Raw genomic sequence first — 120,514 nt, 5'->3', positions numbered from 1 at the left:
TTATCTTAATACTAAGTCAAAGTAGAATGCCAAGTGAGGTTTTCTGAACAAGTCCAGGATTTTCCCTAGCACAGAACAAGATGATGTTACACTGTCTCCAGGGATATTTTCCAAGAGTACTCGATAGAAGTACTTCTATCACAAGTACTAGACAAGAACTAGACAAAGGATTCTGGAAATAGGTAGCATCTTCTTTGCTCCTCTGGCAGGAAAATTGGGCAAAATGCCACCAGTTCCCGTAGTTCTTCTATCCATCACATTCCTCCCCAGGTTTACACCTCCCACACAGCACACACTCACACACACATCGCAACACACAGGTAGCATGAGCTCATTGAAAGAACGCTGGTTCAGAGCTTCAAATACAAATGTGTTCCCAGTACCATCATTACTGCTGAGTGACCTGAATCCTGATTTCCAAATCTGTGTGGGGACAGCATGAAGGAGTTAGGTTCAAGGGAAAAAGCAAACAGAAAATTCTCCGAGCACCCTCTTTTATCCATTTTATGGAGTGGAGTGCCTCAGAAAATCTTTGGAACAAAACATTAAGAACAAAACAATTTGGATCCACTAACATAAAGGATCTCTAGGGTCCTTCTGGTTTAACCTACTCTAGTTTTTATAATCCAGAAAAATGCCTCTTGAGGAAGACTGATCACTTCTCAATGTTCTAGAATCTTTGGTCCTGCTAGCTACTCTTTAGGTCAGGGAGGTAAGCAAATAGACATGGCTTTCTCATGCTAAAAAAATACCAAATGAGGATAATTAGAATGTTAGATCAAACAATTGAGCATGCGCTGAGAACTACGATGGGCCAAGAATTGACATATTTTGTTTCATCCGACGTTGACAACACAATAGGCAGTTTTCACAGTTCCATTTCACAGGTCAGGAAACGGGGAAGTGAAAAGTAAGAAAGCTGCTGTGTTGTGCCTATGGATAATTGGCTGGAGAGCTAGGGCATTCTGGAAAACACTGGTTACATGATACTTAAGGGCCAGGTGTACCCTACCTGTATGTGGGGAAGTGGATGGGAAAAGACGTTGGGGTGACAGGGCGCCTTAATCACGATGCTGAGGTTATTACACTTAAAGGGCAATGATCTTACCTTGCTCAATGCTTTCTGTCCAGCATCTAGTGGAGCTCCTGATCAATGACAGTCCCCACACCCATGAAGGCAAACAAACTGGAGGAGACTCCACTGACTCAGAGCGATGTGACTACAGGGCGTGCATGCCCGATGCTTTTGTAGTGTTGACTGAGTGAATACTTTTACAGTGGGCAGACATGGCCAAATCTGGATCCACACTCACTGCCCCTCCCCCCACCCCACGTAACCTACACTTCAACAGAGAGTAGGAAATGAACAGACATTAAAACTAGCCAAAATCCAGCTTTGGCTAGTAAGTAGGTGGTAGCCTTGGCAAGTTGTTTAATCTCCCTGAGCGTCAGTGTTTTCATCTGTAAAATAGGAGTAGTTGTATCTTTACAGAAGAGTGTTACACATACTGAAAGGCATGTCATTTGGACAACTACTTGCATGTAGTGGAAATGGACCTTTCTTATGTCCCTTCCCTCCACTGCTGAGCATCAGGAAGCTTGAACAACAGTCTGTGTGAGATGGCATGTGGAGGTAAGGTTACTGAGGCAGCAAAAATAAATTTTGAAATGTATCTGCCTTCTAGAGCCAAGCGGTCTTTGCTCTTGGGCTATCTCTTCTCTAGAATCCTCCACTGCTTTACCCCAGGATTGTGTGTGTGTGTGTGTGTGTGTGTGTGGTGTGTATATATGTGTATGTGTGTGCTTGCAAGACTTGCACATTGCTGAAGTAAATACTCATTAATTTTTCTCTAAGTAAACCTTAAAAGAATGAAAATTCAGCTTAAGTCATAGAGAAAAGCTTAGCTATCAAGCTAACAATGCAACCACTGGACACAAACAGGAAAATGCTCTGTGGTCACGGTGCTTCGGAATCTTATGACCTCTATCCTAGGACTTCTCCATGGTTTGCTTATGAAAAATCTGTTACTTTTCTCTCTTTTTTCCCAGGTCAGTGGTGTTTTGTATACTCACTGTGGCTGTGCCATTTTGAATTTCTAACAAACACTGGGCAGAGGATGTCTGGTGTCTGTGATCTTGACCAGCTTTCTCTAGCCAAACCTTTCTAAATGGGTGTCTGTGTGCAGTGGGCTGGTTAATCTCTAGTATGCCCTGGAGAGACTCGGTGTCAGCTGTGTCTTTCCCAACTTTCTAAAACCTTCAGCCTCTAAGTATGGAAAGAGCACTGAAGGCATGCCAGACGCTGGGCCTCACCAGCAGCAGACTTCTTCCCAAATGTGTGATACCCGGCAATTCACTACCTTCCCCTTCGAGCCACTCACATTGAAGTAGACACTGCTTGCAAATACTATACCTGGCACATAGACATGCTCCATTAGAGGAAACTGGCTTACTCCTTTATTCTTACCTGGTATTTTGGTTTACCCATTCAATGGGCCAAATCATCAAGTGCCTTTTCCAGGTACAGACACCTTTTAAATCAACAGTTGGCTCGGTAAATAGTGGGATCCTGGAGACCAGAGACCATATCCCCCACATTGATGCTCCCCATTCTCTCACCTGTGCTTACTCTTCACTGTAACCCAGCCAGGTTGGCATTACCATGTCCATTGTACAGTTGAGAAACTAAGGCTCAGGATAGTAAATGGACTTGCCTAAGGACTTACAGCTCATGGGTGACGACATGGGGTTAGAATCCAGTGCATACTTCACTAGTGCTAGCCAGGTCAGTTAGAGAAAATAGCCCACAGAATTCTCTTTACTATGTGCGTAAGTGTCCCCCAGTAATTTTCAAGGTCACTCCAAGCAAGGACCCAGGTCTTCCTCGTCTTTGTCCCCATCACGGAGCCCAGATTCAACACCAAGTGGGCACCTGGAAAATGTCTGTTGAATGGAGCCCTCACAGGAACATTTTGAAAACTCAGCACCTTTTTACTCTCTTCTGGTTCTCCCAGCTTCATCACTGCCTTCTGGGGACTGGAATAAAGGGTGTTTAAAAGACGCTTGGCGTGGTCTCTTCATATAAGAAAAGCACAACTGTACAGATCAAGCTGTCCAGAGAGTTTGCTAAGTGTTCACTGACTCTTCAGAGGAATTTCCCAAGATCGTTAAGAGAAACAATAACGGGGTTTGATATTCTAATTGGGATCAGAAATTGGACAGCTTTGGAGCTGGCTGGAGAACTGTGAAGCTCTGAAAACAAATGCTAGCCTTTCTTCTCTCCCTCTCCTCGCTCCCCCCTCTTGTTAGAGCTTTTCAGTTACAGTTCCAATGCTCCTTAGCAACAAAGGCGGGGTTCCCAGAGCTGGGGTGCCTCAGGAATGCCAGCCGTTCCCCTCATTAGCATTCAGGGCCCCTCATCTGCCTGCACAGTTGGCCGAGGGACTGTGCAAAAGGCAGAGTGGCTTGGGGGAGGCCCAGCATTTAGCTTGGCTTGTTGGGAAATGGGAAGCCTCCACAAAGAGTTTCCAAACAAAAGGCATCAATATTATTTGTTGAGCCATCAGACTGCCTGGGGCACAATATGGCTCTGGCTTGGCCACATGCTCTGTCCTCAAGTTTTGTGTGAGGCTTGGCCTCTGAATGCCAACATGCTGGAGGGTCTCCCTCTTCCTCCCCTCTCTCCTGCCCAATCTCTCTTCAGACTCAGTTTATCCAGGTTGGACAATGGGTGGACTCTTAACTGGCAGTGGGTGTGCCCAGGAGAGGGTCATTGACGGAGGGTAAATGGTCAGATGGTAGGACAATCGTGAACAGATGGCACTGCTAGGAATGGATTCCAGAGAAATTCACAAGCAGATTGATCTCTGACAAAGACTTATCTGATGGAAAGCAATTGGCGCCTTGTACCAAGCCTTTGCTCAAAACACATATCCCACTCTCCCACACAATCTTTGACAGTTGCATTCGGGGACCACCACCCAGATTCTGTCTCACAGGAATTCCAAAGTACTGATCAACAGGCCAATCCCTGGAAGATTTCAACCAGCAAAGCTATTTCTCAACATTCTCATAGAACCAACCCTAAGCAGAGTTTCCTTTAGCCTCTCTATGTTTGAACAGGTTCAGAGATGTGGAACCCACTACTTGTCATCTTTTAATCTCAAGACAGCTCCAGCTCTTCTAAAACTGGTCTCTCTTTTAATCCAGTTTTCTACCCTTCCTTGTGGCCAAAGAAAATACAAAGTTTGATCAATCATTTCAGCAATGAGTGCACTGACCCCATGCTTGGTCCTCGTGGGCATCAGGGATAGAAAGAACAAGAGAGGAGGCAAGGCAGGGGAAGGGAGGGAGGGAGGAGAAAGAGACAGTGGAGAAAGGAAGGAAGGAAGGAAGGAAGGAAGGAAGGAAGGAAGGAAGGAAGGAAGGAAGGAAGGAAGGAAGGAAGGAAGGAAACTTTGTTTCTCTCCTCTAGAGCTGACTGAAGTTGGAGAAGGGGCTCAGAAGGGGGAGGAAATTGGAGGAACAGATATGTAAGCGAGTGTACTAGTTTGCTAGGAGTGCTGTAATCAAGTACTACAAACTGGGTAGTTTAAACAACAGAAATGTATTGCCTCATAGTTCTGGAGACTAGAAGTCCAAAATCAAGGTGTCTGCATGGTTGATTCGTTGGGCTGAGAGGACAATCCTTTCAATGCCTCTTCCCCAGCTTCATGGGGTTTGCTGGCAGTGTTTGGTGTTCCTTGGCTTGTAGATGCATCATCCAGATCTCTGCCTCTATCTTTGCATGGCATTCTCCTTGTGTGTATGTCTGTCTCTGTGCCCAAATTCCCCTATTTTATAAGGACACCAGTCATAGTAAATTAGAAAGCACCATAATGACCTCATTTTAGCTTGATTACCTCTGTAAAACCTTAGTTCCAGATAAAGTCATATTTTGAGGTACCGGAGTTTAGGGCTCCAATGTATATTTTATATGGGTATACAGTTCAACCCATAATAGCAAGTAAATAAATAATTGTGTGTGACAAGTGTATGTTCTTAGATTTGCCCTGGGAATAAGGAGGCCATAACAGGGGAAGTAAATGTCTTCACTTGAATGGATTAATGAGAGCTTCCTGAAGAAAACAATTGTGCTTACCCTGGGATATGTAGTTGGATTTTTCCAGATAAGTGAGAGTTGCTCTTTCCAGGAAAGGAAAGAGCATATACAAGCCACATCTAATCTCTTTTCCACTTGACATTTTATCAAGATTTGCCATCCTCTCCTCCCCAACACACACACATACACACACACCCTAGGTTGTATAGACTTTTCCCTTACCTCTATAAGCCAGAATTTGGGATCTTTTTCCTCATCATGGATGCTATCTTCCAAAGAGTATTGAGCACAGGACTCCATACTCCAGCTTAACTGAGAGCAGCCTCAGATAAGCAGGACATTATCACTGACGTTCACAACACTGCAAATCTAATCCCCTATTTAATGATGAATTGTTGCCAACAACTGAAAGTGTGACTCTCCCTTGAAATTGGTGAGCAACTTCATAGAACCTTCCAGTGCCCTCACCTCAAAGGATGGGAACTGATCTTCTTGCAATGCCCTTTTCACTTATTTTTAATTGTTGAATTTCTTTTCATTCTGTAAAGTCAAAATCATATGTCTCTTACCATATAAAACTCTCCTTAACCCAAACCCTGACCTACACCCTCCATTTTTAAATTCATATGAGGGTAACCCTGAGTAAACAGCTCATCCCAAATAAACTATCTCAACCTTAGAATACCCCGCAGGACTCACCTTAAACAGGTTAGTCCGACTCCTTACTCAGCCATGGCACCATCTACCCTCATATTCAGCATGTGGGAGAGTGAAGAGAAAAGAAAGGCAGGTAGGAGACATATTCTGCTCCTCTTTAGGTTCAAGAGTGGGGGAGGAATGGGGAGTTATAAGGAGGTCAATTTTTGTTCAACCTGAGAAAGGACATACTAACAATTTGAACTGATGAACAATGAAGTGGACTACTATGTAAAGTTAGTAGCTTTCTGTCCTCACAAACAGTAAAGGTGGATAAAAATGTGTCCATGATGGGAAAGATGAGTGATTTCTTCCAAGCATAGGATACTATGAATGACAGAATATTTAGGCCATGAAGCATCTGAGAGGTTGCCATGTCTTGGCCACCTTATCCCGATGGCAGAAAAAGAGAGAGAAGGTTCCACTACTCCTAGACCAGATTGGTCTCCCCTGCTCTTTTGTAACTGTCACACTTGTAATCACATCAATATCTTCAGTTCACTTGAGGTCCAGAAAGCCCAGTCTAACCAGACCCCTGCTATTTCTCGGGCAGACCTAGAACAATTCTGTGCACAGTGGGAGTTCTGAGATTCAATCTATATTCTGCCTCTGGAAGGAGCATTTGGGGCTCATTATTCCCCCACCTCTTAGAGGAATTGATTTCTGGCTGGGTCAACTGTGATGCACTGTCTAGGGCATGTTTCCATGTATCCCCTCTATGCTCAGAACAACACACAAACCAGGCCAGGTGTAGTGTGAGACAGGAGAAGCACGGTGACTGTTTTGCAGATGAGGATGTTGAGAGTCAGAAAAGATCTGTGACTTTGCTAAAGGTACAGGCGGAGTTGGAAACAGGTGAAGCCCTGCCTGCCCTCAGCATGGTACTCAGTGGCCATCCCTTCCCAGGCCTGTCAGTCCTACTCCATCCTGGCTTTTCATCCAGATGTCAGCAGCAGGTCTGCCACATCCTGAGAGCCAGACGGGCAGGGTACAAGGAACTGTGTTCCCACACACCTGTGCAGCTTGGGTTCTGTTCCCTGCTTCCTTGCACCAAGGTGCACCGAACCCAAGGGAAGGGGAAGAGAACACTCAGTGTTGGACACATGCTGTGAGCCCGGTTCTCTGATCTTACCTGCCACTCATGACAGGCTTCAAAGGTGTGAATTATTTTTGCTTTATAAATAAAGATCGGAAGTTCAGAGGCTCAGCAAAGGAATGCTAGAAACATGACTTCAACACAGCCCTTCCCAGCTCCAACCCACCCTTGACTGTTTGCATGGGCCGCTGAAGGCCCGGGTTGCTTTTTTTCTGGAGCTTCTAATTACCCTGGGTCACTTGTGTCTAGGGAGGGAAGAAAGGAGCTCAGCCCTGTATAGTTACCTCTTTTTTATTTAGAAGTATTTACTGAGTACGTACTATGGTCAGGCTTCAGTAAACAGTTTGAATGGATTTCCTAAGATGTTTCTAAACTTCCTAGATAATGGTCTTGTCTAAATACCACTGACTAACTTGAACTTCCTTCAAATACTGAGTCTTGCCTGGAATTGCACAGTTGGTAGCTTCCCTCTCTGGCACTTAGCGGGTCAGAACATGCATGTCCACTCCTGTCTACCCCTCTCCCAGGTCACTCACTCTGAGAAGGCCGCTCAGCCAACACCGTGGTTTCCCTCAGCCCTTTCTGGCTCCCTGAGGAGGTATTAGTGACTAATTCCTATATGGATGGCTTAGTTAATTTTTTTCTGAGGCCATCATGAGTATCACGGACATGCTACAGTATGTGGTTAGCAGAAAGTACTTGTCATTCTTATCCATCCATTCATTCATTTACTTACTTATCAGTTCAACAAACACAAACACCTAACTGTGTTGGGAGCTGTGCGGGGTACTGGGAATACAGAGATGCGCAAAGCAGGACTCATAATCCCTTAGTGAAGACAGATACTAAAGCTGTTGAATACAACAGAGTGTGAGTGCTATGTGAGAAGAAAGCCAGAAGTACTCAGCCGAGAGAGGGGCACACAGCTCAGCCTGACTGTTGGTGCTGCGCTGTTGTCAAGGAAGGTTTCCTACAATATTTTTGACTGAGCTGAAGCCTGACAGAGGAGAAGCAATCAGCCAAAATGGGAGTGGGAGTGGGGTGCTTGGGTGGTGGGGCTGAGATTTTGGGTAGGCCAAGCCAGATGAGCAAAGTGCCTGAAACTTGAAGCCAGTATCTATTCTGGAGACTGTGAATTACGCTTCCATACCCCTGAAGCATGGTGCTCCAGGAAAAAGTGAAGGAAGCAGGAGAAGGTAGGGTCAGATCTGAAAGACCCTGCTCAGTGCCCTGCTAAGACTCCATACAGAGGGTGAAGGACTGATGTGATTAGATGAATATTTTGATTGTTGAGGGCCATTTGGGGGAAAGTTCTGAGACGCAAGAATAGAGGTAGGAAAAAAACTCTGACAGACTATTGTGTGACTTGGGTAAGCTACTTAACATCATTGAATTTCAGGTTTTGATCTGTTAAGTAAGCTTTAAAGTACCTCCTTTGCAGGGTCATCATGAAGGCTGGATATAAGGTGTGGAACTAAACAGGTCTCATAAGATGGCGGCAAGGATGTGACAATGTTCATGTTCTATAATCACCTCTCTGCGAAAACAAAGGACCTTGCAAAGAGCACGGCGCTTCTCAGGAAGGGCATAAGGGATAATGCCATCAGCAGAACAGCTTCGAGGGAGTCGCTGACGCTGACGCACACACGAGTAAATAATTTATGTGTTTGGACCATTTTTTAAAAGCCCCATTATTATTCCTACTCCCTGCCTCACGGTGACACTTGCAGTCGCAGTGCATTAGTTAATTTCATGGCTCTGTTGTGAATCTTACAATATTTCATCCTCCTAATTCAAAATATTCATTCCAAGTGGTTCCAACTTCACAAATAAATAATTCCTGTTGGAGAATGGAGTTTTTCCATCTGCCCAGCCCATTTTCCATCTGTTCTTACAAGCGCGTGGTAGGACAGAGCTGGATCTTAAGGCCCCGTTGATTAGTCCTGATTTAGGAAGGAATGACTTTCTCCCAGATGGATTGTGCATTAGTGATCAAGATTAGTTTGCAGTGTTATTAGTTACTATGTTAGGAGACAGTTTTAGAGATCTGGAAGAGGATCAAAAAGCACGTGTTAGAATCAAAGATGGAGAGAAAAGTCACATTGACTTAGCTCCCACCACGCACGTGACATCCTTCTCGGCACTGTATACACATAATTTGACCATTGCAACAACCCAAAAGGTAGATGTGATTATGTCCATCTGACAGATGAGGGAACTGAGGGTCAGAGGGGCTTAAAAACCTGCCTAAGATCATGTAATTTGTAAATATGAAAGCTAAGACTGATTCCAAAACTCTGGTTCTTTCCACAACACCAGAGATTCAAAAGAGCACTGTGCTTTTTAGATGAAAAGTACATTGACCAAAGCATTGAGATTTTGTTTCTTTCAAAGCTATGTCATATTTAATAAAAGAGTACCCAGGAAGTAAAAGTAATCCATTTTTAGGTCCATCCATACAATGATAGAGGAAGAGAGCCACTCATTGATATGATCAGAACACAGTCCTGTTTTAGAGAGAACGGTGGCTTATGAGTTTGAAAACTTGGACTCATATTTTGAATTCCAACTTCAGAATGGCAGGGACAAATCACTGAATTGTCTCAGCCTTGGTCTCCTCAACTGGAAAGTGACAGTCTATCTTATGTTGCCTCTTCGGTAAGCCTCAAAATGGCAGAAAAAGAGAGAAGGTTCCACTACCCCTAGACCAGATTGGTCTCCTCTGCTCTTTTGTAACTGTCACACTTGTAATCCCATCAAAATCTTCAGTTGACTTGAGGTCCAGAAAGCCCAGTCTAACCAGACCTCTGCTTTTTCTCAGGCAGACCTAGAACAAAATTCTGTGCACAGTGGGAGCTTCCAAAGGCACATCTATAAGAAGCGTGTCAGAATACAGAAGGAAGGACAATCAGTCAATGGTAAAGTTCTGTGGTACATTAGATGACATTTTCATTTCTGTTCCTGCTTGCAACAAAATGCTTATCTGCAACAAGATAAGGAGCTTGTGTCAGTGTATAAATCTATGTGTTGCTTTCTTCTTTGAGACACTCTGGCTACACAAAAAATATTAGTGGAACTAAATGCTGTGCTTAGTGATGTAGTTAATTTACTTCATCACAGACGATAGGCAAACAGTCCATAGGCTGATGCCAGGCTCCGACACACACATTGACTTCTGCTATCTAGACTACCTTGAAGAGAACAGAAGGTGTAAGCATGGAAGTCTCAGCTCACTGCTAATGAGCTTAGTGTGAAATTTATCAAGTTATTTAATTTCTCTGAGCCTCAGTTTCCTCTTCTATAAAATAGAGTTAACAATATCAAACCCACAGGGTGGTTGTGAAGAGGAAGTGAGCATATATTTGTGTACAACAGGGCCTGGGACATAACAGTCAGTGAACAATGTTTTTTATCATCATCATCATCATCATCCACCTAAAGCATCTGTCCTACTGGTCTACCACAGTATGTGCATTCCCACAATTAGAGGTTTTATTTGGTCGTCACAACTCAAGGAGATTGTGGTGTTACCGGCATCTAGTGAGCAGAGGCCAGAGATGCTACTAAACATCCTACAATTCACAGGACAGCCCCCCACAACAAGGAAGTATCCAGCCCAAAATGTCAATAGAACCTTGCCTTAGAGTCATTCCTTTGGATTGAGGTTCCCTGTCATCAGATCAAAATTTAATAATGGATTTGAGGTTTTACCTAAGCTTATTTCTTAGCATGTCAGCCCTAAGGACCTTTGAGGTTATTTGGTCCAAATACCTGTTTTACTAAAAGCAAGCCTCAGAGGAGCAAGGACTTGCCTTCTCCCTCTCTCGTCCAGGGATGAACATGGCATTTCTGTTTCTTCTGTCCTTCAGCCCTGCCTCCTAAAAGCACACTTCTGCAGATTGATAAGAGAGACACAGCGTCAATGTCACTAGGCTGCCGAGTAAGAGAGCTAAAATTGCACCCCATGTTTGCAGGTCCAGTGGCCGAGAATCTCAAGTAGAGAGAAGTCAGTGTAGCTCAGGGCACCGGCAGCTCAGAGACTAGGCGTTTGCATCTCTTGACCTCTCATCCTCACAGAACTGGGCACAGAGGAGGGAGGTGTGCAGGAAATAGTATAGCAGTATAAAGCACTGGACGTGGAGCCAGACTTTGGACTGAGTCTTGCTCTCCAATACTTTCTCTGTGTTATTAGCCAATCATATGAAGCCTAGAATATTAGAATTGAAAATGTCTTCAGAACACTTCAGACCCAAAGTTTGCAAAGTCCATTCTCTCTCTCTTTCTCTCTCTCTCTCTCTCTCTCTCTCTCTCTCTCTCTCTCTCTCTCTCTCTCTCTGCCTCAGATGCTCCACTAATAAAATAATGGTAATAAAATGTACTTACCATATAGAATGGTATCAAAAGTATAAATATTATTAACAAGGCATTTTCCTAATGATGTTTAAGAGTACAATTATTAGCTGTGTGACCTTCAGGAAATCACTTAACGTCACTGTACCTTAGTTTCTTCATCTCCAAAATGGGCACAGTTGTGAGAATTTAATGAATATATATATGTGTATATATATATATATATATACACACACACCATGTTTCCCCAAAAATAGGACCTAGCCAGACCATCAGCTCTAATGCATCTTTTGGAGCAAAAATTAATATAAAATCTGGTATTTTATTGTATTGTATTATATTATATAGACCTGGTCTTATATTATAGTAAAATAAAACCGGGCATTATATTAATTTTTGCTCCAAAACACACTTTAGAGCTGATTGTCCAGTACACGATATATATATTTATATACCAGGGGTGCCAAGAAAAAGCATACATATGACTTGTATTCATTTTTTGTTATTGGTATATGTTGAGAATTACAATTTTAATAGTTTTTTTCATTTCTTAAAATGTGTATACATTTTTTTGGCTCCCTCTGTATGTATGTATGTATGTGTGTGTGTGTGTGTGTATATATATATGTATATGTATATGTATACATATACACACATATATGTATATCTATATACACACACATATATATATATATTATATATATGTAGCCAAAAGAATGTATACACATTTTAAGAAAACTATTAAAATTGTAATACTTGATAATACCAAAAACAAAAAATGAATATAAGTCACGTTTGACTTCTGCAATTATAAGAGGTGCTCAAAGTGGTTACCATCAGCATCCAGACACTTCTGATTATGGCGAACTACTGCTTGAGCATAGATACCATCTCTTAAAATGTGTATACTGGCACACCCGGTAGGTAGATAGAAAGATAGATAGATAGATATCTATATCTATATCTATATCTATATCTATATCTATATCTATATCTATATCTATATCTATATCTATATCTATATCTATATCTATATCTATATCTATATCTTAGAACAGTGCCTGGCACGTATCAAGTTCTATGCAGAGTGTAAGCTAAGACTGTAACTAACCATCCTTTGCACGTCTGGTTTTTCCTAGTGAAGTCTAAGAGCCAATCAAATGCAATGTTACTCAGTAAATCATGCAACTCTACAACACCCCACAAGAAAGGAAGTTTCTTCCAAACTCCATGATAGTCACCTTCCTGCCAAATCTCTATTTCAAGATTGGGAGACAACAGCTCCCTCCGTTGCCCAGAATTGAAATAGCACCATCATTCCCTCTGACAGCTTCATTAATATTCTGTCCTTTCTGCCCTGCCAATCTTGCCTCTTGAAAATGTGCTTCCCAGACTGATGAAATTGCTTCTATGTACTAATATCATCAGCAAGGCATTTTCCTAAGCAGCTGACTCACGACTTTTTTTTCAATCAAAAAGAACCATCTTTCTAGGCTCTAGTTAGAATTTGAATAGCTGCCTGTTCTCCAGGTCCCATTAGGAAGCAATGCTCTGGAGCCTCAGTCACTGAAGAGGGCATTCTCTCCACTGGGAAGGAAGCAGCGGAATTGGAGCATTATAACAAATCGTTCCCATCCAGCAATCACTTTGTAATGTGACTGTTTTCAAGGTAAACTCATTCGTCTTGTTGAACAGATGGCCAAAAAAAAAAAAAAAAAAAAAAAAAAGCTCTGTCTTTGCATTTCTAACTCCCTTCAGAAAAACTATCCCAGAGTCAGATGTGAGCAAACAGGCTTTTTACTCAGATGGGTCCCATGGCCTAAGTAAAATGAGACAGGGTGTTCCTATTTCAGAAAGAAGCCTCAGAAAGAAGGCCAGTGTTCATTGAAAACCTGCTATGCTGGACATTTTTATGTGTTTTCAATCCTATCAACAGCTTTGTGAGCTAAAATTCACCATGCCCAGTTACAGATGCAGGAACTGAGGCTTTCAGAGGTTCAGGAATGTGGGCTGAGGTCACTTGACTGGTATGTGCTAGAGTCAAGGATTTGAGCTACTTTCACTATTTCACACTGTCTCTCAAAGACTCAAAATGATTCTTGGAAAACTGTGGCCTGCAAGTTGCTGAAATAACACTAGAAGTGATCGGGAAAGAGGAGCCCTTCGTGTGTGGTTTGGAGGGGTTTCCCTATTTCTCTAGTCACAAGGAGCTTCTACCGGGCCTGAGGTCGTTCACCCCTTCCAAATTCCCCAGGATGGACACTCCCTTATACTGGGGTTGCCTAGAATATGAAAACCTTTAAAATGACAGAGTCTAGCTGAAAATTCTACCAAACATTTAAGCAAGCAATAATATCAATTCTACACAAATTCTTCCAGAATATAGAAGAGGAGGGAACACTGTCCAATTCATTTTTGAAATTATCCAGATACCAAACCCAAAGATATCACAAACAAAGAAATCTACAGACCCATATCCCTCATGAACATAAACTCAAAAATCCTTAACAAAATACTAGCAAATCAAATCCAACAATACGTTAAAAGCATAATACCAAGTGAGGTTTATCTTGGCAATGCAAGGCTGGTTCAACAATAAAAAAACAATCAATGCAATTCATCCTATCAACAGACTAATGAAGACAAACCATACAATCACCCGAATAGTCATAGAAAAGGATGGGGTGCAACCCTGGTGTTCTCCAGATGAGAAGCTTGAGGCCCAGAATGGAGGAAATACGTTCTCCGTGTTACAAGTTACTGACAAATCTGGATTTAGAATCCAGTTCTCCAGATCTCAGAGCTGTGTGGGGCGATCATCTTATCCTGAGATCCAGAGGTATCCTTAAAGTACAAAGGGGCAATAACCCAAACACTTCATTCACAGCTCTCACATGACTAACTCAAGTGAAGGAGAGGGAACATGCTAACTCTAGCCCATATTGCACTGGAAATTGCCTGAGGTTCATGTTCATAAGCACAGAATCATGGGAGCATTGAGACAGTGGGGAGGGATTACGTCCCCTGGAATTTTCCAAAAGAGGTTGAAATTGTAACTGTTGAAAATGTGATATTAAAAAAAATCCACTTTATAGTTTGAAATGAGATGCAGTTATATTTCTTCTGAAACAGAGTGTTTTTAGATCACAAATTTTCATTATGATAGGGAAAAAAAAGGGCTACAAACACTTTGGTGGAACTGAAATGAAAAGAACCCCTCAATACTACCATTCCCACCCAGCAGGGGTTAGCTCAGTGACCTTCACAAATGTTCACTTTTTTCAATACTGTCCATCAAACTATTTGGTAAAAACTTTCTTATGCTTCTTTAGTGATTTGATATCTTGGTCACAGTCACAAAACTGGTAGTTTCTTTACAATGAGTTGTAATTATTTCAAAATAATGTCAAAACCAAAGTGTCTTTTTTTTCTCCAGGTAAATTATCAGTTGTTCTGTCCCTGGAAAATCCTCGGTCTGCAATTCTCCTCTCCAAAACACACACACACACACACACACACACATATCTCCCTTCTCTGCCTCTTTCTCTACCTGGTCCAGAACTCATGGGTGAGGTGAATACAAAACACTCATGTCACCAGGGCAATAATGAACAGGAAACTCGCCTCAGCATCTTCAGAGTGAAACAGACATTGGACATACCTTTGCTCTGTGCGTGTCCTCTCCTGCTAGCCCCTTTAAGTTGATTCAGATCGTTTTTGAGCTTTACAGTTTAAAAGGCATTCAAAATGTAATGCTCCCAATTATCTCATAACCCCAATTTACAGAAAAGGCAAGTGGAGCCAGCGGGGGGAGGTAAGTTTCCCCCACTTGCCCAGTTGTATATGACAGGAGCCATGAGCTTGCACCACACTGCAGGGTATTATGGCACTGACCTCAAGGAGCATGCAGTCTCCTTGGTGGCATCAGGCAAATATATAAATAGTGACTTGATACTAGCAACCATTTAATGAGTTCTTACTGTGTTCTGTGCACTGGGCTACACATTTTTTCTTCAGTATCTCATTTCATCCACACGGCTACCCAGAAGAGTAGATGTAATTATACTCATTTCAATAATGGACGAAATGAAGCTGGGAGGTCATTTAACATGTCCAAAGTTATACATAACAAGTAAATGGCAGACTCAGGACATGAACTTGGGCCTACGGCCAAAGCCTGGGCTCTCCACTGCACTTGTTGGCATTTTGGAAAGTCAAAGGTTTCAAAAGAAATGCAAACAGTTATGTTGGGGGTTGAGTGTTCAGTGGAAGTGGGGGTGTTAGGGAAGGGTTTTATTATTGAGATGCAATCGCATTTGCTTAGGGGAGGGTATATCAGAGATTACATGACAGCTGAGTGCTGTCTTGATTAATGAACCGGATTTGAAAAGGGAGAGATGAATGCGAGAAGGGCATCAAGTTCCTTGATGAAGGGAATGCTGCAGAGGCTCAGACATACAAAATGTATGCCTTGTATGCAGATAAGAATCCTGCTTGGAGGAAGGTCCTCAGCACTTGCTGTCCTGACCACTTGTGGGGTGGTTTGCAAGAAACGTGATACCAATAGTAAAGGATGGACATTTTATTTCATGTAATTTTTATATAAATTATAGTCAAAATTATACCTGTAAATATCATGGTTCTTGCACTCAAGAAACATGCCTTCTATTGGGAAGATAAATGATTAAGAAAGCAATTACAGCACAACAGTAAATTCTGTGAAAGGGTAGACACAGAGTGGTCCTGCCAACTCAGACTTCACAAAGGCTTGCTAGAGTGTGAGGTCCAAGCTGCGAACTGAGGGATGTGTGGGCATTACCCACACGACGAAGGATGGGGTTCCGGAGTAAGGTCACAGCTGGTGCGAAGGCCCCTTGCTTGTGTGGGAGGCTGCAGGTGTTGAATAAAGCCAAAGAGGAGAGAGCAGGTGGGAACTGATAACATGTGAGAGCAGAGGGGCCTACAAGGGGTCAGCTCATGATGTGACCATGTGCTGTGTTAGAGAAAGTATGTGGTAAGGTGCCCTGGCCCAGCGCGGGCACGGGCTGGCTTCCCATTGCAGTCAGCAAATCAATTACGCCCTCCACCGACTTTCGCCTTGTGTATTTAGAATGCATGGAGCTAGCCTGCCAAACATCTGCTCTCGCTATTAAGTATGCCATGGTAACCATTGCACTCCCGTGCGTCAGCACCACCAGGATTGGTAATAATCACAAGTGTCAAAAATGAGAAAGAATGGAGAAGGAAAGCTGTGCAAAACCCAGCGGCAAGATGATTGGGCTGGCGGCTCCACTCTGGGGTCCCGCCAGCTGCACCTTCTGCTGCCCTTGTTGGGGGCAGGGGAATTGATGCAGCTCTGGCCTCCTCTTGCCCCTTCTGTTGCTCCCTCTCCCTGTATTATTCATCCACTGCTTCTACCCACACTGGAAAATGCGCCTTGTCTTTGCCAGAACAACATATGTGCCCCTGCGTCATTGTGTGTGATAGATAAACCCGCCAACAGCGTGCCAGACCCTGGGGCCCTCTGGGTGAAGACCCCACATTGACACAAGCAGGCAGCATGGTGTCCTGGCAGGAGTACAGCTCTGAAGACAGACAGACCTGGCTTAGGATTGCAGTGCTCCAACTTTCGAGGCTTGAGAACTTGGGCAAATCTCTTACTCTCTCTGTTCCCTGCTTGCCTCTTTTGTAAAATCAGAGTAAGAATGCTCACCTCATAGGGTTGTTTGGATGCTTAAAGATAATTGATGGGAGATGGTACAATGCCTTCCACAGAATAAGCATTCAAGGTCAGCTACTCCAATTTTTGCAAATTGAGCTCTCAAAAAATAAATAAATAAATAAAAATGCCAGGCACTGTGTGAGCACTTTATTCAAATTATTGACTTTCACAAAACCCTGTAAGGCAGACATCATTAACCCCATTTTGCAGATAAGAGGACTGAGGCTAAGAGAGGTTATGTGATTTATCCAAGTCATAGAGCTAGTGAGGGCAGGCCAGAGGGTGAACCTGGGTCTTCCTCCACAACCCACACTCTTACTGCTTAAACCATGCTGCCTTCCACACACACAGAGTTCTTCGTATATTCAGCTGAGACCTTTTTCTTGATAAATATTTTTCAGATATACCAGTTCCACTACTAAATCCATATAAAATGAGCCTAGTCTCTCTTCCAAACAAACGCTTTTCAGAAATGCAGAGCCAGCTCCCATCACTCCCCAATCTTCTTTTCTCCAAACGAAAAGGCCCTGGGTCCCTCAGCTAGCTCTCATACAGCCTGGTTCGCATTTGGTCGCATTCTGGAGGATACCCCCCAAACTGGCCAATGCCTTTCTCAAAGGTGGGCCCAGGACCCCGAGCTTCTGGGTGTCCACACGGAATTTAGACCCTCCCTAAGAGTCCCTGCATATAGAGGTATATACAGAGTACCTGAACCTGGAGCTGGCAGGACTAGTGCCATCATCTGGAACACACCCAGATTGCTTATTTCCTTTCTCTGCATCCTAGTCTCCATCCCTCTGAGAGCCCGGTAACATGGGCTCCAGCGCCCTCTTGTGTAAAGGGAGAGCAATCTGTGGGAAATAAACACAGGCAGGATCCAGGAGGAAGAGAAAAAGGAGTAAGCTGTTAAAAGAAAAGAAAAAAAAGGCCGCCCAGCCCACCCCCCGCAGCTGCTATATGTTTGTGTCTCTGGCTTGACTATCCCATCAGGTTATTGTGAGATGGGGAATTACCCTACAGGGGTCCTTACATAAGCCCAACTCCTCTGATGATGACAATCTATCAGGAAAGAGGCAAGCGTGTCCCCCACGTTCCCTGTCTTTAGTACAATCTCATTCAAACCCCTATCCCTGGTGTCCTTTCTGTTATGCTAAGGATATAAGGAGAAGGGACACGGGCCCAAGTATCTGAAGTGGAGAGACCCACCTACCTGGAAGGTGACAGCAGTAAGGGATATGGGCACGAGGAAAGGTGTATCTGAGGCAGTAATGGGGAGTAATCAAGAGCAACCTGAGCTCAGATAGCACCTTGAGCTGGCTCTCGCAGTTGCTGAAATAGCCACCACTGGTCCCACTCTCCTGTTTTCTGTAAATGTTATCTGGGAGGGTTTACCTAGTAAATCAAGCAACGGTTTCTTTCTCTACCAAAACCTCACTGAGGGTCACTGGGCAAGTCACTTGTCACCCTCTGGGCAAGGTGGTGTCAGAAGTCCTTCAGGTCTAATATTCCCCAGAATACTCCCCATGAGCACTTCCAGAATCATCACCAGATCAGTTACAGCCATCTAACAGATTCCTGAGAGATGGCATCCCAGAATTATTCAGTTTGTACAGTGAGACAAAAAATATAGAACACATTGCCATGGAACACAAACTACCATCAAATATTTGTTGAGCAACAGTACTCAATAGATACAGTGTTGAAGCCATGATTTTCTTCCTTCATAACCTCTCGGTCTTCAAGAAGCTGAGAATGAACAACAACAACAGAAAAAAAAAATGAAGTTCTTTTTATGGCCTTCTTTCAGCATCCTTAAACCAAGGGTGCTTAAGTGTCGAAATCGAATTTAGTAATTACAGTTGTCTTGTCCCTCATACAGAAGGTTAGAGAACATCAGCTTTTCCTGATGAAAGCTTTTTAATGGTTATAATACTCTATGAACATAGCTAAAACCACTGAGTTACAGCCTTGGATGGAGCTGGTGGGCGAGGCCCATTACCGAGATGGCACAGAACTGCTGTCTTAGTAATCTACATGTGCTGGTCCCTCAGACCTGTCCCCCACCCCCAAACTGCATTCTGACTGGTGCCGTCACTGTCCACACTCACTTGCCTTGTCCATGCAGCCAGGGGTGACGAACTGAACTGGGGAGCCCCATGGTCTGCTAGGACTCTCCATGGAGATGACGCCTGGAGTGAGACCTGCTCAGGCTGCGCCCCTCCCGCCATCACTCCTCCTTGGGACTCCAGGCTTTCCAAGCACCCCACCTGCTGGCCTCTGCTAGGAGGGCCAAACACTTACTTGTAGGGGACAACTGGGACCAAGAGGGGAAAGGAGTGAAGTGGTGATGGAAAGACAGAGAAGAGACAGAAGAACAACCAAGGAAAGGAGACAGGGAATAATGAAAAGGCTGCATTATTGATGTGATATATAGATGACATAGTACAGAATTGTGCACCTTCAATCTATGTAACTTTGCTAACACTTGTCACCCCAATAAACTTTACTTAAAAAAAGAAAGAAAGAAAGACAAGGCTGTGTTATAAAATAATTCTAAATATTGTCATCAGACTCTACTCGAGAATCCCATCTCTTGTTTGATAACTTTGAAGATCCTTTTTAAACAAACTTTTTTGGGGAGGAAACAAGGATAAGCACCACAGGTTTTTATTGAGAGCTGTAGCATCAGTTTCAAATAAGCCATTTCTGATGCATCTCTGTTTCCTTTAATGGTATCATCTACAGGTGGAAATCTCAGTGAGTGCAGACTTACCTGCATCACTTTCAATTCACATTTTACTTGCGGGGGAGAGCAGAGAAGAATTATTCTTGCAATAGGAGTATTGGAATACCACAACCTCGGGGCTTACTGGGAATGTGAAACATGCAGACCTGGCCTGGCTCCTAGAGTATCCAGCCATTTATCTTTATCCATACATTGAAAAAGTTGAGTCTTTGATCTTGAGTCAAGACACAAATGATTTCAGGTTTATAAAAATACTAATAAAACAGTATTATACTACCCCAAAAGGCCAGTATTTCAGTACATAAAAATAGCATGGTATAGCATAACCCCAGCATGTCTACACTCACTGCAGCCCATTATTCTCATGTGATAAGAAAATAAAATGAACTTTGCCCTATTACTTAGACACAGGAGGCAGAGCCTGTGTTGACTTTGTTTTCTACCTCATTCAGAATTAAAGCTCAGAAAACCAGCCTTGCTCACAGATACATGCTCATAGACAGCACACACAAAGGCAGGTCTCCTCTGCAGGAGGCAGATAACAAGGCAAGTGCAGGCAAGCAGAGGCCACTGCAACCTGGAAAGGAAATGCCGGCCCACAGAAGACGCTAGTAACAGATTCCCAGTCTCTGCAGCTCCAGTAGGTCATGTTATTGCAACTTAAGGGTTTTTTCTCGTTCAAATAATAGGTCCAGTTTTCAAACCTCATCTTCTTCCAGCCTGCAGGCTCATGTTTTCCCAAGCTCTGTTAAACACTGACTCATGGGAAAAGAACAACTCTTTCAAAGAGGAACTTGGGTGTATATTTGTGTAAACCTCCTTTAAGAGGTTTGCATAAACCCCTTGTGATTACATGGCCTGGAGATTTATTCCTGGCTTTGTGGTTCCTCCAGCAAGAGCTTTCTTTAGCGGTTATCTTAGCTCCTTCTTGAAACTTATGTAAGCTTTTGTATCTGGACTTTTCAACCTAAACGGTAAAACTACATCTGCTCAAAGGGTACCTGGCTCGGACACAGAGGCAAAGGTCATACTTCAGTAGGAGGGAAAAAAAAAATGGAGGAAAAAAGCTTGGAGGTACATTGTAAATGCAAAATGATTGGTTTGGGGAGTTGTTTTGCCTCAAGAAATTAGATTCCTCTGATCGAAATACTTGTCTCTTTGAACCACCCACAAACAAGCTATCTGAGCCGTAAAGGTCATGACCTCATGATGCATAAACAAACACCCATCGTAGGTGTTTGATTTGAGGGTAAGGGTGAAAATGTATACTATTTACCTTTTTCCTCCAAAGTGAATTCAGCCAGATTAGTTGGTATGGATAAACAGTCACATCTGCGGTCTTCCTCTTTCGTCATCACCTCTCACCTTTTGCAAAGATATTTCTACTAAAGAATTGCAGGTATTGTTTTAGATTTTGCTTTTTTTTTCTGTTTGTTTGTGTTTTTGTTGTTGTTTTTTTAATCAGCTCCACCTACATATTTGCAGGTAAAATATATTCAGTCCTCTCCGCAACTTTTAGCAGTTTTGTTATGTATTTGTACTTACCATATAAGATATGTCATTAGGCAAAATGAAGTGTGATGAAACAGAAAGAATCTGGACTTCGGAGTCAAACAGGTCTCTGTTTGGGTCTCCGTTCTGCATTTACCAGCTGCATGATCTAACTGAGCCTCAGTTTCCTCATCTGGAAACTGGGAATAGCAGGAATAAAAAAAATTCTACATCATAGCATTGCTCTGATGATTCACTGAAGTGACAGAATAAATACTTCTGAGGTACCCATGATGTAGCAAGTCTTTCATAAACGTCTCCATAAATGGCTATATCTAAAGACTCTGCAAGAAGGCCTTTGGACAGAGGTGAAGATGAGGATGGAGAAGAGTGATCTAAAGACATTGTTGAGGCATCATCATATGAAGACTGGGCTGAGCTTTCATGACCACAAGGCTGAGAGTCGAGCTTATCAATGTTACTTATATCTGCCACCACCTTGCCTCTGAGCCAAGTATGACAAGACATGGAAGGTTCACAGTATAGGGCAGAACGTAGCATCAGATCTTCAACAACACAACGCTTCCAAAATACATAACCCTATCATGCACCAAAGACACAGGAGCTTATCCATGATTTTACAACTTACCCAACAAACACCAAGTCATAATACCTGTGATCATCAGAATTCACATACACCCAAGTAACATGAACACATCACACTCACCACAGCTCTCTGCCATCATTACACTGAGATGCTGATCCCAGGACAACCATGCAGCAGATGCAGAAAAAGGATACTTGGGGAGTCCCTGCTGCCGAAAGACACAGTATCTCTTACATCACACACAGTATCTCTTACATCAGTGTCTTTTCTCACAAACGTTATAAACCTCTTCTTGTGGCAAACAGGGGTGATGGTGAGCTTCTACGGACATCAGTGCCAGACGTCCTTGAAGTAGCATTCACATTCTCAACCTCCACCTGCCAGGACCTGATAGAGGTGAGCTTGCAATTAAAGGCATTCCAGAAAGGTAATTGGGTATTATTCCGGCTATGTACTCCAGACCCTATTCTCTATCTAACCTGGAGATTCTTTTACCTACCTACATCCTTTCATACATTTTGCTTAGACCAGCCTGAAAAGGTTTTGTTTCTAGCCATGATTAGTCAGAGACCAAATTTCTCATAACCTCGAATAATTTAGGAGAATGATCTTGTGTATTCAGAAAGAGACACGTCGATGGGCCAAATGGATATTAACTATCATCAATAGTCTCTCAGTTTATTTTTTACATATCAAAATAGCATGCATTAGAGTCTTTGTTTTGCATTATAAATTTGAATTTGTAAAATATATTTGTATTAACAGAATACACCTCTTATCTGTTTGTTTTTCAAGTGAAAGCTAATGTGAAACCCTAAAAGTGTTCTAATAAAAATTTAAGAGCTGTGTCGTTTACAGATGAGAAACCTGAGCCCAGATGGAGAGAAAGTTATTGTCAGGACCTCAGAGCTATTCATAGACAGATCCAGGGCTAGACCTGAGGACCCTTGACTCCCAATTCTATGTACTTTGTATTCCAAGATAGTGTCTCAGTTGAAAGCAGGGACTCCAACAGAGGCTTGTACACCCATGTTCATAGCAGCATTAAACACAATAGCCAAAAGGTAGAAACAACCCAAATGCCCGTTCAACAGACAAATGGGTAAATAAAATGTAGTCTATACATACGATAACTGTGATTCCGTCTACAAAAGGAATGGAGTTCTAATACAGGATATAATACGGATGTACCCTGAAAACACTACTCTAAGTGAAATATACCAGACAAAAAAATGACAACTATTATATGATCCTCCTTATATGGAACACCTAGAACAGGCAAAATTTTAAAGATAGAAGGTATAATCGTGATTATTAGGGATTGAGTGGAGGAGGGAGGAGGGAGTTATTGCTTAATGCACAGAGTTTCTGTTTGAGGTGATGACTATCTTTTGGAAATAGTGATGATGGTTGCAAAACAGTGAATGCAATTAATGCCACTGACCTGTACATTTAAAATGGCTAAAATGGCAAACTATGTGTTATATATATTTTACCACAACTTATACAAAATTAATAATGTAATACTCAAAACCATTGAAGTGTGTGCTATAAATGGGTAAATTGTAAATCTCGGTGTGAGATTATACATATATAAGTATATGAATTATACCTCAACAAACTTATTTAAAAGCAGAATTATTTATTAAAAACTGTCTCCTCAGTTCTGAGAGGAACCAATTTTCCCATTGTTTATTGGGAAAAACAAAAGGGTATTCAAAAGCTGAATAGTTGCAAAGAGCTGGAATAAACTTTTCTCAGAGATTGATGGGATAGTTCATGTGTTTAAATATCCTAGAGTAGAGCCAAATTCACTTTTAAAGTTGTGAAATAGAGTGCCAACATGGTGTCTGGCAGACACTGAACTCTGATACCCGAGTTCGAATGCCAAGTCTCCCATTTCTTGGTGTGTTGCACTGTCTATTGTCAACTGGACAGCATCAGTTGTTTCAAAATTCAAATATTCAAATTTGACCATGTAAACGTTGTTCACTGTTGAGCCTAGTAGTTTATTCTGATTATATTTCTTATACAAACTTTTTGTCCTTGCACAATTAATAATTACCTGCTTTTCTGTTTGCTTAGTTTCCTAGATCATCAGCTTTCATTCTACCCTAACTCTTCAAAAGTCAGCTCTACATAACATTTTCCACAAGGTCAAATCCATCATATAAACCATAATATCTTTTATTCTCCAGGAGACATCTCTATTGGAGCTCTTCTCCTCCAGTTCCTGTTTAGAATTATTGTTGTCAGGCTTGCTTCATGGTTGCCATCCTGGAAATGCCTTTGCTGCTGTCTTATATTAAAGTTCCAGTATTATAAGGCATGTGGATTATATAGGTTTACATCTTTCTAAATTTATCCCATTGAATCAAAGCAAAATATCCTTCAGTAAACGTCCAGGCAGGGGTTGTTCTGAAGTACTTTTTTTTACCTGTATTTCTAAAAAGTCTCCATTACCTCCTTATTCTTTTTTATAAAACAAATATTGAAATATAATTTAATTTACCCATTTAAAGTATATAATTCAGTGGATTTTGGTGTATTTACGAACTTGTGCAAATTTTACCACAATCTATATTTAGAACGTTTCATCACTGCAAAATAGAAACCTTATACCCACTAGTATCACTCCCTATTCTTCACATCACTGCACCCCAGTCTCTATGAACTTGCCTATTCTGGACATTTCATATAAACGCAACCATATAATATGTGGCTTTTCGTATCTGGCTTCCTTCGGAGAGAACAGAGTTGATGACATGTATCCATCCTGTAGCATGTATCAGTACATAATTTCCACTTTTTCATTATTATAAAGAATGCCATTATCAAGTTTTCATGTGAACCTATGTTTCATTTTTCACCTAGGACTGGAATTGCTGTATGACGTGATAACTCTGCGTGAAACATTTTGAGGAACTACCAGAATATTTTCCGAATTTTTTGCACCAGGTTCAATTCCGACCAGCAATGTTTAAGGATTTCATTTTGTCAACATCATCACCAATCCTTCAATTGTATGTCTGTTTTATTTTAGTCATTCTACTAGGTGTGAAGTAATGTCTCACTGTGGTTTTGATTTACATTTTCCCAAATGACTAAGGATGTTAAGCATCTTTTCGTGGGCTTATAGGTCACCTATATATCTTCTTTGGAGAAATGATTATTTATATCCTTTGCTCATTTTTAATTGTGTTATTTATTACTTTGGTGCAGAAGTAATGTTTCAGTTTTTGCAATTATTTTTATACTTTTAAACCACAATTACTTTTGCACCAACCTAATACTTTTTTTATTATTGAGTTTAAGATTTCTTTTTGGATAGAGAGTGATCCCTTATCAGGGATATAATTTGCAAATATTTTCTCCTATGCTGTAGGTTTTATAACTTGATTGATGGTTCATTGAAAACACAAAGTTTTTAATTTGGATGAAGCTGAATTGATCACTTTATTTCTTTTAATGCTTGGGCTTTAGGTGCTGTCTCTAAGAAATCATTGCCTAATCCAAGATCATGAAGATTTATTCCCATATTTTCCTCTAAGAATTTTATAGTTTTAGAACTCGCTATGACCAACTTGAACTAATTTTTATATATGGTGTGAGGTAGAGGTCCAAAACTCATCCTTTTGCATACAGATACCTAGTTACCCCATCATTTGTTAAAAAGACCATCATTTCACCCATTGACTCACCTCGGCATCTTAGACAAATCTACTTTTATTCTTCCTTGGTATTTCGGTTGGGTATTCATTCCAAAAATATTTACTGAGCCCTTATTAATTTTTAGGCATGTTCTAGTCTCTGAGTATGCAGCAGTCAAACCCGTGGTTCCTATGTATCAGACACAATCAGTACTTTGGACATTTCAGAGTGCCCCAGAGTAATTCTCACTGCCACTGTCTTCATCTAGAAAGTGCCAAGGATTCAACACCTTCTGGTAACATCCCTCACCAATGACTGAGGTTAGTTTATCTTATAATTATCCCTGTTTTCTAGGGCCTGGTGCACAATCAGGGCCTCAACACATATTGTTGAATAGATGAATATGAGAGTAAATGGTGAGTCCCAGTTTATATTTCCTGTACGTTGACTGTGTGCCTCTATGTGCAATACACACTACCAGGTAATGTGTACTTGGAAAAGAACTAGTCTCTACTCTGGAGCTGTTCCTGATTTCTATTGCCTTTGCCTTCTCTGGGTCTGTCTGGCTCCCTGATTAGCAGTCTCCCCCTTCCAGGAAGGGTTTTTCCTGATACCCCCTCTCAACTGCCTTCATTGTCTCCAACACCAATTAGAAAATGCCTATAACTTCACCTGGCATTCTGTGTGTTGGCATCTGGACACCCCACCCTAACAAGTCCCATGCCTCCTCTTGAATCTGCCAGTGCTAAGCACCAGCTGATGATTGCCCAGACAGAAGCCATCTGCTGATTAAGGAAAGTTAGATTAGCAAAGGAGCTCCAGGGAAGTTTAGCAAAAAAGAGCACCATATGCATAGAGAATCGGCAACCGGTTGCCCCTCTGATATGAGGTTCATCGTGGCTTCTCTTGAGATGACTCAGCGCATTGGTTCATCGGAAGCCCTTCTGATAAAGCCTGGCCTCCTGCTCCTCCCTGAGGCAAAGGCAGCCCCAGAGCACTTCACTGTATGCCAGTGTCATTCACTTTAGCTGAACCAGTCTCATCAGGGGAGCAGGGTGGGCCTGGCTAAGGGCACAAGTTCAGTTCAATCTACATAATGCTTTTGGAACTCTGTACTGGGTAGCCAATGGTGAGTAAAACAGACACTGTTCTCTGGAGATTAGAATGCAGTGGTCAAAGCCATGGTCTGGATGACAGAGATGGAAAGCAAGGTAAGAGATCCCATCTAAAGTGGTTCTCAGAGGGCAATAAGGGTCAAAACTGAGAGTATAGAAGACAACACTTAAAAACTGAACCAAAGCTCTAATACTAAGCCAAGGGATGGAAGTTATCTGGACATGGAGTGGAAAAGAGCAAGGTCAGGACAGAAGCCAAGAGGGTCCTAAGTGACTAATAAGACTAACGTTAAAGCTCTTAGAGCTTACTTTTAATGGCCATACATTTCCTGGTGCACAGAGAGGTCAGAATAATTTTTGAGAAACTAGTTGGGCTCATTCATATGTTCACTCATTATTTGTCAATTAACTACTATGCACTGTATTTTATGCTATATGATCCAAGACATGGAGAGAGAAATAACACCCAAACCAGTTACACGGTTCTTGCCGACTTATGGGAAATAAAGTTCCCATACACTAACTAAACTATTAAGACACTCAGAGAAGATTCTGATTTAGCTGTCTGAAATAGAAACAAGATTTTTGGCTTTAGTTCTCAATGTGCAGGGCCTTCAGAGAAATTCTGTGGAAGATTAAGTTTGCAGACTATTACAAGCTTAGAATAATAGGGAAGGTAGCATTCTTTCTGGGCCTTGAAACCCATGTGAGAATAAGACATATAAGCATGTAGTCGGGAAAAGCTTTAGAGATCAATAAAAAAGGACGTCGTAAGGCAGTATAGTGGCAAAGAACATGAACATAGAAGTCAAACTGATCAGAGTTCAGTCTTGGCCCTGCCACTTAGAAATTGAGTGACCTTGGGCAAGTTATTTAACCTCTTCATGGTTCATGTCCCTCAGCTGGTATGGAGATTGTTTTCCAAAATGGCTGCTACACTCCCCCCCATACCCATTACAAAGTGATCTTGCCACTCTTCCCTTCATAAGAAGAATTCTAGTTCCCCTCCCTTCAATTTGGGCTGTTACTTGTTTTGACCAATAGAATGTGGCATAACTTGTGCTGTGCCAATGAAGGTGTAAGAAAACATGCAGCTTCTGCTTTTGCCTCCTGGAAGCCAGCTGCCAGGAAAAGATGCTCCAACTAGACTGCTGAGTGGTGGGAGACCATGTGGAGAGAGAGGCCATGTGGAGGGGAATGAAGGTACCCTGCCAACCAGCACCAAGGCCTCAGACCTTGAATGAAGCCATCTTGGGTCATCCAGTCTCAATCAAGTCACAGCAGGTAGCTCCACATGACACTGAGGTGGACATCTTTGCTCAGTTCTGAAAATCCCTAGTCCTGACCCACTGAACTATAAGCCATACAATGAAGGTTGTTTTAAGCACCTATGTTTGGGGATGATTTAAATACCTGTTATTGCTGGTCAACAGCAGAACTGTGTAACTCATTCTATATACCTCCCTACAAGAGGTGGCAGAGTTTGGTTAGCAAAGCAGGAACAACTCCAAGTATTCCAGGTGTAAGGAATTCAATATAGGCGTTAAGGACTTACATACCCATTGGAACAGCTGGGGGAACAAATGTCATGGAAACCAACACTGATGAATCAGCCTGAGGAACTGAAATGGGTGGTTCTAAAGAGCTTGCTAGAAGTTGATGCAGATCTCTGAGAAGCTCCCACCAATTGTGTCAGCTTATAGCAAAAAAGCAGATGGTCCCCAGAGCTTGTAGGAAAACTCTGAGAATCCCCTATTAGCTCTTGCTGTGGCTTCTCCTTCCCTCCCACCTTCTACATCTTCTGCTAGTGCTGCTCAGTGGCCAGCTCTATGAAAGTCCATGGAAAGAGGATTCTGGGAAATGGAGTCCAAGGCTTCTTAGAGTCCTAGGATGGAGTGCTACCAAACGTGGAGCTGACAACAGAACATCCAGCCCAAGTGGCAAATCATTCATTGTTAGCAAGTTTTGACTCTCCTGTTCAGTTTCTTCAACTGGATTATGCCCCTCCTGTACATACCCCCTCCCGACCCCTGCCCCTGCAAAAAAAAAGAAAAAAATCAAGTCAGGCCATTGATAGAGAACAAGGAAAAAAACATCCTGGGTATCTAAGAATGTCTGTGGGATATTCCTCTCTTTTTTCCTTGAGCACAATAACAGCAGTTCTCAGGCAGAACGGAGGGTACAGAGCAGAATAATCCCAGTGACTGAGGCCATTAAGAAAAATCCCTCACAAGAAGTCTCCTGCGAAAAAACTGAAAAAGGCTTCCAGTCACAGGAGATTGACACAGACATTAGAATCTGTCCCTCTCGTGACTGACATGACTGGGGTTTATTCATGCAGACTTAATAGTAGGTATTGACCTTCACTTATTCACTCCATAAACATTTTTGGAACTCCATCCATGAACTGACAAGATTGTCAAAGATAACCAGTTTCTTCCCTCAAATCTTACAGAAAATAGGACGAATAAATTACGAATCTACAATACACTAAAAAAAAAAAAAAAAAAAAAAAAAAAAGTACATTGGGGGAATATCAAGTCATTATCCAAGCACCAAATGAGGAAGCAATGGATTTTAGAGGTCCGGAGTGGGGTTTGGAAAAGCTCAAAGACAAATGGTTTCTATATGTATACTTCTGAAAAATGACTAGAAATTCACAGCAGACAAATGAGGTCAAAGACATTCCATGTGTATGCAAAGTCACAAAATATGAAAGTATATGGTGCAGCCGTGGGCCCATAAGTTGTGCAGTTGGTCTGAGGTCAGTATGTCAGGCACAGAGGTCAGTGCTCAGAGACCAGGGAGCAGAGGAACTGGGTTTGCACTTAAAGACTCCTGAATACCGCTGTGGCGAGTTCAGACCCTGTTCTATCAATCGGGAGTTTCCAAAGCGGATTTGCATTTGCACCAAGGGTTGCGTAAGATTCAACCAGCATGCTGAAAAAAAATACGACCGTCTATTATTATTACTACAACCACCATTAAAGTGTAGTATCCAAAAAACTGAAATAGAAGAATAGTGTTGAATAAAGATTTTCAAAAATAATCAAGCAAGTCCAATCCCATTGCTCTCACCATAGAATACGATTAAGTGCAATAAGATTTTTACACTCTTATTAACATTCTAAATATTGTTCTTATTTTTAATTCTTTAATTTTTATTTTGTGTTTTATAACAAACACAATTCAAAGCTACAGTAATACATATATATGATTCATAAATATCTAAATAAGTCTGTGTTGTAGGTGCATGCTGAAAAATAGTTTCTAATACATGTGCATAATCAAAACATCTGAACGCCACTCCACAAGTCAGGGAGAGCTATCAAAGTGTTTCACATAAAACCCTGGCTTATTAATGTCTATATTTGAATATATCACTCTGACAACTGTTTGGAGAATGATTGAATAAGAAAAGGAATGGGGGCAGGGAAACCATTTAAGAGGATGTTTCAGTAGTCACGGTGGGAAATGCAGGTGCTGAAACTAGTTATTTTCTATTGTTTACAACTCTTAGGATAAAATGCATTTAAGAATATTTGAAAGCAAAGGGTGCGAGCTTGCTAGTGGGTTGTGTGGTCCTACCGTCTGGGGATGCGAGGTTAAAAGAAACACTCCGTTCCTCCCAATAAACCCCAGCTCTTCGTGGCAAGGACAGGGGTCACACAAATATTTTTAACTGGGTTTCCAAAGATTATGGGGATTTCTACTGGTAGAAATGGCGGCAAAGGCATTCCAGGCCACGGGATCATACCTGCAGGAGCCCAAAGTGAGGAGTGTGCCTGGGACGGCACGGAAGAGAGGTGCCCTTCGATGGAACCAAGGATGGAAAGGTTCACTGGCCACATATTAGAAAGAGCCAAGACGCCATGCTCGATAAGGAATGCTTATCCTGTCATCAGTTTAAACAACGGATGTTCTCTACAAAACTAATGGCATGGCCAGGCTCATCCATCACGTTAAGTCAGGGAACACAGTAGTTGGCAGGAAACAAGGCTATAACTTGCTTCTGTCATTTTGCTTTGTGACCACATGAGGGCGGGCTCAACCCATCACATCCCAAAGCTCTCGGGCTCCCCTCAGAATTTAATCAGATTTCAATGGAACTTTGCAAATTATGTCTTTGGTGCTGTTCTGTGTTCCCTGTCTTTGGGAAAATACACTTTTCAGAAATGAACAGTGTTTTATGGATTGTCTCTAAATAGTCCTTGGGATTCAGATCAAATTTTAATCTATTGTTTTAATTTTCAAACTGCATCAATGATGTTTCTCAGGACCTGGCAATGCAGCTGCTGAAAGATCACGTAAACGCCATTTGCTTTAGAAAATCCAGCACACCCTGCAGCCCAATTCTATTCCCTCAATTTCACAGGTAAGGAAAACAAGTCTCAAGGAGGGCCGTGGTCAGAGAAAACACAGTATAATTGGGAAATTAAAGTAGCTAGAGAACAAAATGAGTGGTTGGGAATGCAGCTCATTTGACCCAAATTCTGTCCTTAATGGATGAATAACCTCTGACAAGGTCCTTCACCTCTGCCTCAGTTTTCCCATCTCACCTACCTCAGATTAAATTAGTTTCTATAAATGCTTTTTCAATGCTTCAAATGTTGCCAGTGCTTAACAAGTCCCACATGCATTAGGTGTTACCATTATAATTTCAAAGATTATATTTTCATTTTTTTAGAAATCTATTGGTACTAATGTAAATATAGCAGTTATTTTCTAATGTATAAAATATTCCATTTTTACGTTACAAAAGCTAATTTTTTCATTATCATTTTGAATGTTTGACCTACTTAATGTCTCTTTCAGACTGCTTTATTTCCTGTACTTCCTAAAATACGAATTATTTTTATTATTATTATTATTATTATTATTATTATTTGCATCTGCTGACACAGTCAACAAATATTTACTGAGCATCTACTACATGCTCTTCATTGTTCATAACACCATAAACAAAACAGATTTTGGAAACACACTCTGCCCTTGTAGAGCTTACATTCTAGTGAGGATCAGAGGGAGAGAGAATAAACAAATATTGGAGCATGTACTATGCTCAATGAGAATTTATGCTGTAATGAAAGAGAAAACAAGAATGGGAGGAGTTGCAGTTTGACATAAGGTGGTCAGAAAAATTCTTCCTCAGAAGATAATTTCTGAGCAAAGACCGAAGGCGGTTAGGGAGAGAACTGATCAGATAATTTGGGGAAGAGTTTTGCAGGTAGAGAAAGAGCAGGTGCAAACACTGGGAGTCAGGAATGTGCCTGGATGTTCAAGGTTAGAGCAGCATGACTGCACTAGACTGAAAGGGGAGGAGAACAACAGATAAAGTCAGAGGCAAAAATAAAAGAAATCAAAGAAAATGTCCGGAAATTATATTATTGCAGTAGGGTGATTTTTCTAAGCAGGACACAAAATGGTGAAGCCCTGAAAAAAAATAAAAAGATATTTCTGACTACATTAAAAAAAAAATTTATATGACAAAGATATTGTAAAATCTTTTCTCTTATGTCCTTCACGATGCCAGATTCTCCTTCTTCTCCTTTTACCCCTGTGAAGGCTTACTATGTTTCTTGCAATGTTTTTAGCAAGATCCTGCAAGCTTGTCTTGCTAAACTCGCAATCATGGCATGCACGTTTCTAGACTTGCGGAAATTCTATTTTGTTGCCAAACTTCAGCTTCTGAATGTACCTTCCCAGACTTGTTTACCCTTCCGCCATCTATTTTTCAGAACTATTGACTGATGTCTGCACTGCTCCAACCTCATGTCCTTCTCTATTTTCTCTTCACCAATCTACATGCATGGATAACATCTACTAACCACTGCTGCGCTTTCAGACTATCACCACTGCTAGCAGGTACAAAAAGCGTTCTCTCTGTTTCTCTAATAGACTGGTCTTTATTTAAAGACTCTTGTTGGCTCCTTTTCCACTTCTAAGTGGAAAGTCCCTGAAAGTCTCTTCTGGAACCTCTTTACTTCTCCATAACACTCTTCCTAAGGGACATCACCCAACCCATGACTTAAAAATGCTTCTTCCAAGAATACCATATGCGAGCCTTCAGCTGTCTACTTGATATATCCACTTGGATATCTAACAAATGCATCAAATGTAACATGGCCCAAAAAGCCATATCTTTCCACCCAAACCTGTTCTTCCTCCGGTTTTCCCCATCTACTACTCACAATCGAAACATTAACTTAGTGTTACTTAATTGTTAAACAGTGGTAAGAGAAGACATCCTTACCTTGTTTCTGATCTTATTGGAAAAATATCTAGTTTTAAGATGATATGAACTATAGATTTTTTGTAGATTTTCTTTATCAGATTAAGGAAATTCCCCTCTCTCCCTCATTTGAATTTTTATCATAATGGTTGTTGGTGTGATTGTTCATTTTATACGTCAAGTTGACTATGCCATGAAGTGTTCAGATGTTTGGTCGAATATTATCTTTTTTGTTTCTGTAAAACTGTTTTTGGATGAGTTTAAAATTTAAATCAATAGACTAAGGAAAGTAGATTGCATTGCCTAACATGGGTGGGTCTAATCCATTCAGTTGAAGCCTAAGTAGAATAAAAGTCTGACCCACACCCAAATAAGAGGATTCCTCCTGCGTCACAGCCTTGAGCTGGAACATCAATTTTTTTCCTGAATTTGGACTTGAATTGATACATCAGCTCTTCCTGGAGCTCAGATTGGAATTATACCACCAGCAGCTCTCCTGGTGTAGTTATATTCCAGCGTGCTGACTGCAGATTGAGGCTTGTCAGCCTTCATAATCATGTGAGCCAAGTTTTTATAAGATGGATATATACATATATATCCTCAGGAGAAACCTAAGTAACACAGTTGGAATTTATCAAATGCTTTTGCTGCATCTACTTGATATAATCAGATGATTTTTCTTCTTCAGCCTGTTATTGTAAAATAGTACTTTAATTGATTTTCAAATGTTGTACCAGCCCTGCATACCAGGGATAAATTCATACTGTCTTTACTTCATCCTCCATCATTGACAATGCTCCATGTCACACATCACTTGTGACATGACAATTTCTCTCAAATAAAAACATTACGGTGTGTCTTCATCCACTTTATTCACTGGATTTCGCACTGGGTGACTTCTGGCTCTTCCCCAAAGTCAAAATGATTCAGGCCATCGAGGCAGGCATGACAGCGCAACTAAAGATCCTCACGAAAGAGGACTTCCAGAACTTCAGAAAATTTCAAGCACAATGGGATAAATACTGTCAATGTGAGGGGAATATTTTGAGGGGGTTTAATGGCAATCTATCTTTTACTGTAATAATTTTTTTTTTAACTTAAACATTCACTGTTCCTTTTATCACAACTCATATTAAGTCCTCGAATCCATGAGTATGGGATGTCTTTCCATTTATTCATGTCTTTTTTAATTTATTTGAATAATATTTTATAATTTTCAGTGCATAATTATTTGCCTCCATGGTTAAGTTTATTCCTAAGTAATTTATTCTTTTTGATGCTGAACTAAAGTTATTTCTGTTCACATATAACGTTATCTCATTAGTAGAAAACCCTAAAAATTACACACACACACACACACACACACACACACACACACACTGTTAGCACAAATAAATGTATTCAACTAAGTTTCAGGATACTAAAATCAACATACAAAAATCAGTTGTGTTTCTATATACCAACAGTGAACAATCTGAAAGGGGTCTCTTTTTTCTTTATCCATTTTGACAGACTCTGTCATTTAATTTGTGTATTTAGACCATTGGAATTTAAAGTGATTATTGCTACAGATTAATATCTACCATGTTCATAACTGCTTTCTATTCATTCTTCTTGATATTTCGTTTTTGTCTTTCCCTCTTTTTCTATCTTCTCTGGTTTTAATTGAGCATTTTATATATTTCCATTTTCTCTTCTTTCTTAGCACATCAATTTTATTGTTTTCTTTAAACTTAAGTGCATTCCCTAGAGTTTACAATGTATGATTCCAACTGATTCAAATCCACTTGCTTCATCAGGACTTTCATTAGAGTACTTTATGACAGAGTTTTTCTAATTCCTTCTTTTGGTCCCTTGCATCATTCATATAATTTATCTATAAGCTATAATCATTGAATAAATTGCTACTATTTTTATTTTGAACAAACTGTTATCTATTAGATCAATTAAGAAAAATAAAAGATTTATTTTACCTTCATTTATTTCTTCTCTAATGGTCTTTATTTCCTTATGGAGGTCTGAATTTCTGACCTATACCTTTTCCCTTCTTTCTGAAGAACTTCTTTTAACATGTTTTGTAAGGCAGGTCTACAGGCAACAAATTCCATCAATTTTTGTTTGAGAGAAATTTCACTTCTCCTTAACTTTTTTAAAGCTTAGTAGTTTAGGATTTACTTTTATGAAAGTATGCTGGCAAATATTAAAACTCTATACCTGGAATTTCAATGTTATTATATAAACACAAAATACCCAATGTTAAATGCTGATTTGCCATGCCTCACTCTATTGAACTATTGTATATTATATAGAAAGATATTTTCAGAGTTTTGTGACTACTTAAATTCTTTCCTATTATTCGTCAGCAAAATCTTCATGAAATATAAGTGCCTGGTATTAAAAGTAGTTATTTTTTCTCCTGGAATATTCTAAAGTATGCCAATTTAGATTACCCTTCAAATTTCCAGGGCATTAGGGATATATAAGTAGAATATCCAAGAATATTTTTTCCATATTTACAGTTATTACAGGAATAACTTTATCATAGTTATTACCAAAATTCCTTTGACTATCACATAATTTAGAAATCCTAAGCAAACATAAGAAATATGATCGAGTTATTTTTTAATATAAGTATTACATCACATCAATCAATTTTAGGCTAAATTCTTAAAAGGATTCAAAAAACATTCGTGTCTTCTAATTGCCAAAGTATTCATGGGGTGGAAAATGTAAGAAAAATGATAGAAATAAAAATATCAAACTATTCTAATTCTTAAAATAAGAAATTTTCAAATTAAGAAATTATCATTGTTACTTATAAAATATGTCTTGCTTTTAATCTCAAGTTCACTTTAAATACTTGACATACAATTTAGTACCTAACAATACTCTAACTAAATCATTTGTTAATATTTATACAGTGTTACTCCTCTGGATAGACAGGTTTAAGACAATAATTTTCAATTAATGCTGAAAAACACCACTGCATAGTCACAATCACAATTGATGATTAACTTATTAATGGATTACCAAATTATATAGGAATTCATGGGGCATAAGGATCAATGAAGAGACTAGTCTGATAATTTCTTATTGTGTAATTAATATTCCACTCATTTACTTTACATAATTTGATCAACAAAAGATTTCAAGTTTTCTCCTTTTTCTTTAATTTTTTTTTTTTTTTTTTTTTTTTTTAGAACAACTCAATGATTTTGGTGATTGGTTACTATAAGATAGAGACCATTAGGGGAAAAGTACAAAATGGCAAATGGCACTGAAAACCAATGCCAGTACTCATCTCATTATGGTTATAAATAAAGATATTAATTTTCATGTTATTCACTTTTCTTTAGAATATAAATCAAAGCCATTAACTTGAACCTGAGGTATATATATACACAATCTTATACAGAATACTTTTCGCAAGTCATACTACATTTAAAGTTTTTGGGAATCAAATACCTGTGTTAATGGAAAAGAAGGAAACAATGTTCAACTAGGGAAGCTTATACTGATCATAGTAAGCTCTAAAAATTAAAAGTGTCTTCCTTTTTCTTTGTACTAACCACAAGCTTACACAATGTCCTGAGAGTATTCATAATGAGAAAAAATGTCAATCACAGCTTTAAAACCTTACTTTGGAACTAATAAGAAAGCAAATTGAAAGATGAGGCTTCATCTTTGTTTTCAAATAAGTGGTCTTAATTTTTTTTTATTATAGAAGATGTTTAAATCAGTTTGTTATAAATATATCTAAACCATTAAATTTTGCAGCTTTTAGGTGGACTCTAGAACTTCATTTCTACAAGTCTATGTGAAGAAGTCAAAGATTTCATTGAATCTTAAATGTGTCATTTAAGTCAATGGTACAATTTCTCACCTGCAGTACTATTTTAATGCAATAAAATAAAACTATAAAAGGAAGAAGGGAGAAAACTAACTTCAGTATTCATTGATTTGGAAATGGGTAAATATATTATGCTATAATAATAGAACTACCATATGATCCAGCAATTCCACTTCTGGGTAGTTATCTGAAGAGACAAAAACATTAACTCGGAAGGATATATGCACCCACATTTCTTTGAAGCACTATTTACAGTGCCCAAGTATGGAAACAACCTAAATGTCTACTGAGGGAAGAATGAACAAAGAAAATGTGGCGCATATATATATATATATGTACATATATATGACAAATGATAGAAATATGAGTATGTGAGTATATATATACATATATACATATATACATATATATGAGGTCTGACAATTATGTTCACAAACTTGTTGCAATGATGTTGCTAACCTTTTTTGATATCAGAGGGATTATTCGTTATGAATTTGTACCAACTGGACAAAGAGTTAACCAAGTTTACTATCTGGAAGTGCTGAAAAGGCTGCGTGAAAAAGTCAGATGACCTGAACTTTTCACCAACAATTCATGGCTCTTGATCACAACAATTCACCAGCTCACACGGCACTGTCTGTCAGGGACTTTTTAGTCAGTAAACAAATAACTGATTCGAACACCCTCCCTACACACCTGATCTGGCCCCCAATGACTTTGTTCTTTACGCGAAGATAAAGGAAATATTGAAAGAAAGACATTTTGATGACATTCAGGACATCAAGGGTAATACGACAACAGCTCTGATGGCCATTCCAGAAAAAGAGTTCCAAAATTGCTTTGAAGGGTGGACTAGATGCCGGCATCGATGCATAGCTTCCCAAAAGGAGTACTTCGAAGGTGACCATAGTGATATTCAGCAATGAGGCATGCAGCACTTTTCCTAGGATGAGTTCGCGAACTTAATTGTCAGATTTCGTGTGTGTGTGTGTGTGTGTGTGTGTGTCTGTGTGTGTGTAAAAGAATATTATTCAGCCATAAAAAAGAATGAAAAGAATGAAATCATTTGTAACAGCATTGGTGTACTTCAAGCGCATTATGCTAAGTGAATTCAGTCAGAGAAAAACAAATAACATACAATCTCACCTATACGTCGAACTTTAAAAAATTAAAATAAAATAAAACCTCATGGACACAGTGAAGAGATTAGTGGTTTCTATAGTTGGGGGTTGGAAGACGGGCAAAATGAGCAGAGATTCAAAAGATCCAAGTTTCCAGTTAAGAGTCCTGGGGATGGAATACGCAGCAAGGTGACTATAGTTAATAATGCTGTATTGCATATTTGAAAGTTGCTAAGAGAGTAGATCTTAGAAGTTCTCATCACAAAAAAATGTTTTGTAACAATACATGGTGACAGAGATTAACTAGACTTATTGTGGTGATCATTTTGCAATGTACACAATTATAGAATCATGATGTTATACAGCTGCAACTAATATAATGTTATATGTCAGCTACACCTCAATTTTAAAAACTGTGGTGTAATGATAGACCAGTACTTAGCTGCTAAAGTGAATGAGCTAAAGCCACATGCATCAACCTGGAGAGATCTCAAACACGTAACACTGAGGGTTATTTTTTTAAAGCAGTTGTACCATAATTCCTTAAAAACAACAGTTACATAAATGTTAGTAACATTGTGGGGATGCTAACAACTGCAGTAAAATAGGAAGATGTAGACTGGAAGGATAAAAGCTAAGCTCTGACCAGTATCTCCCTCTGGACTTTGGAAAGACTCTTCCCTTCAGTGTTAATTAGCGCCTGCTAAGAACTAGGGGCAACACTAGGCGCTTTGCTGTAATGATTTTTAATCTCCAACAGAACAGTTGGAAATACAGGACCTCTTTTAGATGGTTTGCAGACCGGTGGATTCATTCGTTTACCACGTATTTGGAACTTCACCTCTGTTTCCTCAGCTGCGAGATGGGACTAAGAAGAGTATCTTCCTAATTTTGTCAGAATGAAGCAATTTATGTAAAGAGGTGACTGAGCTGCCTGGCATATAATGAGTGCCCAAGAAATGACAGGTGACGGTTCACCAGGATGGGTTCAGATCTTTGATCCCTGGCTGAGAAGGAGATTGAAAACTCAGAGCTCAAATGTCTGTGGAGCTCTCTGAGATGCATTGAAGCTATAAACCGAAGAGCCCCAATGGTCTCAGAGAAAGACTTTCCAAAACTTGGGGGTTCTCCTAGGAATCTAGCGCCTGGCATCGGTCTGGCACAAAGGGAGGCTGAAGGGAAGTTCCCAAGGCGCGGTTGGGGGAGAGCCGGGCGAAGTTCAAGGACAGGAAACCGCCTGGCGAGTAGCAGCACAGAGAGGGCGTGACAGAGGCGGGGGGAGGGGCGGCGCCCGGGGTGACACTGGGAGTTCCGGACTTGCTGCAAGGACGGTAGCAGAGGGGCCAGGATTGTCACCACTTCAGACAGCAGTGGAGTTAGTGGACATCGGAGCCGTACTCGCAGCGATGGGCTGCCTAGTGGCTGCCTTCTGGTCCCTCCTCAATCCCCGCACTCTCCTGCTGGGTGCTGTCGTCTTTCTGTTCCTTGCCAATTACTTCAAAAGGCAGCGTCCCAACAACTACCCACCTGGACCCCCGCTTCTACCTATCGTTGGAAACTTCTTCCATATGGGCTTTAAGGAGCCACACCTTTCGCTTCAACAGGTAGGAGCAGGGAGTGGTGCTGAGCTGTGCCCTAACCCTGACCTGCAGTACAAGGGCCATCCTGGGGACTGAGGGCAGGAGGATGGTGGCTCTGCCTCTACTGCCATTACCCTGGTAAATCCCGCTTTGAGCCTTGTTCTCACCGTCAGCTGGCATGATTTCTGAAACCCTTCCTTTCTAGGCGTGAAATATTGTTAACTGTTGACGATTTAAGTGTGCTAGGCATGTCACATTCTAATGCATTTAATTGTGTCATGTTAAATATTATCGGAGCATCCTATGGTGATATGATCTCCTTGTTTTCTGTAATATTATTATCTTTCCCAAATGCTGTACTTTCCCTCTGGAAGGTTCCATTTCCCATGTGTAAATTGATAATACTACTAAATCGTCACCACTTTGAACTGAATTGCTGTCATCACCACAACTGAGCCCCTCACATTCAGCCTTCTCTCCCTGCAATCCATTCTCTCTAAAGTAATCCTTTAAAAATGGCATTCCTCAGCTTTCATTTTCCTAGCGCTCCTGGCTGCTAAGACCCCTTGAGTTCAGACTCCTTAGGGAGCCACGTGGAACCCTTATGACCCAGCCTCTTTCCACTTCTTTATAATCACCTCCCATCAGGGCTCCCTAACTGTGGCCACTCTGAATCCCTTAAAAATTTTCTCCAACATCCAACACTTGCTCAAAAATCCTCAACTGGTTTCCTGCCTCTCTGCACAGGTACCTTGCTGAGACACAACACTGTGATAGGTGGTTGTGAAGATTAAATAGAACAGTGAATGGTCAATATAACATGGCTTATGGTAGGTGCACAAAAAATATTAGTTCCCCTTTCCCTAGAAATGCCAGGAGCACTTTAAACACAAGCCCATATACTCAAGTGCTGGTGGAGAAGGTTTTATCACTTTCTGGGAGAAACACCCAATTGGTAACACTAAGTTACAGGATTAGTCACAGAATTTTAAAGCTAGGCTCCTAAACCTGTACCCTTGTTAAGAAATGTGTCATTTAGTTCCAATATTATGACATTTTTCTGTTTTCTTTCTGGTAGTGATTTCCAGTTTGATTCCATTATGGTGAGAGGATATACGCAGTATAATTTCAATTTTTAAAACTATGTTAAGTTTGGTTTTATGACCCAGGATACAGTCCCATTCATGCTTGAAAAAAATGTGCGCTAGTTATATGCAGATTTTTGACTGAGCAGGAGGTCTGGGCCTCTAACCTTGGATGTCTGTATTCTGCTGTTGCTGGGCAGTGTTCCTATAAGTTAATTAGATCTTATTGGATGATGGCGTTGTTTAATTGTCATATGCTTGCTGACTTCTTATGTACTGATTGCATCAGTTACTAGGAGATTCATTTTGAAGTCTCCAATTATAATTACAAGTTTGTCTATTTTTCTACTCAATACTGGTAGTTTTTCATTTATGTACTTGGCAGATCTTTTATTTGGTGCATATGCATTAAAATTGTTAGGTCATCTTGGTGATTTGACTCTAATTATTACATAATATCTCTCTTTATCCCTGGTGATGTTCTTTGCCTGAACTTTATCTGATATAACATTGCCGTATCAGCTCTCTTTTGATTATTATTTGCATGACCTATGATTCTCCAATGTATTATTTTAACCTACTTATATCATTGTATTTAAAATCAGTTTCTTGTAGATAGCATAGAGGAGTCATTTTTTTTCATTCTGTCAATCTTTCATTTTGTTCTGTTTTACTGTATTTTAAGATTTTTATTAAAAATATAGCTAACGTACAGTATTATATTAATTTCAGATGTACACCACAGTTATTTAATGTTTATAAATGTTAAATCTATCAAGAAGTGATCACCATAAGTGCAGCAACCATCTGACACCATACTATGCTATCACAATATTATTGACTATATCCCCTATGCTGTATATTATATCCCTAGGACTTGTTTTATACCTGGAAATATTGACCTTTTATTCCCCTTCACCTTTTCCCCCTTTTGTAATTTTTCAACTACAGTTGACATTCAATATTATTTTATATTAATTTCAGGTGTACAGCATAGTTGTTAGACATTTATATAATTTTAGAAGTGATCCCCCTATATAACCTAGTACCCATCTAGCACTATAAATAGTTATGACCATATTATTGACTATATTCCCTACGATTTACTTTACATTGCCACGACTACTTTGTAACTAACAATTTGCACTTCTTAACGCCTTCACCTTTTTCACCCTGCCCTCCAACCCCTCCCGTCTATCACCCAACATATCCAGTATCCACCTGATACCATACATAGTTATTACAATATTATCGACTATGTTCCTTATCCTATACCCTACATCCCCATAACTACTTTTTAACAGCCAATTTGTACTTCTTAATCCAGCCCGTTTTTCACCCACACCTCCAAACTTCCTACCATCTGGCAACCATCAAAATGTTTTCTGTATCTATGATTCTGTTTCTGATTCATTGGTTCATTTTGTTCTTTAGCTTCCACATATAAGTGAAATCACATTGCATCTGTCTTTCTGTGTCTGACACTCCACTCAGCACAATTTCCTCCAGGTCCATCCATACAGCCGCAGATGGCAAGAACCCATTCCCTTCCATGGCCAAGCAATATTCCGTTGTATATATGTACCACCTCTTCTTTATCCATTCTTCCATTGATGTCCATGGAAGGACACCCAGGCTGCCTCCACATCTGGGTCATTGTAAACAATGCTGCAATTAATATATGGATGCACACGTCCCCTTGAAGTAGTAGTTGGGTTTCTATGGATAATTACACAGAAGTGGAATTACTGGGTTCTTCTTTGTGTCTTGTTATAGCCTTTGTTTTAAAATCTATTTTGTCTGGTATAAGTATTGCTACCCCAGCCTTCATGGGTTTTTTGTTTGTTTCCATTTTCATGAAACATGTTTTTCCATCCCTTTACTTTCCATCTGTGTGTGTATCTTTTAATCTAAGTGAGTCTCTTGCAGGCAGCATATGTAAGAGTTTTGTTTTCTTATCCATTCATCCATCCTATGACTTTTGATTGGAGCGTTTCATCTATTTGCATCAAAAGTACGTGTTGATAGATGTGTACCTGTTGCCATTTTATTATTCATAATTTTATTTTATTTTATTTCCTTCTTAAAGAAGTCCCTCTAACATTCCTTGTAATACTGGTTTGGTGGTGAGGATCTCCTATAGATTTCCTGTCTGGGAAGCCATTTATCTGCCCTTCAATTTTAAATGATAGGCTTACTGGGTACGGTACCCTTGGCTGTAGGCCTTTCATCGTGTTGAATATTTTGTGCCAATCCCTTGTGGCCCTTGTCAGTTGAGAAATCAGCTGACAATCTTATGGGAGCTCCCTTGTAGGTAACTAACTGCTTTTCCCTTGCTGCTTTTAGGATTCTCTCTGTCTTTAACCTTTGCCATTTCAATTATAATGTGTCTTGGTGTGGGCATCTTTGGGTTGATATTGTTTGGGACTCTCTGTGCCTCCTGGACTGTATGTCTGTTTCCTTTGCCAGGTTAGGAAAATTTTCAGTCATTATTTCTTCAAATAGGTTCTCAATCCCTTGCTTTCTCTCTTCTCCTTCTGGTACCCCTATGATGTGAATGTAGTTATACTTATTGTTGTTCCACAAGTCTCTTAAACTATCCTCCTTTTTTTGGATTCTTTTTTCTTTTTGCTGTTATAACTGGGTATTTTATGCTACCTTGTCTTCTAAATCACTGATTCTATCCTCTGCTTCATCTAGTCTGCTGGTAATTCCCTCTAGTGCATTCTTCATTTCAGTTATCATATTCTTCACTTCTGACTAGTTGTTTTTTATGGTTTCTATGTTCTTTTTTATGCTTGCTGTCTCTTTGTTGAAGTTCTCACTAAGCTCCTTGAGTATCCTTATAACCGTTCTTTTGAACTCTTTATCTGGTAGGTTGCTTGCCTCCACTTCGTTTCATTCTTTTTATGGAGTTTTCTCCTGTTCTTTCATTTGGGATGCATTTTTTGTTTCTTTATATTGGCTGCCTCTCTGTGTTTGTTTCTATGTGTTAGGTACATCAGCTATATCTCCCATCTTGGCCGGGTGGCCTTATGTAGTACATGACCTTGGAGCCTTGGCACATTTTCCCTGGTCACCTGTTCTGGGTGCTCCAGGTGTATCCCTTGTGTAGATTATGTGTGCCCTCCTGTTTTAGTTGAGCCTGGATGGCTATTGGCATGTGAGTAGGTGGGATTGACCATCAGGCTTATTGGCTGTAGGAATTGGCCCCATCAGCATGGGGCTTACACCACTGAGTAGAATTTGCCCCAGCCCTGTGGTACTTGTTAAGGCTTCTTGATATGTGTGCCACTTGAGGGATTAATTGGGTGGTGCTCTGCTGTGGACTGAAGGCTAACCTCCAGTTATGTTGGTTCTGGAGCCTCTTGGAGGTGCTCCTGTGCAGGCCCAGGTACCCAATACTTGTGACCTGGTAGGAGCTACAAACAAAGTGGTTGTTTGCTGCCTGTATCTGCCAGTCACATTTAATTGGTGAATTTAGATAATTTATATTTAATGTAATTATTGATATGTTAATCTTACGTCTGCCATTTTATCATTTATTTTCTATTTTTTCCTCTCTTTTATTCTGTCTGTTTCTTCTTTCCTGTCTTGCTGTGGCTCACTTGAACATATTTTTTTTAAGAATTCAACATTAATTTAGTGTTTCTGAATGTATCTCTGTATTTTGTTTTAAGTGGTTGCTCTAAAGATTGCAAGATGCACACATAGCTTAATGAAGTCTGCTAGTTTCAACATTTTACCACCTTATGATCATTTAGGTCCCCTTATTCTCTACACTTTATAATATATATGTCTTAAATATTAGATTTTCAAGAAACTTTATGATTCAAAAAAAGTTAAGAACCGCTGTTATAAAGTTTTAGTCCTTATTTCCTTAGTTTTTTTTTTTCCTTTTTTTCTTTATTGGATAGAAATGTTTTTTAACTATAAAAGCTGTAAATACACGTTGAGACATTTTAAAATACAGTTACGTGAATAAGAAAGAATCTCACCGCTTCTTGCACTCACACCTCCCCCAACACTCACACACACACACACACACACACACTGCTCGCTCACTGCCGGTGAGAGTTCAGAGGAACAAACCCTCTCACCTAGGGCAGGTAGGAGTCAGAATCAATACACCTACTTGCTTCCTTTTCCTTTTTGTTTCTTTGTCTCTTTGGTCTTTTGGTTCTTGAGTTAATGACTTTAATTAAGCAGGATCTCTCTCAACTTTATATCTCTTCATGATCATGTTTCAACTCTTTTCTCACTAACCCTCCAACTTTAATTGTTCTTTATCCTAAACATTATTTTGCTCCACCTTATTATTTACTTAATCCTACATTTGGAATTTTTATCTCTCATATTAAATATCCTGTGTCCTATTGCTTTTCTTTGCCTTTTACAGCTCCTATGTTAATGCTTTTCTCTTTATTCTACTATTTTCATTTTTGGTTTTAAGCCAGTTTTAGCCCACTGAACCATCATCTTATTTTTAGTTACTTTCATTCCTTTACTGTGTATTTTTTTTAATGACTCATTCAGTGTTGTACATTGAAAAGTATGCTCTAACTTACAAAGACTTCTCTGATTTCTGAGGTTCATACATTTATTTCCACATAAATCAATTGGCACAGTGCCTCGTACAGCACACTTAAAAATTGTAATATATAACCATAGTCAATACAGGGCTTCAAGAGATCATTTGACCTATCCATGGTTACACAGCTGATAATAACATAAAGATTATCCAGTAGTATTGGTCTAGAAATATACAGTAACAGAGAGCAGGTAGAGATGGAACTCTGAAGAACTTCATTTCATAACAAGTACTGGAGTGCAGAGTGCCTTCCAAGTACAGGCTGAGGTTCTAGGTAGTACTCATAATCAGGTAGGAGTCATTTGGCTTAACCTGAGGTTTTCAGCTGTTCTAAAACATCCTTAATTGAATATCCTAGAGTAATCAAGAAATCCTTTTATGAAGCCTGAACAGTCCATCCTGGCATTCAGCAAGATGAAATAAAAAACCTGCTTGATTTACATGGCCCCATTCCCTGCCATTTCTTAGAAGTAAACACATGTGCTTTAGAGGTAGACCAGCTCGAGATGGAATCTTGGCTCAACGCTTTCTAGCAAGACATGGCATACTTTGCTAGAGATGAACAAAGATTGGTGGAGGTCTCTGGGGCATAAGAACAATGGAAAAATTGAGTCAGGCTCGGTGTTTTAATATGGGAGCAGGGAGGTAGAATGACATTGAATCCACTGTATTTGCTCTGATGGTGGTGGTGGGGTCCCGGACACTAAGGGTGACATGGGGGAGCATAAGTGCTTGGGAATCGGGGAGGAGGGGCCACAGACACCTGGAGAAAAAGAAGCCCTTCTATTTCATCAACTGCCAGCAACGTGACACAGCCTAGTAGACAAGAGGCAGGGGCAGGGTCTTATGAGAGTCGTCTCTTAAATAGACAGGTCAGGAGAGACTTTGACTGGTGACCATTCACTGCTATTCAACCCATCTTGCACATACCTGCGCCTTTGTGCATACTCATGACACACCCACACGCTTGTCCGTTCTCGTCACCACTCCCCCTGTCATTCTCACTTTCATTCTCTCTCCCACTAAACTCACCTACTAGGTCCCGGCACCAACTCAGTTTCATGTTCTTGTTCTCCAGTCTCACGTAATGCCTGCCAAATTCCCACCACTCAATAGCTTTGTCACCTTGGCTACCTTACTTGGCTAGGACTCATTTTCGTTTTCTGAAAGACAAGGAAAATCATTACTACCTTGGGGTGGTTGTGAGATTGAGTATGATAAAATGTGAAAGTGGCTTAACGTGAAACCCAGGAATGTGGCCGTCTGTGACCACGAGTGCCTTCCTCCCACACATCCATGTGCACCTGTCCTCTCTGTCACCATGAGCATGCATCCACATCCCTTTGCACACAGAGCCCGGTGATTCCTCAGAGACTCGAGTGGCTCTGCACCAGGTACCAGGGAGCAAAATGCCTTTCACATTGCTGCTGTCATTCTACTTTACAAAACCCTTTGAGGGAGGAATCATTTTTTTCCTTTTATAGCTGTCGAGCTGAGGCTCAAAAGAGGGAAACAACTCTCTCAAGGGCCCACAGCTAGTGAAGCATAGAGCTAAGATTCAAATGTGGCTCTGGAGCTAGAGTGCTTTTCTCCCGACCTGACCCCAGCTCTATAATGAATTTTCCATCTTCTAGTCCACATTGAGAAAAGGGACATTCCCTTTTGGTTAAACAGATGTGATTTATTAAGAAGTCCATGGTTGCTACACCAGACTTATACTAAACAGATGTCAGCCCTGTTTGGTGAGTCACATGTGTTGAAATCCCTCCCTTCACTAGACTCTAAGATGCTTGAGTTTAGAGACCCGTTATTTCATTATAGTTATAGCTTTATAACTTGTTTTCAGGACAGTGGTACATGTTTGCTCAATTCGTGTAGGTTGGCTACATGAATGGATGTTTTATAAGGTATGTCCATGTCCTGCAGTGAATTAAATCCAGGTCTGATTGCCAGGAGGAGGAAAGGAAACAGGGAGGGACATTCCCATCAGTTCAAGGTGAGCACACACTGCATGCACACGCAGACTGCCCTCAATACAAGCTGCCCAGCTACACACACTCCCTTCTTTCCTGGATACACAGACATGTGCATATTCATCTGTAATTATTGAATGTTTTTCAGCATGTGAAGAAATATGGCAACATTTTCAGCATGGAAGTCGGTTGCTTCTCTACAGTTATTGTAACTGGATTACCCTTAATCAAAGAAGCCCTTGTCCACCAGGACCAAAAGATTGTGAACCGCCCCGTGGCCCCTATCCGAGACCTGATCTTCAAGAACAATGGTAAGTTTTTGACCAATGGAAGATGTATATGTCTAATATTCTTAAGGTCTTTTAAAGGTGCCTCTGTGTCAATAATTCTCCACCACTCCCCAGAGACAATCCCATTATAAAATTCCTGCCATTAAAGGAAGTTGGATGCTCACATTTCCCTATTTAAGGTACCCTCTCACAGGATTCGGCAGGGTAAGCATTAATGTCAGGGATTTGGGAAAAGTTGCATCTCCTGTGTGAACTCACTTTAGATGCTATGATTGACAAGTAACCCATCATTCAATGATAGCAGAGAAAGAGGCAATGCATTCGCTTTTTCTTCCCCTAGGAAACGTATGTGGTTCTGCTTCCTCCTGCTGCTTATTAATTCCTTCTTTCTGCCTATAGTTCCTTATGTGTTTTCATTAAATTGTGTTTGACAGAATATCTTGGGCCTTCCTGTCTATGTTAGACCAGTGTGGCATGAATACTCTAAATTGTCATTAAGTAAATTTAAATATTTAAAAATCTAAATGAGAAATTCAAGTCTATTACTCTACCAAAGCACCATTTTGTTTCAGGTACTTCCCCAATGCCTCTTTGAAATATTTTATCCATTAACTCTACATCCATTCCCTGTAGTTATTATGTGCCATGTGAAGCTCAGCTAGGCATCAGTGATGTAACAGTGAGTAGAATTTATAAACTCCAAGTCCCTATATAAGTCCAATTCTATTCAGAAAAAAAGACAGTGTCAATTAACTATAACAATTTTAAGCCTTGTGCTATGAAGATAAATGTAGGATACACTTACTAAGGGTATCCAATCTACTCCTGAGATTCATAAAAAACTTACACAAGTAAATTACAATGAATTTAATAAAGTGAAGAAACAATCAGGCCGAGGGACTAGAATCTATTAATAAAAAGTCCCTGAGGTATGAAGGACAGTGAATTTGAGGAATTGAAAAGGTGGCCAATGTGGCAAACACAAAAATTAAATGGAGATAGTTAAATGGAGATGAAGCTGCTGACCTTGTCCAGGCATAGTTCATGCAAGTAAGTACTTGTTAAAGATGTTTGTTTTTACCCAAATAACAGTGAAGCTCTTCAGTGGTTTTCATTAAAGAATGGAATCATCATATTTACACTGCACATTTTAAAAACATTTGGTTCCCAATGGAGATAACAGAATCATGGAAACAAGAGACTATTTTTAGCCTTTTAGGATTGAGAAGGCTGTAGCTTGGATGAGAGAGATGGCAAGGAATGACAATATAGCAGGTTAAACCAGGACAGTGGCAGTGAAGATACATGGGTTGAATATATTCAGCAGGTAAATCCAGTAAGACACGATGACCTAATTGAAAGGAGAATGGAGCAAGAATGAAGTGTTGAGATGGACACTAAAATGGATAAATGATGGAAAGAAAGAACATTTGGAGGAGTACAGGGTGTTTGGTATGACTTCAGGAGGCGACTTTTATGTAGAAAAGCATGAATTCAATCCTGGATATGCTCTTTCAAATGCCGTTCAGTTGGCAAAGTCAAGCAGACAGTTGTATATGTGTCTGGAGCTCGGAGATAGAAATAGATGGTCACTATCAACAGATGTTATTTAAAATTTTAGGACTCGATGAGATTTCCCTGAACAGGAGTATAGGGTGAAAAAAGAGAAGCTCTTCTTATCTTGAAGAGCTCCATCATTTCAGAATTTGGTAGAAGCAGATGAAATAGCAGAAGAGAGGGGAAGTTCTCTACTGTTAGAGAATTAGGAAGAAAACCTGCAGAGTGTGATGCCCTGAGCATCATTGGAAGAGAGTATTTCAAGAACGAAGTATCTCAAGCTGCTGAAAAACCAAGCAAAGTGAGGTTGCAAAGTATCTCTGGATTTAACAACAAAGAGGGTCATTTCGTTGAGATGGTGGAGGCCAAAGCCAGATTTTCAAAGGAGTTGAAGTGCCACGGAAGTGAACAACTGAAAAGGAGTGTGGCCTTACCTGTGTTATAAAACAAATGATGTTCTCTTGAACATGTGAGAATCCCACCCCTGGATATATGAAATATTCATTCTTCCTTGCTTATTTCAGTCATTTCTTCAACTGTTAAGGTCCAGCTTAAATAGGACCTCTCCTATAATACTCATAAAAGGCTTACTGCTTTACAAATATGGATTTTGTGCTACCTATGAGTGCATTGTTAGAATGTCGCATCACATAGATACGTAAATCTACCTATATGGCTACTAATCAAAGCATGGGCTTTGTAGTCAGGCCGACCCGAACTTGCATGCCTGTTTAGCCACTTACTAACTGTGTGACCTTGCCAAAGTTTACTTTATCCCTTGAGCCTCAGTTTTCCCATCAGCAAAATGGGGAAAGGGGTGATAATTGTATCTACTTCATAGAGTTTCTGAGAGTACTAAATTACATAATGCCTAAAAAATACTAAAGTGCCTGGCATTGTAGTCAATACATGCCAGCAATTATATCCACTGCTTTGGGGTGATTTCTCTGAATAGTTTTCAAATGCCTAATGCCCTTATCCTTCCCTCCATCTGATACACATCCCCATACCATTTGTTGGCTTTCTTTTTATAATTTTAGCTTTTTTTCCCACCAGGATTGATCATGTCCAATGGCCAGTCATGGAAGGAACAAAGAAGGTTCACCCTGACAACACTAAGGAACTTTGGCTTAGGAAAGAGGAGCTTAGAAGAACGCATACAGGAGGAGACCCAACATCTCAACCAGACAATAGAAGAGGAGAACGGTGAGTGTTTCCTAGGACAGATGCAGAAGACTGGCTCATTCCTTCACTGAACAGTTACTTAGGAAGCACGTAAGTGCCTATCCTGTACTCAGCACTGTGTTAGGTACTGAGAATGTAACTATGAATAACTAATCATGACCCTGCCATCACGGAGCTCTAGAATTAATCACAAGAAGATGGGGATTAAAGACATTACTGATTGATTTTTCAGTGAAGATGGCGAAGTAGATAAACACTGTGCTCACCTCCTCTCAGAACCACATCAATTACAACTAAACCACAGAACAACCATTATTGAGAATCACCTGAAGTCTAGCTGAACCAAAGCCCTACAACTAGGACATACAGGAGAAGCCACGTTGAGACTGGTAGGAGGGGCAGAGACACAAAACAGGCTGGTCCCACATCCATGTGAGACCATTAAAAACTGGGAGGCATAGCCCGGTTGTGGAAGTTCCCCTGAGGAGTGAGGGGTCCCATCACCTCCCCAAACTATGGTTTCAGTGCCGGGTAGAAGTTCCTATAACTTCTGACTGAAAACCCTCGGAGATTATGGCTGAGTGAGATGGACTGGGGCTGGAATCCCAGGTGCTCCTTTTAAAGGGAGCACACAAAGAATTACATACTCACTGTTGGACTTTCTCACTCTGAGCTCCAGCACTTGGGGAGCAAATCAAAAGGCAAAAGGCTCCAAGGATGCATGGGGAGTAACTGAATCGTCTAGCTGCAGGTTGAGGGCTGTAGGGGCAGCTTTCTCCCAGACCTTGGAGTTGGCAGAAGCCATTGTTTCTTTGTTGAGCCCTCCCCCTTCCTGTATGCAGACACATGCAGATGCATGCAGACAGCATATCTGAGTCTCCTTTAAACTGACTATTACCTTACCTCTGCCGCACCCTAGTGATTCCCTGAGACCATACCCCACCCAAGATTCAGGCACACCCTAGCCACTTCCAGTGGCTTTTCCATATAAGCAGTCTGCCTTAGCTCATGCTGCAGAATTTCCTAAAATCTCTCAAAGGTTTACAAAACCAAACAAGCAGTATCTGGTTTCCTCATGTCTCTTACCTCTGGCTGAACATCCCTAAGCTCAGTACCACTGGCAACCAGCCTTGGTTCACATATTGCCCTCTCAAGGCACCTCCAAGCACAGCACAGGTGTCAGCCATCTTGGGATTGCTTTGGGACTCATGCCAGTATGCCACAGGAAGGGCACTGACTACGGCTGAACTTGGCTTGCAGTGGATCCCTTGCAGAAGACCCCAGGGCTGGGAGGCCCCAGGGCTGGCATGCCCAGTGGCCAGCTTTGGACTGGGCTGGAGCATCACCCAGCCACTTCCAAGGACGACACACACAAAGGGCAGACTGGGCAGGTACCAGATCCCTGCTAAACCGAACCCTGCTCTGTAGCATCAGCCCCAGCACAACAGTTCCTCCACTATAGTCATAGCCAGTTCTCACATCAAATCAGCCTAAGGGTCAATCCCCCTCTTTGACAAGCAAACAGCAATCAAGTCTGTACAACAGGTGGGCACACACAACCGACACAAGGGACACACCGAGAGCACCCAGCTCTGGTGATGAGGTAGATTGTACCACTGCATCCCACAGGACACCTACTACATGAGTCCACTCTACTAAGACCGGGAGGAATAGCAACTCTTCATAGAAACAAACATAGGGAGGCAGCCAAAATGGGGAGACAAAGAAACATGTCCCAAATAAAAGAACAGAACAAAGCTCCAGAAAGAGAACTAAACGAAATGGAGACAAGCATTCTACCAGGCACAGAGTTCCAAACACTGGTTAGAAGGAAGCTCAGTGATCCCAGGGAGAACTTCAGCAAAGACATAGGAAACATAAAAATGGAGATAGAAAACATAAAAAAGAACCAATCAGACATAAAGATTATAATAACTGAAATGAAGAATACATTAGAGGGAATCAACAGTAGATTAGATGAGCAGAGGATCGAATCAGTGATTTAGAAAGTAAGACAGCAGAAAACACCCAATCAGAACAACAAAAAGAAAAAATAATCCAAAAAACTGAGGAGAGTTTAAGGGGCCTCTGGGACAACATCAAGCATACCAACATTTGCATCACAGGGATACCAGAAGCAGAGAAGAGAGTAAGAATTGAAAACCTATTGAAGAAATAATGACTGGAAACTTCCCTAACCTGGCAAAGGAAGTAGATATACAAGCTCGGGAAGGGCAGAGGATCCCAAAGAAGATGAACTCAAGAGGCCCACACCAAGACACATCATAATTAAAATGCCAAAGGTTGAAGACAAAGAGAGACTCTGAAAAGCAGCAAGAGAAAAGCAGTTATCTACATGAGAGCTCCCACAAGGCTGTCACCTAATTTCTCAACAGAAACTTTGCAGGCCAGAAAGTATTGGCAGGAAATATTCAAAGTGATGAAAAGTAAGGACCTACCACAAAGATTATTTTACCCAGCAAAACTATCATTTAGAATTGAAGGACAGATAAAGAGCTTCCCAGACATGAAAAAACTAAAGCAGTTAATCACCACCAAACCTGTATTACAAGGAATATTACACGATTTCTTTAAGACAAAAAAATCAAATATGTGAATAATAAAATGGCAATAACTACATATCTATCAAGTTACTTTAAATGTAAATGGATTAAATGTGCCAATCAAAATACAGGGTGGCTGAATGGATAAGAAAACAAAACCCTTATATGTGCTACCTACAAGAGACTCACTTCAGATCATAAGACATACACAGACTGAAAGTAAAGGGAGAAATATGTTTCATGAAATGGAAATGAAAAAACAAAAGCTGGGGTAGCATCACTTGTACCAGACAAAATAGATTTGACTTTAAAACAAAGGCTGTAACAAGTGACGAAGAGGGACCCAGTAATCCCACTTCTGGGTAATTATCTGAAGAAACTTAAAACACTACTTCAAGGGGCCATGGGCATCCATATGTTCATTACAGCATTGTTTACAATGGCCAAGATGTGGAGGCAGCCTGGATGTCTGTTGATGGATGAATGAAAAAAGAGTAGGTTGTACATATATACAGTGGAATATTGCTCGGCCATGGAAGGGAATGGATTCTCACCATCCATTGGCATGCATGGACCTGGAAGGTATTGTGCTGGAGTGAAGTATGTCAGAAAGACAAAGACAGATGCAATGTGATTTTGCTTATATGAGAATATGGAATCTAAAGAAGAAAATAAACAAACAAAACAGAAACAAACTCAAATACAGATAATATTTTGATGGTTGCCAACTAGGAGGGGGGTTGGGAATGGGTGAAAAGGGGGAAGGGATTTAGAAGTACAAATTGGTTGTTACTAAGTAGTCACGGGGATGTAGGGGATAGCATAAGGAATATAGTCAATAATATTGTAATAACTATGTATAGTGTCAGATGGGTACTAGATTCATTGGGAGGGGTTTTGGGGGAAGGGTGAAAAAGGTGAAGGCATTAAGAAGTGCAAATTGTTAGTTACAAAATAGACATGGGTATGTAAATTAAATCATAGGAAATATAGTCAATAATATGGTAATAACTATGTAACCAGGTGGGTACTAGACTACTCAGGGGGATCGCTTCTTAAGTTATATAAATGTTTAATGACTATGCTATACACTTGAAATTAATATAAAATAATATCGAATGTCAACTGTAATTGAAAAATTACAAAAAGGGGGAAAAAGTGAAGTGGAATAAGAGGTTCTAATTTCCAGGTATAAAACAAATAAGTTATGGAGATGTAATGTACAGCATGGGGAATATAGTCATTAATATTGTGGTAGCATAGTATGGTATCAGAAGGTTGCTGGACTTGCGGTGGTCACTTCGTTTTAGGTATATAAATGTTGAATAACTATTGTGTGTACCTGAAACTAATATAATATTGTATACCATATATATATATATATATATATATATATATATATATATATATATATATATATATTTAATCATCATAAAAAAAAAAAAGAAAGACGTTACCGATTTTAAATCCTGGTCATCAATTTGACTTCCCAGGCATTGCCTGAGAACATGCTATATGTCAGACCCAGTGTAGGATGCTGTGAAATGAGCCTAACATGTTTTTCTCCACTCGGTATGTCATATGTCATATAGAATCTCAGCAGAAAACGGAAACAAACCAATCTGAAGGATCCATCTTTTGTTCCATCTGCAGGACAGCCTTTTAACCCTCATTTCAAGATCAACAGTGCAGTTTCCAATATTATTTGCTCCATCACCTTTGGGGAGCGCTTCGAGTACCAGGATGATCAATTCCAAGAAATGCTGAGGTTGCTGGATGAGGTCATCGCTCTGGAAGTGTCAATCTTTTGCCATGTAAGCAGTTCTCTTTTTATATCTTGGTTTAGGACTTTGGGGCTAATGTCAGACACAGATGGGTTTATTTAAGCTAAAATATAAATTTTTAAACCTGACTTCAACATAATCTTATCTAAAATCAGTCTGTGACTCTAGTGTTTTTGATGATATTGTTAAATATTTGTGACATGACATGCACTTAGGAACCGATGTTTTATTTAAAAAGAGTAATAGTGTCATTGCCTTTGAGTCTCTCCTCTCCACGTCCCTCCCGAAACCAGCCATCTCCCTCCTCCCTCAGAAGTACTCGCCTGTGCCTGGCTTCACCCTTGGCAGGTTGTTTTGAGATTCGACTGTGTTAGTGGCTCTTTTGGAAAATTCTGATTGTATTCCATTTTATAACTGTGTCATTCTTTGTTACTCTGTTCTCTGCTGATGGACACCTGGGTGCTTTCCAGGTTTTGGATGTTAGGAATAAAGCTGCCACAAACATTGTAGTACAACTGTTCCTGTGGATACATCCACTCATTTCTCCTACATATAGGTGTATTCCAGGACATTAAAGATGCCTAAAGATTCCCAAAGCAGTTACAGTATTTACATGCCCTTCAACAGGATATATGAAGGATAGTCCTGTTTAGGCCTTTGCATTTGCTATTCCTTCCACCTGGAATGTTCTTCCTCTGAAATCTGTATAATCCTAGCCCCTCACTTCATTAAAGTGCTGCTGAAATGTCTACGTGGATTGGTCATACCTGATGATCCTACAAGAGGCAGCACCCCTGTCATCTTTTCCCATTCCTTTATTCTATTTTCCTTCATGGCAATTAGTGTGTGTGTGTGTGTGTGTGTGTGTGTGTGTGTGTGTGTGTGTGTATGTGTGTGTTATGATATATATGTGTGTAATATATACAGAGGGTGCCCAAAAATGCATACACACTTTAAGAAAGGAAAAAACCTAATTTGGTAGGATAAAGACATTTAGGGTTCAAATCTCAACCCTCCTTTGGTGGGCCCTGCACGCGAGGCCTGTGAGTCTGTCAAAAACTCTATTCAGCTTCTTGATCTCATCCAATTTTCTGGATTTGTAAGACACTTTTAGTGAAAGAAACGGCCTCAAGTGTTAAGGGACCTCTCTGGTGTCCAGAAGTGGATTTATTATTATTTATTCCCAGCTAGCATCATTGCCTGGAGGTTATGGAGCCATCATACCAAATGGATAAAGAAGTCAGCATGACTCCTGGCACATGAAAAGGGCATAATGAATATGAGCTATTATTATTACTGTAAAAGTTATTTATGAATTCCTTGTTCTCAATTCTAGTCATGGTGGTCCCAAATTCAGTGATTCTGTTTTCCTCCTTTCTATTAAGACAGAACACGGGGAGTCCTGAGAGTTCAGTGGGTCCCCAGCTGACATTCCCCAGGGAAAAGAAATTCCTGGAAGGGTAAGAAGGATTTCTTAAGGGTAACAAGCATTTCTTAGAGTCCCTAAATACACCAGTCTTGTTGATAGACAACTACGCATACTTTATCTCAGTGAATTTTCACAACAATCCTTTAAAGGTGAAATGAAGCAGCATAGTGTATGCAGGCAGATATGGGCGTGTGTAAGCAAATCCAGATAGTGGTCCACTTGCTCTCTCTTAAGGGCTTAGTGGATCTCATGTCCAAAGTTGTTTCCTGTGTTTTGTTTTTAAAGAACAAATGGGGGTGGGGGACAAGTGTGGTTTCCTATTGATGCTGTAATAAATTAACTTACTGGATCATAACAACAAAAATGTATCATCTGGTCACCAGAATAGCTCTGGGGCCCCATTTCTAGCAAGGTAAACTAAGGAACAGCAAGTTACAGCAGCATCAGCTTCATCAGCACCATCACCACCAAAGTATCACAGCTAGAAAGCAGCAGAACTAATGGTCAAGCGCATGTCATCTCTTAAGTCCAGGTGATTTTCTATTATGCCATGCTGTTTTCTACCAGATACTGTTGGAGAAAATATATTCCAAAACTACTGTATTTAAAAAAAATGTCTTACCCACATGGAGATTACACCTCAGTGTAGGCAGACAAACGAACATATATGTTTAACAAATAAAGTACATATACTGGGGTTGCGAAAAAAATGTTTACATATGACTTGTATTCATCCTTTGTTATTGGTATATACTGAGTATTACAATTTTGATACAGTTTTTTCCATTCTTAAAATGTGTATGCATTTTTTGGCACCCTCTGTATATATTACATATAACACACACACACACACACACACACACACACACACACACACAATAATTGCCATGAAGAAAACAAAACAGAATGAAGGAATGGGAATTGGTGACAGTGTTTCTGCCTCTTATAGGCTCATCAGATATGACCACTCCAAGTAGACATTTCAGCAGCACTTTAATGAATTGAGGTGCTGGGATTATACAGATTTCAGAGGAAGAACATTCCAGGTGGAAGGAATAGCAAATGCAAAGGCCTAAACAGGACTATCCTTCATGTCATTGCAGAGGCCAATGGAGCAGGACTGGAGAAAGTAAGATGGCGGAAGTGACAGCAAAGGATGAGACAGGTGTTTGCAGGGGCCAGCTCGAGTAGAGCTTATATGCTCAGAGAATGATGTAGAAGTTTAAGTGTGTCATGGAAAGTCATTGAAGAACTAAGAGCCAGAAAGTGAAATGATCTGATTAAACTGTTAAATGACCATTCTAGCAGTTCTATGGAAAAATAGACGGGGAATGGGTTTAAGAATAGAATCAGAAAAACTGTTGGAGGCTGTTACAGCATCCGGGTAAGACATAGTGGTTTGTACTACGATGACAAATCAGTTGGGGTGGTGTAAGGTGGTCTGAAACTGGATATATTTTGCACAGAGTGCTGAAATGCTTTGCTGGAGACATAAAAAGAGGGATGAGAGAGAAGAAAAGAGTCAAGGTCTAAGAGTCAAGGTCTCAAGCAAAAGCAAGAACGAGAACACTGGGGTTGTCTGAAAAAGTGGAAAACTGATACCATGTTGTCTCCATGACTGTTTTGTTTTTCTCAATTAGCTGTATAATATGTTTCCATGGATAATGAAATTCATTCCTGGACCACACAAAACAGTCTTAGTCAAATGGGAGAAACTGAAATTGTTTATTGCCCGTGTGATTGAAAACCACAGGAGAGATTGGAATCCTGACAAACCAAGGGATTTTATAGATGCATACCTCAAGGAAATAGAAAAGGTGAGGAAACCAAAGTTGTTTCTTGTGTTTTGTTCTTAAAGAACAAATGGGAGGGAGGGGGAAGTATATGTACTAGTTTCCTATTGATGCTGTAATAAATTAACTTAGTGACTCACAACAACACAAGTTTATTCTCTTATTGCTCAGAAGGTCAAAAGTCTGAAACCAGATGGACTGGGCTAAAGTCAAAGGGTTGGCAGGGCTGGCTCCTTGGAAAGCTCTAGAGGAGAATCTGTTTCCTTGACTTTTCCAGCTTCTAGACCCTGCCTACATTGCTTGGCTCATGGCTCCTTCCTACATCGTCAAAGCTATCAATGCAGCATCTTCTCTGCTACCATCCTTACATCTTCCCTTACTACCCTCTTGCCTCTTGTGATTCTCTTGGGCCCACTGGGGTTATCCAGGATAATCTAACCATATCAAGGTCATTACCTTAATCATATCTATAAAGTCCCTTTTCCTTATGAGATAACACTCACAGGTTCCAGTAATTAGACACGGACATCTTTGTGGGTCATTATCAGCCTACCACAGGGGAATAGATACAGAGGCAGTATTTCATAGAGTGGAAGAGGACCATTAAGTCAGGATGGATGCGGTAATTAGAAATAAAGACGGGTTCAGTGGCATTTGGCTTGAGGCCTTGGGAATGCCCAAACACTGCCTTTTCATCTTCCATTCTCTACCCTACACGCATAGCTGAAGGAGCTATATGAAAAAAGGAAAGGTAAGAACTGAGCCTCAGAGCACCATTTCATTATTAGTTGGGCCTGTGCCCAGTGACCTACCCCTTCCCTCAGTCCCCAGTGCAGAACCCAAGTAAAGCTGAGTCGGATGCGAGAGCTAATCCTCAGTGCCTAAGTGGGACCCCACATCATCCACTTCCCAACAGTATTGGAAAGAAACGAGAAAAAGCCAAATTGGATGTGTAGCTTTGAACGCACCAACCCCTCTGATTAATACGCATCATTGCATTAATGTCATAGTTTTTGACTCATCACACTATCTGTTCCTACTGTGGAAGTTGGCAGAATGGTGGATTTCTTTGCCATCTCCTGCCTTATTTCAGCTTATTGGCACAATATTAACAGAAGCATTGACTTCTGTTCAGAGGAGGAGACTTCACTTGCTATGTGGTGTGCAGGTATGGGACCACACATGGAGGGAATGCTGAGAAATTGAAGCTTTCAGAGGAAGTGGTGAACGTGATGAAATGCCATGAGGATTGGTTAATAGAATCAGAAAGATTCCACCAAGAAGGAAAAGATTAACCGAGAAATGTATAAATTACTGTACATAAGAGGAATTCAGTTTATTCCTTCTAGTATCAGTGTAAATATTTGAAGAGTATTTGCTATGTGCCCTTTGCATCTCACGTGATTCCTAATGTCATCTTCATGGGTGTGGTTTGTTATTTCTATTTATAACACAGGAAACTGATGCACAGAGAGGTTAAGTGACTTGCCCTGGGGCATAGAGAGAGTGAGTTGTGTGGTTAATATTGGAACCCAAGTCTGTCTCTCCACTCATAGCCTCTCTTTCCACTTACAGATAGCTTCTCCCAAATTATACACATAAATAATAGTTGTCTTGATTTTCACCCACCCAAACTAATGACAGCTTCCAGCAGTTGGGCAGGATGATGCTAATAATGATATTACTCTAATAAGACCCTGCCCCCTGAGGAGACCAAGGGAAAGCCATTTCTCCTGGGGATCTTCCCTTCCACATGAAGCTTCTGCGTATTGTGGCAACTGAGAACCCTCTGACTAAACTAATAAACGTGGTGCTTTCTAGCATGCGGACAATCCTACTTCAAGCTTCAATGACGAAAACCTCATCGTCAGTACCCTGGACCTGTTCTTTGCTGGAACGGAGACAACTTCGACAACACTGCGCTGGGGTCTGCTTTACATGGCTCTCTACCCAGAAATCCAAGGTGAGCGTGTCAGGGAGTAAGTAGGCCTGGGCCAGGACACAATAGTGCCTCCTGGGACACACAGCCCCAAAGTTGGGGGCAAAAGATAGCATGGTAGAATGGGAAGATAGGTAGGAGCCAATGTGGACTCAGAATGGCAGGCTCTTCAATTTTTCTGTCAGGATTGTGATGGATCCACGTAATACAAATATAACAGAGACCCTGCCATCAGGAAACTCAGTCTAGTAGGGAGCTGGTGAAGGTAATTGACATTGTGGTGAGTTCCAGGAAAGAGTTATATTCTCACATGAAATCTGGTTCTAGGGGAAGTTAGACATCAGATCGTACAAAACAAGAAAGGAAGGAAGGAAGGAAGGAAGGAAGGAAGGAAGGAAGGAAGGAAGGAAGGAAGGAAGGAAGGAAGGAAGGAAGGGAGGGATTGAAAGAGGGAAGGAAAGAAGGAAGGAAGGAAGGAAGGAAGGAAGGAAGGAAGGAAGGAAGGAAGGAAGAAAGGGAAATATGGTCCTAGCCTTCCCTCCTATTAAGTAATGTCGTCCATTGCCATGTGGATAAAGTTCAGACTCTTTGGTCTGTTATATCACAGCCTCGGATGTGCCTCTCCTCCTTAGCAGCCTCAAGTCCGCCTCCCTACATGGTTGCTTCACTAAATTACACGTCATTTTCTTTGCACAGTCTTTATTTATGCCTCTGTGTCATCACACCTGTTCTTCCATCTACAGGAATGTATTTCCCTAATTTCTGTACATGGTAAACAACTAGCTAGCTCTGTTTGGAGAATCTACTAAATACTCCCCCTCATAACTTGTTTCCCCACTTGTCTAAGAAATTACAAGCATTTTTTTCCTCTAAAGATGACCTAATGCACCTCCATTATTGTCCTTATCTCACATTATTTATATATCTTCTCCTCAGATTGCATATCTTCCCCACTCAATGACTGTGACTGTTATAATTATTTTTCTCTCTCCAGGTCACAGAACAGTTTGAGTATAGGAGAGATCAGATCTGTTACAATACAGTTTTTTAAACTGTCGGTAACAGTTTATTAACAGGACATAAAATCAATTTTCTGAATCAACAATTTTTTCCTAAAATAAAAATAGAATAGAAAAGATCAGAAAGCTCCCCATGTAGTAAGGATAAGTTTCTTCATGAAAACATATACGTATATATTCTGAGTCATGATGTAAAATGCCTTGTAACTGTAAATTACATTTCTAAAAACGTTTGAAACCTGCCACGTTAGGATATAGACTTGATTCTACAATAGAGGCTCTAAAATAATAATGGCTTAAGATGATAAAAGTTTACACCCATGGTCATAGCAGTATTATTCAAAAGAGCCAAGAGGTGGAAGTAACCCAAGTGACCACTGGTGCATGAGCAGATAAACAAAATGTGGGGTATATTGGAATGTCATTCAGCCTTAAAAAGGAAGGAAATTCTGATACATGCTACAATTAATGAACCTTTCAGACATTATGTTAAGTTAAATAATCCAGTCACAAAAACACGAATACTGTATGATTCCACTTATATGTATAGTACCAAGAGCACTCAAATTCATAGAAACAGACAGTGGAATGGTAGTTGCCAGAGGCTGGGGAAAATGGGGAGGCATTGTTACTGAATATAGCATTACTGTTTTGTATAATAAAAAAGTTCTGGAGATTGCTTACATAATAATGTGAGTATACTTAACACTATTAAACTGTACACTTAAAAATGATTAAGATGATATATTTTATGTTATGTATATTTTATCACTTTTAAATTTTTAAATGGACAGTAAAGTAAAACGATAGAAATTTATTTCACTCACAGGTAAACCTTTAAATTGGCCTCTGCAGAGCCATTTGGGTTCCAAGCTCTTTCCAATATGTTTTTCTTTTGTGTCTAAAATGATGCCACTCTCAAATGGCTCCACCCTACAGCTGCTTTTCTACCAATAAGAAGGGAAGAAGTAGAAGGCAGCATATATCCTTCCTTAAGGGCATATTGCAAGTATTAAACATCCCTCCTACATACATTCTATTGTTCAGAACTCAGTCACATAGTCACATTTAGTCACAAAAAAATGTGGGAAACTAGTCTTTGGCTGGGAAGCCAGGTATCCAGTTAAAATCTCTGTTACTATAGAAAAAGGAAAAAACAGAGATTGAGAAACAATTAACAGCTTCTATCATTTGTTGGGTGCTCACCTATATCAGTTCACATAAATCTCAAAATATCCTTAAGATGAAGGTAGATTTAGCCTCACATAATAAGAAGAGGAAACTGAGGATCAAAGATTTTAAGTAACGTAGAACAGTAATTGGTTAGAGCAAATGTGTGCAACCAGAATTGTCTTACAGCAGGGCCTGCTTTCCACTCTTATATATCCTTGAGAAACAAGAGTCTAGAAAGCCTACTCTAATTTTAGCCATTCTGATTCTGGTTATTCCATTCCTTCGCGTAGCCAGGCTCAAGGAAAGTTGTGGCATAATCGACTAATAGAACTTTCTCTTCTTTTCCAGAAAAAGTACAAGCTGAGATCGACACAGTGATTGGCCGGTCACAGCCTCCGAGCATGGCTGCTCGAGAGTCCATGCCCTACACCAATGCCGTTATCCATGAGGTGCAGAGAATGGGAAATATCATCCCCTTGAACGTGCCCAGGGAAGTGACAGTTGACACCACCCTGGCTGGATACCACCTGCCCAAGGTAATTAGGGACTCCCTGCCTCAGATCTTCAAGTGCATCTTTTTAAATGATACGAATCTGAACTTGAAAAGTGACATTGTATTCTTGCCCTGGGGAATCACTTAAGTGGGGAGCGAGTTATGTTATACCCGATTTAACACTAGTTTTTTTCCCCCTTGTATGGCCTTTAGAGATATGATAGTTATTATGGAGGGGAAGGGGGATTCTCAGGTCAAATACGTTTAGGCAAAGATTGACTTTTCTTTGCTGTAGAATTTCTCACTGTCGTTTTTGTTATATAATGTGTACTATGAATCTTTGTGGAGATACAGCCGGCAGCAGTTCATAGTGAGACTTTGTCATCGAATCTTACTCTTTGCCTTATTAGAGCATCTCACAGGACAGGGACTTGCCAGATTTACTTTGGAAAATTCTGCCTCACAATACTGGGCTCGTAGCATAATACAATACGAAGGGACGGTTGAGACCACTTGGGCCAACATCCCATCAGTGCTGGTGTTTCTAACATACTATCCCCACAGGCATTTGTCCAGCTTTTACTTACAGCCCTGTTTTGGGACTGTCTCATAAGAGAAACCAATCCAAGTGTGTGCAATATTAATTATTAGAAATGGAGAAAATGTAACCAACACTTATTAAGCAATAATTATGTGCCATGGACTACATAGGTTCTTTCAAAATGTCTTAATTAGTCCTCAGAATAACTTTTCTTCTTATTTTATAAACTGGGAAATCAATGCTCGGAGCAATTCACCTTGTGTGAGAATTCTCAACTACAAAGTGACGAGTTGAGTTGCAGAACCAGATCTGTTCTCATTCCACACTCATCTTTTTTTGTAGTACACCGTGTTCTCTACACAGAAGTTAATTTACTTTGACTTTAAAAGAGTCTTGCAATTGTTCTCATTTGGTCTCTGTTAAATTCTGTCTCTTCACAAAGGAAAATGTGATCTCACTCCGCCCACCCCTTTTAGGATTTCAGCGGGCAGTTCTCCTGTGCCCCCTAGCGTCCTCTCTGCGCACTGCACATTTACAGTTCCTTTGCTTTCTTTCTCACCACCTTGTGGGTCCATTCCAGCTTGTGTGTGTTTCTCTATGTGTGTCGTACAAAGAGGCAGAACCCGAGTTGCTTACCCATTCGATACTCCTTGGTCACTGTCCCTGCAGAGTCAGGAACAGCAGCTATTCCTACAGCTACTGCATTCACTATTTTCTAACTGATTGACTGTTGTAGGTGAAGGCTGAGGTTTAAATTGTTTTGTTTGCAATTTTCTACCAATTCACTGAAGTCCAGAGAACCAGCGCAGCTCAACAAACTCGTTCTACGACCGATTTTTAATGTCAACTTTACTAACAATCCTGGAAACTCAGAGATCTAATTGAGTATGTTATAAAGGCTAAGAGCCATGGTTTTCATGCCCGAACAGGGGTCAGGCAATGGATCGCTCACCTCAGAGTGATGAGAAGCTATTGAAGGGTATCTATCCAGTTCCAGTTGTAGGTAGATGGGTAGATGCGTGTGACATGATTAAAGGATGTTCAAAGTAACTCTGCTTTCAGAGTGTGGAGCAGATTGAAAGGGGAAAGAGAGGCTATGAGGCATAGTTAGCCAGCTATGATAGGAGTACAGACAAGCAAGGTTGGTAGCCTGGACTAAGACGGCAACAGTGCACACAGAATGGAGGAGACAGAATCAAAAGAAATTTCAAGTAAGTTGACCAGCCTCACTGAAGGATCAGATGAGGCACAATAAGGGGAAGGCAGGCTTTGAGGAGGACTCTTGGGGTTCTTTCTGTATGCTTTCATGACAGTGATTCCTTTTACTGGGCACCTGATTCTATTATTAAACCTCTTCTGCAGTGAAGTAGACATTGGAGGGAAGAGAATGGGAGAAACAGAATGAGCCATCTTTTACCGTGGTAGAGCTGCCATAGTTATCACTTCACTGAGCAAAGGGGTTGATTTCGGTGCAGTACTGACTGGCAAGCTGTTATGTTCTTCTCTCGTTGATGCACACGTGCCCCTCCCAAGTCCTGCACTTACTTGTCCCTGTGGATAAGATCCATACTGCAGTGAAGAGGAACCACATTTCCCTAGTAAAATTCCCAGCAGGCGATTCCAGTGCATCATTGCAAGTTATCCCATGGCAAAGAGCGGGGTCATGGGTGGGGTGGGTGTCTGAGAAGACTGTGGGTTGGGGAGCGGGGATGTGGTCAGGCCCAGGCTTGGGAGCAGGGGACTTCCACCCCTCTGCAGAGGTGTGTTGTGAGGGGCAAGCCTTGCCTGAGTCTTTTCTGCCTTCTCCAGGGGACCATAATCCTGACCAATCTGACTGCACTGCACAGGGACCCCACAGAGTGGGCCACCCCTGACACATTCAATCCGGAGCATTTTCTGGAGAATGGACAGTTTAAGAAAAGGGAAGCCTTTCTGCCTTTCTCAATAGGTAAGTTATGAAGGATGAGTGTGTGAGTCCAGAGTCCCACTCTCAGCCCTTCCTGCTCTTCTCCCTGCGGTCTTTTGCCTTAGTTGAACCATCTCCGGATAGCCCTGCCCAGCGTGACTCCCTGTGACTGTGGTTGCACCACAGGACTCCCTGGTCAGCGTTGCTTCAGGCTGCCCTGACTTCTCAGCCCTCACTGGCCTCTGATTTCAGCTTCACTTTGTTCTGTCCCCCAGAACACTGGGGACAGAGACTCAGACCTCCCCTCTTGCTCACAGAGAAGGCTGGGCACTAGTTGTCTTTAGAGAATCTTTAAATGTCCCAAGTTCTTTTCAAGGGCCACCCACTCATACAGAACTTGACACAATTTATAATAAGCGGATAAGGGGGATCAAGGAAAGGGGCTGCTTGCTTATCATGGGCAGCAGGAGCGACTCTGATTACCGCAGCTTGACAGTATAAACACTCCCAGAAGAAGTCCTTTTGCCTTTTCTAATTTTAATTAGCTTTAGAATCTAGTTAATGCATTTACATGGTAGACAACTCAATAGTGCAAAAGAGGATGCTATAAAAACTCTCACATTTCCAAACCAGCCAGTTCCGAAAGGATGTTTACTTAAAACATTGTCAAATGAAAAACAAAAATTCTGAATATATTTGTTAGTATTGAAAAAGGTATGTTTCATAGATTATTTCAAGTAATTTCCCAATTCTTCAGTTCTATAAATATTTCTGAGCATCTATTATGTGCCAAGTATTTAGTGCTGAGGATATGACAACAAATAAAGCAGGAAAAAAAAAGTTCCCACACAGCATGTTCTTGTATAACCTATAAGGTTCAAATTGCTATCACTACTTTAAAGGTAATGAAACTGAGGCTTTGAGGTCTTACCATGGCATTGTTATATCTCTTATTGTCTTACTTTTATTTTTCACACTTTTTTTTCCTTTTTGCATTGAATATGTATTGTTTAGGGAGAAAAGAGGTTAATACACATGCAAGAGAGATGGTGGTAGTGACCATTGTGGGGTACTGCAGTCGAAGTGGGGTGAGAACAGAATTTGCCAAGGGGTGGAGGATGATGGCAGAAGCCTAAAGTGGGTGTCAGAGCACGATCAACATGAAGCGGGGTCTGCACAGGGTGCTTGTGACAGCGATGGGAGATAAGTTACATAAATGGGATGCGGATCCAATTACTAAACATGGAGGATAATGGGAGGAAGAAAGATACAAATAGAGAAAGGGAGCTAATAGAATGAACTCTGTTTTGTTGGATTGGAATCGGGTCATGGATATGAACTCTATTTTTTGATAGGTAGGTAGGTAGTTAGGTAGATAGATGTAGAAATAAATATATGAAAGTCTGACAATTGAGGTTGCGAAGTTATCCTAGAAAAAGTGCTACATACCTCATTACTGAATATCACACGGTCACCTTCAAAGTACTCCCTTTGGGAAGCTATGAACCTATGACAGTGCCTAGTCCACCCTTAAAAGCAATTTTGGAACTTTTTTCTGGAATGGTCATCAGAACTGTCGTTGTATTACACTTAATGCAATGAATGTCTTCAAAATGTCTTCCTTTCATTATTTCTTTCATCTTTGGGTAAAGAAAGAAGTCACTGGGGGCCAGATCAGGTGAGTAGGGAGGGTGTTCCAATACAGTTATTTGTTTGCTGGCTAAAAACTCCCTCACAGACAGTGCCATGTGAGTTGGTGCATTGTCGTGATGCAAGAGCCATGAATTAGCAAAAAGTTCAGGTCGTCTAACTTTTTCATGCAGCCTTTTCAGCACCTCCAAATAGTAAACTTGGTTACTTGTCAAGTTGGTACAAATTCATAATGAATAATCCCTCTGATATCAAAAAAAGGTTAGCAATATCGTTGCAACAATTTCACGAACTTAATTGTCAGACCTTGTAAATGTAAATGTGGGTGTGTATATACTCACATTACATACACACATGGGTTTCCTAGCTCTACCCACTGAGATGTCCTGAGAGCAACACCACCTTGATACCAATGAGCATCTCTAATGTCCAGATCGTGGTTTCCAGATATCATTATCCACTTAAAGGAACCAGGACTTCTGTGGAAAACGGCTGATTCCAGGCTGAGGAAGAGAAAGCATAAGATGAGCCTGGAATATCTTTTTGTGTCCAAAAGTGAGGAAATACTAGCTTGAATGGGCCTTTACTAGCCAAATATGGAATATCCTGAGCATCAAGGCAAATAATAACAGACTTAAACCCTTTGAATAAAAATAGGAATGTGTGAATTCATACTGATATAAATAAATGAGTGAATAAATAAAATGGAGAGAGAAAGAATTTCCTTTTCAGGAATGCTAACTAAGAAATGTAGAGGGAATGATCACATTTTAATCATGGCTCATGATTTGGCAGCCATTAGAGTAATAAAAAATTCGACCAAGAAATAGCAAAAGAAACTACCATGTTTCCCCGAGAATGAAACCTAGCCAGAACATTAGCTCGAATGCGTCTTTTGGAGCGATAATTAACATAACACAGGGTCTTATATAAGACTCAGCCTTATATTGTATTAAAATAAGACTGGGTCTTATATTAATTTTTGCTCCAAAAGAAGCATTAGACATGATGGTCCAGCTAGGTCTCATTTTCAGTGAAACACAGTAATTCAATGAGGACTGGTCTAGTAACATACTCTCGAGTAGTATTTATTAGTTGCAAAGAGAAAAAATAATTGTACAGGGGAGAATTTCATAGACACGTCTGTAAGTAAGTGATCAAAGTTAACTTCACCAATAATGGAACCAATCAAAATCGTGTACCACCTGATAGGGTGAAATGAGAAGAGCACAGCCTCACTCTGGCAATATCCCACCACAAATGCATGATCTCATGACCTGAATCTAATCATGGGAAACATGAGAGACATTTACCAAATAATTGGTCTGTCATCTTCAAAAATGCCAGTCTTGAAAGTTGAGGATTCCTTTGCATAACAGCCTAATATAATCAGATACTAAACTTGATCATTTTACAATAAAGGACATTATTGGGACAACTGGCAATGATGATTTCCTAATTTGACGGTTATATTGTGGTTATGTTGGAGAATGTCCTTGATTCAGGAAAGTCATACTGAAATTTCATGGGTACTATATAGGCAGTTTACATACAAATAACTCAGCAAACATCAGTTTTCTATATTATTCTTGCAAGTTTTCTGTACATTTGAAATTATTTTAGAATAAAAGACATGATATGGAAAGTATCATAGTAAAGGAGTGTAATATACAGAAAGCTATTTTAGGTATGCTACCACCCACACGGCTTTTTTTAAAGGTAGTCTTTTCAATTGTATTCTTCTTTTTTTTAATAATTAACCAGATGAAGTTAAGGATATGCTATTTTATAGCTAAATGTTTATGATTATCCAGAAGATGTATCAAAATATTTTGTTTTGCTATATGCATTCTTGTATTCAGTGTGTAGCTCACACAATACATGCAATAAAGTTCCCAGCTTAAACACACACATTTCCACTAATCCCTAGGGTGGTAACTTCATTTGCCCCGAATCGCATGGCTATGAAGTGGGAGGAGTTGAACTGCATCTCTGACCTTCTGCCTCCAGCTCTGGACTCATACACCTGGTGTGGCATGTGGTTAGGACAGGGCCAAGCATGGGCCTCGGCCTGAAGGCTCCAGTCTGGGGCCCACACATCACAAGCCAAGGCCCTGTTGGGGGAAGGACCGCCATGTATAAGGAGGGAGGCTGAAGCAGTTCCTATGTGGAGCCCACCCGTGTCAGTGAGACCCCCAATCATTGAGGAGGAAAACGTGACATAGGGGAAAGATGCCTTGTGCTTCAGAAGCCCTGCTCTGACATCTACTGGCTTCATTTTTGGACAGTTTTTTTTCAGCAATTGAAAAAACAACAGAGAATTTTGTTTTCTGCTTTTGTCATTGTTTGCTAATTGATTTCTGAAAGCCTGTAGGCTAGACAGCCTTTCTAGGTCAACCCAGGCCTCCTACTTCTATTGTCTACATGCTGCCCCTTCATCCCGATGCCTCACCTGTCTGACCTCTGAAGGCACTGGAGTTTGTGAGTCTGGACTAATGTTTATGCTTAAGCCAGGTGGCTGTCAGATTGAAAGCCCCATGGCCTAGTGGGCCCTCCTCTGTTCAGATTTTGAACACGTGGTAGATTTCAGTCAGGGCTAGGCATTGGCACCAGCTGGGAAGATAACTCGTCTTATTTTCTTGTCTTTCAGGAAGGCGGGCATGCCTTGGAGAACTATTGGCCAAGACTGAGCTGTTTATTTTCTTCACTTCCCTTTTGCAAAAATTTACCTTTAAGCCCCCCCATGATGAGAAGCTGACCCTGAAATCCAGAATGGGCATCACCATCTCCCCAGCCAGCCACCGCATCTGTGCTGTTCCTCGGGCATGAAGTGTTGAGGAAGGAGAGGGGAAAGGAAAGCAAGAAGAGTCGGCATGTCCTCCCTTTGAAGGCACGGCGCCTGCTCAGAAGTGAGGGAACAGAATTGAAGTAGCTCTGAGGAAGATTGTAGGCATTGGACTCAGAGAACCTGTATCCACATCCACTTTGTTATCTCCTACACTGCAGCCTTGAGCAAATCATGTATCTTGTGATTTACCTTTTCATCCAGGAGATGAAAAGAGATAATGATTCCTTCTGGAAAGGAAGAATTGCTGTGAGAATCACAGAAAATAATGGGCTTTACGTGATTTGGAAACCATAAAGCACATCATAAAATTTATCGCTGTAATCTGCCTCTTTCTTGCTTCTTTCCTCAGACATCAACTTATCTCTGGCCTGTTGAAATGGCTCAGGTCAAAATCATGCATAATGTTTGATACGAGTTAGACGTGGACCCTGGTGGGACCGCCACAGAAGTTCGCCATAAAGACTCACACTTGGTAGCACTCTACAAGCTTTATCTTGCTTCTTCCTCAGAATGGCCCTCTGGGAAGTCAGCATGGCAGATGTTATTCCTTATTTATAGGAAGATTTTTAAGGAAGAAGCAGTTTCCATGGTTTCCCTAAGGAAATTCTTCCTTGGTCTTGGGCCCAGGGGCAAATAGAGTATGGCCAGAAGATTGTCAGCTTTTGGATGGCAAATATTATCAGCTTAAACTCAGCAGGGTAGAGTATTTTATAGCAGGGAGTCAGAAATGCCAGACTCCTGCTCTGTCCTCTAGCATGTGGTCACTGAGAGGAGACAATGGAAGGCCAGGTAACACTGACAGTCCATGGAGTTTTGACAGCAAGCCCAATGCAAACAAACACAAAACAAACCTGATAAACTAGGTGAAACCGTATAGAAGATAATTTTTCCCAAAGTGGTTAGATCTCAGTAATTTAAATAGGTCAAAACACAATGGGCCATGAGGCCATGGGCTTTCTTTTCCTGTTTCTTGGGATTCAGAGAAAAACCAATTCAATGGACACCATTAGAAAGCGAAACAAACGGGGACAGAGTGAGAGAGTTTAGCTGGAGCTAGCCTGAGCTCTTCTGGGAGAGTCAAGAGTATGTCTGGAAGAACTAGTTGGAAGATTTCTTATAGCCTGGAAGAAAAATGGGAAGAAAGTACTTTCTTTGTAAACTGGGAAGTTGCATCTCTGGAAACACACCTCAAATGATATTCCTAGAATAAAACCAATCTTAGCAGGTCTTGAACTTCCCATCTATCTGGGATCTTGTCTTCCATTTCTTTCTCTTTTCTTTTTTTTCCCAATCAGATCACCCAAGTAGGGGATTAAGAAATTGGCCAAAATACTGACATAATGTAATCAATCTCCTCATTTGTAAAATGAAGGGCTTTGTTGAAGTCATCTCTGAGTCCCAATCCTGCTCTGCTACACATTTTCCATGATTCTAGATGGGCAGGCCTTCACCCATTGCTTGTGGAATAAATGTAAAGCCACTGCGCACTCATCCTAACCTAACCTGTGCAACGGGACCCAAAGCCAAGAGAATATGACCACAATTAATCAGAATCCTTGAGGGAGTAGATAACTGGGAGTAGCTGAATTTTCTGGCAATGTGAAATGCCTTTTTTTTACCTCAAAGCTCATTGGAAACATTTTAAAATATCAGCTCTAGTCCTGCCCAAGCATTAATATAAAGATTATATTATCTGACTTTTTAACGCTCTTATTTCCACACTAGTTTGGAAGCTCCAGGGCCCCTTACACTGTTCCTTTGCATCAGTGTCTAACACATAGTGTGCACGCATATGACATTTTCTGTGGCATCATTGCCAAGGCACAAATTCTACCCAAAAGCCATCCAGGCTGTGAATATTCTCTCCACCGCTGTCCAGCAAAGAGACACAGACACACACATGCTGCAGTGTAAATTTAAAATCAGGTCAGGGATCAGAGGATTTACAGGCAAAGAAGAAGCAGGGCACACGAGCAGCCCGAGCTCATATGGAAATATGCCTGGGCCAGGCACGGCTGGCCTGCATGCAAACAGACCACCTCAGAATGCACTCCATAGCTGCAGAGAGGAGGCAGGGGTTGGCCAGGTGACCAAGTAACTAGGACAGTTTCCTGGGTGAGAAAGCCACTTTGTTAGAATAGGGAATTGCAGAGCTCTAACTTGGAGTTAATCTGGTCTCGCCTTGGACTAACTCCAGTCTGCTGAGCCAGCCTGTTGCTGAGCTACCAAGAGAGAAGTGGGAGGGCATTGGGGGTGAGGGCATTCCAGGCACATCCAGTTTTGTATCTCTTCATCCCCTTATGGTGGTTTTGAGCAAGAATCCAGCAAGCTTCTGTTTTCCTCTAAAACGTGGGTATGGGGTTATAATTTTATCCTCCGTGGTGGTGAGGATAAAATTCACAAACATGAAATTTTGTCTGCGTAGCAGAATGATGGCATGGGACTCAATAGGGTACAACGGAAAAGTAGCTGTTTTCCCACGCCCATGCCCCCAATACTGTGAACTAGTCCTTTCTATTTCTGTACAAAATTTCCACCAGGACCCATCACATTTCTGGCCACTCTTAGATAATCGATATTTCTCTTGTCATAGTCATGCCCCAAAAGTCTCATTTTGGTCATTACAATTTACAGCCTAATAGGTATACAATTTACATGAATCTATAAATTAATTCATTTAGCTCCCCTGTACCTAGTTTTAGAACTGGAAGTTTTCCAGATGAAGTAGGTGGAGGGGCAGCCACCTCTTCTCTTGGCACCCTGTGTTCTCTCCTTTAAGATCACACTCTACCCACCTCCCTTCACCCACCCCCCGTTCTACCAGCACCCTCTATGTTCAGTGCCCTTCATACGGACAGAGCTTTTCTGTTAGCTAACGTCTCTTTCCCACTCTTGGGCATCTGCCAATTTAGCTCCTCTTTAGGCCATATTACCCTTTCAGGGAGTCCTCTTGCTGGGATCCAAGATGACCCCAAGCTGGCTGTGCCACAGGGTCCACATTAAGTCCCACACCTCTGTCACATTATGAGTGTCAGTGCAGTTTCCTCCCAAAATAGCGTTCTCGCCTTAGCCACCACAGTTGGCCTCACGCAACCTCTTGTCTATAGGAAGTTTCTAGCCTCCATGAGGCACTGGTTCTGGGTACTCCAAGGACTCTACAGAGCACAGGTAAATCTCTCTTGGTTTAAAGCCTCTCACCTGATGAGGGGAAACTATTCTTCTTTGTGGGGGAATGGGTGAGATATAAAGAGAACCCTCTAGTTAAAGGAAACCAGAGCAGAACAGTTGTAAACTGGCAAGGACAGAAATTATTCTGGACTATTGCAATGGGGAAAAAAAAAGATTTCAGTACAGAACTGGGCTCAATTCTTAATACATGAAGGACAGGTGGGGATTTATAGCCAAGGAGCAGGGTGGGGTGTCAGTAGTTGGAAAATAACTAAGAGAAAATATCAGGGGTAAGGGGGGATGCTGGCTAAACCCACTGGACAGGATTCAAGCAGAAGACAGGCCAGAGTGATTAGATATTGAGGGTGAGATGGGGGGTTCTCTCTAAACTGTCTTAGCAAGATTTTTGCTACAACTTGAAAGCCTGACAAGGACAGACACCAAGGCTGCGGCCTACAGGACTTAGAGGAGCCTAAGTTTACTCTAGGACTCTGTTGCCCCTTACACAGAAGTCTCCTCTCTCCCTTTTCTCAAAATCCTCAACTATTATATACTCTCTGTATAGGCAATGTGCTAAAAGGGTCACAGAAAGTTTTCAGATGCCCTGTGGCAAGGCCCACATAGGGTTTCAAATGCCTTACTTTAGAACTGTGGGCTTCACCAGCACTTGGCACGTACTTATTTGACTTGCAGCAATTGGGATTCCAGCTGAAATGGAGAAAGGAAGAACCCCATTTCCATATCCTGTCACAAATATAATATCTGGCCCTCAATAAGAGCCTAATAAATGTAATTTCTCTTTCTGTGTTAAATGAAAGTTCAGAGGAATGACCGATAGGACTCCCCAGAATCTTCCTTTGTCCCAAGGTCAGCATTGTGAATAGCATGGGAGGGACAGGACTGGAAACGTAGCAGAGATTGGGCCAAAGCTTTACAGCACTGTGACATACATTATGAAGGATTCTTTGTTTTAACTTTACTCCATCACACCTATATACTGGTCTTTCTGCCATTATGTCTCTGAAAGTAGAATTCTTAACATATTTGTAATGGAAAATGCTCCTTTATTTTATTGTGATTAATTTGGGATGAATGGCAGCATCCTACAATATGGCTAATAATTTAACATTGTCTTACTTTGTAAAATTGCATTGCTTCCCCCAATATCCACATACTGTTTACGGTATCTCCCTAAATGTGGAACAATTGAAGAACAGAAATTGTTTTTTCTAATTGGAAAGAGTAGATGGAGCTCTTCTTTGGAACCATGCTAGTATTATATACTACTACTGTGTTCCCCAAAAAATAAGACCTAGCCAGACAACCAGCTCTAATGAGTCTTTTGGAGCAAAAATTTGTATAAAACCTCATCTTTTTTTATTATAAGACTGGGTCTTTAATATAATACAATATAATGCAATATATTATAGTATAATATAAAATGTAATATAATACAATACAATACTATATATAATGTAATGTAATATAATATAATAAATATAATATAATAAATATAATACTGGGTCTTATATTAATTTTTGCTCCAAAAGACGCATTAGAGCTGATTGTCTGGTTAGGTTTTACTTTCGGGTAAACACGGTAGTATTATACACACAAATAGTATTTTCAAATCAATTCAACAATTATTTCTTGAGCACATACCATGAGCCAGACATACAATGATTAACAAGGAGAGGAACAGCGCTGTCCCTCCGCAGAGCTAGTGCCAGTGGCAGTGGGGATGAGGGAGAGGGGGTTATAACCATGCAAATAAGTTACAATAGTGGTTGCCACTGGGTCTTGGGTACCAAAGGAAAAATTTCTCAAATATATGCAGCCCCATAACATCTTTCATTATTTTCATCACTGCATAACAACCTTCATGGGGAGGGAGGGATATGTGTTGATACGTCCCCAGGTTGACTCCCTCCTCCACCTCACCTCTTGCAAACCAGAGTAATACACTGTGCCCTGGATTCTCTCCATGTTATCCTGTTTTTTCTTAATGTCACAAAATGTCCTTACTTTGCCTTCATTTTTGAAGAAAAATTTCACCAGTTATAGAACTCTACGTTAGCAGCTTCTTGCTTTTAGCACTTTAAAGATGCCATCCCACTGTTTTCTTCCTTACATTGTTTCTGATGAAAAGCCAAAAATTATTTATACTTTTGTTCTCCTATTTATCAGGAGTCTTTTGTCCTCTGGCTGTTTTTAAAATTTGTCTTTATCATTATCCCTCAACAATTTGGTTATGTGTCCTGATATAGTTTTCTTTATGTTTATCCAGATTGGGTTTCATTGAGCTTCTTAGATCTGTGAGTTTATCATTTTTAGAAAATTTGGGTATATTTTGCTCATTATTTCCTCAAGTATTTTGTTTTTTTTAACTCATCCCGACTCCGTATCTCTGGGATTTCAGCCACACACGTTAGACCCCTTGATACTGACCAACTGAACTGCTAAGGTTCTGTTCATTTAGTTCAACCATTTTTCTCTCTATGCTTCTCTTTGGATAGTTTCTCTTGCCTTGCCTTCAAGTTCCCTTGTTTCCCTTCTCTGGAATTTCTAATCTGTCATTAAGACATCCATTATTATTTTTTTTCACTTCATGTATTTTATTTTTTCACAAGTACCAATTGTTTCATATTTTTAGGACTTGTATTTCTCAAATATTTTCATGTGGCCCTTTGAATAGATTAATATGTTTATAATATCCATTTAAAGTTTTTGTCTGATAATTTCATCATCTCTGCCATTTTTGTATCTGGTCCTATTAACTTCTTTTTCTCTTGGTCATGGGCCACATATTTCCACTTGTTCATATGCTTAGTAACTATGAATTGACTATGTAAAATTTCATTGTGGACTGTTTGAATTATGTTGTCTTCCTTTAAAGATGGTTGAGTTTTGTTTCACGAAGCAGTTAATTTACCTGTAGGACACCTTGATCCTTTTGAGTCTTGTTTTAAAGCTGTGTTAGAGTCGATCCCGAATACGTTTCATTCTAGGGCTCCTAAAGAGTGACCTTTCTGGGCCTCTACTGAAGTGGTCAACATGATCTCTGCACTCTGTTTGGAATTCAAATAATTCCCACCATGTAAAAGACATGCCAGTCATTTGGCTGATGACTCTCTGGTAGGTGTTTTATCCCCAGTAGATATTCTTTCCAGCCTCATGGAGTCTCATCCTACACAGACACAGTTTAGTATTTGACAGATCTCTCTGAGAATCTGTAGAATTCTTTCTTGGTATAACTTCCTTCTTTCCGGTTTTTGCGGTACCAATTCTGACTATGTCACTTGCCCAAAATTCCAAACTATACTTTCTCATCTTTGCAAGATGAGGCTACTGTGTTCTGATTTTTCCTCCTTCCTGTGATGGGCTCAAGTAAATACCCTAGGCAGAAAGAGAGCTTCTTACAGGTCATCTCATTTGTTCTTTTCTCTTGGGGATCACGGTTCTGAACTGTTAGTTTTCCAACACGTGAAAACTTATTTTAGTTACTTTGCCAATTTTTCTGGTTATTTATAATGGAATGGCTAGTCCAATATCAGTTACTCTCTCAGAGTATAAAATATAACTTTCATGACTCTGTTTAGTTTTTATGGAATTTAAGATTGACTGACAACAACATTCATTTGCCAAAAGTGGCCATAATAATCCATCTCTCTGCATTTACACCCCTTCCAGTGTAACATCACAACTTCTTCCCTCAAGAGATGGAAATCAATTTACATTTCTCTCTACTTTGGGCTGGACTGCTGACCAATTTTGGCCAACAGAATGTGATGAAATGAATTTCCTGAGCTAGAGCACAAGAGACCTTGTATGCTTCTGCATGCTTTTTTGGAACTCTGCTACCACTACTTACACAAGCCCATGTTACCCTGATGGATGATCAGAAACACAGGCTCTTGTTATTCTTGTCAAATTGCCCTAGATGACAGCTGGCCAACTACCAGAGCTGTGCATAAGACCAGCTGAGATGAGCTGGACCCAATCATATCCAACAGCTGAATGCAAATGTGTGAGTGATTGTAGCTCAGACATGAACAGCCCAGCTGAACCCCTAAATTATCAATCTTACATTTGTGAGTTGAATGAATGGTTATCGTTTTAAGCCACTACATTTTGAGGTGCACTGTTACATAAAAAATAGCTAACTAACACGTTCTTTGAGAATAGGAACAGTAACTGTCTTGTTCAATATCAAGAACAGTACCTGGAACACGGTAGTTTTCAATAAAAAAAATAAGGTAGAATCATTATATGTTGCTGCTAGCTTGGCCGTATTGACCAAAATCAGATCTCTGCCACTACTCCTCTGTTCTTGTCACCTCATTCCAATGTCCTATTTCTTAGTCCTCATGCCAAATTCTGTTATATCCCTTCTGGAAAACAGTGTAGAGGTGCAGGCTTGTTCTTACCTGACTATTCCATTTCCCAGCTGGCTTTTTGGAATGGGGCCACCTATTCCATTTCTCAAGAATACGCTTATGGATTATTTCCAGTCAAGATGGAGGAGTAGGTAAATACTGTGCTCACCTCCTCTCAGGACACATCAATAACAACTAAACCACTGACAACCATTACTGAGAATCACCTGAAATCTAGCTGAACGAAAGCCCTACAATTACATACATACAGTAGAAGTTACCTAGAGACTGGTAGGCTCAGGGACAGAGATGCAGAATGGGCTGGTCCCACATTTGCATGTGACCATTAAAAACTGGGAGGGATATCTCAGCTGTGGAGGTCCCTCCCTAAAGAGCAAGTGATCCAGCCTCTCCCCAACCCAGGGCTTCAGTGCGAGGGAGAGAAGTCCTCATAACTTCTGGATGTGAACACCAGCAGAGATTATGGCTGAGTGAGACAGAGGGCAGCTGCACTGACAGGCGCTCCTCTGAAAGGTACCACTCAAGTGACAGACTCACTTGCTCAGAGCTCCATCCCTGGGGCAGCCTCTCAATAGGTACCAGGGACAGGAAGTGAATTGTCTAGCTGCAAGGTGAGTACTAGAGGGGCAGCTTTCTCCCATACAGAGGGGCTGGCAGAAGCCATTGTTTCTTTGTTAAGCCCTGCCCCTCCAGGCATGCAGATGAAGGCAGAAACCATATCAGAGTCTCCATCAAACTGGCTATCACCTCTCCTCTGCCCCACCCTAGTGATTCCCTGAGACCATGCTCCATCCAACATTTGGGCACACCCAAGCCACTTCCAATAGCTTTTCCATATAAATGGCTTGCCTCAGCTCACGCTGTGGAATTTCCTAAAATCTCTGAAAGGTTCTAAAACCCAAACAAGCAACATCTGGCTTCTGCGTGTCCTGTACCTCTATCGGAGCACCCCTGAGCCCCACATTAATGACTTCTTAAATTATATTATATAAATATATAAAAATACATGTAACATATAAAATATGTAAATATAACTTTAATATGTATATTAAACAAAGGCATAGTGTGCTTGGCATATAACAAATTAAGTGGTTGTAACACTGCTATTGCTGTTTCAAACAAAACCTCCAGTTAATCTGTTACGCCATTGAAGAGCTTATTTCCATACCATTTCTCCTGGCAATTTAATCTTTCCCTCACTGGGTTCACAGAGCAATAAATCCTTCTCCCTATTGACTACTGGATCATTATAAAATTTTTAGCAGGGCTGGCACACTGTGAAACCTCAGGATGTCATCACTGGTAGTCTAGGTAAACAGCACTCTCTGGAGCTCTGTGTACAGCCATGTGTGGGCTTGCTCCTCAGCCGCGCATATGATAATTTCTGTGATCTGAAACCTTCTCATCTCTTCAATCACATCTCTTAGCACTTCTTTTGCCAAACTACTGAACTCCTATCAATTCTCTAGACAGGATAGGTCCTTTATCATCTAAATGTCTTTTTTGAAGTTATTTTTTTCTGCAAGAAATATCTAATTACACCTGGCAGACCCAACTTTAAAGTCAAATCAATGACATTTTCTTGACTCTCCCAGCCAATTAGTTATTCCCTGCTCCATTCTCTGATAATTTTATTCAAAAATTTCAAGTTCTTATTTCCATATAATCTCCCAATTATTCTGACCTTTAAGAGGCATTTGTGCTTTGCTTATATAGGCTCAGTACCTGACAGTTTTGATGCTCACTAAATTTTTATTGAACTTATGGGTTGGGAGTGAGTAGGTAAGTGATTAAGGCAGAGTAGAAATATTAATGCTTCAATGTGTCACAAATTTTCTGTTGCTAGGCAATAACCCTTCTACCTCTATGCAACTGATTTCACATTCTGAAAAATGTGGACTTCAAACATTGTTTTCTAAGGTTCTTTCTACTTCTAAAAACCTGACTTTTAAAGAGAAAAACTACTAAAATGACAAAGTAAGAACCTCCCAAAATTTATTACTCCAGAAAAGCTCTGAGAAGACTAGCAAAAGTTGTCAAAATCAACATTCTTAGAACTTTGGCACTTAACTGAAGTCTTGCAACAATCTGAATATCTGTTTAAGAAAAAAAAAAAAAAAACAGCTGGATGTCAGTAAGAAAAGAGCTCTGTGGCATTTCATAACAGCCAGAGCAATCTTGAGATCTTGAAAAAGAAAAATAAATTTGGGGGACTCATACTTACCATTTTCAAAACATAGTACACATTTCTGGTTGAGATTGTGAAGTAAATGTTGTGCTCACCTCCTTTCAGAACCACATCAATTTGAACCAAACCTCAAAACGACAATCACTGAGAATCACCTGAAGTCTAGTTATACCAAAGCCTTATGACTAAGAATGTACAGAAGAAGCCACCTCAAAACTGGTAGGATGGGCAGAGACACAGAAAAGACTGGTCCCACACCCGCGTTTGACCATTAAAAACCAGGAGGGATGTCTTGGCCAGATATACCTCCTGAGGAGCGAGGAGTCCTAGCCCCTCACCAGCCCAGGGTTTCTGTACCAAGAAGAAAAGCCATAACTTTTGGCTATAAAAATCAGCAGAAATTGTGGCTGAGTGAGACAGAGAGCAGTGAGCTTTCAGACGCTCCATGCACAGACTTACCCACTGATGAACTAACTCGCTCTGAGCTCCAGTGCGGGGATGGCAGCTCAAAAGGCGAAAGGCACCAGGGACATATGAGGAGGAACTGAATTCTTTAGCTGCAGGGTGAGGGGAAGAAGGGCAGTTTCTCCCAGAATGAGGAGCAGGTGGAAGCCATTGCTGCTTTATTGAGCCCTCCCCTTCCTGCGTGCAGACGCACGGAGACGCAGACGTATGCAGAATCTATATCTGAGTCTCCATGAAACTGGCTATCACCTTGCCTTTGCCCCACCCTAATGATTCCCTGAGACCACATCCTACCCAACTTGCAGGCACACCCAAGCCACTTCCAGGGACCTTTCCATAGAAATAGCTAGGGTTTCCACGCAGGAATTCTGCCGCTCTCAGGGATATTTTTCACTTTCCCGTTCCCGAATTCCAATAAAAGTTGGTCGGGAAATCGGGAAAATCGGCTCCCTGAACCCAGGTGGTTGGTAGTATCGGCCATCACTTTGTGGAAACGATTCATCATGCACAACAGAAAACAGTTTGTATCTCGGGATTTGGGAAAGGAAAAGCAAAAAAATTCCCAAGAACCGGTGGGAATTCCCTCCCGGAAACCCTAGAAACAGCCTGCCTTGGCTCATGCTGAAGAATTTCCTAAAATCTTTCAAAGGTTCACTAAACCCAAACAAGCAGCATCTGGCTTCCAAGTATCCCTTACCTCTGGCTGAGCAGCCCTAGGCTCAGCACCAGTGGCAACCAGCCTTCGTTCACAGATTGGCCTGTCAAGGCACCTCCCAAGCACAGCACAGGTGGTGGTCATCTCAGCATTGCTTTGGGGCTCATGCCAGTTGGCAATGGGCAGGGCACAGGCTGCACCTGAACTTGGTTGTAGGGGGTCCCCTCCGAGGAGTCCTTGTACTGTCAGGCCCAGTGGCCAGCTTGAACCAAGCTAGAGCATCACCTAGCTGCCTCTGGGGAAGACACACCCAAACAGCAAACTGGGTGGGCATCAGAGCCCCACGAAATTGGACCCTGTTCTGTAAGGTCAGTCCCTGCAAAACAACTTTTCCACTGTAGCAACAGCCAGTCCTTACAACGAATTAGCCTGAGGGTCAATTCCTCCCACTGAATTGCAAATAGCAATCAAGTCTCAACTACAACAGCAGGGCACATACAACCCACACAAGGGACACACCTGGAACACCCAGCTCTGGTGAGTAGGTAGACTGCACTACTGGGTCCCACAGGACACTACATAAGGCCACTCTACTAAGACCAGGAAGCACAGCAGCCCAACATAGAAACACACACAGAGAGGCAGCCAAAATGGGGAGACAAAGAAATTTTTCCAAAATAAAAGAACAGAACAAAACAGACAAAGAGCTAAACAAAATGGAGACAAGCATTCAACCAGGGGCAGAGTTCCAAACACCAGTTAGAAGGATGCCCAATGGTCTCAAAAAGAACTTCAACAAAGAGATAGGAAACATGAAAACGGAGATAGAAAATGTAAAAAAAAACCAAGTCAGAAATAATGAATACAATAGTGGAAATGAAAACTGCATTAGAGGGAATTAACACATTAGTTGAAGCAGAGGATCCAATCAGCAATTTAGAAGGGAACGCATAGCAGAAATACCCAACAGAACAGAAATAAATAAAAAGAGACTTCAAGGGAATCTCTGGGACAATATAAAGTTTACCAACATTCGTATCATAAGGGTACCAGAAGAACAGAGAGGGTAAAGAATTTAAAACCCATTTAAAGAAATAATGACTTAAAACCTCCCTAACCTAAAGAAATAGATATACAAGACAAGGAAGTGCCAAGAGTCACAAACAAGATAAACCCAAAGAGGCCTACACCAAGACACATCATAATTAAAATGCCGTTGGTGAAGGACAAAGAGACACTCTTGAAAGCAACAACAGAAAAGCAATTAGTTACCTGGTGCAAGGGAGCTTCCATAAGACTTTTAGCTGACTTCTCAACAGAAACTTTGCAGGCCAGAAGGGATTGCCAGAAAGTATTCAAAATGATGAAAAACAAGGACCTACAACAAAGATTACTGTACTCAACAGCTATCATTTAAAATCAAAGGACAGATTTTCCCAGACAAGAAAAAGTTAAAGGAATTCACCACCACCAAACCAACATTACAAAGGTTGTTAGAGGGACTTCTTTAAGACAAAAAGTAAAAAAGATTTAAAAAATGTGAAGAATAAAATGGCAATAACTACATACCTATCAACAATTACTTTAAATGTAAATGGAGTAAATGCTCTAATCAAAAATTATTGTGGCTGAATGGATAAGAACACAAGACCCTTACATCTGCTGCCTACAAGAGACTCACTTCAGATCAAAAGACACACAGACAGAAAGCAAAGGGACAGGAAAAATATATTTCATGAAAATTAAAAAAAAAAAAAGCTGTGGTAGCAATACTTATAACAGACAAAATATAGTTTAAAACAAAGGCTATAACAAGTGACAAAGAAGGATTCAGTGTTCCCACTTCTGGGTAATTATCCGAAGAAACCCAAACCATTACTTTGAGGGGACATGTGCATCCATATGCTCATTGAAGCATTGTTTATAACGGCCAAGATGTGAGGGCAGCCTGGATGTCTGTAGATGATTGAATAGAAAAAGAGTAGGTTGTACATCTATACAGTGGAATATTGCTCGGCCATGAAAGGGAATGGATTCTCACCATCTGTGGTGGCATGCATGGACCTGGAGGGTATTGTATGTCCGACAGCCAAAGACAGATGCAATGTGATTTTGCTTATATGAGAATGTGCAATCTAAAGAAGAAAATAAACAAACAAACAAAAGAGAAACAAACTCATAGATACAGAGAACATTTCGATGGTTGCCAAAGAGGGGGTTGGGAATGGGTGAAAAAGGGGAAGGAATTAAGCAGTACAAATTGGTTGTTACAAAGTAGTCGTGGGGATGTAGGCTATAGCATAAGGAATATAGTGACTAATATTTTAATAACTATGTTATGGTGTAAGATGGGTACTAGATTTATTGGGGTGATAGATGGGAGGGGATTTGGAGGCAGGGAGAAAAAGGTGAAGGGATTAAGAAGTGCAAATTGGTAGATACAAAATGGTCATGGGGATATAGAGTAAATCATAGGGAATATAGTCAATAATATGGTCATAACTATTTATAGTGCCAGGTGGGTACTAGACTAGTCAGGGGGATCGCTGCTTAAATTACATAAATGTCTAACCACTATGTTGTACACCTGAAATTAATATAATACTGAATGTCAACTGTAATTGAAAAGTTAAAAAAGTGAGGGCGGGGGGAAGATGTGAAGGGGAATAGGAGGTTCAAATTTCCAGGTATAAAATGAATTAAGTCATGTTGATGTGATACTTGTATACAGCATGGGGAATATCATCAATAATATTGTGATAGCATAATATGTTGTCAGATGGCTGCTGGACTTATGGTGATCACTTCTTTAGGTATGTAAATGTTGAATGACAATGGTGCATACCTGAAATTAATATAATACTGTACGTTAGTTATATTTTAGTTAAAATGTTTTTTAAAAACTTCCTAAAAGCTATAGTAATCAAGATTGTGTTGTACTGGCTTATGGGTAGACATATAGATCAATGGAACAGAACTGAGTGTTCAGAAATAAAGCATACAAGAAAGTTCAGCTGATTTTCGATAAGGGTGCCAGGACAATTTAGTGAAGAAAGAATAATCTTTTTCAACAAGTTGTAATGGGAGAAATAGATATCCACATGTGACAAAAAAAGTTGAACATTCACCTCACACCATGTACAAATATTAACTGAAAAGGAACTAAAATTATAAATCCGAAAGGAAAAATCATCTTCCTAACTTTAGGCTTCTTAAATATAACACAAAAATTACAAGTATAACAGGAAAAATTAAAAACTGGAATTCATCAAAATTAAAAACTTTTATTGTACAAACAATACTTCCAAGAAAGTGAGGAGACAATCCACAGGATGGTAGAAAATTATTTGTAAATCATATATTTAATAGGAGTTTGTATCCAGACTAAACAATACAGAGACAAATAGATCAATTAAAAAATTGGCAAATAATTTGAATAGACATTACTTAAAAGTTCATTATGAATGACCAGTAAGTATAAAAATATGGTCAATCTCATTGAACATTAGGAAAATGCAAATCAAAACCATAATGAGATACCACTTCACACACACTAGGATAACTGGAATAATACAGGTAATAACAAGGGTTGCTGAGGATGTGGAAAAGCGAACTCACATTGCTGGTGGAATTGCGGAACACTTTAGAAAACAGTCTGGCAGATGCTCAAAACGTTAAATATGGATTATATGAGCCAGCCGTTCATTCTTAGCTATATGTATTAGTTTGAGGTGCTATAGCAAAATTACCACAAACTGGCTAGCTTATATACAACAAGAATTTATTTCTCTCAGTGCTGGAGGCTGGATGTCCAAGATCAAGGTGCCAACAGATTTGGTGTCTGGCTATGACCCATGTTCGGATTCATAGACAACACATTCTTACTGTGCCGTCACATGGTGGAAAGATAAAGGGAGCTTCTTCAGGCCTCTTTTATAAGGGCACTAATCCCATTCACAACCTAATCACCTCCCAAAGGCCCTACCTCCTAATTACTACTGCCTTGGGGGTCAGGATTTCAACATAAAAATTTTGAAGGGACACAAACATTTGGACCACAGCGGTATATAGCAAAGATAACAGAAACATATTACCATACAAAAATTTGTGCATTTTTGTATGCATTATTCATAATAGCCACAAAGTGTAAAGAACCCAAACATCCATCAACTGATGAATGACTAAACAAAATATGATATACATACAAAGGAACATTATTCAGCAATGAAAAGGAGTGAAATATAGACACATGCTACAACATGGATGAACATTGAAAACATTATGCTAAATTTAAGAATCTATTATAAATTTGTACTCACTGGAGAAACAGTTAACCAACTTTACTATTTGGAAGTGCCGGAAAAGTTGTGTGAAAAACTTAGATGACCTGAACTTTTCACCAAAAACTCACTGCTCTTGCATCACGACAATGCACCAGCTCACACAGCACTGTCTGTGAGGAAGTTTTTAGCCAGTAAACAAATTAACTGTATTTGGAACACCCTCCCTACTCACCTAATCTGGCCCCAATGACTTCTTTCTTTACCCTAAGATAAAGGAAATATTGAAGGGAAGACATTTTGATGATATTCAAGACATCAAGTGTAATACAATGACAGCTCTGATGGCCATTCTAGAAAAAGACTTCCAAAATTGCTTTGAAAGGTGGACTAGGCACTGGCGTTGTTGCATAGCTTCCCAAGGGGGGTATTTTCAAGGTGACCGTAGTGACAATTGGCAATGAGGTATGTAGCACTTTTTCTAGAATGAGTTGGTGAACTTGTCAGACCTCGCATGTGTGTTTGTGTGTGTGTGTAAAAGAATATTATTCGGCCATAAAAAAGAATGAAAAGAATGAAATTTTGTCAGCATGACAACATTGGTATATCAAGGGCCAATGACTAAGTGACCTAAGTCAGATAGAGAAAAACAACATACAATCTCACTTATCCACGAAAACTTTAAAAATTGAACAAAAAAATAAACTCATGGATTCAGTGAACAGATTGGTGGTTTTTATAGGCAGGGGTTGGAGATGGGCAAAATGAGCAAAGAGAGTCAAAAGATCCAAGTTTCCAGTTATAAGTCCTGGGGATAGAATACACAGCAAGGTGACTATAGTTAATAATGCTGTATTGCATATTTGAAAGTTGCTAAGAGAGTAGATCTTAGAAGTTCTCATCACAAAAAAATTTTGTAACAATACATAGTGACAGAGATTAACTACACTTACTGTGGTGATCATTTTGCAATGTACGCAATTATCGAATCATGATGTTATACAGCTGCAACTAATACAATGTTATATGTCAGTTACACCTCAATTTTAAAAACTGTGGTGTAATGATAGACCAGTACTTAGCTGCTAAAGTGAATGAGCTAAAGCCACATGCATCAACCTGGAGAGATCTCAAACACATAACACTGAGGGGTTTTTTTTTTTAAAGCAGTTGTACCATAATTCCTTAAAAACAACAGTTACATAAATGTTAGTAACATTGTGTGGATGCTAACAACTGGAGTAAATAGGAAGATGTAGACTGGAAGGATAAAAGCTAATCTCTGACCAGTATCTCCCTCTGGACTTTGAAAGAGCTTCCCTTCAGTGTTAATTAGCACCTGCTAAGAACTAGGGGCAACACTAGGCGCTTTGCTGTAATGATTTTTAATCTCCAACAAAACAGTTGGAAATACAGGACCTCTTTTAGATGGTTTGCAGACCGGTGGATTCATTCGTTTACCACCTATTTGGAACTTCACCTCTGTTTCCTCAGCTGCGAGATGGGACTAAGAAGAGTATCTTCCTAATTTTGTCAGAATGAAGCAATTTATGTAAAGAGGTGACTGAGCTGCCTGGCATATAATGAGTGCCCAAGAAATGACAGGTGACTGGGTTCAGATCTTTGATCCCTGGCTGAGAAGGAGATTGAAAACTCGGAGCTCAAATGTCTGTGGAGCTTTCTGAGATGCATTGAAACCATAAACCCAAGAGCCCCAATGGTCTCAGAGAAAGACTTTCCAAAACTTGGGGGTTCTCCTAGGAATCTAGCGCCTGGCATCGGTCTGGCACAAAGGCAGGCTGAAGGGAAGTTCCCAAGGCGCGGTAGGGGGAGGGCCGGGCGAAGTTCAAGGACAGGAAACCGCCTGGCGAGTAGCAGCACAGAGAGGGCGTGACAGAGGCGGGGGGAGGGGCGGCGCGGGGTGACACTGGGAGTTCCGGACTTGCTGCAAGGACGGTAGCAGAGGGGCCAGGATTGTCACCACTTCAGACAGCAGTGGAGTTAGTGGACATCGGAGCCGTACTCGCAGCGATGGGCTGCCTAGTGGCTGCCTTCTGGTCCCTCCTCAATCCCCGCACTCTCCTGCTGGGAGCTGTAGTCTTTCTGTTCCTTGCCAATTACTTCAAAAGGCGGCGTCCCAACAACTACCCCCCTGGACCCCCGCTTCTACCTATCGTTGGAAACTTCTTCCATATGGGCTTTAAGGAGCCACACCTGTCGATTCAACAGGTAGGAGCAGGGAGTGGTGCTGAGCTGAGCCCTAACCCTGACCTGCGGTACAAGGGCCATCCTGGGGACTGAGGGCAGGAGGATGGTGGCTCTCCCACTAATGCCATTACCCTGGTGAATCCCGCTTTGAGCCTTGTTCTCACCGTCAGCTGGCATGATTTCTGAAACCCTCCCTTTCTAGGCGTGAAATATTGTTAACTGTTGACGGTTTAAGTGTGCTAAGCATGTCACATTCTAATGCATTTAATTGTGTCATGTTAAATATTATCGGAGCATCCTATGGTGATATGATCTCCTTGTTTTCTGTAATATTATTATCTTTCCCAAATGCTGTACTTTCCCTCTGTAAGGTTCCATTTCCCATGTGTAAATTGATAATACTACTAAATCGTCACCACTTTGAACTGAATTGCTGCCATCACCACAACTGAGCCCCTCACATTCAGCCTTCTCTCCCTGCAATCCATTCTCTCTAAAGTAATCCTTTAAAAATGGCATTCCTCAGCTTTCATTTTCTTAGAGCTCCTGGCTGCTAAGACCCCTTAACAGAGTTCAGACTCCTTAGGGAGCCACGTGGAACCCTTATGACCCAGCCTCTTTCCACTTCTTTATAATCACCTCCCATCAGGGCTCCCTAACTGTGGCCACTCTGAATCCCTTAAAAATTTTCTCCAACATCCAACACTTGCTCAAAAATCCTCAACTGGTTTCCTGCCTCTCTGCACAGGTACCTTGCTGAGACACAACACTGTGAAAGGTGGTTGTGAAGATTAAATAGAACAGTGAATGGTCGTTATAACATGGCTTATAGTAGGTGCACAAAAAATATTAGTTCCTCTTTCCCTAGAAATGACAGGAGCACTTTAAACACAAGCTCAAGTGCTGGTGGAGAAGGTTTTATCACTTTCTGGGAGAAACACCCAATTGGTAACACTAAGTTACAGGATTAGTCACAGAATTTTAAAGCTAGGCTCCTAAACCTGTACCCTTGTTAAGAAATGTGTCATTTAGTTCCAATATTAGGACATTTTTCTGTTTTCTTTCTGGTAGTGATTTCCAGTTTGATTCCATTATGGTGAGAGGACATACTCAATATAAATCCAATTTTTAAAAATGTGTTATGTTTGGTTTTATGATCCAGGATACAGTCCCATGCATGCTTGAAAAAAATGTGCATTAACTATATGCAGATTTTTGACTGAGCAGGAGGTCTGGGCCTCTAACCTTGGATGTCTGTATTCTGCTGTTGTTGGGCAGTGTTCCTATAAGTTAATTAGATCTTATTGGATGATGGCGTTGTTTAATTGTCCTATATGTTTGCTGACTTCTTATGTACTGATTGTATCAGTTACTAAGAGATTCATGTTGAAGTCTCCAATTATAATTACAGGTTTGTCTATTTTTCTACTCAATACTGGTAGTTTTTCCTTTATGTACTTGGCAGCTCTTTTATTTGGTGCATATGCATTAAAATTGTTAGGCCATCTTGGTGAATTGACTCTAATTATTACATAATATCTCTCTTTATCCCTGGTGATGTTCTTTGCCTGAACTTTACTCTCTCTGATATAACATTGTCATATAAGCTCTCCTTTCATCACTATTTGCATGATCTATGCTTCTCCATTGTATTATTTTAACCTACTTATATTTAAAATCAGTTTCTTGTAGCATGTAGATGGATCATTTTTTTCATTCTGTCAATCTTTCATTTTGTTCTGTTTCAGTGTTTTTTAAGATTTTTATTAAAAATATAGCTAACATACAGTATTATATTAGTTTCAGGTGTATACCACAGTTATTTAACATTTATAAATATTAACTCACTGAAGAAGTGATGACCATATAAGTGAAGCAACCATCTGACACCATACTATGCTATCACAATAGTATTGACTATATCCCCTATGCTGTATATTATATCCCTAGGACTTACTTGTTTTATACATGGAAATATTGACCTTTTATTCCCCTTCACCTTTTCCCCCTTTTGTAATTTTTCAATTACAATTGACATTCAATATTATTTTATATTAATTTCAGGTGTACAGCATAGTCATTAGACATTTATATAATTTAAGAAGTGATCCCCCTGAATAGTCAAATACCCATCTGGAACTATACATATTAACATATTATTACCATATTATTGACTATATTTCCTATGATTTACTTTACATTGCCGTGACTATTTTGTAACTAATAATTTGCACTTCTTAATGTCTTAAACTTTTTCACCCTGCCCTCCAACACCTCCCATCTATCGCCGGACATATCTATATGTACCTGAAACCTTACATAGTTATTACAATATTATCGACTATGTTCCTTATCCTATACCCTACATCCCCATAACTACTTTTTAACAACCAATTTGTACTTCTTAATCCAGTCCCCTGTTTTTTATCCACTCCCCAAACTCTCTACCATCTGGCAACCATCAAAACATTTTCTGTATCTATGAGTCTGTTTCTGTTTCATTGGTTCATTTTGTTCTTTAGCTTCCATATGTAAGCGAAATCACATTGCATCTGTCTTTCTCTGTCTGACACTCCACTCAGCACAATTCCCTCCAGGTCCATCCATACCGCCGCAGATGGCAAGAACCCATTCCCTTCCATGGCCAAGCAATATCCCTTTGTATATATGCCCCACCTCTTCTTTATCCATTCTTCTATTGATGGACACCCAGGCTACCTCCACATCTTGGTCATTGTAAACAATGCTGCAATGAATATATGGATGCACACGTCCCCTTGAAGTAGTATTTTGGGTTTCTATGGATAATTACACAGAAGTGGAATTACTGGGTCCTTCTTTGTGTCTTGTTATAACCTTTGTTTTAAAATCTATTTTGTCTCGTATAAGTTTTGCTACCCCAGCCTTTTGGGATTTTTGGTTGTTTCCATTTTCATGAAATATGTTTTTCCATCCCTTTACTTTCCATCTATGTATGTATCTTTCAGGCAGCATATGTAAGAGTTTCATTTTCTTATCCATTCATCGTCCTATAACTTTTGATAGGAGTGTTTAATCCATTTACATTGAAAGTAAGTGTTGATAGATATGTACCTGTTGCCATTTTATTATTCATAATTTTATTTTATTTTTTTCCTTCTTAAAGAAGTCCCTCTAATATTTCTTGTAATACTGGTTTGGTGGTGAGGATCTCCTATAGCTTTTTCTTGTCTGGGAACCTCTTTATCTGCCCTTCCTTTTTAAATGATAGCCTTGCTATGTAGGGTACCCTTGATTGTAGGCCTTTCATCATGTTGAATATTTTGTGCCAATCCCTTGTAGCCTACAAAACTTCTGTTGGGAAATCAGCTAACAATGTTACGGAGTTCCCTTGTAGGTAACTAACTGCTTTTCCCTTGCTGCTTTTAGAATTCTCTCTTTGTTTTAACCTTTGCCATTTCAATTATAATGTGTCTTGGTGTGGGCATCTTTGGGTTGATATTGTTTAGGACTCTCTGTGCCTCCTGGACTGTATGTCTGTTTCCTTTGCCAGGTGAGGAAAGTTTTCAGTCATTATTTCTTCAAATAGTTTCTCAATCCCTTGCTTTCTCTCTTCTCCTTCTGGTACCCCTATGATGTGAATGTAGTTATGCTTATTGTTGTTCCACAGGTCTCTTAAACTGTCCTCCTGTTTTTGGATTATTTTTCCTTTTTACTGTTATAACTGGGTATTTTATGCTACCCTGCCTTCTAAGTCACTGATTCTATCCTCTGCTTCATCTAGTCTGCTGGTGATTCCTTATAGTGCCTTCTTCATTTCAGTTATCATGTTCTTCACTTCTGATTAGCTTTTTTTTTTAATGGTTTCTATGTTCTTTTCTATGCTTGCTGTCTCTTTGTTGAAGTTCTCACTAAGTTCCTTGAGGATCCTTATAATCATTCTTTTGAACTCTTTATCTGGTAGTTTTCTTGCTTCCATTTCGTTTCATTCTTTTTCTGGAGTTTTCTCCGGTTCTTACATTCGAGATGCATTTTTTTGATTCTTCATATTGGTTGCCTCTCTGTGTTTGTTTCTATGTGTTAGGTACATCAGCTATGTCTCCCAAATTGGCCACATGGCCTTATGTAGTAGGTAACCTTTGAGCACTGGTACATTTTCTGTGCTCACCTGCTCTGGGTGCTCCAGGAGTCTCCCTTGTGTGGGTTATGTGTGCCCTCCTGTTATAGTTGAGCCTTGATGGCTATTGACATGTCAGTAGATGGGATTGACACTCAGGCTTATCGGCTGTAGGATTTGGCCCTATCCACAGCATACAACCTGCTGTGTGTGGGGCTTATGTCACTGAGTGGAATTTGCCCCAGCACTGTGGTATTGTTGAGACTGTCTTGATATGTGTGCCATTTGAGGGGCTAATTGGGTGGTGCTCTGCTGTGGTCTGAAGCTAACCTCCAGTTATGTTGGTTCTGGAGCCTCTTGGAGGTGCTCCAGTGCAGGCCCAGGTCACCCACTGCCTGTGACCCAGTAGGAGCTACAAAGTGGTTGTTTGCTGCCTGTATCTGCCAATCACATTTAATTGGTGAATTTAGATCATTTATATTTAATGTAATTATTGATATGTTAATCTTACGACTGCCATTTTGTCATTTATTTTCTATTTTTTCCTCTCTTTTTTTCTGCCTGTTTCTTATTTCCTGTCTTCCTGTGGGTCACTTGAACATTTTTTTTTTTAAGAGTTCAATATTAATTTAGTGTTTTTGAGTATATCTCTGTTTTTTATTTCAAGTGGTTGCTCTAAAGATTGCATGATGCATACATAGCTTAATGAAGTCTGCTAGTTTCAACATTTTACTACTTCAAGTGGGTTATAGATACCTTATGATCATTTTGGTCCCTTTACCCTCTCCACTTTATAATATATGTCTTAAACATTAGATTTTCAAGAAACTTTATGACTCAAAAAAGGTTAAGAACCACTGTTATAAAGTTTTAGTCCTTATTTTCTTAGGTTTCTTTTATAGTTAAAAAGCATTTCTATTGGATAGAAATGCTTTTTAACTATAAAAGCTGTATATACACATTGAGGCATTTTATTATATAGTTATGTGAAATGGGGAGTCTCACCTCTTCTTGCATCCACACCTCCCCCAACACTCACTCTCACACACACACACACACACACACACACACACACACACACACACACACACTGCTCACTCACTGCCAGTGAGAGTTCAGAGGAACAGACCTTCTGACTTAGGGCAGGTAGGAGTCAGAATCAGTACACACTTGCTTCCTTTTCCTTTTTCTTTCTTTGTCTCTTCGTTCTGTTGGCTCTGGAGTTAATGACTTAAATTAAGCACGAGCTCTCTCAATTTTATATTTCTTCATGATCATGTTTCAATCTCTTTTCTCACTAACCCTCCAACTTTAATTGTTCTTTATTCTAAACATTATTTTACTCCACCTTATTATTTACTTAATGCTACATTTGGACTTTTTATCTCTCATATTAAATATCCTGTGTCCTATTGCTTTTCTTTGCCTTTTACAGCTCTTATGTTAATGCTTTCTCTTTATTTTTCTACTTTCATTTTTGTTTTTAAGCCTGTTTTAGCCCCCTGAACCATCTTATTTTTAATTGCTTTCATTCCCTTACTGTCTGTTTTTTTTAATGACTCATTCAACATTGTACATTGAAAAGTATGCCCTACCTTACAAAGACTTCTCTGATTTCTGAGGGTCATACACTTATTTCCACTTAAATCAATTGGCACAGTGCCTCGTACAGTACACTTAAAAATTGTAATATATAACTACAGTCAATACCAGGGTTTCAAGATATCATTTCACCTATCCATGTTTACAGAGCTGATAATACCATAAAGATTATCCAGTAGTATTGGTCTAGAAATATACAGTAACAGAGAGCAGGTAGAGATGGAACTCTGAAGAACTTCATTTCATAACAAGTACTGGAGTGCAGAGTGCCTTCCAAGTACAGGCTGAGATTCTAGGTAGTACTCATAATCAGGTAGGAGTCATTTGGCTTATCCTGAGGTTTTCAGCTGTTCTAAAACATCCTTAATGAGTATCGTAGAGTAATCAAGAAATCCTTTTATGTAGCCTGAACAGTTCATCCTGGCATTCAGCAAGATGAAATAAAAAACCTGCTTGATTTACATGGCCCCATTCCCTGCCATTTCTTAGAAGTAAACACATGTGCTTTAGAGGTTGACCAGCTCGAGATGGAATCTTGGCTCCACGCTTTCTAGCAAGACATGGCATACTGTGCTAGAGATGAACAAAGATTGGTGGAGGTCTCTAGGGCATAAAAACAATGGAAAAATTGAGTCAGGCTCGGTGTTTTAATGTGGGAGCAGGGAGGTAGAATGACATTGAATCCACTGTATTTGCTCTGATGGTGGTGGTGGGGTCCCGGACACTAAGGGTGACATGGGGGAGCATAAGTGCTTGGGATCAGGGAGGAGGGGCCACAGGCAACTGGAGAAAAAAAAGCCCTTCTATTTCATCCATTGCCAGCAACGTGACACAGCCTAGTAGACAAGAGGCAGGGGCACGGTCTTATGAGAGTCGTCTCTTGAATAGACAGGTCAGGAGAGACTTTGACTGGTGACTATTCACTGTTATTCAACCCATCTTGCACATACCTGCACCTTTGTGCATACTCATGACACACCCACACGCTTGTCCGTTCTCGTCACCACTCCCCCTGTCATTCTCACTTTCACTCTCTCACTCCCACTAAACTCACCCACTAGGTCCCGGCACCAACTCAGGTTCATGTTCTTGTTCTCCAATCTCACATAATGCCTGCCAAATTGCCACCACTCAATAGCTTTGTCACCTTGGCTACCTTACTTGGCTAGGACTCATTTTCGTTTTCTGAAAGACAAGGAAAATCATTACTACCTTGGGGTGGTTGTGAGATTGAGTATGATAAAATGTGAAAGGGGCTTAATGTGAAACCCAGGAATGTGGCCGTCTGTGACCACGAGTGCCTTCCTCCCACACATCCATGTGCGCCTGTCCTCTCTGTCACCATGAGCATGCATCCACATCCCTTTGCACACAGAGCCCGGTGATTCCTCAGAGACTCGAGTGGCTCTGCACCAGGTACTAGGGAGCAAAATGCCTTTCACATTGCTGCTGTCATTCTACCTCACAGAACCCTTTGAGGGAGGAATCATTTTTTCCTTTTATAGCTGTCAAGCTGAGGCTCAAAAGAGGGAAACGACTCTCTAAAGGCCCACAGCTAGTGAAGCATAGAGCTAAGATTCGAATGTGGCTCTGGAGCTAGAGTGCTTTTCTCCCGACCTGACCCCAGCTCTATAATGAATTTTCCATCTTCTAGTCCACATTGAGAAAAGGGACATTCTGTTTTGGTTAAACAGATATGATTTATTAAGAAGTCCATGGTTGCTACACCAGACTTACACTAAACAGATGTCAGCCCTCTTTGGTGAGTCACATGTGTTGAAATCCCTCCCTTCACTAGACTCTAAGATGCTTGAGTTTAGAGATCCATTTATTTCTTTATAGTTATAGCTTTATAACTTGTTTTCAGGACAATGGTAGATGTTTGCTCAATTCGTGTAGGTTGGCTACATGAATGGATGTTTTATAAGGTATGTCCATGTCCTGCAGTGAATTAAATCCAGGTCAGATTGATAGGAGGAGGAAAGGAAACAGGGAGGGACATTCCCATCAGTTCAAGGTGAGCACACACTGCATGCACACGCAGACTGCCCTCAATACAAGCTGCCCAGCTATACATACTCCCTTCTTTCCTGGACACACAGACATGTGCATATTCATCTGTAATTATTGAATGTTTTTCAGCATGTGAAGAAATATGGGAACATTTTAAGCATGGAAGTCGGTCGCTTCTCTACAGTTGTTATAACTGGATTACCCTTAATCAAAGAAGCCCTTGTCCACCAAGACCAAAAGTTTGTAAATCGTGCTGTAACTCTTGTCCGAGACCATATCTTTAAGAACAATGGTATGTTTTTCGACCAATGGAAGATGTATATGTTTAATATTCTTAAGGTCTGTTAAAGGTGCCTCTGTGACTATAATTCTCCACCACTCCCCAGAGAAAAGCCCATTATAAAATGCCTGCCATTAAAGGAAGTTGGATGCTCACATTTCCCTATTTAAGGTACCCTCTCACAGGATTCAACAGGGTGAGTATTAATGTCAGAGATTTGGGAAAAGCTGCATCTCCTGCATGAACTCACTTTAGATGCTATGATTGACAAGTAACCCATCATTCAATGATAGCAGAGAAAGAGGCAATGCATTCGCTTTTTCTGGTTTTCCATCGACCCCTTCCTCTAGAAATGGATGTGGATCTGCTTCCTTCTGCTGCTTATTAATTCCTTCTTGCTGCCTACAGTTCCTTATGCGTTTTCATTAAAGTGTGTTTGACAGAGTATCTCGAGCCTTCCTGTCTTTGTTAAACCAGTTTGGCATGAATTCTTTAAATTGTGATTAAGTAAATTTAAACATTTAAACATTTAAAAATATAAATTCAATTATGTTATCCTACGAAGGCACCATTTGTATCAGGTGCTTCCCAATTCCTCTTTGAAATATTTTATCCGTTAACTCTACATGTGTTCCCTCTAGTTATTATCTCCTGTGGTAAGCACAGTGCTAGGTATCAGTGATATAACAGTGAGTAGAACTGATAAACTCCATGTCCTTATGTAAGTCCAATTCTATTCAGACAAAAAGTCAGTGTCAATTAACTATAATAATTTAAGGCCTTAAAGGTGTTATGAGGGTATGTATACTTACTAGGGGTATCTGACGAACTGCTGAGATTATGGGAAAACTTACATAAATAAATGACAATGAATTTAATAAAGTGAAGAAACAGTCAGGCAGAGGGAATAGAATATAAAGAGTCCCTGAGTTATGAAGGACATTGAACTTGAGGAACTGAAAAAGTGGCCAATGAGGTAAACACAAAGCTTAAATGGAGATGAAGCTGCTTAGCTTGTCCAGAAATGCAAGTAAGTACTTGTTAAAGACATCTGTTTTTATCCTAATAACAGTGAAGCTCTTCAGTGGTTTTCAGTAAAGAACGGAATCATCATTTTACACTGCCCATTTTAAAAACATTTGGTCTGCAATGGAGATAACAGAATAATGGAAACAAGAGACTATTTTAGCCTTTTAGGTTTGAGAGGGCTGTAGATTGGATGAAGGAGATGGCAAGAAATGACAATATAGAAGGTTAAACCAGGACAGTGGCAGTGAAGATGCATGGATTGAAGAGATTCAGGATCTAAATCCAGTAAGACATGATGACCTAATCGGAAGGAGAATGGAGGGAAAATGAAGTGTTGAGTTGGACGCACAAATAGGTAAATGATAGAAAGAAGGAAGATTTGGAGGAATACAGGGTGTTTGGTTGTCTTCAGGCTGTGAGGTTTATGTAGAAAAGTATGAATTCAATCCTGGATATGCTGTTTGAAATGCCTTTCTGTTGGCAAAGTCAAGAAGACAGTTGTATACATGTGTCTGGAGCTCAGAGACAGAAATAGATGGTCAATATCAATAGATGTTATTTAAAATTTTAGGACTTGATGAAAGTTCCCAGGAGTATAGGGTGAGAAGGGAGACCTTATATTGAAGAGCTCCATCATTTCAGAATTTGATAGAAGATGAAATTGCAGAAGGTAGGGGAAGTTCTCTACTGTCAGAGAATTAGAAAGAAAACCTGCAGAGTATGGTTTCTTGAGCATTATTGGAAGAGAGTACTTCAAGAAAGGAGTCTCTCAAGCTGCTGAAAAACCAAGTAAGATGAGGTTGCAAAGTATCCTTGGATTTGACAGCAAAGAGGGTCATTTCATTGAGATGGTGGAGGCCAAAGCCAGAGTTGAAGAGTGGTCTGGGAGTGAAGAGCCAAAAAGGAGTGTGGCCTGACCTATGTTATAAAACAAATGGTCTGTTGAACACACTAAGATGTGTGTGTTTTTTCCCTTTGACTACATGAAATATTCATTCTTCCTTGCTTTTTTCAGTTATTGCTTCATCTGTTAAGGTCTAGGCTTAGAGGGGGCCTCTCCAATAAAGCCCACAAATGGCTTGTCTCTTACAAGTATGGATTTTGTCCTACCTATGAGTGCATTTTTAATACTGTGTTTCCCCAAAAATAAGACCTAGCCAGACAATCAGCTCTAATGTGTGTTTTAGAGCAAAAATTAATATAAGACCCAGTCTTATTTTATTATAAGACCAGGTCTTTAATATATAATGTAATATAATATAATATATAACATAAACAATATAATATAATACTGAGTCTTACATTAATTTTTGCTCCAAAAGACACATTAGAGCTGATTGTCCAGATAGGCCTTATTTTCTGGGAAACAGGGTATGTAACATAACATAGATACGTAAATACGAGATCTGACAATTAATTTCACAAACTTGTTGCAATGATATTAATAACCTTTTTTTTATATCAGAAGGATTATTCATTATGAATTTGTACCAATTGGACAAACAGTTAACTAAGCTTACTATTTGGAAGTGCTGCAAAGGCTGTGTTGAAAGGTTAGACGACCTGAACTTTTCGCCAACAATTCATGACTCTTACATAACAACACTGTGAGGGAGTTTTAGCCAATAAACAAATAACTCTCCCTACTCACCTGATTTGACCCCCAATGACTTCTTTCTTTACCCGAAGATAAAATAAATATTGAAAGGAAGACATTTTGAAGATATTCAGGACATCAAGGGTAATATGACAACAGCTTTGATGGCCATTCCAGAAAAAGAGTTCCAAAAGTGCTTTGAAAGGTGGACTAGATGCTGGCATCGGTGCATAGCTTCCCAAGGGGAGTACTTTGAAGGTGACCATAGTGATATTCAGTAATGAGGTATGTAGCACTTTTCCAAGATGAGTTCACGAACTTAATTGTCAGACCTCCTATACCTATGTGACTAGTAAACAAAGTATGGGATTCGGAGTCAGGCATAGATGAAATTAAATGTCTGTTCAGCTGTTTACTAACTGTGACCTTGCAAAGTTTACTTTATCCCTTGTGCTTCTGTTTTCTCATCAGCAAAATTGGAAAAGGGAGTAATAATTATATCTACCTCATAGAGTTTTTGTGAATACTAAATTACATATTGCATAAGAAGTACTAAAGTTTCTGACATTGTAATCAATACATGCCAGCAATTATCTCCATTGCTTTGGAGTGATTTCTCTGTATAGTTTTCAAATGCCTAATGCCCTTATCCTTCCCTCAATCCAACACACATCTGCATACCATTTGCTTGCTTTCTTTTTATAATATTGACTTTCTTATTCTCAGGATTGATTATGTCCAATGGCCAGGTATGGAAGGAGCAAAGAAGGTTCGCCCTGACAACACTAAGGAACTTTGGCTTAGGAAAGAGGAGCTTAGAGGAACGCATACAGGAGGAGACCCACCACCTCAACCAGACAATAGAAGAGGAGAATGGTGAGTGTTTCCTAGGACAGATGCAGAAGACTGGCTCATTCATTCACTGAACAGGTACTTAGGAAGCATGTAAGTGCCTATCCTGTGCTCAGCACTGTGTTAGGCACTGAGAATGTAACTATGAACTAATCATGACCCTGCCATCACGGAGCTCTAGAAGTAAGTACAACAAGATGGAGATTAAAGTTATAACAGATTTGATTTTCAGTCAAGATGACAAAGGTAAACACTGTGCTCACCCCCTCTCAGAACCACATCAACTACAACAAAACCACAAAACAACCATTACTGAGAATCACCTGAAGACTAGCTGAACCAAAGCCCTATAACTATGGACATACAGAAGAAGCCATATGAAGACTGGTAGGAGGGGCAGAGACAAAAACTAGGCTGGTCCCACACCCATGTGTAACCCATAAAAACTGGGAGGGATATCTTGGCTGTGGAGCTCCCTTTTGAGGAGTGAGCAGTCACAGCCTCTCCCCATTCCAGGGTTACAGTGCCAGGGAAAGAAGTCCCCATTACTTCTGGCTGTGAAAACCAGTGGAGACCAGGGTGAGTGAGACAAAGCGGGACGGGGAGGGGAAGAGGGCTGCACTTCCAGGCACTCCTTTTAAAGGGAGCGCACAAAGCCTTACTTACTCGCTGATGGACTCACTCACTCTGAGTTCCAGCATTAGGGCAGCAAATGGAAGATAAAAGGCACCAGGGACATATGGGGAGGAAGTGAATTGTCTAGCTGCAGGGTGAGGGCTGGAGGGGTGGCTTTCTCCCGGAGGGAGGAGCTTGGAGAAGCCATTGCTTCCTTGTCGAGTTCTTCCCCTTCCTGCATGCAGACAAGCACAGACATATGCTGGCACAGGCAGACACCATATCTGAGCCTCCATCAAACTGGCTATCACCTTTCTGCTGCCCCACCCTAGTGATTCCCTGGAACCACATTTCCACCCTAACCATTTCCAGTGGCTTTAACATATAAATGGCCTGCCTTGGCTCATGATGTAGACATTCCTTAAATCTCTCAAAGGTTCACAAAACCCACACAAGCAACATCTGGCTTCCACATGTCCCTTACTTTTGGCTGCACAGCCCTAAGCCCAGTACCAGTGGCAGCCAGCCTTCATTCACAGATTGGCCTCTCAAGGCACCGCCAAGCACAGCACAGATGGCAGCCATCTTGGGATTGCTTTGGGATTCATGTCAGTTGGGCTCAGGCAGGTGAGACTGCAACTGAACTTGGGTCTCCTCCCAAGAGGCCACAGGGCTGACAGTCCCGGTGGCCAGCTTCAGACTGGGCCAGATCATTACCCAGCCAACTCCAAGGATGACAAACACAAAGGGCATACTAGGCAGGAACCAGAGCTCTGCTAAACCGAACCCTGTTCTTTAGAGTTCTCCCCTGCACCACAGATCTTCCACTGTAGTCATAGCCAGTCCTTACAACCAATCTTCCTGAGGGTCAATCCCTCCTATTGATATGCAAACAGCAGTCAAGTCTGTACAACAGGAGGGCACACACAACCCACACAAGGGACACACCTAGAGCACCCGGGTCTGGTGACAAGGCAGATTGCACCACTGCATCCCTCAGGACACCAACTACATAAGGCCAATACTGGGAGGCACAGCAGCCCTACATAGATATAAACACAGGGAAACAGCAAAAATGGGGAAACAAAGAAACATTTCCCAAATGAAAGAACAGAACAAAGCTCTAGAAAATAAACTAACCAAAAAGGAGACAAGCTATTTACCAGATACACAGTTCCAAACACTGGTTAGAAGGATGCTCAGTAATCTCAGGGAGAACTTCAACAAAGAGATAGGAAACATAAAAATGGAGATAGAAAACATAAAAAGAACTGGTAAGAAATAAAGACTACAATAACTGAAGGCTACATCAGAGGGAATCAACAGTAGATTAGATGAAGGAGAGGATCAATCAGTGATTTAGAAGATAAGGTAGCAGAACACACTCAATCAGAACAGCAAAAAGAAAAAGAATCCAAAAAACTGAGGAGAGTTTAAGGGGCCTCCAGGACAACATCAAATATACCAACATTCACATCATAGGGGTACCAGAATGAGAAGAGAGAGAGCGAGGAATTGAAAACCCATTTGAAGAAATAATGACTGAAAACTTCTCTACCTTGAAGAAAGAAATAGATATACAAGCGCAGGAAGTGCAGAGAGTCCCAAAAAAGATGAACACAAAGAGGCCCACACAAAGATACGTCATTATTAGAATGTCAAAGTTTAAAGACAAAGAACGAATCTTAAAAGCAGCAAGAGAAAAGCAGTTAGTTACCTACAAGGGAGCTCCCATATGATTGTCAGCTGATTCCTCAACAGAAACTTTGCAGGCCAGAAGGGATTGGCAGGAAATAATCAAAGTGATGAAAAGGAAGGACCTACAACAAAGATCACCCAGGAAAGCTATCATTTAAAATCAAAGGACAAGGAGCTTCCCAGAGAAGAAAAAACTACAGGAGTTCTTCACCACCAAACCAGTATTACAAGGAATGTTAGAGGGACTTCTTTAACCCAAAAACAAACAAACAAACAAACAAACATATGAAAAAGATGAATAATAAAATGGCAGTAATGACATATCTATCAAAAATTACTTTAAATGTAACTGGATTAAATATTCCACTCAAAAGGTAAGGTGGCTGTATAGATAAGAAAACAAGACCCTTATATATGCTGCCTACAAGAGACTCACTTAAGATCAAAAGACATACACAGACTGAAAGTAAAGGGATGGGAAAAAGATATTTTATGAAAATGGAAAGAAGCAAAAAAATCTGTGGTAGCAATACTTATACCAGACAAAATAGACTTTAAAACAAAGGCCATAACAAGTGACAAAGAAGGACCCAGTAATCCCACTTCTAGAAAATTATCCAAAGGAAACCCAAATGCTCTTCCATGGGACGTGTGCATCCATATGTTCATTGCAGCATTGTTTATAGTGGACAAGAAGAGGAGACAACTTGGGTGTCTGTCAATGGAAGAATGGATAAAGAATAGGTGGTACATCTGTACAGTGGAATATTGCTCGGCTATAAAAAGGGAATGGATTCTCACCATACGCTGCGGCATAGATGGACCTGGAAGGAATTGTGCTGTGTGGAGTATGTCAGACATCAAAAATAGATGTAATGTGATTTCTTTTATAAGTGGAATCTAAAGAACAAAATAAACAAACAAACAAAACAGAAACTCATAGATACAGAGTACAATTTGATGGTTGCCAGATGGGAGAGGGTTGGGGAATTAGTGAAAAAGAGGAAGGGATTAAGAAATAGAAATTGGTGTTACAAAGTAGTCATGAGTATGAGTATACAGCATAAGGAATACAGTCAATAATATTTTAATAACTATGTATAATGTCAGTTGGGTGTTAGATGAAAGGGGTTTGGAGGATGGTAAAAAATGTGAAGGCATTAATAAATATAAATTGGAAGTTACAGAATAGTCTTGGGGAGGTAAATTAAAGCATAGGGAATATAGTCAATAATATGGTAATAACATGTACAGTGCTAGGTGGGTACTAGACTAGTCAAGGTGATCACTTCTTAAGTTACATAAATGTCTAACCACTATGCTGTACACCTGAAATTAATATAAAATAATATTGAATGTCAACTGTAACTGAAAAATTACAAAAGGGGGGAAAGTTGAAGCAGAATAAGAGGTTCCAATTTCCAGGTAAAAAAGAAATAACTCATGAGGATGTAATATTCAACATGGGAAATACAGTCAATAATATTGTGATGGGGAGGTACAGTGTCAGATAGTTGCTGGACTTATGGTGGTCACTTCTCTTTAGGTATATAAATGTTTAATAACTACTATGTGTACCTGAAACTAATATAATATTGTATGTTATATATATATATATATATATATATATATATATATATATATATATATATATATATATATATTTAATCCTTTAAAAAATAAAGACATTATTGATTTTAAATCCTGGTCATCAGTTTGGCTTCCAAGGCCTGAGGACATGCTATATGTCAGACCCTGTGTAAGGTGCTGTGGCCAGAGCCTCACATGAGTTTCTGTACTCAGTATGTCATATGTCATGCATTAGGTTGGTGCAAAAGTAATTGTGGCTTAAAAGGTTAAAAATAATTGCAAAAACCATGATTACTTTTGCACCAACCTAATAGAATCTAGTAGAAAACAGAAACAAACCAATCTGAAGGATCCATCTTTTGTTCTACCTGCAGGACAGCCTTTTAACCCTCATTTCAAGATCAACAGTGCAGTTTCCAACATTATTTGCTCCATCACCTTTGGGGAGCGCTTCGAGTACCAGGATGATCAGTTCCAAGAAATGCTGAGGTTGCTGGATGAAGTCTTATGTCTGGAGATGTCAATTTGCTGCCATGTAAGCGATTCTCTTTTTAAATCTTTGTTAAGGACTTTGGGGCTAATGTCAGACACAGATGGGTTTATTTAAGCTAAAATATAAATTTTTAAACCTGACTTCAACATAAACTTATCTAAAATCAGTCTGTGATGATATTGTTAAATATTTGTGACAATGACATGCACTTAGGAACCGATGTTTTATTTTAAAAGAGTAATAGTGTCATTGCCTTTGAGTCTCTCCTCTCCACGTCCCTCCCGAAACCAGCCATCTCCCTCCTCCCTCAGAAGTACTTGCGTGTGCCTGGCTTCGCCCTTGGCAGGTTGTTTTGAGATTCAACTGTGTTACTGTCTCTTTTGGAAAATTCTGATTGCATTCCATTTTATGACTGTGTCACTCTTTGTTACTCTGTTCTCTGCTGATGGACACCTGGGTGCTTTCCAGGTTTTAGATGTTAGGAATAAAGCTGCCACAAACATTGTAGTACAACTGTTCCTGTGGATACATCCACTCATTTCTCCTACATATAGGTATATTCCAGGACATTAAAGATGCCTAAAGATTCTCAAAGTTACAGTATTTACATGCCCATCAACAGGATATAATCAACCTCCTAATCTGGTAGGATAAAGACATTTAGCCTTCAAATCTCATCCCTCACTTGGTGGGCCCTGCACTCCATTTTTGTCCTTCAAGGACTGTGAGTCTGTCAAAAACTGTTCAGCTACTTAGTCTGTCAGCCAATTTTCTGGATTTGGAAGATTCTTCTAGGGAAAAACCAGCCTCAAATGTTGAGGGACCTCTCTGGTGTCCAGAAGTGGATTTATTATTATTTATTCCCAGCTAGCATCATTGCCTGGAGGTTATGGAGCCATCATACCAAATGGATAAAGAAGTCAGCATGACTCCTGGCACATGAAAAGGGCATAATGAATATGAGCTATTATTATTACTGTAGAAGTTATTTATGAATTCCTTGTTCTCACTTCTAGTCATGGGGTCCCCAATTCAGTGATTCTGTTTTCCTCCTTTCTATTAAGACAGAACACGGGGAGTCCTGAGAGTTCAGTGGGTCCCCAGCTGACATTCCCCAGGGAAAAGAAATTCCTGGAAGAGTAAGAAGGGGCAGTATCTGGTAGAAAACAGCCAGATACTGTTAGAGAAAATATATTCCAAAACTACTGTATTTCACAAAAAATGTTTTATCCACATGGAGACTACACCTCAGTGAGGGCAGACAAACACACACACACACACACACACACACACACACACACACATTTAACAAATATATATGATAATTATTTACATATGTACATATATTATGTATTTTACATATGTTACACATGTATAACATATACTATATCACTCACGTGCACACAATAATTGCCATGAAGGAAATAAAACAGAATAAAGGAATGGGAATTGGTGACAGTGTTTCTGCCTCTTATAGGATCATCAGGTATGACCATTCCAAGTAGACGTTTCAGCAGCACTTTAATGAAGTGAGGGGCTGGGATTATACAGATTTCAGAGGAAGAACATTCCAGGTGGAAGGAATAGCAAATGCAAAGGCCTAAACAGGACTATCCTTCATGTCATCGCAGAGGCCAATGGGGCAGGACTGGAGAAAGTAAGATGGCAGGAAGTGACAGCAAAGGATGAGACAGGTGTTTGCAGGGGCCAGCTCAGGTAGAGCTTATATGCTCAGAGAATGATGTAGAAGTTTAAGTGTGTCATGGAAAGTCATTGAAGAACTAAGAGCCAGAAAGTGAAATGATCTGATTAAACTGTTAAATGATCATTCTGGAAGTTCTATGGAATGGAATTAGAAAAACTGTTGGAGGGGGTGGCCAGATGGCTCAGTTTGTTAGAGCATGAGCTCTCAATAATAAGGTTGCCGGTTCAATTCCCCCGCACGGGATGGTGGGCTGCGCCCCCTACAACTAAAGATTGAAAACGGCCACTGGACTTGGAGCTGAGCTGCGCCCTCCACAACTAGATTGAAGGACAATGACCTGGAGCTGATGGGCCCCACAGGAAAAACACACTGTACTCCAATATTCCCCAATTAAAAAACAAGAAAAGTTAAAAACAAACAAAACCTGTTGGAGGCTGTTATAGCATCCAAGTAAGAAATGGTGGTTTGTACTACGATGACAAACCAGTTGGGGTGGTGTCAGGTGGTCTGAAACTGGATATATTTTGGACGGAGGGCTGAAATGCTTTGCTGGAGGGATGAGACTGATGAGAAGAGTGAAGATCTAAGTGTAAACAAAGAAAAGCAAGAACGAGAACACTGGGGTTGTCTGAAAAAGTGGAAAACTGACAACATGTTGTTTCCATGATTGTTTTGTTTTTTTCAATTAGCTCAATAATGTCTTTCCACGGATAATGAAATTCATCCCTGGACCACACAAAACAGTCTTAGTCAAATGGGAGAAACTAAAATTGTTTATTGCCCGTGTGATTGAAAACCACAGGAGAGACTGGGATTCTGAAAAACCAAGGGATTTTATTGATGCATACCTCAATGAAATGGAAAAGGTAAGGAAAACAAAGTTGTTTATTGTGTTTTGTTCTTAAAGAACAAATGGGGGGGAGGGGGAAGTATATATACTAGTTTCCTATTGATGCTGTAATAAATTAACTTAGTGATTCACAACAACACAAATTTATTGTCTTATAGCTCCAAAGGTCAAAAGTCTGAAACCAATTGGATGGGGCTAAAGTCAAAGGGTTGGCAGGGCTGGCTCCTTGGAAAGCTCTAGAGGAGAATCTGTTTCCTTGACTTTTCCAGCTTCTAGACCCTGCCTATATTGCTTGGCTCATGGCTCCTTCCTACATCGTCAAAGCTATCAATGCAGCATCTTCTCTGCTACCATCCTGACATCTTCCCTTACTGCCCTCTTGCCTCCTGTGATTCTCTTGGGCCCACTGGGTTATCCAGGATAATCTAACCATATCAAGGTCTTTACCTTAATCATATCTATAAAGTCCCTTTTCCTTATGAGATAACACTCACAGGTTCCAGTAATTAGACATGGACATCTTTGTGGGTCATTATCAGCCTACCCCAGGGGAATAGATACAGAGGCAGTGTTTCATAGAGAGTAAGAGGACCATTAAGTCAGGATGGATGCGGTAATTAGAAATACAGACAGGGGTTCGGTGGCATTTGGCTTGAGGCCTTGGGAATGCCCAAACACTGCCTTTTCATCTTCTATTCTCTACCCTACACGCATAGCTGAAGGAGCTATATGAAAAAAGGAAAGATAAGAACTGAGCCTCAGAGCACCATTCCATTATTAGTTGGACCTGTGCCCAGTGACCTACCCCTTCCCTCAGTCCCCAGTGCAGAACCCAAGTAAAGCTGAGTCGGATGCGAGAGCTAATCCTCAGTGCCTAAGTGGGACCCCACATCATCCACTTCCCAACAGTATTGGAAAGAAACGAGAAAAAGCCAAATTGGATGTGTAGCTTTGAACGCACCAACCCCTCTGATTAATACGCATCATTGCATTAATGTCATAGTTTTTGACTCATCACACTATCTGTTCCTACTGTGGAAGTTGGCAGAATGGTGGATTTCTTTCCCATCTCCTGTCTTATTTCAGCTTATTGGCACAATATTAACAGAAGCATTGACTTCTCCTCAGAGGAGGAGACTTCACTTGCTATGTGGTGTGCAGGTATGGGACCACACATGGAGGGAATGCTGAGAAATTGAAGCTTTCAGAGGAAGTGGTGAACATGATGAAATGCCATGAGGATTAGTTAATAGAATTAGAAAGATTCCACCGAGAAGGAAAAGACTAACTGAGAGATGTATAAATTACTGTACATAAGAGGATTTCAGTTTATTCCTTCTAGTATCAGTGTAAATATTTGAAGAGTATTTGCTATGTGCCTTTTGCATCTCACATGATTCCTAATGTCATCTTCATGGCTGTGTTTTGTTATTACTATTTATAACACAGCAAACTGATGCACAGAGAGGTTAAGTGACTTGCCCTGGGTCATAGAGAGAGTGAGTTGTGTGGCTAATATTGGAACCCAAGTCTGTCTCTCCACTCATAGCCTCTCTTTCCACTTACAGATAGCTTCTCCCAAATTATACACATAAATAATAGTTGTCTTGATTTTTACCCACCCAAACTAATGACAGCTTCCAGCAGTTGGGCAGGATGATGCTAATAATGATATTGCTGTAATAAGACCCTGCCCCATGAGGAGACCGAGGGAAAGCCATTTCTCCTGGGGATCTTCCCTTCCACATGAAGCCTCTGCGTGTTGTGGCAACTGAGAACCCTCTGACTAAACTAATAAACGTGGTGCTTTCTAGCATGCAGACAATCCTACTTCAAGCTTCAATGACGAAAACCTCATCGTCAGTACCCTGGACCTGTTCTTTGCTGGAACGGAGACAACTTCGACAACACTGCGCTGGGGTCTGCTTTACATGGCTCTCTACCCAGAAATCCAAGGTGAGCATGTCAGGGAGTAAGTAGGCCTGGGCCAGGACACAATAGTGCCTCCTGGAATACGCTGCCCCAAAGTTGGGGGCAAAAGATAGCATGGTAGAATGGGAAGATAGGTAGGAGGCAATATGGACTCAGAATGGCAGGCTCTTCAATTTCTCTATCAGGATTGTGATGGATCCATGTAATACAAATATAACAGAGACCCTGCCATCAGGAAACTCAGTCTAGTGGGGAACTGGTGAAGGTAATTGACATTGTGGTGAGTTCCAGGAAAGAGTTATATTCTCAAATGAAATCTGGTTCTAGGGGAAGTTAGACGTCGATCGTACAAAACAAGAAAGGAAGGAAGGAAGGAAGGAAGGAAGGAAGGAAGGAAGGAAGGAAGGAAGGAAGGAAGGAAGGAAGGAAGGAAGGAAGGAAGGAAGGAAGGAAGGAAGGAAGGAAGGAAGGAAGGAAGGAAGGAAGGAAGGAAGGAAGGAAGGAAGGAAGGAAGGAAGGAAAGAAAGAAAGAAGGAAAGAAGGGAAATATGGTCCTAGCCTTCCCTTCTTTTAATTAATGTCGTCCATTGCCATGTGGATAAAGTTCAGACTCTTTGGTCTGTTATAACACAGGATGTGCCTCTCTGCCTTAGCAGCCTCAAGTCCGCCTCCCTACATGGTTGCTTCACTAAATTACACGTCATTTTCTTTGCACAGTCTTTATTTATGCCTCTGTATCATCACACCTGTTCTTCCATCTACAAGAATGTATTTCCCTAATTTCTCTACATCATAAATGACTAGCTAGCTCTGTTTGGAGAATCTACTAAATACTCCCCCTCATAACTTGTTTCCCCACTTGTGTAAGAAATTACAAGCATTTTTTTCCTCTAAAGATGACCTAATGCACCTCCATTATTGTCCTTATCTCACATTATTTATATGTCTTCTCCTCAGATTGCATGTCTTCCCCACTCAATGACTGTGACTGTTATAATTATTTTTCTCTCTCCAGGTCACAGAACAGTTTGAGTATAGGAGAGATCAGATCTGTTACAATACAGTTTTTTAAACTGTGTGTAACAATTTATTAAAAGGATATAAAATCAACTTACTGGATCTTTTTTCCTAAAAATAAAATAAAATAGAAAAGATCAGAAACCTTCCCATGTAGTAAGGATAAGTTTCTTCATGAAAAAAAAAAAAAAAAAAAAAAATATATATATATATATATATATATATATATATATATATATATATATATGTATATATATATATTCTAAGAATGTATATACATATATATTCGAAATATATATATATATATATATATACACATATATTCTGTGTCATGATGTAAAATGCCTTTGTAACTGTGAATTACATTTTTAAAACAGTTTAAAAGCTGCCTAGTTAGGATATAGACTTGATTCTACAACAGAATCTCTAAAATAATAATGGCTTAAGGTGATAAAAGTTTACACCCATGGTCATAGCAATATTATTCACAAGAGCCAAGAGGTGGAAGTAATCCAAGTGGCCACTGATGGATGAGCAGATAAACAAAATGTGGGGTATATTGGAATGTCATTCAGCCTTAAAAAGGAAGGAAATTCTGATACATGCTACAATTAATGAACCTTTCAGACATTATGTTAAGTTAAATAATCCAGTCACAAAGACATGAACACTGTATGATTCCACTTATATGCATAGTACCAAGAGCACTCAAATTCATAGAAACAGATAGTGGAATGGTAGTTGCCAGAGGCTGGGGAAAATGGGGAGTCATTGTTACTGAATATAGCATTACTGTTTTGCATAATAAAAAAGTTCTGGAGATTGCTTACATAATAATGTGAATATACTTAACACTATTAAACGGTACACTTAAAAATGATTAAGATGATATATTTTATGTTATGCATATTCTACCACTATTTTAATTTTTAAATGGACTGTAAAAGTAATAAGAGAGAAATTTATTTCACTCTCAGATGAAAACTTTAAAGTGGACTCTGCAGAGCCATTTGGGTTCCAAGCTCTTTCCAATGTTTTTCTGTTGTGTCTAAAATGATGCCACTCTCAAGATGGCTCCACCCTACAGCTGCTTTTCCACCAATAAGAAGGGAAGAAGTAGAAGGCAGCATATATCCTTCCTTAAGGGCATATTGCAAGTATTAAACATCCCTCCTACATACATTCTATTGTTCAGAACTCAGTCACATAGTCACATTTAGTCACAAAAAATGTGGGAAATTAGTCTTTGGCTGGGAAGCCAGGTATCCAGTTAAAATCTCTATTACTATAGAAAAAGGAAAAAACAGAGATTGAGAAACAATTAACAGCTTCTATCATTTGTTGGGTGCTCACCTATATCAGTTCACATAAATCTCAAAATATCCTTAAGATAAAGGTAGATTTAGCCTCAGATAATAAGAAGAGGAAACTGAGGATCAAAGATTTTAAGTAACGTAGAACAGTAATTGGTCAGAGCAAATGTGTGCAACCAGAATTGTCTTACAGCAGGGCCTGCTTTCCAGTCTTATATTTCCTTGAGAAACAAGAGTCCAGAAAGCCTACTCTAATTTTAGCCATTCTGATTCTGGTTATTCCATTCCTTAGCGTAACCAGGCTCAAGGAAAGTTGTGGCATAATCGATTAATAGAACTTTCTCTTCTTTTCCAGAAAAAGTACAAGCTGAGATCGACACAGTGATTGGCCGGTCACAGCCGCCGAGCATGGCTGCTCGAGAGTCCATGCCCTACACCAATGCCGTTATCCATGAGGTGCAGAGAATGGGAAATATCATCCCCTTGAACGTGCCCAGGGAAGTGACAGTTGACACCACCCTGGCTGGATACCACCTCCGCAAGGTAATTAGGGACTCCCTGCCTCAGATCTTCAAGTGCATCTTTTTAAATGACAGGAATCTGAACTTGAAAAGTGACATTGTATTCTTGCCCTGGGGAATCACTTAAGTGGGGAGCGAGTTATGTTATACCCGATTTAATACTAGTTTTTTCCCCCTTGTGTGGCCTTAGAGATATTGATAGTTATTATGGAGGAGAAGGGGGATTCTCAGGTTAAATACATTTAGGCAAAGATTGACTTTTCTTTGCTGTAGAATTTCTCACTGTTGTTTTTGTTATATAATGTGTACTGTGAATCTTTGTGGAGATACAGCTGGCAGCAGTTCATAGTCAGACTTTGTCATCGAATCTTACTCTATGCCTTATTAGAGCATCTCACAGGACTAGGGACTTGCCAGATTTACTTTGGGAAATTCTGCCTCACAATCCTGGGCTCGTAGCATAATACAATACGAAGGGACAGTTGAGACCACCTGAGCCAACGTCACATCAGTGCTCGTATTTCTAACACACTATCCCCACAGGCATTTGTCCAGCTTTTACTTACAGCCCTGTTTTGGGACTGTCTCATAAGAGAAACCAATCCAAGTGTGTGCAAAATTAATTATTAGAAAAGAAGAGAACAGAACCAACACTTATATAAGCAATAATTATGTGCCATGGACTACATAGGTTCTTTCAAAATGTCTTAATTAGTCCTCAGAATAATTCTGATTCTTATTTTCTAGACTGAGAAATCAAGGCTCAGAGCAATTCACCTTGTGTGAGATTTCTCAACTACAAAGTGACAAGAGTTGAGTTCCAGAACCAGATATGTTCTCATTCCCAGGCTCATCTTTTTTTGTACTAAACCATGTTCTCTATACAGGAGTTAATTTACTTTGACTTAAGAGTCTTCTTGCAATTGTTTTCAGTTGGTCCCTGTTAAATTCTGTCTCCTCACAAAGGAAAATTGTGATCTCACTCAGCCTACCCATGTTAGGATTTCAGCAGGCAGTTCTCCCCCGCCCCCTAGCGTCCTCTCTGCGCACTGCACATTTACAGTTCCTTTGCTTTCTCACCACGTTGTGGGTCCATTCCAGCTTGTGTGTGTTTCATTATGTGTGTCCTACCTGGAGACGATCTCAAGAGGCTTGAACCTGAGGAGCTTGCCCACTGGATACTCCTTGGTCACTGTCCCTGCAGAGTCAAGAACAGCAGCTATTCCTACAGCTGCTGCTACATTCACTATTTTCTAATTGATTGACTGTTGTAGGTGAAGGCTAAGGTTTAAATTATTTCACAAATGCTGTTGGCAATTTTCTATCAATTCATTGAAGTCCAGAGAACCAGCGCAGCTCAACATACTCATTCTACCACCGATTTTTAATGTCAACTTTACTAACAATCCTGGGAACTCAGAGATCTAACTGAGTATGTTGTAAAGGCTAAGAGCCATGGTTTTAATGTCAAATAGACCTGGTGGAAATAATGGCCCTGTCTCTTCCCATTACGTAACTCAGGGCACATTATTAACCTCTAGGAGGTTCAATTTCTTTATTTGTAAAATACATGTAAACCTACCTCACAGGTGGAAGTAAAGTGAGGTCCAGTATGTAGTACATTTAATCTAATGCTTAGTATAGAAAGAGCTTAAAATAGCAGTGATTATTCTTTATTAATTCAACAAATGATCATTAAACACCTGAAATGCTCAGGTCTGGGAAAACAACCAAGAGGAAAATTATTATGCAAGTACATGCATAGAAACCATGATAACTGTTCAAGGGAAAAAATTCACTGGTTTCCATAAAGAGGAAGGCTGGCTGAATGGGTAGTAAGAGCAGGAGTGGTCAGAGAAGCCTTTGAAAGGAAGTCATGTTGGAACTGAGGATAACAGAATAATTAAGAGTTAGCTCAGTGACAAAGTGGGGAGGAAAGACATTCCAGAAACTGGAAACATTTAAAAAGACATGGGATAAATGGAACACAGTATGTTTGAGAAACTGAAAGCAGGCCAAGGTAATAGGAGAGAGAGTGCAGGCAGAGAGCATGTGGCCCGAACAGGGGTCAGGCAATGGATCGCTCACCTCAGAGTGATGAGAAGCTATTGAAGGGTATCTATCCAGTTCCAGTTGTAGGTAGATGGGTAGATGCGTGTGACATGATTAAAGGATGTTCAAAGTAACTCTGCTTTCAGAGTGTGGAGCAGATTGAAAGGGGAAAGAGAAGCTCTGAGGCATAGTTAGCCAGCTATGATAGGAGTACAGGCAAGCAAGGTTGGTAGCCTGGACTAAGACGGCAACAGTGCACACAGAATGGAGGTGACAGAATCAAAAGAAATTTCAAGTAAATTGACCAGCCTCACTGAAGGATCAGATGAGGCACAATAAGGGGAAGGCAGGCTTTCAGGAGGACTCTTGGGGTTCTTTCTGTATGCTTTCATGACAGTGATTCCTTTTACTGGGCACCTGATTCTATTATTAAACCTCTTCTGCAGTGAAGTAGACATTGGAGGGAAGAGAATGGGAGAAACAGAATGAGCCATCTTTTACCTTGGTAGAGCTGCCATAGTTATCACTTCACTGAGCAAAGGGGTTGATTTCGGTGCAGTACTGACTGGCAGGCTGTTATGTTCTTCTCTCGTTGATGCACACGTGCCCCTCCCAAGTCCTGCACTTACTTGTCCCTGTGGACAAGATCCATACGGCAGTGAAGAGGAACCACATTTCCCTAGTAAAATTCCCAGCAGGCGATTCCAGTGCATCATTGCAAGTTATCCCATGGCAAAGAGCGGGGTCATGGGCGGGGTGACTGTCTGAGAAGACTGTGGGTTGGGAAGAGGGGATGTGGTCAGGTCAGGCCCAGGCTTGGGAACAGGGGACTTCCATCCCTTTGCAGAGGTGTGTTGTGAGGGGAAGCCTTGACTGAGTCTTTTCTGCCTTCTCCAGGGGACCATAATCCTGACCAACCTGACTGCACTGCACAGGGACCCCACAGAGTGGGCCACCCCTGACACATTCAATCCGGAGCATTTTCTGGAGAATGGACAGTTTAAGAAAAGGGAAGCCTTTCTGCCTTTCTCAATAGGTAAGTTGCGAAGGATGAGTGTGTGAGTCCAGAGTCGCACTCTCAGCCCTTCCTGCTCTTCTCCCTGCGGTCTTTTGCCTTAGTTGAACCATCTCCGGATAGCCCTGCCCAGCGTGACTCCCTGTGTCTGTGGTTGCACCACAGGACTCCCTGGTCAGCGTTGCTTCAGGCTGCCCTGACTTCTCAGCCCTCACTGGCCTCTGATTTCAGCTTCACTTTGTTCTGTCCCCCAGGACACTGGGGACAGATACTCAGACCTCCCCTCTTGCTCAGAGGGAAGGCTGGGCACTAGTCGTCTTTAGAGAATCTTTAAATGTCCCAAGTTCTTTTCAAGGGCCACCCATTCACTCAGAACTTGAGACAATTTATAATAAGGGGATGAGGGGGGTCAAGGAAAGGGGCTGCTTGCTTATCATGGGCAGCAGGAGCGACTCTGATTACCGCAGCTTGACAGTATAAACACTCCCAGAAGAAGTCCTTTTGCCTTTTCTAATTTTAATTAGCTTTTAGAATCTAGTTAATGCATTTACATGGTAGACAACTCAATAGTGCAAAAGAGGATGCTATAAAAACTCTCACGTTTCCAAAATAGCCAGTTCCAAAAGGATGTTTACTTAAAACATTGTCAAATGAAAAACAAAAATTCTGAATATATTTGTTAGTATTGAAAAAGGTATGTTTCATAGATTATTTCAAGTAATTTCCTAATTCTTCAGTTCTATAAATATTTCTGAGTATCTATTATGTGCCAAGTATTTAGCACTGAGGATATGACAACAAATCAAGCAGGAAAAAAACAAACCAGTTTCCATGCAGCATGTTCTTGTGTAAACTTACAAGGTTAAAATTGCTATCACCACTTTAAAGGTAATGAAAGTGAGGTTTTGAGGTCTTAACCATGGCATTTTTACATCTCTTATTGTCTTTTTTTATACTTTTCTTTTTCACATGTTTTTCTTTTTGCATTGAATATGTATTATTTAGGGAGAAAATAGGTCAATACACATGCAAGAGAGATGGTGGTAGTGACCAATGTGGGGTACTGCAGTCCAAGTGGGGTGAGAAAGAATTCGACAGGGAGGGGATGGCAGAAGCCTAAAGTGGGTGTCAGAGCATGATCAAGATGAGGTGAAGTCTGCACAGGGTGCTTGTGACGGCGAAGGGAGATAAGTTATAAACGGGATGCTGATCCAAGAGAAACATCAAAGATAGTGGGAGGAAGATACAAATAGAGAAAGGGAGCTAATAGAATGAACTCTGTTTTGTTGGGTTGGAATCGGGGTGATGGATATGAACTCTGTTTTTTAATTGGTAGGCAGGTAGATAGATGTAGAAATAAATATATGGAGATCTGACAATTAAGGTCATGAACTCATCCTAGAAAAAGTGCTACATACCTCATTACTGAATATCACACGGTCACCTTCAAAGTACTCCCCCTTGGGAAGCTATGCACCGATGCCAGTGCTTAGTTAACCCTTCAAAGCAATTTTGGAACTTTTTTCTGGAATGGCCAGCAGAGCTGTCGTTGTATTACACTTAATGCAATGAATGTCTTCAAAATGTCTTCCTTTCAATATTTCTTTCATCTTTGGGTAAAGAAAGAAGTCATTGGGGGCCAGATCAGGTGAGTAGGGAGGGTGTTCCAATACAGTTATTTGTTTGCTGGCTAAAAACTCCCTCACAGACAGTGCCATGTGAGCTGGTGCATTGTCGTGATGCAAGAGCCATGAATTAGCAAAAAGTTCAGGTCGTCTAACTTTTTCATGCAGCCTTTTCAGCACCTCCAAATAGTAAACTTGGTTACTTGTCAAGTTGGTACAAATTCATAATGAATAATCCCTCTGATATCAAAAAAAGGTTAGTAATATCGTTGCAACAATTTCGCAAACTTGTCAGACCTTGTAAATGTAAATGTGGGTGTGTATATACTCACATTACATACACACATGGGTTTCCTAGCTCTACCCACTGAGATGTCCTGAGAGCAACACCACCTTGATACCAATGAGCATCTCTAATGTCCAGATCATGGTTTCCAGATTCATTAGCCACTTAAAGGAACCAGGACTTCTGTGGAAAATGGCTGATTCCAGGCTGAGGAAGAGAAAGCATAAAATGAGCCTGGAATATATATTTTGTGTCCAAAAGTAAGGAAATACCAGCTTGAAAGGGCCTTTACTAGCCAAATATGGAATAGCTTGAGCATCAAGGCAAATAATAACAGACTTAAACCCTTTGAATAAAAATAGGAATGTGTGAATTCATACTGATATAAATAAATGAGTGAATAAATAAAATGGAGAGAGAAAGAATTTCCTTTTCAGGAATGCTAACTAAGAAATGTGGAGGGAATGATGACATTTTCTTTCTTTTTTATTTTTTATTTTGAAAGGTTTTTTTGTTTATTGCTTGCCTGTCTTTATTATATTCAGTGTAGTTATAAGCCTATTCAGATTTATTATTTCTTTATGATATCAGTCTTGGTAAGGTGGATGTTTCTAGGAATTTATCCATTTCTTCAAGATTGTCCAACTTACTGACATATAATTGTTCATGGCAATATCTTATAATCCTTTTTATTTCTGTGACATCAGTTGTCATGTCTCTCTTTCCTTTCTAATTTTATCTATTTGATTCATCTCTGTTTTTTCCCTAGTTAGTCTACTTAAGAGTTTGTTAATTTTTGTTATCTGGACAAAAAAACAAACAACAACAACAAAGAAAGCCTTTTTTTTTTCAATTGTTTTTCTAGTTTGTATTTCATTTATCTCTGCTGTAATCTTTATTCTTCCCTTTCTTTTGCTGACTTTGGGTTTAGTTTTTTTTTTTTTTTTCTTTTTCTAGTTCCTTTTGGTGTGAAGTTAGGATATTGATTTCAGTACCTTATTGTTTTTTAATGCAAGCATTTACCATTATTAACGTCCCTCTTAGTATTGCTTGTACTGCATCCCCTAAGTTTTGATATGTTGTGTTTCCATTTTAATTTGTCTCCAAATATTTTCTACATTTTCTTGTGATTTCTTCTTTGACCCATTGATTATTTAAGAATACATTGTTTAATTTCCACTTGTTTGTCAATTTTCCTGTTTATCTTCTGCTATTGATCTCCAGTTTCATTCCATTGTGTATACATGCAATTTTGAAAGAAGTTTGATAATACTAGTCAAGAACATTTCTACCATTTCAAATGGCTTGTAGAAGTCGTATATATTAGCAATAGAATCAATATCTGCAATAACCTGGAGCTATCACTTCAAGGCCAAAACTTTATAAAACATATAGATACCAGAATTTCTTTAAAAAACTAAACCAGAAGTAAATGGCTTAAAAGTCAAGCCATTTCATGAGTGTTTTTTTTACTCACTATAAACATTTATAAAATATAATTGGAATTATTTTTTGAAAACACATCCAAATACTGCAACAAAACATAAAAAATACTCTCCAGAGACAAATGCAAGCAAATATTGTGCTGTGACTACAGTGCCACTAGCCATATATGGCTATTGAACACTTGAAATGTAATTAGTACAACCAAGGAACTGATTAGTAATGTAATTTAATTTTAATTTGAATGGCTACATGTGCCTAATGACTATTATATTATACAGTGCAACTCTAGAACAAAAGAAGTAATAGACCCTCATTATTCTATGCTGATTGATCACATTTAAGTTAGAGAATTCAGTCTGTGGCAGCGAGAGATGTGGAAGGAGGCATGTTGTAGATATAGACAAACGTCAGTGCATTTAACAAAGAGTAATGGTAAGAAGACTCTCAGGTTGGTGCAAAAGTAGTTGCAGTTTTTGCAATTATTTTTAACCTTTTAAGCTGCAATTACTTTTGCATCAACCCAATAGACACTTTACCCTGTTAGAACTAAGTTAAAGGAATTTGTGGTGACACTGGTGGCAAAATGATAACTCATATAAAGCTCTTAGGAGTGCAATGATTGGGAAAAAATCAGATTTATTTTGAAAGTTTCCTAAAGGAAGAATTAGAACCAATGGGTAGCTTCTTTCAAGGAAGAGATTTCTAACATATGTTCCCAATCCTGAGCTATATGGCCTGGCCTTTGTACTGATGTTATAGCATTATAATTTCATTTCCTCTCACTAAGAAAGTCATGAATCGGCAGCCATTAGAGTAATAACTAATTTGGCCAAGAAATAGCAATGGAGGCTACCATGTTTACCTGAAAATGACACCTAGTCGGAACATTAGCTCTAATGCATCTTTTGAAGCGATAATATAAGACAGGGTCTTGTATTATATAAGACCCGGTGTTATGTAATATTGAAATAAGACTGGGTCTTAAATTAATTTTTGCTCCAAAAGACGCATTAGAGCTGATGGTCCAGCTAGGTCTCATTTTCAGTGAAACACAGTAATTCAATGAGGAATGGTCTATTAACATACTCTCGAGTAGTATTTATTAGTTGCAAAGAGAAAAAACAATTGTACAGGGGAGAATGTCATAGACACATCTGTAAGTAAGTGATCAAAGTTAACTTCACCAATAATGGAAACAACCAAAATCATGTACCACCTGATAGGGTGAAATGAGAAGAGCACAGCCTCACTCTGGCGATATTCCCGCTGGAAATGCATGATCTCATGACCTGAATCTAATCCAGGGAAACATGAGAGACATTTACCAAATAATTGGTCTGTCATCTTCAAAAATGCCAGTCATGAAAGTTGAGAATTGCTTTGCATGACAGCCTAATATAATCAGATACTAAACTGGATCATTTTATAATAAAGGACATTATTGGGACAACTGGCAAAACCTGATTGGGCTCTGAGACGATGGTGATGATTTCCTGATTTGACAGTTATATTCTGGTTATGTTGGAGAATGTCTTTGATTCAGGGAATTCATACTGAAATTTCCTGGGTGCTGTATAGGCAATATATACACAAATGACTCTGGAAAAATTGATTTTCTATAGTATTCTTGCAAGTTGTCTGTACTTTTGAAAAGATTTTAGAATAAAAAGCATGATATGGAAAGTATCATAGTAAAGGAGTGTAATATACACAAAGCTATTTTAGTAATGCTACAACCAAAAAGGCATTTTTAAAGGTAGTCTTTTCAATTGTATTCTTCTTCTTTTTTTTTTATAATTAACCAGATGAAGTTAAGGATATGCTATTTTATAGCTAAAATGTTTATGATTATCCAGAAGATGTATCAAAATACTTTGTTTTGCTATATGCATTCTTTGTATTCAGTGTGTAGCTCCCACAATACATAAAATAAAGTTCCCAGCTTAAACACACCCATTTCCACTAATCCCTAGGGTGGTAACTTCATTTGCCCCGAATCGCATGGCTATGAAGTGGGAGGAGTTGAACTGCATCTCTGACCTTCTGCCTCCAGCTCTGGACTCATACACCTGGGGTGGCATGTGGTTAGGACAGGGCCAAGCATGGGCCTCGGCCTGAAGGCTCCAGTCTGGGGCCCACACATCACAAGCCAAGGCCCTGTTGGGGGAAGGACCGCCATGTATAAGGAGGGAGGCTGAAGCAGTTCCTATGTGGAGCCCACCCGTGTCAGTGAGACCCCCAATCATTGAGGAGGGAAACGTGACATAGGGGAAAGATGCCTTGTGCTTCAGAAGCCCTGCTCTGACATCTACTGGCTTCATTTTTGGACAGTTTTTTTTCAGCAATTGAAAAAACAACAGAGAATTTTGTTTTCTGCTTTTGTCATTGTTTGCTAATTGATTTCTGAAAGCCTGTAGGCTAGACAGCCTTTCTAGGTCAACCCTGGCCTCCTACTTCTATTGTCTACATGCTGCCCCTTCATCCCGATGCCTCACCTGTCTGACCTCTGAAGGCACTGGAGTTTGTGAGTCTGGACTAATGTTTATGCTTAAACCAGGTGGCTGTCAGATTGAAAGCCCCATGGCCTAGCAGGCCCTCCTCTGTTCAGATTTTGAAGACGTAGAAGATTTCAATCAGGGCTGGGCATCGGCACCAGCTGGGAAGATAACTTGTCTTATGTTCTTGTCTTTCAGGAAGGCGGGCATGCCTTGGAGAACAGTTGGCAAAGACTGAGCTGTTTATTTTCTTCACTTCCCTTTTGCAAAAATTTACCTTTAAGCCCCCCCATGATGAGAAGCTGACCCTGAAATCCAGAATGGGCATCACCATCTCCCCAGCCAGCCACCGCATCTGTGCTATTCCTCGGGCATGAAGTGTTGAGGAAGCAGAGGGGAAAGGAAAGCAAGAAGAGTCGGCATGTCCTCCCTTTGAAGGCACGGCGCCTGCTCAGAAGTGAGGGAACAGAATTGAAGTAGCTCTGAGGAAGATTGTAGGCATTGGACTCAGAGAACCTGTATCCACATCCACTTTGTTATCTCCTACACTGTAGCCTTGAGCAAATCATGTATCTTGTGATTTACCTTTTCATCCAGGAGATGAAAAGAAGATAATGATTCCTTCTGGAAAGGAAGAATTGCTGTGAGAATCACAGAAAATAATGGGCTTTATGTGATTTGGAAACCATAAAGCACATCATAAAATTGATCGCTGTAATCTGCCTCCTTCTTGCTTCTTTCCTCAGACATCAATTTACCTCTGGCCTGTTGAAGTGGCTCAGGTCAAAGTCATGCCAAACGGTTGATAAGAGTTGGAAGCGGTCACTGGTGGGGCCGTCACCGAAGTTTGCTATCAATACTCACTCTTGGTAGCACTCAACAAGCTTTATCTTGCTTCTTCCTCGGAATGGCCCTCTGGGAAGTCAGCATGGCAGATGTTGTTCCTTATTTATAGGCAGGCTTTTGAGGAAGAAGCAGTTTGTATGGTTTCCCTAAGGAAATCCTACCTTGGTCTTGGAACCAGGGCCGAGCAGAGTGTTGCCAGAAGATTGTCAGCTTTTGGGTGGCACTTATTACCAGCTTAAACTCAGCAGGGTCCTGGTAGAGTATTTTATAGCAGGGAGCCAGAAATGCCAGACTCCAACTCTGTCCCCCAGCATGTAGTCTTCTGGGAGAGTCGAGAGTACATCTGGAAGAACTACCTGGAAGATTTCCTATAGCCTGGAAGAAGAAGAGGAAGTGAGTACTTTCTTTGTAAACTGCTGGGAAGTTGCATCTGTAGAAATCACCCTAAATTATATTACTAGAATAAAATAAATCACAACAGATTTTGAACTTCCCATCTAACTGGGATCTTGTCTTTCATTTCTTTTTCTTTTTCCCCAATCAAATCACCCAAGTAGGAGATTAAGAAATTGGCCAAAATACTTGACGTAATGTATTTACAATCATTTGTAAAATGAAGGGCTTTGTTGACGTCATCTCTGAGTCCCATTCCTGCTCTGCTACACATTTTCCATGATTCTAGATGGGCAGGCCTTCACCCATTGCTTGTGGAATAAATGTAAAGCCACTGGGCACTCATCCTAACCTAACCTGTGCAACGGGACCCAAAGCCAAGAGAGTCATAACCACAATTAATCAGAATCCTTGAGGGAGTAGATAACTGGGAGTAGCTGAATTTTCTGGCAATGTGAAATGCCTTTTTTTTTTTTACCTCAAAGCTCATTGGAAACATTTTAAAATATCAGCTCTAGTCCTGCCCAAGCATTAATATAAAGATTATATTATCTGACTTTTTAACGCTCTTATTTCCACACTAGTTTAGAAGCTCCAGGGCCCCTTACACTGTT

At 40.3% G+C, this 120,514-nt stretch overlaps 2 protein-coding genes across 2 annotated transcripts; both read left to right on the top strand.

Annotated features, from left to right (window-relative positions):
- Window positions 1–21,977: 21,977 nt before the first annotated feature.
- LOC109437244 (cytochrome P450 2J2-like) lies at window positions 21,978–69,490 on the top strand. Its single transcript, XM_074334799.2, has 10 exons — window positions 21,978–22,236; window positions 38,946–39,382; window positions 47,156–47,318; window positions 49,911–50,060; window positions 54,257–54,417; window positions 57,457–57,633; window positions 59,431–59,572; window positions 62,089–62,276; window positions 64,584–64,722; window positions 68,981–69,490. Exons 1-10 carry the CDS (start codon window positions 21,978–21,980, stop codon window positions 69,157–69,159), a joined length of 1,995 nt encoding a protein of 664 aa, XP_074190900.2. The 3' UTR covers window positions 69,160–69,490.
- Window positions 69,491–86,246: 16,756 nt separating this feature from the next.
- Window positions 86,247–119,368, top strand: CYP2J2 (cytochrome P450 family 2 subfamily J member 2). Its single transcript, XM_074334800.2, has 9 exons — window positions 86,247–86,560; window positions 94,380–94,542; window positions 97,883–98,032; window positions 102,286–102,446; window positions 104,799–104,975; window positions 106,774–106,915; window positions 109,577–109,764; window positions 112,692–112,830; window positions 118,860–119,368. Exons 1-9 carry the CDS (start codon window positions 86,363–86,365, stop codon window positions 119,036–119,038), a joined length of 1,497 nt encoding a protein of 498 aa, XP_074190901.1. The 5' UTR covers window positions 86,247–86,362; the 3' UTR covers window positions 119,039–119,368.
- The last annotated feature ends 1,146 nt before the right edge of the window (window positions 119,369–120,514 follow it).

This window comes from Rhinolophus sinicus, chromosome 14, assembly GCF_057876585.1.
Source record: "Rhinolophus sinicus isolate RSI-liver-muscle chromosome 14, RSI-T2T, whole genome shotgun sequence".
Lineage (NCBI taxonomy): Eukaryota > Metazoa > Chordata > Mammalia > Chiroptera > Rhinolophidae > Rhinolophus > Rhinolophus sinicus.
The sequence above is the reverse complement of the archived record's forward strand: the minus strand, read 5'-3'. Positions and strand labels throughout refer to the sequence as shown.

Coding starts and splice junctions, on each gene's coding strand:
- LOC109437244 (XM_074334799.2), top strand. CDS start 21,978: ATGCAGCAGATGCAGAAAAAGGATACTTGGGGAGTCCCTGCTGCCGAA. Junction 57,634..59,430: donor ACCTCAAGGAAATAGAAAAG/GTGAGGAAACCA, acceptor GGTGCTTTCTAG/CATGCGGACAATCCTACTTC. Junction 59,573..62,088: donor TCTCTACCCAGAAATCCAAG/GTGAGCGTGTCA, acceptor CTTCTTTTCCAG/AAAAAGTACAAGCTGAGATC.
- CYP2J2 (XM_074334800.2), top strand. CDS start 86,363: ATGGGCTGCCTAGTGGCTGCCTTCTGGTCCCTCCTCAATCCCCGCACT. Junction 106,916..109,576: donor TCTCTACCCAGAAATCCAAG/GTGAGCATGTCA, acceptor CTTCTTTTCCAG/AAAAAGTACAAGCTGAGATC. Junction 109,765..112,691: donor CTGGATACCACCTCCGCAAG/GTAATTAGGGAC, acceptor TGCCTTCTCCAG/GGGACCATAATCCTGACCAA.